The sequence below is a fragment of the Chelonia mydas genome, chromosome 25, assembly GCF_015237465.2.
Source record: "Chelonia mydas isolate rCheMyd1 chromosome 25, rCheMyd1.pri.v2, whole genome shotgun sequence".
Classification (NCBI taxonomy): domain Eukaryota; kingdom Metazoa; phylum Chordata; order Testudines; family Cheloniidae; genus Chelonia; species Chelonia mydas.
The window spans coordinates 1,469,997-1,574,016 of NC_057858.1; the positions used below are offsets into that span (position 1 = coordinate 1,469,997).

The 104,020-nt window shown below is 47.7% G+C and overlaps 1 protein-coding gene across 1 annotated transcript; it reads right to left on the reverse strand.

The window, feature by feature from the left end:
- Positions 1-19,573: 19,573 nt before the first annotated feature.
- LOC102937109 (excitatory amino acid transporter 5) lies at positions 19,574-100,196 on the reverse strand. Its single transcript, XM_007059377.3, has 11 exons — positions 98,052-100,196; positions 87,981-88,060; positions 69,675-69,887; positions 62,805-62,847; positions 59,227-59,449; positions 52,130-52,229; positions 46,542-46,775; positions 45,234-45,428; positions 42,699-42,833; positions 24,488-24,587; positions 19,574-24,373 (listed from the first exon to the last, which is right to left on the reverse strand). Exons 1-11 carry the CDS (start codon positions 98,226-98,228, stop codon positions 24,236-24,238), a joined length of 1,638 nt encoding a protein of 545 aa, XP_007059439.2. The 5' UTR covers positions 98,229-100,196; the 3' UTR covers positions 19,574-24,235.
- Positions 100,197-104,020: the final 3,824 nt, after the last annotated feature.

Sequence of the window (104,020 nt, forward strand, 5' to 3'; positions counted from 1 at the left end):
CCCAGGCTTCTTGCATTTGTGTATAGGCACTTGAGATAACTCGCTGATCGTCCCTCTTTCTCAGTATGAGGCAGGAGCCCTGCCCTCTCACGCGCTCCTGCTTCCTCACGGTATCCCACTTCCTCACTTAACTCAGGTCTCCTTCCCCCAGTGAACCTAGTTTAAAGCCCTCCTCACTAGGTTAGCCAGCCTGCTTGCGAAGATGCTCTTCCCTCTCTTTGTTAGGTGGAGCCCGTCTCTGCCTAGCATTCCTCCTTCTTGGAACACCCATGGTCAAAGAATCCAAAGCCTTCTCTCCAACACCACATACATAGCCATTCGTTGACTTCCACGATTCGACGGTCTCTACCCAGGTCTTTTCTTTCCACGGGGAGGATGGACGAGAACACCAGTTGCGCCTCAAACTCCTTTATCCTTCTTCCCAGAGCCACGTAGTCTGCAGTGATTCGCTCAAGGTCATTCTTGGCAGTATCATTGGTGCCCACGTGGAGAAGCAGGAAGGGGTAGCGATCCGAAGGCTTGTTGAATCTCGGCACTCTCTCTGTCACATCGTGAATCCTAGCTCCTGGCAAGCAGCAGACTTCTCGGTTTTCCTGGTCGGGATGGCAGATAGATGACTCAGTCCCCCTGAGGAGAGAGTCCCTGACCACCACCACCCGCCTCCTTCTCTTGGGAGCGGTGGTCGTGGAACCCCCATCCCTGGGACAGTGCATCTCATTCCATGGGCTAATTAGTACCTTTCAGGTTTCTCTCTCACAAGGACATTCAGGTTATGGAGGAACCAGAGTTCCTTTCTGCTAAGGGGTACCAGGAGGAATTTCCCACTGGTACTGGTTTCCCAGCCTCTCCCAGCATGTTCACTAGTAGTGCTTCAGCCTCAACTAAAGAACTGCCTACAAGTACAATCATGATGGCTAGATTCTGCTCAAGATCCAGTACTCATGTGAGTCCCAGTAGGGGCTCCTCCTGTGTCTAGTGGCACTATTTAGTGCTCTACCATCCACCACCCTCCACCACTTGGTCTTCTCTGAGGAAGAGTCCCCAGCTGGTCCTTGAGCTGGCTGCCCTAGAAAGACCACCTATGGGATCCAGCACCTTTCCCTTACATGAACCCTTGGTCTTCTTACAGGGACCAAGTCTACAGGGCACTTTTATGCAAGAAGTCTCATCAGGAATCTCATCCATCAACACCTCAGGAGTCTCCTCACCCTATTAAAGAGTAGCCACCACAGAACTGAGAGTTGAGGAGGAGACACCAACATCCTCTTCCTCTCCAGATGAGGCAACTATTCCTCCTCTGCCATCATTTGTGGATTACTTCAAAATCTTTCAGGACATGATGAAATTCGTAGCAGAGGAAGAGCAGCACTCCCTAGTGGACATCTTACACACCTTCACGCAAGGCACGGTAGCCTTACTTATTAACGAGGCCTTTCCCTTGCCAGCCTGCAGTGTGGCAGACTCTAGACTCCATCCCTCCCACCAGCAAGAGGGCCAATAAAAAGTACTGTTCCCAACCAACGGCTCAGAATACTTTTCACATCCCACTTTTAACTGCCTGGTCATTAGTGCTACCATGAGTGTCGGGTATTAAAGGCCAGGGGAAGCCTCCCCTAACCCAGGCCATGGCATTGCCCATGCTCTGCCCTGAGGCTCCGCCCTCACGCCCCTGAAGCCATGGGGGGCTCAGCTCCTGCCAGTGGCTGGAGCTCGGGGCCCAGGCTCACAGCCAGGGGCTTAGGAGCCTAGGGCAGCTGGCGCTCTGGCACAGTCAGCACGAGCACCGGTGCCGGGTAAGGAGAAGGACTCATGGTACCATCCTGGTTGCTCTCATGGTTCACATGCCACACGCAGGCACTGTTCGCAATCGCCGGTGCTGCAAAAGAAGATTACGTCGGAGGGGCGTTGCTCTCCCCCTTCTAGACCTAAGGAGCCTGCCACGGTTAGACCCAAGTTGGGCCACTCTAGTGCTGCTCCACTGGTGATGGTCATGCCGACTCCTGCCTGCGTAGAGGGGCAGTTGAGTCCAGACCCGCCTCGCTCGCTGAGGCCAAACCATGAGTTGCACCTCCCTTCCACACCGGAGGCGTTCGAGGCAGCCCAAGAACTGCTTCACCTCACAGCACCATTCTCTCCGTCCAGACAGGATAAGTCACTGGCACCGGTCGCTCCCCGGGCTTCTTCAAGGGGAAAGCCTGCTATCATGGCCTGCTGATCTCCAACCCCGCCGCGCCACTCCCCGGCACCGGAGCACATCCAGCCACACTGAACCCTCAGTGCGAAAGCATTGTGCTTAGAAATACCACTCCCCTGTTGTCGTTTTCAGACACCTCGGAGTTGGAGTCAGGCTCCTATCAGTCCTGGAGGAGTAGGAGCAGACGGTCCACATCAACTCGGGATCGGCACCCTTACCCGGCACAGTGGCCAGCCCAATGGCAGCCCTCAGCGCAATTGCCCTTTTGGACTCCTTGGGCTTTTTATCAAAGCCAAGGTTGCAGCCAAGGGTCTCGTTCCAGGGCAACGTCGGTGGCCTAAGCCTCATTTGTTCCCCTGCCAGCACTGCCGGCACTAGCAGGGTCAGGTATAGGCCCATTACCACCTTGTGCTACCATTTTGGCACCTCCAGCACAGCCAGCACTTGGCCCAGTGGTCCCAGCTGCACCGGCAGGGACTCCAGCACCAGCGGCGATTCCAACAGTGATTCAAACATTTGAGAATGACAGCAGCATCTATGGCACTTCTGGCACCAGCAGTGCCTGTGTCGGTGTAAGTAGCCCTTACACTGAGGGTTGCGACACCATCTGGGTCGGCACTGGCCCAAGAAACCCAGGTGCTGCAGGACTCCTTGGGGGCAGAGGGAAGGTAACAGCCATCCCTCACAGGGGTCTCTTCTTTGTCCTCGCCAGATGAGGTGTTGGTGGGCACGGCGACAGCCCCGGCCTTGTAGAAAAACAGGGTTCTGCAGCAATTGCTGCGGAGGGTTGCCCAGGGTCTGGGCTTGGACATTCAGGCGGAGGAGGTAGTGAAGGATGTAGATCCAATGGTGGACATCCTCTCCCCCTCCAGACCTGCTCCTATTGCCCTTCCCCTCATAAAGACCATCTCTGACCCCACGAAAACTTTGTGGCAGATGCCAGCCTCATTGCCCCCTACAGCTAAACGCAACAAAGGATGCTACTTTATGCTTTCCAAAGGTTACGAGCATTTATACACTCATCCCACACCTGACTCATTTGTGGTCCCGCACCTGCCAACCAACGTGAGCATCAGGGCTTCCAGTGACCCTCCCTGAAGAATCGGGAGGCGAAAAGGCTTGACGTTTATGGAAGAAAGGTCTACTCCACTTGGGGCTTGCAGCTCCACATATCCAATCAGCAGGCCATCGTCAGCAGGTACACCTACACCACCTGCTCGGCGATGGTCAAATTCATGGACATGCTCCCCTCGGACTTCCATGCCAAGATTTTGGCATTGGTGGAGGAAGGGAGACTCATCTCAAGGGCGTCCCTTCAGGCAGCACTTGACGGGGCAGATGCAGCCACCAGGGTTATGGCCACAGGAGTGGCTATGAGAAGGGGCTCATGGCTCCAGGTTTCTGGCCTCCCCTATGAGGTACAGAAAACCATTCAGGACCTGCCTTTTGAAGGTGAGACTCTCTCTTCTCAGAAAAAACTGACAAAAGGCTTAACAGCCTTAAAGACTGCAGAGCCACCCTCAGGTCCCTCGGTCTCCATACACCGTCAATGCAGCAGAGACTTTTCCATGCGCAGCCTCAACGGTTCAGTCATCAGAACCGCCAAGATGGCTCCCGAAAGAGAAATTGGAGTGGCAGGAGAAGGCCGCGTCAACCATCTGGCCAGGGCTCGGGACAATCCAAGCCGCCTTCAGGGGCCAAACCGGCCTTTTGAAGGTGCATGCGGTTGAGGCCGGCACACCAGAGTGAGATCTGGATCCACCCCACTTTACCTTTTTGTCCTGATTATTCCCTTTCTACCGTGCATGGCCCCGCATTACTTCGGACCGCTAGGTGCTCCACACGGTAGAGACGGGATACTCCATCCAATTCTGTGCCCTCCTGCCCTTCCCCGTCCCTCTTCAGGGACCCCTTACACAGGAGGTGCACTCGCTCCTATTGCTAGGGGCAGTGGAAGAGATTCCTCAGACGCAAAAGGGCAAGGGCTTCTATTCCTGGTATTTCCTAATACTGAAAGCCAAAGGTGGCCTCAAGCTCGTCTTGAACCTGCAAGAACTCAACAAGTTCATAAAGAAACCCAAGTTCTGCATGGTCTCTTTGGCCTCCATCCCCTCACCTGATCCAGCAGTCTGGTATGCCGCCCTCGACTTGAAGGACGCGTATTTTCATATCGCAATCACTCAGCCCCACAGAAAGTACCTCAGGTTTGTGGTGAACAATACCCACTACCAATTCACAGTCCTTCTGTTTGGCCTGTCAGCAGCACCTCGAGTCTTCTCCAAGTGCATGGCAGTTGTGGCTGTGTTCCTGCACAGGCACCAGGTACAGGTCTTTCCGTACCTCGCCAACTGGCTGATCAGGAGCTGCTCCAGGACCCAAGTTGAAGCAGAGTTTGCAAATGGGGGTAATTTTATACCCCAAATTGATGTTGGATGATCATATTACAAGACCTGACCAGGAGGTGACGACCTCTTCATTCAGATACCAACCTTATCAATGTTGTCAATGCTTTTGTCATCTCAAGGTGAGACCGTTGTAGTGTGCTCTTCATGGGGTGGCACCTTGCAGCCACATGGAGACTGAATCTGGTGTAGAATGTAGCAGCTCACTTAGTGAGGGAGGCAGCTCTCTAGAAGTGGCTGCCAGGGCTGGTACTCTGACAGTGTTGGTGTTGGTCATGACTAAGGCTACGTTTTAGTCATGGGCATTTTTAGTAAAAGTCATGGACAGGTCACGGGCAGTAAACAAAAATTAATGGCCCGTGACCTGTACATGACTTTTACTATATAACCCTAACTAAAATTGGGGGGGGGGGAGGGGGGCGGCGGTCCAGGGTGATGCGGGTGCTGGGGGAGGTGGCCTGGGACCCCGGCTACTGCTGGGGGGGGGGGGGGGGGAGAGGCAGGCGGGCCAGGACTCCCGCTGGTGTTGGGGAGGTATGTGGGTGGCACATGGCCCAGGACCCCTGCTGCGGCTGGGCGAGGAGGATTGGTGGGGCTGGCAGGCTCCATACCCAGTTCTGCATGTCCCTGCAGTTCGTAGGTGGCAGAGGGGCCAGGGGACTATGCATGCTACATCCGCCACAAACGGGGTTCAAAGGTTCAAACCCTCCTTATGTCTTCTGGTTGGCAGGGGTGGGCATTACAGTTCCAAATTACAGGATTTTATGTTGCTTGCCTTTCTTTAGAAAAACAAATCCAGCAAAATATGTTAAGACGATTATTAAGGTTGCAAAGTCCGAGCACATGAGTTAGAAATGACAGTATTGACATTGCCTGTATAACTGTAACTTGGCCCCATTGGCCTGTGCATTATGACTGTCTTTAGCTACGTAATCCCATACTATTTTTTTCCATAAAACTCCACCTCATTTAGACATTTTGATTCAGGAGATTATCCCTATTAAGGATGGACACTTAAGCATGTGCTTAAGTTCCATTGAAGTGTGTGGACCTAAGCAGGTCCCTACCTTTAAGCGTTTGTTTCTGAATCAGGGTCTTAGTGCACAGGATGGATAGTCCTAGTTGAACGAGTCAGGGTTGTGTAGAGAATGAGGCAGTTGTCTGTACATGAGCCATGCCTCACTTACTGGAGAAGTTGGAAGGCCTGCAACAAATGAGGCAAGGCACTGCAGGAAGAGAAAAGATGGCCTTTTAGTTAAGGCAGTTGAATGCCACCCTGGAGAAATGGTTTCTATTCCTGGATGTTCACCAGAGTTCCCATCTAATGTTGATAAAGTTACTTAAAATTTCCACAGGTGGCCCCTAATTGTGTGATCCTCGTTTTCTGGGTGCCTATACTAGAGGCCTGTTTTTTTCAGAAGTGCTGAGCATTCATAACTAAAGCTAAAGTCAGTGGGAGCCGTGGATGCTGGCATTAAGGCAGTATGGCCAGGAAGCATAAGCACAAGGTTAGGAGGAAGTTGATCCTCTGTTGTAATCCTGGCTCTGCCACTGAGTCATTGTGTGATCTTGGGCAAGTCTCTCCACCTTTGTTTGTTTTCCCATCTGTAAAATAGGGACAATAATACCTGCCTCTCTCAGCTGTTGTGAGAATTAATTTATGGTTATCTGCACAGTGCTTTGAATATAATTATTTAACACAATAGATAATTTTCTTCGAGTGCTTGCTCATGTCCATTCCATTCTAAGTGCACAGCTGTTGGAGATTTTTGTCTAAGCAGTGTCTGTAGGGTTGGCGGTGGCACCCTTTTGAGTGCCGCCCTCATGCACCAGTATATTAGGTTCCTCCAGCCCTATGCTCGCTGTTCCTTTTTACTGCCCATGGTGGTTAGTTGGAGCGCCCTTTTCCCTTGCCTAGCAAGGGTTAGTGGTTTCTTCTCTTCAGTCTTTGAGCCTTAGGGCCTTGTAAATAGTTTGTTTACAGTAGTTAATAAGTGGTTAAGTAGTGTAGTTAGAGAGTCGCAGCGGGGACTTATCTCCAGGTTTTAAGCCCTGCTCTGACTGCAACTGGCACTATGCCTGTTAGTGACCCCACATAGCAGGTGCCTGAAGTGTGCTCTCTGCTTGGCATCCAAGCCTTCCCGGCTGGATTCTGGCCCGAGCACTTTGGCCTCGGTGCGCAGCGCACCCCTGGCACTGGGCTCTGCCTGGCAGCACTCCCCATCACCAGTGCCTAAGAAGAGGTTGAAGAAATGTGACTCCCTGGCATGGAGCAAGAAGGGCCAAGAGAGTTCAGGGAAAGGACCCAGTTGGCTGCCAGCCCACACCACAGCCGCATAGGGATGCCTCCCTGATTGGGGCTCCCTAGTTCCCCGATGGATCTGCCGCCAATTCCTGGGAATGGTAGGGGACTCCTGGCACCTAGAGAGCAAAGGCCTCTCCCAGCACCTCGTGTGTCACAGGACACGTCAAGGGCTCCATGTGAGGGCAAGCCAGCGGTAAAGACCACTCAGAGGGTGGTCTTTCCATGCCCCAGCTCTCCATCTTCTGTAGGACATCCTAGATCGCCGGCACCACGATTGCAGTTTCCACCCTCTCAACACGGGTCGCCTAGAGGGAGACATCAGTCACCATATAGCTGGCACCAATCATCCTCCTGCTGGCTGTTTTCTCGGCGCAGATCCCTGTCTCCAAGACCATGGGAGTGGTCTTTCTTAAGGCACCGATCCCCCTACCCCCTGCACTGATCCACCTACTCAAGGTCTCCTGTGGCGATGGTTTACCATCAGACGCGAGCATTGACAGCCCCTCTGTGGTCACCAGAAGGTGATTCCTTTGGCATGGAAGGGTAATTCAGCCCTTCGCCGAGACAGCACCAATATGATTGGGCACCTGAGGTTGCTTCAACCTCTGTGATGCCGTCTTGGCAGCAAGGCCAGTGGCCGATGCAATGACCTTACTGGAGCACATGGGGCATGCCTTGTGATGCCAATGCCTCCTTCAGTCCATTCCTTGGCCGCCACCTCAGAGCAGCAACTAGTGGCACCAAGCTCATGTGCAAGGCACACTTGGAGGGCAGGGTAGAAGAGCGAGCATCTACCCTGAAACCTTATGCCTCGGGGCCTCCCCCGGTGACCCAGTTGTCCTCCTCGTCCCCAGATGAGGCAGTGGCAAGGCCTTCTCGTGCCAGCCTGCCAGATGATTTTAAAGAACACCATGCCCTGATTTGTAGGGTGGCTATCAACTCCACTTCTAAGCCCCCCAAGGAGATGGCCAAACAGGTGGATACCCTGTTTAATGTACTCTCTGCAACTATCCCTGGCCGTGTAGCGCTACCAGTGCACGATGGGGTCCTAAAAATAGCCAAAGCCCTCTGGCAAACTCCATTTTCCATCCCTCCCACCTCCAGGAGAGCAGAGGAAAAAATGGTTTGTCCCTGCCAGGGGTTTTGAATATTTGTATACCCACCCTTCTCTGGGCTCGCTGGTCGTCTCGGCGGCCGAGAAGGACAGCGGGCCAAACCAGTTCGACCCCCAAAAATAAGGAGGCAAAGAGGCTGGACCTTTTTGGAAAAAAGATTTATTCAATGGCCAGCCTTCACTTCCAGGTGGCTAACCACCTGGCTCTCTTGGGGGGGTACAATTTCAACTTATGGGACTCCCTCTAAGTTCAAGTTAGTCCCTGGCCCAGGAATTTGGGGCCTTGGTGGAGGAGGGTACGGCAGTGGCAAGGTGCTCCCTCCAAATGGCGTGGGACGCAGAGGGTGCTTGCCTTCAACTTCGACAGGAGTAAGGCATTTCGCAAGGCAGCGCAGTTGTTCATTGCGGAGGTGGACAGGATGAAAGATCGCCTAGTGGTCTCCTCAGAGGATTTCATCCTGGATCACGGCCTGCATCCATTACTGCTATAATCTGGTGAAGGTGCCTCCACCAGCGACCATGACTGCCCACTTGACTAGGGTGCAAGCTTCAGCAGCAGCCTTCCTGGCCCAGGTGCTGGTTCAGGATATCTGCAGGGCTGCTACCTGGTTGTCTTTCCACATGTTTAATCTCATTATGCGCTTACCCAGCAAGCCTGAGACAATGCTGGCTTTGGCAGAGCAGTGTTTCAAGCCTGCACAACCGTGAACTCTGAGCCCACCTCCATGGATACTGCTTGTGAGTCACCTAGAATGGAATGGACATGAGCAAGCACTTGAAGAAGGAAAAAATGGTGATCTATCTTTCATAACTGTTCTTTGAGATGTGTTGCTCATGTCCATTCCATTCTAGGTGTGCGTATGCCCATGCATGCGGCTGTCAAAGATTTTTGTCTTAGCAGTATCTGTAGGGTCAGCTGTGGCACCCTCGAGTGCCACACTCACGCGCCGGTATATTAGGCACCGCCGGCCCTACATCCTCTCAGCTTCTTCTTGCCGGCAACTCTGACAGAGAGGCAGGAGGATGGGTAATGGAATGGACATGAGCAACACATCTCGAAGAACAGTTATGAAAGGTAGATCACCATTTTTTCCTTCTTCATCTTTCATAACTGTTCTTCAAGATGTGTTGCTCATGTCCATTCCATTACCCATCCTCCTGCCTCTCTGTCAGAGTTGCCGGCAAGAAGAAGCTGAGAGGATGTAGGGCCGGCGGTGCCTAATATACCGGCGCGTGAGTGTGGCACTCGGGGGTGCCACAGCTGACCCTACAGATACTGCTAAGACAAAAATCTTTGACAGCCGCATGCATGGGCATACGCACACCTAGAATGGAATGGACATGAGCAACACATCTCAAAGAATAACAGTTACGAAAGGTAGGTAACCATTTTTTATAATGCCAGTCAGAAAAGACTAGAACGCCTCATCTCCTGGCTCCCAGCACTATGTGTCTTCCATAGGCAGTAGGTATTTTGTGGAGGAGCAGCATCGCTTTTCCATGTGCCCCATTTCTAGCACTGTGTGTATATGATACAGCAGGATCATCAGGATCCGGGAACGTGCAGGTTACAGTGGGAACATTCAAAAAATGAGCAAGCATCCAACAAGCTCTAGGAACTTTATAATGCAGGTTCGTCTCCTTCTGACAGTGCTTCAGAGGTCAGCACCTATGGAAGAGGTGCTTTCTGTTGGACTGAGAAGGATCTTGGTTGGGTAAAGTACATGGAGCATAGAGTTAAGGGTCTTGATGGAACTCTTCTATTGGAATAACCTTTCTGGACTTTAGTACTTGCAGTTATACTGAAGAGATTTTCTGAGGCTTAAACTGATTGCCCAAAGTGTTGGTGTAATAACACCTTGCTTTTAAGGTAATCTCTCTCCCTGTATTTTTTCATCCCATCACTTCCGAGGTGGGCAGGGGCATGCTGTCACTCTGTTGTAAGCAGTATCACAATTGATGTTACGTGTGAGATACCCCAGGTAGGGACATGCTGAAGAGAAATGGTCGTGATGCCAAAGGTAACAAAAACACCTGGCAAAAGAGAGAGACTGTTCAGACTCAGCACAAAACTTCTAGCCCCCATTTTTTGGAGATGAGGAGGGAGTTTGCCTGGGATCTGCCTGAGAGGAGGTACGCTAACGGCTGCATTAAGGAGGCTGTGCTGGTGAGTATCTGAGTGCCTGTTGTGGGGACAGTTTGACCGTGTGTTTGGTGGTTTGAAAAGTGTGAATAGGGAGTGCTTTGTTCCAGGTGAGCCTTGAGTGGGCCTGACTGTATAAAAGCGAGTCAGCCAGACAGCTGCGAACCAGCTGAGCAGCGAACAGCAGAGCGGCTAACAGAGGGAGTTTGCCTGGGAGTTCGTCTGGGGAGAGCCTGCTGAGGCTTACATCTGGCTGGCTTCTCTGGGTAGTTACTACAACTCCTGAGTGAGCTCGTAGAAGGAAGGTAATATGGATAGGGAGCGTTCAGCTGTTGTGACCTGCACTGGATGTGCCATGTTTCTTTCTTCCAGAGGACAGAAGCGACTTTCTCTGTACAAAGTGCAAGCTGGTCTCCATACTGAAAGAGAAGGTTCAAGGTCTGGAGCAACAGGTATCGACCCTGCGTTGCATAAGAGAAACTGAAGATTTCCTGGACAGACGTCAGGATATGCTTCTACGGGCACAAGGTTCTGAAGATTCAGAGCAGGCTGCACAGTGGGGACAGGAGGACGGTGAAGAAATTTGGCAGCATGTGACCTCCAGAAGAAGAAGAAAGGGGAGCGTCCATGTACCAGCAACGCAGATACAGGTATGTAACCGTTTTCTTGTTCTCTCCACAGGTACTAATGCGGAGAGTGGACTAGATGATACATCTGAGGGAAGGGAACAGAAGGAGACTCCGCCAATTGGAAGGCATGAGATGCACTGTCCTAGGGTTGGGGGTTCCACGACCACTGCTCCCAAGAGAAGGAGGCGGGTGGTGGTGGTCAGGGACTCTCTCCTCAGGGGGACTGAGTCATCTATCTGCCGCCCCGACCGGGAAAACCGAGAAGTCTGCTGCTTCCCAGGAGCTAAGATTCACGATGTGATGGAGAGACTGCTGAGACTCATCAAGCCCTCAGATCGCTACCCCTTCCTGCTTCTCCACGTGGCCACCAATGATACTGCCAAGAATGACCTTGAGTGAATCACTGCGGACTACTTGGCTCTAGGAAGAAGGATAAAGGAGTTTGAGGCGCAAGGGGTGTTTTCGTCCATCCTCCCCGTGGAAGGAAAAGGCCTGGGTAGAGACCGTCGAATCGTGGAAGTCAACAAATGGCTACGCAGGTGGTGTTGGAGAGAAGGCTTTGGATTCTTTGACCATGGGATGGTGTTCCAAGAAGGAGGAGTGCTAGGCAGAGACGGGCTCCACCTAACGAAGAGAGGGAAGAGCATCTCCGCAAGCAGGCTGGCTAACCTAGTGAGGAGGGCTTTAAACTAGGTTCACTGGGGGAAGGAGACCAAAGCCCTGAGTTAAGTGAGGAAGCGGGATACCGTGAGGAAGCAGGAGCGCGTGAGAGGGCAGGGCTCCTGCCTCATACTGAGAAAGAGGGACGATCAGCGAGTTGTCTCAAGTGCCTATACACAAATGCAAGAAGCCTGGGAAACAAACAGGGAGAACTGGAAGTCCTGGCACAGTCAAGGAATTATGATTTGATTGGAACAACAGAGACTTGGTGGGATAACTCACATGACTGGAATGCTGTCATGGATGGATATAAACTGTTCAGGAAGGACAGGCAGGGCAAAAAAGGTGGCAGAGTTGCACTGTATGTAAGAGAGCAGTATGAATGCTCAGAGCTCCGGTATGAAACTGCAGAAAAACCTGAGTGTCTCTGGATTAAGTTTAGAAGTGTGAGCAACAAGGGTGATGTCGTGATGGGAGTCTGCTATAGACCACCGGACCAGGGGGATGAAGTGGACAAGGCTTTCTTCTGGCAACTCACAGAAGTTACTAGATCATAGGCCCTGGTTCTTATGGGAGACTTCAATCACCCTGATATCTGCTGGGAGAGCAATACAGCGGTGTACAGACAATCCAGGAAGTTTTTGGAAAGGGTAGGGGACGATTTCCTGGTGCAAGTGCTGGAGGAATCAACTAGGGGCAGAGCTGCTGCACACAAACCAGGAAGAATTAGTAGGGGAAGCTAAAGTGGATGGGAACCTGGGAGGCAGTGACCATGAGATGGTCGAGTTCAGGATCCTGACACAGGGAAGAAAGGAGAGCAGCAGAATACGGACCCTGGACTTCAGAAAAGCAAACTTTGACTCCCTCTGGGAACTGATGGGCAGGATCCCCTGGGAGAACAACATGAGGGGGAAAGGAGTCCAGGAGAGCTGGCTGTATTTTAAAGAATCTTTATTGAGGTTACAGGGACAAACCATCCTGATGTGTAGAAAGAATAGTAAATAAGGCAGGCGACCAGCTTGGCTTAAGAGTGAAATCCTCGCTGATCTTGAAAACAAAAAAGAAGCTTACAAGAAGTGGAAGATTGAACAAATGACCAGGGAAGAGTATAAAAATATTGGTCAGGGATGCAGGAGTGAAATCAGGAAGGCCAAATCACACCTGGAGTTGCAGCTAGCAAGAGATGTTAAGAGTAACAAGAAGGGTTTCTTCAGGTATGTTAGCAAGAAGAAGAAAGTCAAGGAAAGTGTGGGCCCCTTACTGAATGAGGGAGGCAACCTAGTGACAGAGGATGTGGAAAAAGCTAATAAAAAAGGCTTTTTTTCCTTCTGTCTTCACGAACAAGGTCAGCTCCCAGTCTACTGCACTGGGCAGCACAGCATGGGGAGGAGGTGACCAGCCCTCTGTGGAGAAAGAAGTGGTTAGGGACTAATTAGAAAAGCTGGACGAGCACAAGTCCATGGGGCCGGATGCGTTGCATCCGAGAGTGCTAAAGGAGTTGGCGGATGTGAGTGCAGAGCCATTGGCCATTATCTTTGAAAACTCATGGTGATCAGGGGAGGTCCCGGATGACAGGAAAAAGGCTAATGTAGTGCCCATCTTTAAAAAAGGGAAGGAGGAGGATCCTGGGAACTACAGGCCAGTCAGCCTCACCTCAGTCCCTGGAAAAATCATGGAGCAGGTCCTCAAGGAATCAATTCTGAAGCACTTAGAGGAGAGGAAAGTGATCAGGAACAGTCAGCATGGATTCACCAAGGGCAAGTCATGCCTGACTAATCTAATTGCCTTCTATGACAAGATAACTGGCTCTGTGGATGAGGGGAAAGCAGTGGACGTGTTTTTCCTTGACTTTAGCAAAGCTTTTGACACGGTCTCCCACATTATTCTTGCCAGCAAGTTAAAGAAGTATGGGCTGGATGGATGGACTATAAGGTGGATAGAAAGTTGGCTAGATTGTCGGGCTCAACAGGTAGTGATCAATGGCTCCATGTCTAGTTGGCAGCCGGTATCAAGTGGAGTGCCCCAAAGGTCGGTCCTCGGGCCGGTTTTCTTCAGTATCTTCATAAATGATCTGGAGGATGGTGTGGATTGCACCCTCAGCAAGTTTCCAGATGACACTAAACTGGGAGGAGAGGTAGATACGCTGGAGGGTAGGGATAGGATACAGAGGGACCTAGACAAATGAGAGGATTGGGCCAAAAGAAATCTGATGAGGTTCAACAAGGACAAGTGCACTTAGGACGGAAGAACCCCTTGCACCGCTACAGACGAGGGACCGAATGGCTCGGCAGCAGTTCTGCAGAAAAGGACCTAGGGGTTACAGTGGACGAGAAGCTGGATATGAGTCAACAGTGTGCCCTTGTTGCCAAGAAGGCCAATGGCCTTTTGGGATGTATACGTAGGGGCATTGCCAGCAGATCGAGGGACGTGATCGTTCCCCTGTATGCAACATTGGTGAGGCCTCATCTGGAGTACTGTGTCCAGTTTTGGGCCCCACACTACAAGAAGGATGTGGAAAAATTGGAAAACGTCCAGCGGAGGGCAACAAAAATGATTAGGGGACTGGAACACATGACTTATGAGGAGAGGCTGAGGGAACTGGGATTGTTTAGTCTTTGGAGGAGAAGAATGAGGCGGGATTTGATAGCTGCTTTCAACTACCTGAAAGGGGGTTCCAAAGAGGATGGCTCTAGACTGTTCTCAGTGGTAGCTGATGACAGAACAAGGAGTAATGGTCTCAAGTTGCAGTGGGGGAGGTTTAGGTTGGATATTAGGAAAAAAATTTTCACTAGGAGGGTGGTGAAACACTGGAATGCATTACCTAGGGAGGTGGTGGAATCTCCTTCGTTAGATATCTTTAAGATCAGGCTTGACAAAGCCCTGGCTGGGATGATTTAGTTGGGGATTGGTCTTGCTTTGAGCAGGGGCTTGGACTAAATGACCACCTGAGGTCCCTTCCAACCCTGATATTCTATGATTCTAAGGAGGAGCTCTTGGGAGAACAGTCTTGGTTATAACACCTCATTCTTTGGGGCTTAAGGTTATCTCAAACTGGTAAGTCGAGACCTGCAAGGGGGACAGATTGTCCCACATCTGCTTATTAGAAAGCTGGCTAGATTGTCGGGCTCAACGGGTAGTGATCAATGGCTCCATGTCTAGTTGGCAGCTGGTGTCAAGTGGAGTGCCCCAGGGGTCGGTCCTGGGGCCGGTTTTGTTCAATATCTTCATAAATGATCTGGAGGATGGTGTGGATTGCACTCTCAGAAAATTTGCGGATGATACTAAACTGGGAGGAGTGGTAGATACGCTGGAGGGGAGGGATAGGATACAGAAGGACCTGGACAAATTGGAGGATTGGGCCAAAAGAAATCTGATGAGGTTCAATAAGGATAAGTGCAGGGTCCTGCACTTAGGATGGAAGAATCCAATGCACAGCTACAGACTAGGGACCGAATGGCTAGGCGGCAGTTCTGCGGAAAAGGACCTAGGGGTGACAGTGGACGAGAAGCTGGATATGAGTCAGCAGTGTGCCCTTGTTGCCAAGAAGGCCAATGGCATTTTGGGATGTATAAGTAGGGGCATAGCGAGCAGATCGAGGGACGTGATCGTTCCCCTCTATTCGACACTGGTGAGGCCTCATCTGGAGTACTGTGTCCAGTTTTGGGCCCCACACTACAAGAAGGATGTGGATAAATTGGAGAGAGTCCAGCGAAGGGCAACAAAAATGATTAGGGGTCTAGAGCACATGACTTATGAGGAGAGGCTGAGGGAGCTGGGATTGTTTAGTCTGCAGAAGAGAAGAATGAGGGGGGATTTGATAGCTGCTTTCAACTACCTGAAAGGGGGTTCCAAAGAGGATGGCTCTAGACTGTTCTCAATGGTAGCAGATGACAGAACGAGGAGTAATGGTCTCAAGTTGCAATGGGGGAGGTTTAGATTGGATATTAGGAAAAACTTTTTCACTAAGAGGGTGGTGAAACACTGGAATGCGTTACCTAGGGAGGTGGTAGAATCTCCTTCCTTAGAGGTTTTTAAGGTCAGGCTTGACAAAGCCCTGGCTGGGATGATTTAACTGGGAATTGGTCCTGCTTCGAGCAGGGGGTTGGACTAGATGACCTTCTGGGGTCCCTTCCAACCCTGATATTCTATGATTCTATTTCTTGCTCTCCCCCCTCCCCCCCGAAGCATTTGGTGCTGACAACTATCAGTGACCAGAACTGACACACTAGATGTCACCTCTGGTTCACTGTCTACTATCCTACGTCCCTACATCTAGAGGGAGAGAATGGAATAACAGTCACCCCAGTTCCAGATTGAAGTCAGAGACGAGGTATGCCCCAGCCATAGGAACCAACCTAATTGAGCCACCCCTTCTATGCGTTCACAAGGTAAAAAGGAAAAAGAGGCTGGGGAGTTGAGTTGTAGATACAAGAGATTGTCGGTGAGGCTAATTAAACCACATGGAGAGCTGATTAGAGTGTCGTTCAAGCCAACATCCTTCACAATCACCAGATTTCACTTCTGGTCCCATCTCATATTCCCCAAAAGAGATGGACTGGTCAAGAAGCTTCTGTTGCGAGAACAGTGAGGAAGGAATATACATTTCAGCAGGGTTACCAAAGTAGACCAGCAAGGGAACAGGTATTGTGACCTGCAGAGGATGTAGAATCATAGAAAATCAGGGTTGGAAGGGACCTCAGGAGGTCATCTAGTCCAACCCCCTGCTCAAAGCAGGATCAATCCCCCAACTAAATCATCCCAGCCAGGGCTTTGTCAAGTCTGACCTTAGAGGTTTTTAAGGAAGGAGATTCCACCACCTCCCTAGGTAACGCATTCCAGTGTTTCACCATCCTCCTAGTGAAAATTCCCAGGATCCTCCTTCCCTTTTTTAAAGATGGGCACTACATTAGCCTTTTTCCGGTCATCCGGGACCTCCCCTGATCACCATGAGTTTTCAAAGATAATGGCCAATGGCTCTGCACTCACATCCGCCAACTCCTTTAGCACTCTCGGATGCAACGCATCCAGCCCCATGGACTTGTGCTCGTCCAGCTTTTCTGATTAGTCCCTAACCACTTCTTTCTCCACAGAGGGCTGGTCACCTCCTCCACATGCTGTGCTGCCCAGTGCAGCCGTCTGGGAGCTGACCTTGTTCATGAAGACAGAGGCAAAAAAAGCCTTTATTAGCTTTTTCCACATCCTCTGTCACGAGGTTGCCTCCCTCATTCAGTAAGGGGCCCACACTTTCCTTGACTTTCTTCTTCTTGCTAACATACCTGAAGAAACCCTTCTTGTTACTCTTAACATCTCTTGCTAGCTGCAACTCCAGGTGTGATTTGGCCTTCCTGATTTCACTCCTGCATGCCCAAGCAATATTTTTATACTCTTCCCTGGTCATTTGTCCAATCTTCCACTTCTTATAAGCTTCTTTTTTGTGTTTAAGATCAGCAAGGATTTCACTGTTAAGCCAAGCTGGTCGCCTGCCATATTTACTATTCTTTCTACACATCGGGATGGTTTGTCCCTGTAACCTCAGTAAGACTTCTTTAAAATACAGCCAGCTCTCCTGGACTCCTTTCCCCCTCATGTTATTCTCCCAGGGGATCCTGCCCATCAGCTCCCTGAGGGAGTCAAAGTCTGCTTTTCTGAAGTCCAGGGTCCGTATTCTGCTGCTCTCCTTTCTTCCCTGTGTCAGGATCCTGAACTAGACCATCTCATGGTCGCTGCCTCCCAGGTTCCCATCCACTTTAGCTTCCCCTACTAATTCTTCCTGGTTTGTGAGCAGCAGGTCAAGAAGAGCTCTGTCCCTAGTTGGTTCCTCCAGCACTTGCACCAGGAAATTGTCCCCTACACTTTCCAAAAACTTCCTGGATTGTCTGTGCACCGCTGTATTGCTCTCCCAGTAGATATCAGGCTGATTGAAGTCTCCCATAAAAACCAGAGCCTGCGATCTAGTAACTTCCGTGAGTTGCCGGAAGAAAGCCTTGTCCACTTCATCCCCCTGGTCCGGTGGTCTATAGCAGACTCCCACCATGACATCACCCTTGTTGCTCACACTTCTAAACTTAATCCAGAGACACTCAGGTTTTTCTGCAGTTTCATACCGGAGCTCTGAGCATTCATACTGCTCTCTTACATACAGTGCAACTCTGCCACCTTTTTTGCCCTGCCTGTCCTTCCTGAACAGTTTATATCCATTCATGACAGTACTCCAGTCATGTGAGTTATCCCCCCAGGTCTCTGTGGTTCCAGTCATATCATAATTCCTTGACTGTACTGTACCGTGTGTTCTTTCCTGCCTGAAGGCAAGAGACTTTCTGAGTAAGACATGCAAGCTGATGCTGTATGGGAAGAAAAGAACAACTCTTAACCCTACATCAGAGAAACTTCAGGCATCACCACTGTAGATTCAACAAGGGAGGAAAAATCAGCTAAGAATGAGCAGGAGAGAGTAGAAAATAGAGATGATGATTGGCAGTTTGACCATGGGGAAAGGCGAACTAGGAGGAATTCTACATGACTAAAGCTATCTGATCAACATGAAGTGCTTGGTGTGACAACTGCAGAGAACGTCTCTGAGAAATTCGCTAGAGGAAAGGAAGAGAGTTGCAGGGGACATAACTGCAGGCAGCCACTTATCTCAAATCTTTGGATTGGGTTACGTCCAAGAGAAGCCCTCCAGCCATCCATAGGAAACACACCTTATTGGGGAATCCATGTTAGGAAGAGTCGACAAAACATTCTGAAGGGGACAGACAGACAGCAGGATGGTGTGCTGTGCTGCTTGAGCTAAGGCAAGGCTGCAAGATTGGACAAGATTCTTAAGACAGCAGGCATGATGTCTGTTAAATTTTGGCACCAATGACCTGGTTTCACAGATAATTGAAGACTTCAGGGATCTTGGAGGGGAACTGGTGGCAAGGAAAGTCCAGATGATCATCACAGAGATCTTTGTGGTTCCACAAGCAAGGGAACACAGGCAGAAGATTCTTGGGGTGAACTGATGGCTAGGTAAGTGACTGGAACATCACAGCCCCTCTTCCCATATAAGATGGCCTACAGTTCAGTTCCCCTTCCATTGTGAAGTACGGTGTCTAATCTTGGTTATCGACGGGCTAGACAAGTCAGGTAGGTGTTAAGCTGCGACAGAGGAGGGCATTAAGGGAGTAACCACCATTCATATGCTCGAATATGTAACTTGGTCTCGAGGTGTCATGGATGTAAATCAAAGTATTAAAAGACATGAAAGGAATAAATGTATTTAATTTATTCTATGTCATTCCCAGGAACCTGTGTATTAAACAGGAGGGATTGGAATTTCTTTCATGTGTAAAAGAAAATTTGACATTGTTGGTAATAAAAACATGATGGGAAGATTCGCATGATTGGAATATTAAAATCACTGGCTATAACCAGGAAGGGTAGAGGGAGCTGGACACATAATCAGAGGCTTTATCTGCACACAGACTTGCACCAGTTCAACTTAGTTTGTTTACAAACGAATGTAGTTAAATCAGTGCCAGTTTGCATGTAGTCAAGTCCAAAGGTGCTATTACCTGCTTTAGAATTATTGACAACTTGGAAGCACAAGATCTTAAGGAATACTTGGGGATCAATTATAGGGAACAAAAGAAGGCATTGAAAGGAGTCTGTTATGGACTACCAAATAAGATTAGAGAACAGGGTAAACAGCTCACTAAGCACCTGTCTTTAATGAATAGAAAGAAAAAGTGCATTATCCAGGGAGGATTCCAACCTGAGAGATTTGATGGCATGAGACCTGTAATAATAGAAAATTATAATTTTGAAAAAAGAAAAGGAGTACTTGTGGCACCTTAGAGACTAACCAATTTATTTGAGCATAAGCTTTCGTGAGCTACAGCTCACTTCATCGGATGCATACTGTGGAAAATACAGAAGATGTTTGTTTTTATGCCCACAAATCATGAAAAAATGGGTGTTTATCGCTACAAAAGGTTTTCTCTCCCTCTGCCCCACTCTCCTGCTGGTAATAGCTTATGTAAAGTGATCACTCTCCTTACAATGTGTATGATAATCAAGGTGGGCCATATCCAGCACAAATCCAGGTTTTCTCCCCCCCCCCAACACACACACAAACCCACTCTCCTGTTGGTAATATTTATTTGAGCATAAGCTTTCATGAGCTACAGCTACAGGTAATTACAAATGGATAGTCAGATACAGGCTATCAGTCCTCATTCTCAAAGGCACCTGTACAACACTTTCAAAAGACGAGCTTTGGAGCTTAAATTCATAACTTTGCTAGACACTAAAAATCATGGTCTTAATAAAGACTGGATTTATGGCATTCCAGCAGCCTGTAACACACTAACATCCCTTTACTACAGGGCCCCTTTAGAATGTGATAATTACTGATGCTAAACTATCTGTTTGACCTTGTATTTAGCTGTGACTCTCTGAATACCTTTACCAGACCTGAGGGAGAGCTCTTGTATCGTTAGAAAGCTTGTCTCTCTCAGCAACAGAAGTTGGTCCAATAAAAGATACTACCTCACCCTCCATGTCTGTCTGGTTAGCCCGATGCCAGGCATAATAATGGAACTGATAATATATGGTTCTATCAATAAAGAATTTAAGGATGGAAATGCCAGTCAGAAGGGCTAGACAGAATATAGTTCTTGTAGTAAAAATAAAATTTATACTCTTGTAAAATAATTATATCAAGAACAAAGATAATTACGCTGATGTAATTTACTTGTATTTCCTAAAGGCATTTGCCTTCTTAGAACTGTACAATTTTTGATTTAAAAAATAAATAAATAAAGCACTGAACCATATTAATGTGTGGTCCCTATTAAATGGATCAAAAATATTATTTAAGTGGGGGTTTTTGAATGGGGCTGTTTCTAGTATGGCCCTGTAGTGAAGAATTAGAGAAAGGATGGCCCAGTGGTTAGGGCCCTAGCCTGCAACAATGGAGACCTGGGTTCAATTCCCAGCTCTGTGTGATCTGGGGCAACTTACATTAGGCCCAGATCCACAAAGGTGTTTAGGCACTTAAATCCCAGTTTTGGCTCCATGGTGATCCACAAAACTCCTGCCAAACCCCAGAGGTGTCTAAACTAACTCAGTGCCTACATTCCTGCCTCTGAACGTGCACACTGCCACCTCCTGCTAAGCCTCCAGGTGCCTATCTCCTGCCTGAGCCTCAGGAAGTTCACAAACCAGAGGAAAATAGAAATTTGCTTAAGTTGTGGAGGGGTCTCACCCACTGGATCGGATCCCATTTGAAATGTGGTAAAAAGTGGTGCCACCAAATAACTTCTAGCCCAGTGGTTAAAGCACCCTCTTGAGAGATGGGAGACCCCCTGTTCAAATTCCTTCTCCCCCTCCAGCAGAGAGAGGAATTGAACGTGGGTCTCCCACATCTCAAGTGAGTGCTGTAACCACTGTGCTAAAAGTTATAGGGTGGCTAGCTTGAAGATGAATGTAGTTTTGAATAAACTATTGGTAAAACCCATTTGATCTAGAGGCTACCACCTCATTAGTTTTTGTGTCTCAGTTGCCTTCCTTGTGGCCATTGCTTTGGCAGAGACTGTTAATTGGCAAGAAATTCAGTTTACAAAGATGCTTTTTCTATTACTTTTCCTGATGAAATAGAACTCTGGGCAGCACCCAAGTTCCCTCCTGAAGTTGTTTCTCCCCTTCAGTTGGGATATTATTCCCCTAAATTAGAGAAATAAATTTAATGGCATCACCTAGAAGTCTGAGCCATTACATTTTATTAGGGTAAATAATTTTTCAGGAAAACAAATGCTTTACTTTTTAAGCCTGTATTCTTCCCATCCACCAGATCGTACTGTCATGTTAACAGATGCAGCAACCACCAGTTGTGATGCTCTCTAAGAGAAGGGCTCTGGAATACAACATAAGCTTACATGTTTGTGTGTTAGAATTGAGAGCAATTTGATCACCGCTGATGGCCTTTTCCCCCCCTTAGGTACCCGGAAGAGTTGTGTAAATATTAAGACAGTACCATCATGCAGTCTATCAGCATTTAGGATGGAACTGGATCTGTCTGAGAGAAAATAGCATCAGTTTATCTTAAGGTCTGATTCTAAACTAATTTTGTTATACCTGTACAAAAGGGCTAGGGATATCCTTATTATGGTTTTAAACAAATTTCAGTTGAATTGGTGCAACTTTCTCTGGGTATGTCTACACAGCAAAGAAAAACCTGCCAGCTGATTTGGGCTCATGAGGCTTGGGCTGCAGGGCTGTTTCACTGCTGTATAGACTGCCCAATTCGGGCAGGAGCCCAGGCTCTAGGACCCTGTAACATGAGAGGGGCCCCAGTCTTGGGCTCTAGCCTGAGTCTGGAAGTCTACTCAGCAATGAAACAATCCAAGTCGGCTGGCACGGTGGCTAGTTACTGTGTAGACCTATCCTCCGAGACAAGGCTTAGGACCAATGGACTCTGTCCCTCAACTGCACTGAAAGGGTTTATAAGACTAGTATTTTTTTTTAATTTCAAAGATTTTCATTCCATTTTGGATTTGAGAATATGAAAGAAATTTCTTAACAAATTCAAATTTTGTGTAGGAATATTAGCGGTCTTTATTCCTCCCTGCAATCTTCAGGAGGGAGTGGAATTCTTGATCTGAAGAGTAATTAATAGTATGTAGTATGTAGGTTGTTTGGATTATGGTGGCTCTCAAAGGTCCCGGTGAATTTAGAGGCAGCCTCCATGACCCAAAAAGCTTTTCAGTCTAACTTGAAATGAAGCAACAAGTGTTTACAAAAGTGGCTTTATCCTCAGTCCCTTTTCCCTCAAGGGTACGTAGGTTTTAGTTGTCTTGATTCTGAAAATATAAAAAGGTTTTTTTAATTAATGAAATCTGCTGTCCCCAACTGTCACAAACTGTCCGTTCCTGGCTGGCTGATTTCTGCTAGGTGCTGTGTACCTACAAAGGTCGCTGAGGCCCTGCTTACACTTTCTTATTGCAGCCTTGCAGGGCCAACCATCATAAGGCCCAAAGCTGTCATTGACATTTTGATTAAATAAACTTTAAAGGAAAATATGGGTTTGGGCGGCACACACCTATTTGCATAATTTTAATAGCATTTGCTTTTGTACTTGCCACATAGAAGATGCAGTTTATATTTTTCTTACAAAAACAGAAAAAAAATTAAAAACACCCCAGAAGATTACATTGAATCATACATAGAAATTTTAGATCCAGCTTATAAAATTTTTGTTCTTGAAATAATAGCCTCTGCACGGCGCACTGTAGTAAATGAAACCATGAATTCACACCATTGTCTCTCTTTTGGGGTAATGTTGATTGCTAATTCAGTAGAACCACTGAGGTCTAAGTATGACTGTTTTAAATTGTTATTATGTACTGCAAGGAACAGGCGCTTGCATGCATCCAAAACCCCCATGCATGCCTTTCCACAGACTTCAAAGAGAGTCAGATCAGGCCCTTGTGGAATTCACTGGGTGTTTCCTTCTAGGGAATGCAAAATAAATTAATGGGTGTTTGGGAAAGGCAGAGCTTTGTTATATTGGAGTGGTAGCAATACACTGGGGTGGGGGAGAATGATATTTCCAGAAGGATATAAACTCACTCATGATTCCCCCCCCCCCAAAAAAAAAAAAAAAAAGGTCTTGATCTATTAAGGCTGCATTTGGAACAACATTCAAAACAGGGCCAGGTCCTCAGCTGGGAAATCAGCATAATTTTATTGGGATCTGGTCAACTCACTGATGGGGAAAAATTATGTGGGGAGGATTGGTTCATATGACATGTTTTATACTTGAGGAGGAAGATTGATTCATAAATAAAATATATTCAAAAGCACTGTTTTAGTGCTTGAACATATTTTTAAAAAAACATTTAAAGCCAGATAAAATTGTATTTTCCATTTCCTTTTCATCCCTACATGCAGTTTCCAGTTGCTTGCATTTAGTTCAGATTTATCATGAAGAAACCAAAGAAGATTTTGATTCTTGTATTCCACTCTCACCATGCAAATTTTGCCATTCATTCCCAAATCTTGTGTTTAGTACCTGCATCTTCACCATACTAGCTGGAGCAGTCATTGACAGAGCCACGAATGGTTGTTGGGAGCCTTATCAAGTGAAAAAATTGGAACATTTCCAAACAACTCTGCTCCTAAATTCTGTGTCCAAAGATGTCCAAACAGCCTGTTCCTTGAAGACAAAATTACATTTGGAATGACAGCAGAAAGTCTGCTTGAAATGTCCATTTTTAGAGAATATAAAATCTCTCTATAAAAAAAGTTTACCAACCACAATTTTAAAATAAGATAGTCAAAAAATTATCTGCATAATAAACATAATGCAAACTGACAGCAATTGCGAACAGAGAATGGGTGAAGACCATTGCTGGAAGGTGACAAAGCTCTGCCTTGTCTCAGCCCCTTTTTAAAACAACCAGCTAAGGTTCTTCTCTAATAACTATCTATTCCTCTGTCCTAGAAAAAGAAAATGGTGTTGAGAAAATAGTGGCATGAAACCTTTAAAAATCTGTTGCTCTGGACTGTCAAGACAACGACTTCATAGATGTAGCCTCTCAGGTTAAAGCCGCAAGCAGTTGGCACTGCTGCTTCCTGTTTAACTTCTGGCCAGTACAGTTGTGCTGCTGTAGCTCTTTGAAGCCTCCCAAAAATGGATTTTTCTGCCTTTTTTGTGCACAGTAAGGCCCACATGTACACACAGAGTAGAGTGGCTACGTGTTAGCACCAAAATCCTCTTCCTGGGAATGAAAATGCTATGGCCATTACACCTGGCAGATATTGTAATTAACTCCTGTTCGTTCGGACAACGTTTCTACAATCATTTCCATCACGTGGTCTTTGGGCTGGAGAAGGGAGTTCTTGGCAGAAGAAAGCTTCTCTGTGTTGCTCACTGGATCTTGCTGCAAAAACAAGAAAGATCTACTCTTAATTCTGCTCCCTGACCTGCCCACAGTTTTTGTATTTGATTTTAGCTCCGGCACCCCTCTTTTTTTCTCCCAAATGGATATACATACTTTTTCTGGCTTTGGTGCAAAATCTTTCCGGCAGACATGTGCTATGATGCCCGCAGCCAGTGCATCACCCAGGACGTTGGTCATTGTTCTAAGTCGATCTCTAGAAGAAAAAAGAGCAGTGAGAGTCAGTAGTTTTGGTGAACGTGCTGGTGGTGATCAATATTGGGAAGATTAATCTGATTTCCCCTGCAAGAACACAAGCAAAATAAATAATCTCTTGCATTTCCATACTACCTTTTATCCCAAAGAGATCCCAAAGTGCTTTAAATATATGCACGCACAGTACACTGATTTGTCTCACCTAACATTGCCAGGCAACTGCCTCTGGAGTAACATGCAACAGCTATTCAAAAGGACACTGCCAGGTCACTGAGCCCTACATTTTTGATTTACCAAAATGTGAATTAAAAGTTACAAAAATCTAAAAATTTATAGGTTTTTTTTTTATAACAAGAATTTTACTTATATTAGTAGAAGTAGATATTAGCTTAGCATATGTATTGATGGGACTACTACTGGAATACTGTATTCAATTTTGGTGTTCCCGCTTTTAAAGAGGATGTTGAAAACAGGATTTAGAGAAGAGCTACAAGATTTGAGGTCTCGAAAACACTTTACAATGCAAGAGTTGGGTAAAATTAATAAAGCTCCTTAAGATGCCTCAGGGAGTTTTAGGATTGCAATTCCCATTGAAAGATTTCTGCTCTTAAATCCTTTAAACTAAGGCCTAGTCTACACTTCATGGTTAGGTCGACGCAAGACAGTTTATGTAGACCTCCCTATGGATGTGTCTACACTTAAATTTCGCTTCTTCTGCCGTAACTGCCCCACTACACCAACTGAATAGCACCACCTCCCCAAGCAGCATAGATTCAAGGTGGATGTAGTTAGGTCGATGAAGTATCAGCATAGATGCTACGGTACTTACATCAACTGTTCTTGGCCTCCAGGAGCTGTCCCACAATGCCCCACATGGCTGTTCTGGTTGCCATTGTGAATTAGCTGCCCAAGGGTCATGTGGACAATACGCTGCTCTTCCCTTTTAAAACCGTGCACATTTTTGAAATTCTTTTCCCTGATTGCTCGGCTTGACGAGCACACCTAGCCTCTCTTCACGGTTGAATGTAACTGCCCAGCTGACCACGCCGGCTACACGCTGCCGATGTGCTCCTGCCTGGAGTATACAGGAGGTTTTGGATCTCCTGGGCCTGGTGGGAGAAGAGGCTGTGCAAGCCCAGTGCCACTCCAGTCACAGAAATGTGGACATTATGAGCAGATTACTCAGGGACAGCAGGAGAAGAGCTACAAGAGGGACCAGTGGCAGTGCCTCCTGAAAGCCAAGGAGCTGGGGCAGGCATACCAGAAGGCAAGAGAGGCCAACAGTTGATATGGTGCGGAGCTGCAGACCTGCCACTTTTACAAAGAGCTGCATGCTATCTTTGGTGGAGATCTCACTATGACCGCCGAGAGCCCTGTGGATACTTTAAGTGAGCCCAAGTCACAGACCCCTGCCGTGAACAGTGAGGAGGAGGTGGAGGAGGAATATGGGAACCAGGCGACCGGGGAAATGTAGCTGCCTGGTGAGCCAGAACATGTTTTTGACTCCACCAGTCAGCCCCAACAGTCCTGCTTAGGGAAGCCTGATGCAGGGGAAGGAACCTCTAGTAAATATGCCATTTTCTTTGAAATTCCAGGGATGGAACCCCCAAAGTAACAGGACACATCTGTTGATTTACCCTTTTTTACTTGTGCTAGAAGAGGTAGTGAAACAGCCAAGAGCGGGGCCACGTGGAGCAGTTTATGTGCCCAGAATCCTTCGTAGAGATCTCAGTGGAACTTGGATGGAGGTACTCTGCAATCCTCTACTGAAGGTTTCTTGGGAGGGCCTTTAAAACCTCTAAGGATGGAAATTCCACCACCTCCCTAGGTAACCCATTCCAGTGCTTCACCAGCCTCCTTGTGAAATAGTGTTTCCTAATATCCAACCTAAACCTCCCACACTGCAACTTGAGACCACTGCTCCTTGTTCTGTCATCTGCCACCACTGAGAACAGCTGAGCTCCATCCTCTTTGGAACCCCCCTTCAGGTAGTTGAAGGCTGCTATCAAATCCCCCCTCACTCTACTCTTCTGCAGACTAAATAAGCCCAGTTCCCTCAGCCTCTCCTCGTAAGTCATGGGCCCCAGCCCCCTGATCATTTTCGTTGCCCTCCGCTGGATTCTCTCCAATTTGTCCACATCCTTTCTGTAGTGGGGGTCCCAAAACTGGACACAGTACTCCAGATGTGACCTCACCAGTGCCGAATAGAGGGGAATAATCACTTCCCTCAGTCTGCTGGCAATGCTCCTACTAATGCAGCCCAATATGCCATAAGTCTTCTTCACAACAAAGGCACACTGCTGACTCATATCCAGCTTCTTGTCCACTGTAACCCCTAGGTCCTTTTCTGCAGAACTGCCGCTTAGCCAGTCTGTCCCCAGCCTGTAGCAGTGCATGGGATTCTTCCATCCTAAGTGCAGGACTCTGCACTTCTCCTTGTTGAACCTCCTCAGATTTCTTGTGGCCCAATCCTCCAATTTGTTTAGGTCACTTTGGACCCTATCCCTACCCTCCAGCATATCTACCTCTCCCCCCAGCTTGGTGTCATCTGCGAACTTGCTGAGGGTGTTTGCTGGTGATTAATCCCATCATCCAGATCATTAATAAAGATGTTGAGTAAAACCAGCTCCAGGACTGACCCCTGGGGCACTCTGCTTGATACCGGCTGCCAACTAGACATCGAGCTGTTGATCACTACCTGTTGAGCCCAACAATCTAGCCAGCTTTCTATCCACCTTATAGTCCATTCATCCAATCCATACTTTTTTGACTTGCTGGGAAGACTACTGTGGGAGACTGTATTAAAAGCTTTGCTAAAGTCAAGATATATCATGTCCACTGCTTTCCCCATATTCACAGGGCCGGTTATCTCATCATAGAAGGCAATCAGGTTGGTCAGGCATGACTTGCCCTTGGTGAATCCATGTTGACTGTTCGTGATCACCATGATTTTTCCAGGGACTGAGATGTGGCTGACCGATCTGTAGTTCCCCAGGTTCTCCTTCCCTTTTTTAAGAAGGGCCTGGGTGGCTTCAGGATGCAAATAGCAGCTGTGCTGTCTGCCTTTGTTACTCTCAGGAGTGAGATACCAGCTAAAATCACCCCTGCCTGTGGAAAACGGTGCTAGTGTTCAGTCTCATTGCCCCATACGCATATACTCAGGCTTGTGAGCTATTTCCCCTACCTCCTCCCTCCTGAGGGCCATATTCACAATGGCAGGATGCTGTGACTGGTGCTGTGCTCTGTCAAGCCTAAGCAGATGTGAGAATGTACTGCTTACAACTTTTGGGGAGCAAGGGAAGTGAGTTCAGTATCCTAAGTTTTGATTTCCATTGTGAATACACTGACAATGGTACCTCTCTGTGTTGTACCTGCAGCTGCTGCCATTGTGGCCTTCAGGGTCTCCTCCACACCCGCAGAAAGCCTGAGCCAGATAAGGAAGAGAAAGAAGAGGCCTTTTGCTGGCATATTCCAGGAGATCATGCAAGCCTGTGCTGCATCAGAGAATGAGACCAGGGCCTGGAGGATGACCATTTCAGACAGCATGGAGAAGGAAGAGTTGAGAGGAGAAAGGCCTGGGAGTCCAAGCAGGAAAAGGAGAGGGAGATGCACTAGGACATAATGGGGTTTCTCATGCAGCAGAGTTGCTGCACTGACTCTGGTAGACCTGCAGGTATAAGAATCCTGTGCTCGCCTCCCTCTGCAGCCCATAGAGAACTCAATGTCTCCTCCCTTCACCCCCCTCAACATTCCTCATGCCAGTGTTCACTCTAATTTTTCCCACCCATGTGCAGATTGAATTTTGTTGTGTGCACCAGTATGGAGGTGATGTGTGACACATCACCTTCATATTGGTGCACACAACAAAATTCATGTGGTGGGGGTGGGGCCGAGGGATTCCTGTGGGAGGGGGCTCAAGGCTGGGGTAGAGGGTTGGGGTGCAGGGGGTGAGGGCTCCGGCTGGGGGTGCAGGCTCTGGGGCAGGGCTAGGGATGAGGGGCTCAGGGCTGGGGGCAGAGTGTTGAGTGCAGGGGGTGCAGGCTCTGGGATGGAGCTTGGGATGAAGGATTTTGGGTGCAGGAAGGTGCTCCGGGGCTATGGCAGGGAGAGAGAACTCTTTCCCCCTTCCCCTCCCCCTCCCCTTCCCTACCCCAGTGCTCTCTCCTTGCAGCAGCAACTGGGCTGGAGTGGAAGAGGCACCTATCCCTGTCGCGGGAGCTCTAGGGCTGGGCCTGCAGGATAGGTGCCCCTCCCTGGCCCCAGCAGGTCCGGGCCAGGGGAGGGCCCTGGCTGGGTCCGGTCCACAGGGTGAGTTTGGGCGGGGGAGACCTCGCATGGCAGGTTGGGGGCCGGGCTAGGTGGGGGCCGTGGCAGGTCCCCAGCCGGGTTCCCTAAGCACCTGCATGGTGCTAAGTAGGCTGCTGCGCATCCGCGCAGCTTACAGGGAGCTTGGGTCACTGCACACCCCTACCACTCCACCCCAAGGGACGTTACAGACCATCAGCTACACATAGACTGACATGTGAAAGCCATACTTGGTGTATGTGTACCTGAAATTAAAATGTTTTTTTCATGCCCCTTCATAAGTTCTGTTCCCTTAATTTATTAAGTTTCAAAGGGTTTTGTAATTGCCTGGTTCATATTACAGAATAAAAATCCATTTTTTGGAACAAAATTCATCTTTATTGTTCACAACATGTGCTGTCTGGTGCTGAGCACGTCTGATAAGCACCAATTTCCTGTTACTTCATTTTGTCACAGAAACCATAACTTCATTCAAGACTATATAATAATAGGTGCATTGGCAATGTTCTATTTCTACACACACAGAATCACCACAAGAATCGTAGCAGGCTGCAAAATAGCATGGCCAGGTAGAGCACACTGTTCTGGCTCACTATTAAATGTTCTTTCAAAGCCTTCCTGAGCTACATCGCTCTGCACTGAGCCCTTCTAATAGCCCTTGTATCTGGCTGTTCAAATTCAGTATACAGCAGCTCCAGCTCCATCACGGTGGAAACTTTCCCCCTTTGACTCTCAGATATTATGCAGGACACAGCAGGCAGCTATCACCATTGGGATTTTTTTTCACTGAGGTCCAATCTTGTAAGTAAATAATGACCCTTCAAACAACCAGAGGCACATTCAACTGTTATTCTTCACCTGCTGAGCTGATATTTGAAGCATTCCTTGGTGCTGCTAAGATGGCCAGTGTATAGTTTCATGAGCCATGGGAACAAGGGGTAGGCTGGGTCTCCCAGGATCACTATTGGCATTTCAACATTCCCCATGGTAATCTGCTGGTTGGGAAAGGAAGTCCCTGCTTGCAGCTTTTTGCACAGTCCTGTGTTCTTAAAGATGCCTGCGGCATGCATCTTCCCTGACCCACCCACATTGATGTCAGTAAAGCATCCCCGGTGATCCACCAGCACTTGCATTACCATGATGTACTCTGTGGCAAGGTGGTCTGGTATTAAAATAGGGATGTGCGTGCCATCTATTGACCCTCCAAAGTTCACGAAGCCTATTGCTGTGAACCATCCACTGTGTCCTGCGTAGCAGGAGGTGCATAATGGCCCTGCACACTTGCATGACAGTGGCCTCCATGGTGCATTTCCCAACTCCAAGATGATTTCCCACTGACCGGTAGCAATTGGGCATTGCAAATTTCCACAGTGCAATTGCCCCTCACTTCTCCACGGTCAGTGCAGCTCTCATTTTGGTGTCCCTGCGCTGGCAGGCTGGGGCAAGTTCGGCACACAGATCCAGGAATGTGTCTTTGTGCATCCGAAAATTCTTCAGCTACTGCTAGTCATCCCAAACCTGCATGACGATGCGATTCCACCAGTCAGTGCTTGTTACCCAGGCCCAGAACTGGTGTTCCACCATCCACAGCTTCTCCATGAAAGCCACCAACAACCTTGAATTGTTTCTGTCTGTGTCCCACAGTGATCTAGTCTTCAAGGAAATATCGTGTTCCCCGCAGCTCCTCTTCGGGCTCTGCAGATACTGCAAGATCAGGCACCCTGTGCTTGCAACGCTCATGATAATAATGCAAAGCTCTGCACGCTCTGTGTGTCTGTCAGAGATGGTGGCCAGTAAGGAGGGACACATGGGTTTATGGGGATTTTGAAGAGGTGTGAAATACTATGGGATGCAGATGAAATTATGGGATGGAGAACACTTCATTATGGGAAGTTGACCCAATGCTCCCAGTCACACCTATGCAACCCGTTTCTGCTTCATGAGGCATTGCAAAAACTTCCCAAAACATCCTGTGTTGCATGGTGGCAAGTTGCACAGTGGAATACCAAACCACAGTGCACTGCACTATGCATCAATATGAGCGCTCCTGGTGAGGAGGTGTGTGCCGACACAAGGAGCATAGCGCGCACAAGCGATGTAATAACTGCGGCTGCTGTATGCCAATGTAACTTAAGTTGACATAATTTTTGTAGCGTGGGCATGGCCTAAGGAAGAGATAAGAACATAAGAATGGCCCTACTGGGTCAGACCGAAGGTCCATCTAGCCCAGTATCCTGTCTTCTGACAGTGGCCAAAGCCAGGTGCCCCAGAAGGAATGAACAGAACAAGTAATCATCAAGTGATCCATCACCTGTCACTCATTCCCAGCTTCTGGCAAACAGAGGTGAGGGACACCATTCCTGCCCAACCTGGCTAATAGCCATTGCTGGACCTATCCTCCATGAATTTATCTAGTTCTTTTTTGAACCCTCTTATGGTCTTGGCCTTCACAACATCCTCTGGCAAGGAGTTCCACAGGTTGACTGTGCATTGTGTGAAGAAATACTTCCTTTTATTTGTTTTAAACCTGCTGCCTAGTAATTTCATTTGGTGACCCCTAGTTCTTGTGTTATGAGAAGGAGTAAATAACATTTCCTTATCTACTTTCTCTACACCAGTCATGATTTTATACACCTCAATCATATCTCCCCTTAGCCGTCTCTTTTCCAAGCTGAAAAGTCCCAGTCTTATTAATCTCTCCTCATACGGAAGCCATTCCATGCCCCTAATCATTTTTGTTGCCCTTTTCTGAACCTTTTCCAATTCCAAAATATTTTTTTGAGATGGGGTGACCACATCTGCACACACTATTCAAGATGTGGGCATACCATGGATTTATATAGAGGCAACATATTTTCAGTCCTATTATCTATCCCTTTGTTAATTATTCCCAGCATTCTATTCGCTTTTTTGACTACCACTGCACATTGAGTGGATATTTTCAGTGAACTATCCACAATGACTCCAAGATCTCTCTCTTGAGTGGTTACAGCTAATTTTGACCCTATCATTTTATATGTATAATTGAGATTGTGCTTTCCAATGTTTACCAACATTAAATTTAATCTGTCATTTTGTTGCCCAGTCACCCAGTTTTGAGAGATCCTTTTGTAGCTCTTTGCAGTCTGCCTGGGTCTTAAATATCTTTAGTGATTTTGTATCATCTGCAAATTTTGCCACCTCACTGTTTTACCCCTTTTTCCAGATCATTTATGAATATATTGAATATAACTGGTCCCAGAACAGACCCGTGGGGGACACCACTATTTACCTCTCTCGGTTCTGAAAACTGACCATTTATACCTACCCTTTGTTTCCTATCTAACCAGTTACCAATCCATGAGAGCACCTTCCCTCTTATCCTGTGGCAGCTTACTTTGCATAAGAGCCTTTGGTGAGGGACCTTGTCAAAGGTTTTCTGAAAATCTAAGTACACTATATCCACTGTATCCCCTTGGTCCACATGCTTGTTGACCCCCTCAAAGAATTCTAGTAGATTGGTGAGGCATGATTTCTCTTTACTAAAACCATGTTGACTCTTCCCCAACAAATTATGTTCATCTCTGTCTGACAATATTGTTCTTTATTATAGTTTCAAGCAGTTTGCCCAGTAGTGAAGTCAGGCTTACAGGCCTGTAATTGCCGGGATCACCTCTGGAGCCCTTTCTAAAAATTGATGTCACATTAGCCATCCTCCAGTCATCAGGTACAGAAGATGATTTAAATGATAGGTTACAGATTACAGGTTTCAGAGTAGCAGACGTGTGTTAGTCAGTATCCGCAAAAAGAAAAGGAGGACTTGTGGCACCTTGGAGACTAACACATTTATTTGAGCATAAGCTTTCGTGAGCTACAGCTCACTTCATCGGATGCATTCAGTGGAAAATACAGTGGGGAGATTTTTCCACTGAATGCATCCGATGAATTGAGCTGTAGCTCACGAAAGCTTATGCTCAAATAAATTTGTTAGTCTCTAAGGTGCCACAACTCCTCCTTTTCTTTTTGAGGTTTCAGAGTGGTAGCCATGTTAGGCTGCATTGGCAAAAACAACCAGGAGTCCTTGTGGCACCTTAGAGACTAACACATTTATTTGGGTACAAGCTTTCATGGGCTAAAACCTACTTCATCAGATGCATGGAGTGAAAAATACAGTATTATAGCACCTGAAAATATGGGAGTTGCCCTAGCAAGCGGGGGGGGGTGGTCAGTGCTAACGAGCAATTCAATTAAGGTGGAAGTGGCCTATTCTCAATAGTTGACAAGAAGGGTTGAATACCAAGGGAGGGAAAATTACTTTTGTAGTACTAACGAGGCCAATGCAATCAAGGTGGCCCATTTCCAACAGTTGACAAGAAGGTGAGAGTATCAGCAGAGGGAAAATTACTTTTTGTAGTAACCCATCCATTCCCAGTCTTTATTCAGGCCTAATTTGATGGTGTCCAGTTTGCAAATTAATCCAGCTCTGCAGTTTCTCGTTGGAGTCTGGTTTTGAAGTATTTTTGTTGAACAATTGCCACTTTTAAGTCTGTTGTTGAGTATCTAGGGAGATTGAAGTGTTCTCCTCCTGGTTTTTGAAGGTTACAATTCTTGATGTCTGATTTGTGTCCATTTATTATTTTGTGTAGAGTCTGTCCGGTTTGGCCAATATACATGGAAGACTGGCATTGCTGGCACATGATGGCATATATCACATTGGTAGATGTGCACGTGAATGAGCCCTTGATTGTGTGGCTGATGTGGTTAGGCCCTATGTTGGTGTCCCTTGAATAGATATGCGGACAGAGTTGGCAACACCGTTTGTTGCAAGGACTGGTTCTTGGGTTAGTGTTTTTGTTGTGTGGTGAGTATTTGCTTCAGGTTGGGGGGCTGTCTGTAAGCGAGGACTGGGCTGTCCCAAGGTCTGTGAGAGTGAAGGATTGTCCTTCAGGATAGGTTTGTAGATCCTTGATGATGCACTGGAGAGGTTTTACTTGGGGGCTGTAGGTGACGGTTTCAGGTAATTGAAGGCTGCTATCAAATTCCCCCCTCACTCTTCTCTTCTGCAGACTAAATAAGCCCAGTTTCCTCAGCCTCTCCTCGTAAGTCATGGGCCCCAGCCCGCTGATCATTTTCGTTGCCCTCCGCTGGACTCTCTCCAATTTGTCCACATCCATTCTGTAGTGGGGGGACCAAAACTGGACGCAGTACTCCAGGTGTGGCCTCACCAGTGCTGAATAGAAGGGAATAATCTGCTGGCAATGCTCCTACTAATACAGCCCAATATGCCATTGGCCTTCTTGGCAACAAAGGCACACTGTTGACTCATATCCAGCTTTTTGTCCACTGTAATTCCCAGGTCCTTTTCTGCAGAACTGCTGCTTAGCCAGTCTGTCCCCAGCCTGTAGCGGTGCATGGGATTCTTCCGTCCTAAGTGCAGGATTCTGCACTTGTCCTTGTTGAACCTCATCAGATTTCTTTTGGCCCAATCCTCTCATTTGTCTAGGTAACTCTGGACCCTATCCCTACCCTCCAGCATATTCACCTCTCCCCCATTTTAGTGTTATCTGCGAACTTGCTGAGGGTGCAATTAATCCCATCATCCAGATCATTTAATAAAGATGTTGAACAAAACCAGCCCCAGGACCGACCCCTGGGGCACTCCGCTTGATACCAGCTGCCAATTAGACATCGAGCCGTTGATCACTACCCGTTGACCCTGACAATTTAGCCAGCTTTCTATCCACCTTATAGTCCATTCGTCCAATCCATACTTTTTTAACTTGCTGGTAAGAATACTGTGGGAGACCATATCAAAAGCTTTGCTAAAGTCAAGATATATCACATCCACTGCTTTCCCCATATCCACAGAGCCAGTTATCTCATCATAGAAGGCAATCAGGTTGGTCAGGCATGACTTGCCCTTGGTGAATCCATGTTGACTGTTCCTTATTACCTTCCTCTCTTCCAAGTGCTAGAAAATGGATTCCTTGAGGACCTGCTCCATGATTTTGCCGGGGACTGAAGTGAGGCTGACTGGTCTGTAGTCCCCAGATTCTCCATCGTCCCCTTTTTAAAGATGGGCACTATATTTTCCTTTTTCCAATCGTCTGGGACCTCCCCCGATCGCCATGAATTTTCAAAGACAATGGCTCTGCAATCACATCAGCCAACTCCCTCCCTTCATTGCATTGGCCTTGTTAGCGCTACAAAAGTAATTTCCCCTCCTTTGGTATTCACCCCTTCTTGTCAACTGCTGAGCACGGCTCCCAGTGCTGTTGCACTGTCTACACCGGCGCGTTATAGCGCTGAAACGTGCTGTGCTCGTGGGGTGTTTTTTCACACCCCTGAGTGAGAAAGTTGCAGCGCTGCAAACTGCCAGTGTAGAAAAGCCCTAAGATATGATCTGGTCATGATCTGTACATACTTGAACAAGGAGAAGACATCTAAGGTCTTGTTTACATAGGGACACTCAGGAAAATTGAGCTGAATTAACTAAAGGTGTGAATTTAAAGTGGATTAGTTAAACTGCATTAAACACCTGTTTGCATGTTCATATCGGAAATAAAGTGGACTTAATTTGATTTAGGCCTGGTCTACATGAGGCAATTAGGTCTGAAGGATTTGTGAAAAATCCACAACCCCCTGAGTGATGCAGTTAAACTGACCAAACCCATGGTGTAGACAGCACTAGGTAAATGGGAAAATTCTCGACCTAGCTACTGCCTCTCGGGGTGGTAGATTATCTACGCTGACAGGAGAACCCCTTCTGTTGGTGCAGGTAACGTCTTCAGTGAAGCGTTACAGCAGAGCAGCTGTGCTACTGCAGCATTTGAAATGTAAACAAGCCCTTAGTTTAAGCAAATTAAGCTAAAGCCACTCTAATTCTGCATAAGAGTGTCCACCCAGGGGTTTAATGCAATTTAATCCACTCTAAAAGTTCATTTGAATTAACGTTTTTGATTGTCCCTGTCTAGACAAGCCTTGATTCTACAGTGCTCTTTAACAGAGTGGGGCACAACAAGATTCAATGGCTGAAAATTGGATTAAAAAAATTTAAACTGAAAACAGGATGCAAAATTTTGAGTGTAATTTACCATAGGAACAGTTTATCAAGGGATATGGTGGTTTCTCAATCACTTAGTCATCCAACAGATATGTTCTAATTCACCCACAGGTTTTTGGACTTGAAGCAGAAATTACTGAGTGAAAATCTATGGCTTGAGTTGTGCAGGAAATCAGACTGTGACCATAGTGGTCCCTTCTGTACTTAAAACCTATGAATAAGCATAATTTCTGCCCTCTATATCTCTGTCATGTCCCGTCTTATTTGTCTCTTCTCTAACATATACAGTCCCATTCCTCTTCAAGTGATTGTCCATGTGGTTTCTAATCTTGATGCACATGTGTATGAGATCAGATTCTTTCAGCCAGCAGAGTCCATGGGGGCTGATGTCCTCTCTCATCCCCAGCTAACAGCATAAAGCAGGTCCAAGAGTCCCTCAGGTGCTTTGCTAATACAGAATGCCAGAGTCACTCTAGTCATGGGAAGCAGGGCAGACTGTGGAATCCATGTGGACAAAACATCTGGAAGAATCAGTTACTGTAAGGTAAGCAACCAGTCGTTCACGGTTGCCTGTTTGCTTGGAGGTGGATGCTAGGTTAAACAATGACTGTAGGACATCCATATCAAAGTGGTCATCTAATCTGAAAGTTTCACGCTGAGCAGAGATCTTCATTGAGCGGTCTTACAATGATGCCCAGGTTTTTTTCTTAAGTTATTATAGTTAATAACCTACTTCATCAGATGCATGGAGTGGAAAATACAGTAAGCAGTGTATATATATTACAGCACATGAAAAGATGGGAGTTGCCTTACCAAGTGGGGGGTCAGTGCTAACGAGGCCAATTCAATTAAGGTGGAAGTGGCCTATTCTCAACAGTTGACAAGAGGAGGTGAATATCAGGGGAAATTACTTTTGTAGTGCTAATGAGGCCAGTGCAATCAAGGTGGACATCGCCCATTCCCAACAGTTGACAAGATGGTGTGAGTATCAGCAGAGGGAAAATTACTTTTTGTAGTGACCCATCCACTCCCAGTCTTTAATCAGGCTTAATTTGGTGGTGTCCAGTTTGCAAATGAATTCCAATTCTGCAGTTTCTCGTTCAAGTCTGTTTTTGAAGTTTTTTTGTTTAAGAATTGCCACTTTTAAGTTTGAGTGACCAGGGAGATTGAAGTGTTCTCCTACTGGTTTTTGAATGTTACAATGCATAGAAGCTCTCAACACCAACATTCCACACACAGATGGACTATACGCTGTCAGGAACAGTTTCCCCCGATAATGTCACGGCAAACCTGGTGGCTGAACTGTGTGACTTTGTCCTCACCCATAACTATTTCACATTTGGGGACAATTTATACCTTCAAATCAGCGGCACTGCTATGGGTACCTGCATGGCCCCACAGTATGCCAACATTTTTATGGCTGACTTACAACAACGCTTCCTCAGCTCTCGTCCCCTTACGCCCCTACTCAACTTGCGCTACATTGATGACATCTTCATCATCTGGACCCATGGGAAGGAGGCCCTTGAGGAATTCCACCAGGATTTCAACAATTTCAACCCCACCATCAACCTCAGCCTGGACCAGTCCGCACAAGAGATCCACTTCCTGGACACTACAGTGCTAATAAGCAATGGTCACAAAAAGACCACTCTATTCCAGAAACCTACTGACCGCTATACTTACCTATATGCCTCCAGCTTTCATCCAGACCACGTCACACGATCCATCGTCTACAGCCAAGTTCTAAGATACAATCACGTTTGCTCCATTTCCTCAGACAGAGACAAACACCTACAGGATCTCTATCAAGTGTTCTTAAACCTACAATACCCACCTGGTGAAATGAAGGAACAGATTGACAGAGCCAGAAGGGTACCCAGAAGTCACCTACTACAAGACAAGCCCAACAAAGAAAGTAACAGAACGCCACTAGCTGTCACCTACAGCCCCCAACTAAAACGTATCCAGCGCATCATCAAGGATCTACAACCTCTCCTGAAGGACAATCCCTCACTCTCACAGACCTTGGGAGACAGGCCAGTCCTTGCTTACAGACAGCCCCCCAACCTGAAGCAGCAAATACTTACCAGCAACTACACACCACACAACAAAAACACTAACCCAAGAACCTATCCCTGCAACAAACCCCGTTGCCAACTCTGTCCGCATATCTATTCAAGGGACACTATCATAGGACCTAACCACATCAGCCACACCATCAGGGGCTCGTTCACCTGCACATCTACCAATGTGATATATGCCAGCAATGCCAGTCTTCCATGTATATTGGCCAAACCGGACAGTCTGTACGCAAAATAATAAATGGACACAAATCAGACATCAAGAATTGTAACATTCAAAAACCAGTAGGAGAGCACTTCAGTCTCCCTGGAGATTCAATAACAGACTTAAAAGTGGCAATTCTTCAACAAAAAAACTTCAGAAACAGACTCCAACAAGAAACTACAGAACTGGAATTAATTTGCAAACTGGACACCATCAAATTAGGCCTGAATAAAGACTGGGAGTGGATGGGTCACTACAAAGAGTAATTTTCCCTCTGCTGATACTCACCTTCTTGTCAACTGTTAGGAATGGGCGACATCCACCTTGATTGCATTGGCCTCGTTAGCACTACAAAAGTAATTTTCCCTCCCTTGGTATTCACCCCTTCTTGTCAACTGTTGAGAATAGGCCACTTCCACCTTAATTGAATTGGCCTCGTTAGCACTGACCCCCCCCCCTCCCCACTTGGTAAGGCAACTCCCATCTTTTCGTGTGCTGTAATATATATACTGCTTACTGTATTTTTCACTCCATACATTTGATGAAGTGGGTTTTAGCCCATGAAAGCTTATGCCCAAATAGATTTTAGTCTCTAAGGTTCCACAAGGGCTCCTCGTTATTATGAAATGTATGTATTAACACTATATAAGGAATTATAGATACTCATTGATGTTAGGCTGTGCTGACTGCCCAGATAGGAGGAATTGTCACAGCTAATGACCTGTCTCCTATGTAAATTAAGCATGATAGAATCAAACAATGGAAGCTCCATTTACATAGAAATCATACAGGGGAATGGAAACCTCATAGGAAGGGCTGCAGGGACTCTTTGGCATCTGTCACTAGACAAACACAATAGGCCAGAGTTCTTGCAAGCTGAGAAAGATGGGCCCTTCAGTGTGGGGGACCTTGTCTCTGGAACTGAATATTGGTGAGAAACACACTTAGACAAAGGTCTTTCACCTAAGAAGACAAGGGAAGCTAGCACCTTGTGCTTTTGTGGACAGTCCTGGCTGAGGGACAGTCAGCCATGGCTGGGAAGAATGACTAGTGAGAGAAACCATCTTGAACAAGCTTGTATCTTGCTAGATTAAATTTTCATAGAATCATAGAATACCAGGGTTGGAAGGGACCTCAGGAGGTCATCTAGTCCAAACCCCTGCTCAAAGCAGGACCAATCCCCAACTAAATCATCCCAGCCAGGGCTTTGTCAAGCCTGACCTTAAAAACTTCTAAGGAAGGAGATTCCACCACCTCCCTAGGTAACACATTCCAGTGTTTCACCACCCTCCTAGTGAAAAAGTTTTTCCTAATATCCAACCTAGACCTCCCCCACTGCAGCTTGAGACCATTACTCCTTGTTCTGTCATCTGCTACCACTAAGAATAGTCTAGATCCATCCTCTTTGGAACCCCCTTTCAGGTAGTTGAAAGCAGCTATCAAATCCCCCCTCATTCTTCTCTTCTGCAGACTAAACAATCCCAGTTCCCTCAGCCTCTCCTCATAAGTCATGTGTTCCAGTCCCCTTATCATTTTTTGTTGCCCTCCGTCGGACGTTTTCCAATTTTTCCACATCCTTCTTGTAGTGTGGGGCCCAAAATTCCAGATGGGGCCACACCAATGTCGAATAGAGGGGAATGATCACGTCCCTCGATCTGCTGGCAATGCCCCTACTTATACATCCCAAAATGCCAATGGCCTTCTTGGCAACAAAGGCACACTGTTGACTCATATCCAGCTTCTCATCCACTGTAACCCCTAGGTCCTTTTCTGCAGAACTGGTCCCCATTCAGTCCCTAATCTGTAGCGGTGCATGGGATTCTTCTGTCCTAATTGCAGGACTCTACACTTGTCCTTGTTGAACCTCATCAGATTTCTTTTGTCCCAATCCTCTAATTTGTCTAGGGCCCTCTGTATCCTATCCCTACCCTCCAGCGTATCTATTCTGCTCCCAGTTTAGTGTCATCTGCAAACTTGCTGAGGGTGCAATCCACACCATCCTCCAGATCATTAATGAAGATATTGAACAAAACTGGCCCTAGGACTGACCCTTGGGGCACTCCACTTGATACTGGCTGCCCTCTAGACATGGATCACTACCTGTTGAGCCCGACAATCTAGCCAGCTTTCTGTCCACTTTATCGTCCATTCATCCAGCCCATACTTCTTTAACTTGCTGGCAAGAATACTGTGGGAGACCGTGTCAAAAGCTTTGCTAAAGTCAAGGAACAACACGTCCACTGCTTTCCCCTCATCCACAGAGCCAGTTATCCCATCATAGAAGGCAATTAGATTAGTCAGGCATGACTTGCCCTTGGTGAATCCATACTGACTGTTCCTGATCACTTTCCTCTCCTCTAAGTGCTTCAGAATTGATTCCTTGAGGACCTGCTCCATGATTTTTCCAGGCACTAAGGTGAGGCTGACTGGCCTGTAGTTCCCAGGATCCTCCTCCTTCCCTTTTTTTAAAGATGGGCACTACATTAGCCTTTTTCCAGTTGTCCGGGACCTCCCCCGATCGCCATGAGTTTTCAAAGATAATGGCTCTGCAGTCACATCCACCAACTCCTTTAGCACTCTCAGATGCAGTGCATCTGGCCCCATGGACTTGTGCTCATCCAGCTTTTCTAAATGGTCCCGAACCACTTCTTTCTCCACAGAGGGCTGGTCACCTCTTCCCCATGCTGTGCTGCCCAGTAGTCTGGGAGCTGACCTTGTTCATGAAGACAGAGGCAAAAAAAGCATTGAGTACATTAGCTTTTTCCACATTCTCTGTCCCTAGGTTGCCTCCCTCATTCAGTAAGAGGCCCACACTTTCCTTGACTTTCTTCTTGTTGCTAACATACCTGAAGAAACCCTTCTTGTTACTCTTAACATCTCTTGCTAGCTGCAACTCCAGGTGTGATTTGGCCTTCCTGATTTCACTCCTGCATGCCCGAGCAATATTTTTATAATTTAGAAGTTTTAGATTTCTAGATGTGTGTGTTCGCTTTTATTTGCTTGTAACCCTTTCTGACTTCATTCCTTTTACTGAGCATCACTAAACCTATGTCCTATTGTTAATGAATTTGGTTTACTTTACTATAAGCCAGCTCAGTGCAGTGTTTAAAGAGAAGGGTGTATTTACCAGTTAAGTTAATAAGCTGTGACGTGTTTTTGTGTCTTTAGAGGGTCAAATGAACCTTATTGTTTCTCTGAGCTGTCCAGGAAAAGGCTGGCCATTTCAGGATACACAGTTTGGGGAAGATTCTGCACTGGGAGTGAGTTAGGGTCACCCTGCTAAGATTGTCCAGATGGGCTCAACACCCTCCCTCTACCTGCCTAGACCTTCAGAAAGGGTTTGTGGTACAACGAGCCCTGGGAGCTCTAGGTGCCTCTGTATGTATGACCAGTAACAGAGCAGACCTGAAGGAGCTGAGCACCTCTGACAGGATGACTCAGACAATACCTCAGTCTCATAAGAGTACCTCCTTTGCGTGCTACCAGGATGGTCCATCCCTGGCATGGTGTACTGGTAGGGGGACGTCAGCTAGGAGAGCCAAAATTTCAATGAGCATTTCTTACAGGCACAGTTTACTGAGGGGTTAGCACCTAGTTCCCTAAAAGTTCACGCCTCTGCTCTTAGTCGCTTATGGGCCTCGTGTCCAAATTTCTTAGGATAGTCTCTTTCCTCCCTTCAGCCCCACCGTCAGGTTTCTGGTGGCACTTTGCGGTTTTAACTTGGTATTCAAAAGTTAAGTGATCCCTCCTTCATACCCTTGTCCTGCTCTGACCTCCAGTTCCTCACACTTAAGGAGGTATTTCTGGTGAATAAGGGAACTAGCAGCACCTGCCCATCTGATGTTCCACAGCGACAAGTTCATGCTCTGTTCTCCTAGTTTTGTCCCTTCCACTCAAACCAAGGAATTTTCTCTCCCTAGTTCCTGTCCTCACACTAGGAAGAAGAGAATCTGGCATGTTCTCAACCTCAGGTGAGTCTTGAGAATGTACCTAAATGGGTCAGAATGTTTTAGGAAGGAAGAATTCCTCTTCGTTCTATCTGGGGGCTCTAGGAAAGCCCATGACACGCCATCACCAAATGGATCACAACCTGCATCAAAGAGATACATCGGCCACATTTTCAAAATTGGGCACTGAGCCTGGAGCCTGACTTTCATCAGGGCTGAACATGATTCCAGCCAAATGGAACGTCTAAAATCAGGCCCAAGCTGGGCATTCAAAAAGGTTGGCCCCATAAATTACCAGCCACTTAAGAAAATTGTGCTTCAGTGATTTCCTGAGGGTGTCACAAGGAGTCCGTGGCAAAGACAAGAACACAATGCAGAGTTCCTCGTTCCATGCCGTGTTCTGTGTCCCCTAGACTCCAGCCATGTCCGTTAGAACTACTGTAGTTATATTTGCATAGTCAGAATACCCAGGGGTCACTGTGCTGAAGATTAAAAGCAGCAACACAGGATATGGGAAAAAAGTACTTACAAAGCCCAGTCAACTGCAATGATCAGTGTGATGTCATCCGTGGGCAGGCCAACAGAGGTTAGTACAATGACCATTGTAACGAGCCCTGATTGGGGGATTCCCGCTGCACCTATGCTTGCTGCTGTCGCTGTTATGCTGCAGAAATAGAAAGGCCACAGCACCTCAGTCACTTGGAAGGCTCTTCGTGATTTTGATTGTTTGGCAAGGTAAATGTCACCTCTTTCAATCAGCATTCATCACCCAGCCTCACCCCCTCCCAGGCTTTCACATCACCGTGGTGAGCTCCGTTGACTAGCTGGGGAACACTCACTCATAAGCCCCTCAGTATTAAGCCTCAATGTCCCCCCAACCAACTTATCTGCCTGTCTCAACCAGTGAGCCACCATTGCGGATTACAGAAATATTTCAACATATGTCTGATGTTTCTGTGCACCTAGTGGCTTGTTCCGACCCTGCAAACTTTTCATATAGCAAAGGCTCCTTGAAAATGTATGTGCAGGCTAGATTTGAAGAAGAATGCTTGTAATTAAGCAAAGTTTTAATACAGATTTTTGTGACAGATAGCTTTAGGCCTAGTCCTGCTTCTACTGAAGTCAACAGGAATTTCTTCCTATTGACTTCAGTGGCAGTGAGAAAGCGAGAGAGAGTGAGTGTGTCCATCTGTCCATCCATAGGTGACAGCAAACAACGCTTTAGCTTCAGCTGAAGCAGCAGAGGCCTGCATTTGTGGAGCAGAAGGACATGTAATTAGGGAGAGGTGACTGCCTCTGTACAGTTAAGGTTGCAACCATGGTCTCATTATAAAGCTGACTGTGAATCCCCCTTGTAAATAAAAGAGAAGTCTCCTCTCTTGCTGTCATGTTTCTCAGGTTGTCCGTTGCTAGCTAGCAGGGCTGGCCTTACCATGAGGCGAACTGAGGCAGCTGCCTCAGGTGCCAGACTGGGCGCTGGGTGCCACTAGGACCCAGAGTGTAGAAAATTGTGTCTGCTGCTGGCGCATATGTATTCTCTCCGCTCCAGATGCACAGAGAGGGGGGAGTGCTGTGCTGGAGGAAGGAGGGCACCAGAGACAGAACAGGCAGGCAGGAGAAAAGGGGAGAGGGAATAACGGAAAGCAGCAGGAGTTGCTGGGAGAGAGAGGAGGAGGAGCCTCTTATGTACCTCTCTAGCACCTGCAGCAGCCTGGACTGATTAACCCCAGCTTCTCAGGGAGCTTCCTGTTTCCTGCTGCTTCCCTGAACCCATTTGAGGAGAACAGGCAGTCAACTGTAGTAGTAGGAGCCAGTTAGGCTCTTAAGACATTGACATCTTCCCTCACTCAGGCCCTGCTACCAGCCTGCTTATTTATCCCCTTCAACTGAGTGTAGAGAGCCACTATAGCTGGCACAGAACTGCAGTCATGAGTGCAAGAAGAAAACGCCCCTCTGGGGCAGCATTCAGAAAAAGAAAGAAAGCAAAGGGTGCTCTCCTGAGAAGGAGCTCTCCTGAGATACATAGACACAAATGTTCACGGTGAGCCTTCTGGTCCCAGTGAGGATGTGAGTGGTGAGGAGATGCCTGATCTTCCAGTCAGTCAGAGTGCAGGTGACCTGGCAGCTACTGCAGCATCCATATCTCCATCTCAAGTGGATGTAACCAGGCACGTTCCTGAAGAAAAGTGTAGCTCAGAGAAGAGTGTGGTGGAGACGCAAGAAACAGCTGCTGCTGAGTTTAGTTCCTTAAATCTAGATGATCCAGGACACTTGAGCAATAGCCTAAGGGACTTCCTTGTACTGCATGGGCCACAGCAAGTGAAAAATGTCATGTTCCCCAAAGACAATGAAAATAGAAGTTTCCATCCAACGCATTACTGGCGTGAAATCCCCAATGGTGACAAAGTGCAGAGGCCACGGCTTATGTACTCAAAACCCCAGAGGGCTGCTATACTTGTACAACCCCCATCATGCACACAGCGATACTGGCACAGAGGTACCTTTTACCAGCCTAGCTTATTCCCCTTCCTGAATGGGAATAAACTGTACCAGTATAAGCACTTCCATACCAATATAACTGCATCCATGCTAGGGGAATTGTACTGCTTTAGGCCTGATCTACACTTAAATTTAGGTTGACATAACTATGGTGTTCAGGAGTGTGAAAAAACCCCACCCTTGACCAACACAGCAATGCCAGCAAAACCCCTAGTATAGACAGAGCTTCCTCGCACAGCGTTTGTGCACCAATAGAGAAACGCCTGTCGGTGCAGGCTGCATCCACATGGGGGGCTATGCCAGGGCTATGATGCTCTAGGATCCGTAGAGTTGACATGCCCTTAGAGTATATAGGACCTCAAAGGCACTGCAACAGGTAAAGAAGTAGTGAGATGCTTCTGTGCTTATGATACGCTACTGTCCAACCACGTCTACCTTAACATTGGTCATTCTGTTACATGTTTGAGTGGGAAATTTGGTAACTGTTTATGATACGCTGTCCTTAGATCTGGATAGGGAAGAAAGAGAACAGATTTAGTGTAAATAAAGGAAGAAATGTATTTACCTTATAGTTATAATTTGTCCCAAGTCCAAATCGTACTCATTGACCTGAGCAATAAAAATTGCAGCGACTGCCTCGTACAGTGCAGTCCCGTCCATATTAATGGTTGCGCCAACAGGGAGAACAAATCGTGCCACCCGTCTGTCTATTCCATTGTTTTCCAGAAGACATTTCAGGGTGATGGGCAGGGTTGCTGAGCTGCATTGCAAAGAAATAACAATTTCCATTGCTGTTGGTGTCATTGAGGCAGTTAATAAGAAGGCTGCTGGAGGCACAAGGTCACCAGATCTGCTCAGTGAAAATTCTGTACATCAGCTTCCACCTCCCTCTTAAACAATGGTGGAAGGAAAGTGTCAGAACTCTTTGTCTCAATTGGGGTGAACAGTGAGGTGGCAAAGTTTGCAGACAACACAAAAGCTGACCACAAAGAGTTACAAAGGGATCTCACCAAACCAAGTGACTGGACAACAAAATGTCAGATGAAATTCAATGTTGATAGATGCAAAGTAATGCACATTGGAAAACATAATCCTAACTATACATATAAAATGATGGGGTCTAAATTAGCTGTTACCCCTCAAGAAAGAGATCTTGCAGTCGTGGATAGTTCTCTGAAAACATCCACTCAATGTGCAGTGGCAGTCAAAAAAGCGCACAATGTTAAAAATCATTAGGAAAGGGATAGATAGAAAATATCATATTGCCTCTCTATAAATCCACAGTACACCCCCATTTTGAATACTGTGGTTCTAGGGTGGTTCTAAAAACCCTTAGCGCTGACTGAACATGCAGAAAGAGCAAGGCTTCCTTTAAATTTCTTACCACACTGACTGATTCTCCCCCACACTGCTCAAACCAGGCAATGGCTCTAATTTTCATGGAGAACAAGGCCCAAGCCACATCTCAAGTTTCAAACTTCAGCTGTTTTTTTGCTGTAGCTTCATTCAAAGGACAGTTTTTGGACGGGGGGAGGGGTTTAAACAATGGGTAAGTATCATAACTCTCCCATAGTTCAAATAGAATCATAGACTATCAGGATTGGAAGGGACCTCAGGAGGTCATCTAGTCCAACCCCCTGCTCAGAGCAGGACCAATCCCCAACTAGGTGGAAGGAGTTTGCTAAAGTATTTCCCTTGCAAGAATAGCACTTGAGGGACTAGTGATTAGTACATTACTCAGCAAACCCCTGTGTTAAACCAAGGATGAAAATGTTTATACACACCCTAGACTTGAATAATGAAACCAGCTTCCCTCTCAGCTGGAACAATGGAATGTCTGTGACGAATGATGACCAGACCCACTTTGTCATACCTGGATGATGTCGCGAGGGCGATCAGCAGGGCTTGCAGTATTCCCCGGATGAAAGCGAAGGGGTTTTTCCTGGTAATGAGTGCGAAAAGCAAAGGCAAGAGGATAAGTCCATGGATGACTAGCCCTGTCACCACCGTTATGGCATAGAGTCCCAATTTCTTTCCAATCACAGCTGGATCCTCCATTTCCAAAATCTTCCCAGCAATGAGAAACACAATGCCAAATGGGAAGTACCTACAATAAGAATAGTAAAAATCTGCTCATTGGGATAGGAACATAGAAAATGTCATAACAGAAAAGACCATCCTGTCCTGCTAGAGCAGTGGAGGGCAACCTGCATGCGGCCCATCAGCGTAATCACTGGCAGGCCCCCAGACAGTTCATTTACATTTGCACAGCCACCTGCAGCTCCCAGTGGCTGTGGTTCGCCATTCCTGGCCAATGGGAGCTGTGGGAAGCAGTGCAGGCCGCAGGGCCGTGCTGGCCACCGCTTCCCGCAGGTCCCATTGGCCAGGAACGGCGAACCATGGCCACTGGGAGCTGTGGGTGGCTGTGCAAATGTAAACATTCTGGTGGTCTGCCAGCGATTACCCTGACAGGCTGCGTGTGGTCTGCAGGCCGCCGGTTGCCTACCCCTGTGCTAGAGTGTCTCCAGGTGTGACCACATGTTGTATAAACCAGAGAAAGGTATAAAATTCCACATGATGAATCCAACCGACTGCACCATGTTACGCCATGTGGTGAGATGGGACATTAGATGGGGAGGGCTCTGGGTTACTACAGAGAATTCTTTCCCAAGTGTCTGGCTGGTGGGTCTTGTCCATATGCTCAGGGTCCATATTTGGGGTCATGAAGGAATTTTCCCTCCCATCAGATTGGCAGAGACCCTGAGGATTTTTCTCCTTCATGTGCAGCATGGGGCACAGGTCGCTTGCAGGTTAAAACTAGTATAAATGGTGGATTCTCTGTAACTTGAAGTCTTTAAACTGTGCTTTGAGGACTTCAGGACTCAGCCAGAGATTAGGGGTCTATTTCAGGAGTGGATGGGTGAGGTTCTGTTGCCTGTGATGTGCAGGAGGTCAGACTATATGATCACGATGGTCCCTTCTGACTAAAGTCTATGAGAGCTCCTCTTGACCCAAGCTCATTATCCTTTTATATCCTGAAGTATGAGAATTAGTTCTTATTTTTTCCTAGCTAATGTAACTGCTGAGGCTCTTCTTACTACAGAGAACCAGTAACCTCATCTCTTTAGTTAATCTTGAAACAAACCTTCTACTGCTGGAAGCCAGATTTCCATCTCCTTTTTCTCTCTTCACCCAACTTTACCAAACTAAAACGAGTCCCTTGAAACTTCCCAGGGTGATGTTTTACCAGAGTAGAGTTTTTCAGAAGAGTTTGAGGCAAAGTGGACAAGGCATTTGGGAGCTACGGCTTTAAAATATGATATTCCAAAGAGTCTGGACAACATTCCAAACAGACTATGCTGACAGCTTGTGCCACATGCTCTCAGAGAAACTGCGGAACCACCTGATCAACATCCTCTACAGCAAACCGGGAAAGATTAAGAATGAGCTCTCAAAACTGGATGCTCTCATAAAAAACCAACCTTCCACACAAACTTCCTTGTGGCTGGACTTTACAAAAACTAGACAAGCCATTTACAACACACACTTTGCTTCTCTACAAAAGAAAAAGGACACTAAACTATCTAAACTACTACATGCCACAAGGGGCCAAAACAGTGGTTCCCTTAACCCACCCAGCAATATTGTTAATCTATCCAACTATACTCTTAGCCCAGCAGAAGAATCTGTCCTATCTCAGGGCCTCTCCTTCTGCCCCTCCACCCCCACGAACATGATACAATTCTGTGGTGACCTAGAATCCTATTTTCGGCATCTCCGACTCAAGGAACATTTCCAACAGACCTCTGAACAACATACTAACCCACAGAGACCTTCCTACCAAGACTGCAAAAAGAAGGATTCTGGGTGGACTCCTCCTGAAGTTCGAAACAACAGACTGGACTTCTACATAGAGTGCTTCCGCCGACGTGCACGGGCTGAAATTGTGGAAAAGCAGCATCACTTGCCCCATAACCTCAGCCGTGCAGAACACAATGCCATCCACGGCCTCAGAAACAACTCTGACATCCTAATCAAAAAGGCTGACAAAGGAGGTGCTGTCGTCATCATGAATAGGTCGGAATATGAACAAGAGGCTGCTAGGCAGCTCTCCAACACCACTTTCTACAAGCCATTACTCTCTGATCCCACTGAGAGTTACCAAAAGAAACTACACCATTTGCTCAAGAAACTCTCTGAAAAAGCACAAGAACAAATCCGCACAGACACACCCCTGGAACCCCAACCAGGGGTATTCTATCTGCTACCCAAGATCCATAAACCTGGAAATCCTGAACGCCCCATCATCTCAGGCATTGGCACCCTGATAGCAGGATTGTCTGGCTATGTAGACTCCCTCCTCAGGCCCTACGCTACCAGCACTCCCAGATATCTTCGAGATACCACTGACTTCCTGAGGAAACTACAATCCATCAGTGATCTTCCAGAAAACACCATCCTGGCCACTATTGATGTGGAAGCCCTCTACACCAACATTCCACACAAAGATGGACTACAAGCCGTCAGGAACAGTATCCCCGATAATGTCACGGCAAACCTGGTGGCTGAACTTTGTGACTTTGTCCTCACCCATAACTATTTCACATTTGCGGACAATGTATACCTTCAAATCAGCGGCACTGCTATGGGTACCCGCATGGCCCCACAGTATGCCAACATTTTTATGGCTGGCTTAGCACAACGCTTCCTCAGCTCTCGTCCCCTAATGCCCCAACTCTACTTGCGCTACATTGATGACATCTTAATCATCTGGACCCATGGAAAAGAAGCCCTTGAGGAATTCCACTATGGTTTCAACAATTTCCATCCCGCCATCAACCTCAGCCCGGACCAGTCCACACAAGAGATCTACTTCCTGGACACTATGGTGCTCATAAGCGATGGTCACATAAACACCACCCTATACTGGAAACCTACTGACCGCTATGCTTACCTACATGCCTCCAGCTTTCATCCAGACCACACCACATGATCCATTGTCTACAGCCAAGCTCTAAGATACAAATGCATTTGCTCCAACCCCTCAGACAGAGACAAACACCTGCAAGAACTCTATTGAGCATTCTTACAACTACAATACCCACCTGCTGAAGTGAAAAAACAGATTGACAGAGCCAGAAGAGTACCCAGAAGTTACCTACTACAGGACAGGCCCAACAAAGAAAATAACAGACCACTAGCCATCACCTTCAGCCCCCAACTAAAACCTCTCCAACGCATCATCAAGGATCTACAACCTGTCCTGAAGGACGACCCATCACTCTCACAGATCTTGGGAGACAGGCCAGTCCTTGCTTACCAACTGCCCCACAACCTGGAGCAAATACTTACCAGCAACCACACAACGAAAACACTAACCCAGGAACCTATCCTTGCAACAAAGCCCATTGCCAACTGTGTCCACATATCTATTCAGGGGACACCATCATAGGGCCTAATCACATCCGCCACACGATCAGAGGCTCGTTCACCTGCACATCTACCAATATGATATATGCCATCATGTGCCAGCAATGCCCCTCTGCCATGTACATTGGCCAAACTGGACAGTCTCTACGTAAAAGAATAAATGACACAAATCAGACGTCAAGAATTATAACATTCAAAAACCAGTTGGAGAACACTTCAATCTCTTTGGTCACACAGATTACAGACCTAAAAGTGGCAATTCTTCAACAAAAAAACTTCAAAAACAGACTCCAATGAGAGACTGCTGAATTGGAATTAATTTGCAAACTGGATACAATTAACTTAGGCTTGAATAAAGACTGGGAGTGGATGGGTCATTACACAAAGTAAAACTATTTCCCCATGTTTATTCTCCTCCTCCCCCCCTCCCCCACTGTTCCTCAGACGTTCTTGTCAACTGCTGGAAATGGCCCACCTTGATTATCACTGCAAAAGGTTCCCCCCTCCCCCCCGCTCTCCTGCTGCTAATAGCTCACCTTACCTGATCACTCTCGTTACAGTGCGTATGGTAACACCCATTGTTTCATGTTCTCTGTGTATATAAATCTCCCCACTGTATTTTCCACTGAATGCATCCGATGAACGGGGCTGTAGCTCACGAAAGCTTAGGCTCAAATAAATTTGTTAGTCTCTAAGGTTCCACAAGTCCTCCTTTTCTTATTCCAAAAATGATGAGTGTCAAATGCTACAGCTTGTGCAGGCTAGTTTGGGGCTTTGGAATAGGGAGAATTAATTAGTTATTCAATGTCCTTTCGTATATTTATGAAGTTTCACAGCATTTTAAACACTGCATGTCAGCACCTGCATGCTTTAGAAAGCATACATCTGCCCAATACAGTTGTTCTAAAACAAGTCCAGTGCTCAAGAGAGAGTTTACAAAGCTATATATCTATATAACATAAACACACAAACCCCTATGTTCAAAGACCATTAAGATTATGGAGGCTACATCTACACTACAGCCAGGATGGACACTCTGAGATCGATCCACCGGTGGTCGATATAGTGGGTCCAAAGACCCACCAAATCAACAGCAGATCGCTCTCCAGTCAACCCCTGTACTCTATCCCCAACGAGAAGAGTAAGGTAAGACAAGAGGAGAGTTTCTTCTGTCAACCCCCCGCAGTGTAAACCTTGTGGTAACTCGACCTAAGATATGTCAACTCCAGCTATGTGAACATAGCTGGAGTTGCATAGCGTAAGTCTACTTACTGGGGTAGTATAGACATAGCCAAAGTCAAGCACTCAAAAGTTAAGGTAATATCAGAATTAAGGTTGCCTGTGCAACTTTAATTTGGCCCCCTTTGAGCATATGCACTATCAAGCAGTCTTTGATTACATGCTTGCATACTACTTCCCCTTCCCCCCCCCCACCCGACCCCTGTCTCATTCAGCACACAGGGTAGACACTCTGGTTTGCTGAATTCTAGTGCAAGAGCCCACATCAAGGTTTCATCTGAGAGTTTTCTAACCACAGTTAATGCGAACCGGTAACCTAGGCCATGTCTATACTCTTGTCACAGGCTGTGATTGCTTTGACCTAGCTAACTCGCATACTCGTAGCAGGGAAGTTATGGCAGCATGTGGACTAGCCCCCTGAGTACTTACCCAGGATTCAGGGTGGCTTGTACAGCCCCCATTGAAGCAAACGCCTGCTACCAGCACTCAAGTGACCTAGATTAAAGCTGGCTCAGGTATGTCGACATGAACTGCCATTGCACCCCCAATAGAAATCAGAATGATTATAAAATGAGAACGATTAACTCTCAGACGTAAGGGTATGAATAGGTCCATTTGATGAGACTTTCCAAGTGTTTTGCTTTTCTGTTGACTGCAGAAGAGGGAATATTTTAACATCCTGAACTTACAGTTCCTGAACTTTTTTCTTTTCTGTAGCAATTTAACTGCAACTGGGCTTAACTGGGAGATATGAAAATACCCAAATCAAGTCAATCAGAATTATTTACTTACCAAACCGCCATTGAGACAATCTTCATAACTGCTTCATTCAGACACTGGCACACGTTGACTAAAGGAGTTCCACGCTCACCCATTTTCCCTAGAAGGAGGCCTGCAACCAGACATGTTAACTTGAGTTACTAAACAGCATTGATATGGAACACAGAATCAGAGGATTGGAAGGGACCTCGAGAGGTCATCTAGTCCAGTCCCCTGCAATTATGGCAGGACTAATATCCAATCTAAACCTCTGTTGCTGCAATTTAAGTCCATTGTTTCTTGATAAATCCATGCTGACTCAGAGGTGAAAGTAAGCTGGTACGGTACAGTACACCGTGCCATACTGGACCGGCTTCCCCGGTGGTGATTTAAAGGGCCCGGGGCTCGAGCCACTGTGGGGAGCCCCAGGCCTTTTAAATCACCGCCAGAGCCCTGCCGCCACTACCCCAGGGCTCCTGCAGTGGGACTCTGGTGGTGATTTAAAGGGCCAGGGGCTCGGGGTGCTGCGGGGAGCCCCAGGCCCTTTAAAGCACCACCCAAGCCCACTGCCGGAGCCCCAGGCTAGCAGCGGCAGGCTCTGTCGGTGATTTAAAGGGCCCGGAGATTTAAAGGCCATGCCTCTTCTGGTTGAGGCCATGCCCCCACTCAGGACTCCGGCGTACTGGTAAGTCCTTTAAGTTACTTCACCCCTGTGCTGTTATTTATCACCTTATTATCTTCTAGATTTTGCAAATTGATTCTTAATTATTTGCTCCATTATCTTTCTGGGTACAGAAGTTAAGCTGACTGTTCTGTAGTTCCCTGGGTTGTCCTTATTTCCCACTTTATAGATGGGCACGAGATTTGCCCTTTTCCAGTCTTCTGGAATCTCTCCTGTCTTCCATGACTTTTCAAAGGTAATTGCTAATGGCTCAGCTATCTCAGTCAGCTCCTTGAGTATTCTAGGATGTATTTCATCACGCCCTGGTGACTTGAAGTTAAGTAATTCTTAACTTGTTCTTTCAACATGCAAAGACCTTCAGTCGCTGGTGGCTGCAATATAGGGTCAATTGACAGACTCCCAAAAGAGCAAATTTCTATTCGAGATAAACATCCTTGCAATTTATATTATATTATTATTATTATTCATGTTTATTACAGTAGGACCTAGGGACCAGTCAAGAACAGGGCCCCAGTGTGCTAAATACTGCACAAACACAGAGTCAAGGACAGTTGCCTACATCAAGGAGCTGGCAATCCAAGGCTATGTCTTTACTGCAAAGTTAGCTCGAGTTATCTATACTCGAGTTACCTCCGCTCCAGTTAGCCTCGCTTGAGGGAGAGTGGATACACTGCAAAATAACACTCAAGCTGCACAGAGTGATTGGATCAGCAGCACAGACCAGCTGCATCCGCACTGCATTATTTGCTCCAGCATCAGCAGCACTGAAGTGTCATTCCCCTACAAACTTCTGGGAGTCAGTTTAGGAACAACATTTGAGTTATACCTTGAGCTGCTACTGCAGTGAAGACAAGCCCAAAGTAGAAAGTCAAACACTGGGCAGGGAAGAGGGATATAACAAGCTTCGGACCTCTGTAAAATTTATCTGAACTTATTTAGCCCCATATCCTGACCCTACCCTCCCTGAAGTCATGTTATCTTTCCCTAACAACCTGGGCTTATGATAGACTCATAGACTTTAAGGTCAGAAGGGATCATCGTGATCATCTAGTCTGACCTCCTGCACATTGCAGGCCACAGAACCTCACTCACCCACTCCTGTGATAGACCCCCATCTGGCTGAATGACTGAAGTCCTCAAAGCACAGTTCAAAGACTTCAAGTTACAGAGAAGTCTGATCTGGCCCCTTCTTTTGGGCAGGGAGTTGGTAGGCCTACTTCCCCACCACCAAGCAGTAACTTCTAGAGGCAGGTGGACTATTTTTCCTGCTCCTATTTGGTAGTAACAGAATAATCCTGTGGCACTGACCCTCCAAAAGTTAGTTTTGTGAGATTAATACAGCCCATAATGCAACAGGCTAAACTATCCCTCTTCTTGAATGAAAGGGATTGCACCTTATTTCTACTATAGTACTGTATTTACCTAATAGCATGTGACATTGCCTATTCTTGTTTGATTCCATAATGACAAATCCTACTGTGTTGGTCATACTCAGGAGTCAAGACTGCTGGGGAAGCTTTTAACAAAATAAAAGTAGTTCTTCAAGTATATGCCAACATGGTTCCCATGGCATGTGAGATCAAATTTACTGGGAAGCAGTGTCTGCTAGGGCCACCCTGCACCCTTGATGTCCTTGTGTCCCTCCATCCCCACACAGAGTAAGGCCATCTGACTTTCAGTTTCTTCTTACCGCCTATATGTGAGACAGAATGCCTTCAGTGCCAGCCTGCTTCTCAGTGATCCTACTGCAGTTAGTTGCTGGTGACTGGTTAGTGCAGTTATTAGGTAGTCAGCCCTTTTCGTTTACCCATTGGCTTTACCAACGTTTTTAAAAAAATTTCCTAGGTAGCTAGATGGCTTGGAGCCCCCTTGGAGTTGAGTTGTTACAGCAGAAGCTACATCCACAGGTTTAAGACATGCCCCTCCTTTGATGCTTCTATGCCACTCAATGATGGGCGCGCTTAAATGCTTTTCTTGTTTTGGCAAAGGGCATATCCCTGGCTGTTGCTCCCTGTGCTGTTCTTTTCCAAGCGACACAGCAGGCTTGGGGTGCCTGCCTAAAGTTATTTTTCTGGAGTGCTCTGTGAAGGCTTCTCCCACATGATGAAGAACGATATATCTAAGGCTCAGGCCTCCATCCAGTCCCTCTCAGCTAGCACCCCAGTGAGATTCCACCCTGAGCATCAAGGCTGAGACACCCAAAAGACCCCAGGTATCAAGTTTGATCCAGGTGCCAATTGTCTCAAGAAGGGGGTAGCAATGAGCATCACTCCAGAGATGAGAGAGAGAGAGGTCTCCTTCTCCAGGGCCTTCAGAATCACACAAGAGACTCGTCTCAAGCTCTGCAGCTGAGGGGCAGCTAATGATCTAAGATCCCTTTGGTGCCCTGATACCAGTATGAACAGAGTGCCTGTGGTACCAGCTAGATCCAGTGAGCACCTTTCCTCTGGCTTTCTGGGTACCCAGCCCATCGATACTGTCCTCCTTGGCATCCGTGGCCTGTTGAGCACAGAGTGACATGTCTGTGGGCCTAGTACTGCAGTCACACTTGCTGGCTCATATGACACCAGGAGTGCTAACTAGACCTTTGGCCACCAAATCCATAGCAACACATGTAGCAGCTGGGCCATCAGTACTGTCTACACCCCTCGCAGGTAGAAGGAATGCAGAAGCACCCTAGTACACCAGAAAGGGTAGCCCTGCACTGGCAGAGGTGTATTCCTTGGTCTTCTCCATCAGGACATAGTAAAGACTCATCGACTCATCCCCCTTCCCCTCCATGGGCACCACACTGGGAGTAAGGGCGGGGAAGGGGTAGGGCTGCTGTGTGTTGAGCATCTATTCAACCTACTCTTTGAAAGATGGCCCAGGAGGATCTAAATATTTATTATAGTTGCTTTAATTCATAAGTTACACTGAGCCATTGACGTGAAACTCCAGAGAACCCCTAGATAAGCCACAGAGGAGTAGGAAATTATAGTCGGTATGGGCTTAACTGAGATCCTTCCACTCAGCCCAGAGTAAGGGTTGGCATGTAACAGTGGCACTTTCTGTTGTCCCCTTGCTTGGAGAGGGGAGGACAGGGGAGTTAGCTATTCCCCTGCTGTGCTGGCGGGAGGGAGGAAGTTACTCTTCCTTCCCAGGTACCCAGCCAGCAGCTCTAGCTGGAGGTGGGGGCTGTGGAGCCAAGGTTCCTCCATCTTCACCTCCTCTCTGCCACTTGCTCATGGGGGAGGGGTGTGCACTGCGTTAGCTGCCCTCATGTGCCAAGTAAAGGCTAGTCCAGTGGTTTTCAAATGTTTTGTATTGGTGACCCCTTCCACACAGCAAGCCTCTGAGTGTGACCCCTCTCATAAATTAAAAATGAGGGGGGTTAATTTAATTTAATGGGGGCTTGGGGCAGTCAGCCTCACAGAGCTGACAGCTCATGACCCCCATGCATCCACCTTGTGACCCCGAGGGGTCATGACCCCCAGTTTGAGAACCCCTAGGCTACTGTCTCTCTAGCCCTAGAGAGAGAGCAGTTAGATCCCTTTCTGTCAGTCACACCCTGGGAGAATGTCTGTGCCGTGTATGTTGGAACCACAGAGAGAATTCCCTCATATGGCCAGCTAGAAAATAGCAACCGCTGTCCTGTTCTAGGAGCCTGTGATGACTTCAGAATGGCATGGGATGGGCTGAGATACTGGCCCAAATGAGTGTCATTAGAATTCTGTTCATAATCTTCAAGTTTAATGTTGGTATTTTTAGAAACAGCAACCCCCAGGCTGAAGCTCTGGACAGCCAGAGGCAAGGCAATGTCCGTTGAAGGTGCTACCTGAAGAACCAAAGGGGGAAACTACCTGAAGCCAATGCATGTTCAGGTTACGTGGCAAATCCCACCTGCTTGCAGAAGGCTTCACTCAGTATCTGAAGACAAGGAATTACAATAAAAAAAACACACAGTGAGCAAATGCTGCTGACCCTGGGGAGAACTGAGTCCACGATGGACGTCTCCTCAAATCTTGAAGGAATGTCTGTGTGGAGCACCTGCCTCTGTATCTAGTCTGCCATCTGCCATCTCCTTTCAGAGGTCCAGTTGCCACATCACAATCATTCCATTCCAACACTGAACTGACCTTCTTTCCTGCGGGTCCCACTCTGCTACCTCCCTTCTCTACCACTAAAGACAATTCCTCCCTCCTTCCCCCTCCCAGTGTCATGGCCTTGGTGTAATCTTCATCTCTTTTGTCTACTGCTCCTGCCTTCACCCCCATATGCAGTCTCTAGGCCACATCCTGTCAGTTCTTCCCCTTTATTATAACCAGATACACCATTTCCTCTATCCCCCCGCTTCCCCTGGTCCATGATCTCACCCGGATCACTGCTACCTTCTCTTCTCACCTCTCTTCCTTCAATCTATTCAAAACATCCCTGTGCATCAGTCACCTTTCTCTCCCACTGCGCTGACCACATCACCTCCATCCCTTTAAGTCTCTTAATTGGCTTTGTGCACCTTACCACAGTAGTTCTCAAACAGGGGTACATGTACCCCTGCGGGTGTGCAGAGCTCTTCCAGGGGTAATCAACTCATCTAGAGATTTGCCTAGTTTTACAACAGGTGACGTAAAAAGCCCTAGCAATGTCAGTAGAAACTAAAATTTCATACAGTGACTAGTTTATACTGCTTTGTATGCTACACACTGAAATGCAAGCACCCAATATTTATATTCCAATTGATTTATTTTATAATTATATGGTAAAAACAAGGAAGCTAGCACTTTTTCATTAACAGTGTGGCTATGACACTTTTGTATTTTTACGTGTGATTTTGTAAGCAAGTAGTTCTTAAGTGAGATGAAACTTGGGGTACACAAGACAAATCAGCCTCCTGAAAGGGATGCCGTGGTCTGGAGGGGTTGAGAACCATTGCCTTACCACATCAAGTTCCCTCCCCTTCAGAGCCTTACCTAGTCTTGCCCCTGACTTACATCTCTGATCTCATGCCCTCCTGTTCTGTTCTCTCCTTACTCCTCCACTCATCTGCTTTTCATTTTCAGCTTCATCTTCGACCATGTCATCCCCAGTGCTTGGAACAATCTCCAATTTCTTGCTGCCAGCAACTCATCTTTCCTTCCTCACCTCCCCCACTTAAAATCCAGAATCTTTCCTTTTTTGTTCACCCATCATCTAGCCTCAATTTCCCTTCCCTCATTTGCTGTTCTATGATGGCTTGGTTCTGTTAGGTTACAAACACAGAATACAGAGTAGCAGCTGTGTTAGTCTGTATTTGCAAAAAGAAAAGGAGTACTTGTGGCACCTTAGAAGCTAACCAATTTATTTGAGCATGAGCTTTCGTGAGCTACAGCTCACTTCATCGGATGCATTCAGTGGAAAATACAGTGGGGAGATTTATATACATAGAGAACATGAAACAATGGGTGTTACCATACACACTGTAACGTCTGTTCCTCAGACTTCTTGTCAACTGCTGGAAATGGCCCACCTTGATTATCACTACAAAAGTCCCCCCCCACCGCTCTCCTGCTGGTAATCGCTCACCTTACGTGATCACTCTGGTTACAGTGTGCATGGTAACACCCATTGTTTCATGTTCTCTATGTATATAAATCTCCCCACTGTATTTTTCACTGAATGAATCCGATGAAGTGAGCTGTAGCTCACGAAAGCTCATGCTCAAATAAATTGGTTAGTCTCTAAGGTGCCACAAGTCCTCCTGTTCTTTTTGCAAACACAGAATAGAAACACTCCCTGCATTGAACAGTTTACACAGTGCTGTGTAAATTCCAGAGCATTATAAGTAGCCTGTAATGATTTCTGATAACTGTGGTTACTTATGACCTAACTTTTCCAAATGTAGCCTGTCACCCCTTTTTAATGAGTTTTAACTATATGAAAAGTTTGGATGATTAGTGATAAGCTGTGTTATCTAGAAGAGCCCCAAAATGTTACAACATTATTTAAGGTTTCAGAGTAGCAGCCGTGTTAGCCTGTATCTGCAAAAAGAAAAGGAGTACTTGTGGCCCCTTAGAAACTAACAAATTTATTTGAGCATAAGCTTTTCTGAGCTACAGGTCACTTCATGGGATGCAACGTCTGATGAAGTGGGCTGTAGCTCACGAAAGCTTATGTTCAGATAAATTTGTTAATCTCTAAGGTGCCACAAGTACTCCTTTTCTTTTTGCAAAATTATTTAAAACACTTAATAAAGAGCCTATTTTCAATAATTATTACCCGTATAAATAGAATTACTTGTAAATTCTCACAAAATGCATCTTGTACTGGGAATATACGGAGAAGAAACCCTGCCTTGTTAAGTATGAACACAGAGGTTTAAATCAACGCAACCTTAACTATGGAGCTGCTATGATGCCTCCATAATTAAAAGCCTCCAAATAACGCTTGATCAGTGGGTAGCATGAAATCGGACTCTGTATTTGGCAAGTACCTATTGTAGCAGAGAAGATAACAATCCCCAAGACATTCATTTCACTGCTGGCCCCAGGCAGGGTCCGGTAGGTCATTTCCGGAGAGGGGGTGATCTCAAGAAGCACAGGCCTTTGAATTTCGGGATTTTCATCGTCAGGTGCAAAGTAAATGAAGCTGAGAGGTTTCCCTGGGATCTTTGGAAAGCCTGAAGATTTTACCACTGGGACGAGAACTGTTCGATACTGCAACAAAACCGAAGAAATTAAAAGATAATGGCCTACTAGCAAAGGACTGGATTGTGCGCCACTACCATTGACTGGTGCCAGTTCAAGGCCAAAAACTGCAAGGGGGGAGCTTGTTCTGCATGAGGGAGAGTGATATAAAGATCAGCTTGAACTACCTCTGAAAATAAAAGAGACGAGCTGTGACCTGAGCAAGAAACCAGGATGGGAAAGTGTTTTTGTTCCCTTCAGATTACAGCCCAAGCATCCCTGTATGCAGTGTACAGGATGCACTTGAAGGTACATGCACAGGTCACTTACCTGCATGATAGACAGGGTGACATATGTCCTGTTTTGGCTGGGACAGTCCATTTTAAGCCGTGTCCCTGGTGTCCCGATTTTTGTGTGTGTGCAAAACTGGGCATTTGAATCATAGAATCATAGAATATCAGGGTTGGAAGGGACCTCAGGAGGTCATCTAGTCCAACCCCCTGCTCAAAGCAGGACCAATCCCCAATCAAATCATCCCAGCCAGGGCTTTGTCAAGCCTGACCTTAAAAACTTCTAAGGAAGGAGATTCTACCACCTTCCTAGGTAACGCATTCCAGTGTTTCACCACTCTCCTAGTGAAAAAGTTTTTCCTAAGATCCAACCTAAACCTCCCCCACTGCAACTTGAGACCATTACTCCTTGTCCTGTCCTCTTCTACCACTGAGAATAGTCTAGAACCATCCTCTTTGGAACCACCTCTCAGGTAGTTGAAAGCAGCTATCAAATCCCCCCCTCATTCTTCTCTTCTGCAGACTAAACAATCCCAGTTCCCTCAGCCTCTCCTCATAAGTCATGTGTTCCAGACCCCTAATCATTTTTGTTGCCCTTCGCTGGACTCTCTCCAAGTTATCCACATCCTTCTTGTAGCGTGGGGCCCAAAACTGGACACAGTACTCCAGATGAGGCCTCACCAATGTCGAATAGAGGGGAACGATCACGTCCCTCGATCTGCTCGCTATGCCCCTACTTATACATCCCAAAATGCCATTGGCCTTCTTGGCAACAAGGGCACACTGCTGACTCATATCCAACTTCTCGTCCACTGTCACCCCTAGGTCCTTTTCCGCAGAACTGCTGCCTAGCCATTCGGTTCCTAGTCTGTAGCTGTGCATTGGGTTCTTCCGTCCTAAGTGCAGGACCCTGCACTTATCCTTATTGAACCTCATTTGTCATTTGTCCCATTTGTCCCATTTGCTCTTGTCAACTGAGCGTCAGCAAAAGCAAATGGGACAAATGCCCGGTTTTGCAAAAAAATGGGGCTTGCCCCCTCCTGGGGCATGGAGGAATGTTCGGGGGGAGTGAGCGGCAGTGCCAGCCTCACCCGGAGCGCAGGGCCATCCCTACCCATACGCAAAGTACGCAGCTGCGTAGGGCACCAGGAAATTTGGGGCACCACATTTCCTGGTGCCCTGCACAGCTGTCTGCTGCTCCAGCCCCTGCCCCAGCTCTTGCCCATGGCCCCCACCCCTGCCTCTTCCCACCCCTGCTCTGCCCCCGCCCCGCCCCCACTCCCCTGAGGACTCCAGAAGCAGTCCTGCCTGTCCTCACTGGCGGCAGTAAATAGAGCCACCCGGCCCCAGCCTGCTCTGCGCCCCTGGCTCCCAGCAGTGCCGCCGGCGAGTGCTGGGGGGCGGTTCCCCCCTCCCCCCAAGCCTGGGAGCCAGGGGAGCGGAGCAGGCTGGGGCCAGGTCACTCCACTTCCCGCAGGAAGTGGCCAGCCCCTCCTCCCCCACACTGCGGAGGCCTGGGGCAGGGCCCCACACAGCCCTGCTGTGGGGGGGGCTACATAAGGCACCAAAATAGCTAGGGACAGTCCTGCCAGAGGGGCTTGCTCAAGCAGTGACACCAGGGCCCAGGTCAGTCCTGCGTGTGGGGTGTGTCCCCTAAGGCTCAAGCCAGCTCTGCACGGGGGCAGGGGGAAGCTCAGATGAACAGCTCATGCTGTGGTGACAACTGCCCCCAGCTAGGAGGGGTCGGCCTTGCTTTGCAGTCACCAGGACAGCGTTCCCTATGTCTCCCTCGCATTTCTCTCTCTTGCCTTTTTGCTTCACTCTCTTTTTTCCTTTCCTTGCTCATTGACCTTATGATCTTTCCCCCTGACTTTTTCAGTCTATTTCCTGCTCTATCCCACTTTTCTCGGTTGTGGAACAGTTCTTCTCTTTTCCTTCTCTCTTCCTCTTCAGATGTCTCCCCCTCTCGTGTTCCACATTCCAACCGCCCTGGGCTCTCCCCACCTTCACCGTCTCTCACATGCTTTCTTCTGCCTTACCCCCCCCCCAAAATCACGCTCTTCCCTTCACCCTGCAATTACTGCCTCCCGAGGAAAACCCAGCAACTACCAACCACAAGTGCATGTTCGCCTGGAATAGGCTGGTACCTGCCACAGGCTCCCTCTATCCAATCCACAGGGTCCTTGTGACACAGCCTGCACCCTGCAAAATTCACACGTGCCAGTCTGCCTCTCCTCCCCATCCCCACCACACATGCAGCCTCCTTCCCTTAGGCCGCCTCCCCCCTCCCCGCACCCACAGAGAAGCTCATTCTCCCTCCCCACTCCAGTCCCCATCCATTCTCCCTTTCTGGCTCCTCACTCTTCATTTCTCGCCCTCCTCCCAACTCTCTACCCTTCCTGCCCCTCTACCTCCTGGTGATTCCCCACCCGTACCCCAACATGCCCTCGGGGTGGGGATGGCGCGTCTGGACAGGAGGCAGAAGCTCTGCTGTTCGCCCTTTCCCTGCAGGCTCTGCCATCTGGTATCAACAGGAGCTCGGGCCAGAGATAAAGCGAACGGCTCAGTTTAGAGCAGCATTAATGGCCAGATTTCCAAAGGAGTTGAGCCCTGCGGGTCTTTGGGAAATCTGGCCCTAGGCAATGAGAACGGGGAGTGGCTCGTTCTAGTGGAGAGCAGAAGACCCTTTTCATTTTTAACTCCCCATGTGTACGGAGGCTGAGTCTGGGGAGGATGGGACATATCACCAGCGAGGAAACCCCCACCCACCAACTGTGCAGCCTCCCAGCCAGGAGGGCTCAAAGCCTGGCCAGGGCACATGTGCAGCCCCAGCACACACGGCTGGGTTGAAGCTTCCAATCATGCTCCACGAGACGGGATCCACCCTTGTGACGAGCCACAGTCACTGTGGGTGAGTGTGGAAGGGAGGATGCTTCTTCCCGGCCAGGCTCCTACGGCAAAAGGTGCTAATCACTGATATTGAGAGAGCCACCCAAGCCCACAGGGTTGCCCATGTGACCCATCCCCATGAGGCTGTTCTCATTGTTCTCAGGAGCCTAGAGGTGACTTAGGAGCTCAGAATCAAGGGAACTCACCTGCTGGAATGAAGCCTCAATCAGGTTAGAAGGAAACATATTTCTGTAAGAGATGAATGAGACAGGAATGAATCAGCCGCATGAGCTTGAAAAGAAACTGGAGAACCTCTTTGCAGGATTAACATTCGTAGAATTAAGGCGAGTAAAGTACATTATGGCTCATGCTCATTCAGTTCTACTGTCCCCGTTCGAAGTTTAAATCAGGAGCAGAAATGGGATTGAAAAATCAAGTGATAACATGGCCGTTGAGCCAATTATGTAAACCCAGAGGCTAATGTTGTATTTCTGAGAACCCATTTGTCATAGAATTAACTAGGTGTTTTCATTGGCTATTGAGCCAAATCCTGCAGTCTTTACCTAGGGAAAACTCCAGGTAACATGGATGGGAGATTTACAGGAGTAGGGACTGAAGGATTTGGCCCACAGATGTGCTCAACATTGTAAATTCAGCAGGGGGAAGGCAGCAGTGGTATGAGTTTTGTGAAACTTCTCAAAAAATTGACTGCAAAATCCTTAACATCACATCCACCATATTCTCTCCACTGCCAAGAGGACAGCTGTACAGTCCCTGCAATCTAACCACCAGATAGTGATCGAACCAGCAAAAGGGTCCTCAACCATAATGATTATGTAAATGAGGCCAGCTGACAACTCTCTGACACCAACTACTATAAAGAACCCAAAAATGACCCTATACCACAGTTCACCCAGGAATTTAAGGACATAATCAAATCCTTCCCCAAACAACTTCAAGAAAAACTCTACAAACTCATCCCCATGAACACACCCTAGGGACCTTCTTTTCCTCCAGAAACTTCACAACATTAACAGCCTCCCTCAGAACACCATCTTTGCCCCCATCGATGTCACTTCCCTGTACACCATCTTCCCTCACAATGACGGCATTGCTGCCTGCCTCAAATAGCTACACGACAATGGACAACACTCAGAGATCCACCTCAAACACCTCACCAAACTCCTCCATTTTTGCCTCTCCCAATTTTACATTCAACAACAAACACTTTGTCCAGACCATGGGAGCAACCCTGGGTACTAGGATGGCTCCCCAATGTGCCAACCTCTTCATGGGCCACCTTGAAGAACAATTTCTGGACAAATGCACCAGGAAACCAGTGAACTACCTGAGACATCAATGATACTTTCGTCCTCTGGACAGACGACTTAAACTCCCTCACAGATTTTCACAACAACTTCAACCACCGCCACCCGTCCACTAAACTCTCTCTGGGACACTCCCACGCCAGCATCAACTTCCCGGCCACCACAATCAGCTTCAACAAAGGAATCCTACAGACCACTATATACAAGAAACACACAATCACCACGCCTACCTTCACATGTCCAGTAACCACCCCAAACACACCAAGAAATCTGTTCGCTGCAGCCAGGCATTCACATACCACAGAATATGCTCAGAGGAGAAAGTCCGGGATATAGACCTTAACACGCTTGAAACCGCCTTCGCCAAACAAGGGCACCCCACCAGAGAAGTAGATTGCATCATGGACTGGGCCACCCAAATGCCCTGAGAGAATCTGCTTCAATACAGAAATAAAACCCCTTCTGACCCCACACCCCTAGTTGTCACCTACCACCCCAGTCTGGAACCCATATCATCATCAAACAACTACAACCCATATTTGATGGGGACCCCATCCTGAAAGAAATTTTTCCTGAACCCCCACTTCTGACCTTCAAACACCCTGCAACCTCTCCAAGTTCAGCATCAGAAGTAAGCTCTCCATTGATCAGGACCCACCAACTCAAAGCAGCACCAGACCCTGCCAGAACAACAGATGCAAAACCTGCAGCCATATCTCCACTGCTATGATGAACACCCCCCACAACACACCTTTCAAGATCTATGGATCCTACACACGCCTATCACAACATCTCGTGTACCTCGTCCAGTGCACTGAAAATGCCCACAAAACACTGTGTGGGTGAAATCAGACAATCACTACACTCTCAAATGAACTTACACAGGAAAATGATAAAAGACAAAAACACCCCATCCCCTGGGAGCTTAAATTCATTACTCTGCTAGACACTAAAAATCACGGACTGACAAGAAACACTGGATTTAGGCCCTGTCTACACTGGCAAGTCTCTGTGCAGTAAAGCAGCTGTGAGCGTGGTAACTCCCGAGGTGAGCACATGGCCAAGCCACTGAGTGCGCAGAAACTGCACAGTTGCAGCGCTCTAAAAAACCCACCCCGATGAGAGGCGTCGAGCTCCCTGCGCCCGGGGTACAGAGCTGCAAAGCAACAGACAATGATGTTAAATTTTCATATTGCATCATCTGCACCGATCACAGTCACCTCCTAGCATTACGAGCATTGCACTCCCAAGCATAGCAATAAATATTAGTGGCTTTCAACTTCAAATTGCTGCCTCAAGGTATCCCTGATCCTTATGGCCTCGTGCTGTGCCCCTCTAATAGCCCTGATCTCTGGCTGTTTAAACTCAGCCTCCAGGCGCTGAGCCTCTGCGATCCAGCCCTGAGTGAAGCTTTCACCCTTCCCTTCACAAATATTATGAAGCGTACACCACGTGGCTATAAGCCTAGGATTATTGTCATCAGCCAGGTCCAGCCTCCCACAGCAGCAGCACCAGCAGGCCTTTAAAAGGCCAAAAGCGCACTCCACAGTCATTCTGCACTTGCTTAGCTTGTTGTTGAACTGCTCCTTGCTGCTGTCAAGGTGCCCCATTTATGGCTTCATAAGCCATGGCATTAAGGGGTAAGCAGGGTCTCCCAGGATCACAATGGGCATTTTGACTTCCCCTACGGTGATCTTCTGGTCCAGGAAGAAAGTCCCTGCTTGCAGCTTCCTGAACAGGCCAGTGTTCCAAAAGATGCATGTGTCATGCACCTTTCCGGGCCAGCCTGCGTTAATGTCTGTGAAATGCCCCCGGTGATCTACAAGCACCCAGAAAACCATAGAGAAATACCCCTTCCAATTAATGTACTTGGTGGCTAGGTGATCTGGTGCCAGAATTGGAATATGCTTGCCATCAATCGCCTCTCCGCAGTTAGGGAAGCCCATTTGTGCAAAGCCATCCACAGTGTCACGCACATTGCCCACAGTCACGGTCTTCTGGAGCAGGATGCGATTAATGGCCCGGCACACTTCAGTCAACACGAGTCCAACGGTCGACTTTCCCACTCCGAACTGGTTAGCAACCAATCGGTAGCAGTCTGGAGTAGCCAGCTTCCACAGTGCAATCGCCACACGCTTCTCCGGCAACAGGGCAGCTCTCATTCTCGTGTCCTTGCACCGCAGGGCTGGGGCGAGCTCCTCACACAGTCCCATGAACGTGGCTTTCCTCATGCGAAAGTTCTGCAGCCACTGCTCGTCATCCAAGACGTGCCTGACGATGTGATCCCACCACTCATTGTTTGTGTCCCAAGCCCAAAAGCAGCGTTCCACGGTGGTGAGCACCTCCATGAATGCCACAAGCAATCTCGTGTCATAGCTACTATGCATGGCGAGATCAATGTCACGCTCCTCTTGCCTCTGTAGTTTAAGGAATAACTCCACTGCCACTCATGATGTGCTGGTCAGAGCAAGCAGCATCCTGGGCATCAGCTTGGGATGCATTCCTGCAGCCCGAAGAGACAGAGCACGCAGCGCACAAACCATTGATGATTTAGTTGGGGATTGGTCCTGCTTTGAGCAGGGGGTTGGACTAGATGACCCCCTGAGGTCCCTTCCAACCCTGAGATTCTATGATTCTATGAAAGATGGCACCAAATGCGGATGGAAGCCCAGGGAGTGCTGGGATGCGAAGCAATTCATCATGGGTCACTGGGACAGAACCCAGGATGCCCCATGACCCCCTCCGCCTTCCCACAACTCTTAGCGGCAGAAGAGGAAGAGATGCTCTGTGGGATAGCTGCCCAGAGTGCACTGCTCCGAATACCACTGCAAGTGCCACAAGGGTGAACACGCTATTGTGCCGGCAGCTGACAGTGTGAACACACCACAGCGGCTTCCCTTCAGCACGCTCTGAGCGGCGCTGGAACTCCCGGCGCTGCCACTCTGCCAGTGCAGACACACCTTATTGTTTATTACAACAATCTGTAACCCACGCACCCCCTCTTCTTGTCCTCTGACTGCAGAGGTGTTAACGGGCCACTGTACCTTGAATGGTCCCTTACAATATGTGCTAACTGCTTATGCTAAACAAGCTGTTCCCCCTTGCATTTTCCTGTGAGTTTTGATGTAGTTCCTTTCCCAGACCAGAAGAAGAGCTCTGTGTGTCTCAAAAGTGTGTCTCTCTCACCACCAGAAGTTGATTCAATAAAAGATATTCCCTCACCCACCGAGTCTCTCTAATATCCTGGGCTACAACTACATGGCATACAAACTATTTCTCTACGTTTCAGAATTCATTGAGCACTTAATAACCTGCTCCCTTCATGTCACTGGCTGGGCTCTGGTCACTCCTGCCAAAGCCTGGCTGCCAGACACAAGCCAGTCAGAGCCCTTGCTATAGGCCTGCAGCCGCCTGGCTGAAGTGGGAGAGTGGAAGGAAGATGGTGGCCAGGGTGCCCAAGAGCTGCACTCATCATGACTCCATCCATGAACATAAGAACGGCCACACTGGGTCAGACTAAAGGTCCATCTAGCCCAGTCTCCTGTCTTCTGACAGTGGCCAGTGCCAGGTGCCCCAGAGGGAATGAACAGAACAGGTAAACATCAAGTGATCCATCCCCTGTTGCTCATTTCCAGCCTCCGGCAAACAGAGGCTAGGGACACCATCCCTGCTCATCTTGGCTAATAGCCATTGATGGACCTATCCTCCATGAACTTATCTAGTTCTTTTTTTAACTCTGTTATAGTCTTGGCCTTCACAACATCCTTTGGCAAGGAGTTCCACAGATTGACTGTGTTGTGTGAATACTTCCTTTTATTTGTTTTTAACCTACTGCCTATTAATTTCCTTCGGTGACCCCTGGTTCTTATGTTATGAGGAGTAAATAACATGGGCAGTTTCTGCCAGTGGGGCTCCTGTGGAGGCCAGGCTGGAACTCAAAGCTGCCCTCCCTGAGCATAAGCCCCAGGGTGAGTGGCTGTGGGGCTATCACCTGCCCCCCACTGGGGTATCTCTCAGGAGAGGGAGGGCAGCTGACTCAGTGCATGCACGTGGTGGAGCTGATGAGTTGATGGGGGGGGTGTTGTGGGGGGTAGGGAAGAATTAACTGACTTTGTTGGGGCTCACAATGAGTGCATTCATCGCAGGGCTCCCTGCCCGTGGGGAGTAAGGAGAACGCAGAAGGCTGCAGCTGAGGGAGTGATTTCTCGGTGCAGCTAGGCAAGAGCAGCGCCCCCTCACTGCACTGACCGTAGACACCTGGGGTGGGATCCACGGAAGGCTGTGGGCTTTGCAGTGCCGAGTGTCACAGCACCTAACTTTTGGGCACCTAGAAAATCACAGGAACAGCACTGAGATAAGTGCCTCGGCTCCTACACAATGACCCCGGCCCACACCAAACAGCCAGCAGAGGAGCTGCGGTGACGGCCACCTTAACTTTTAGCCCAGTGGTTGTAGCACTCACCTGGGATGTGGGATGTCCAGGTTCAGCTCCCGCATCTCTGCCAGAGGGGAACCAGGATCCAGAGGTGGGTTACGGATGTGTAGGGCGCTGGGCCAGAGCAAGGGGGGCCCCCCTCCCCCTGCTCCTGCTGGGGAAATGGGGTCAGGGCAGAGGGGCTTCCCCCATTCCCTGGCAGGAGCGCCAGGGCAGGTGGAGCAGGTCAGGGCACAGGGGTGCCCATTTTTCCAGAGTCCCCCCAATTGGCCAGGGTCCTGGGGGCCAATGCACCACTGCCAGGATCTGAACAGACGTCTCCCCCATCCCGGATGGGTGCCCAACCACTGGACTACAGAGTGCCTCTCTTGCACTCACTCCCACCTTCCTCCCCACAATAACTAAGTGTTTATCCACAGTGGAATGGCCATTGGGCCAGAGAGACTGGAAAGGACTCTGTGGCCTGGTGGTTCAGGCCCTGAGGTGGGAGACCCTGGGGGCCCAGTCCCCTTCCTCCAGTCACTCTTTTGTAATTGAGCCACAGTAGACCAGCTTCAGGGACCCAACATCCCCAGCTCAGTGGGTAGCACGCTCTCCTGAGAGGTGGGAGGCCCCTCTTCAAATCCTTTCACTACCCTGGCAGAGAGGGGGATTGAACCTGGGGTTGCTACACCCCAGGTGAGTGTGCTAACCACTGGGCTAAAGGTTATAAGGTGGGTGGGTACTAGTGCCACCTCCTCCTCCAGCCAGATTTTGAGTGGGACCCAATCTAGTAGGCCTGCTCAGAGACCACATACAGATTGGGCTCTGCACACAACTTAAGGAGCCGAATGCCTGTCTCCCCCCAGTTCATGACTTGTTCTGGGGCTTAACGCAGGAGACTGGTGTCTGGATGCCTAGAGAGGCAGCAGCATGCTCGCCCCACAGTCTAAAATTTGGGTATCTACTGTCTAGGGAACTTTTACTGCAGAGAGTGAGGTGTTGAGGGAGTTTAGGTGCCCACAGGGTTAGGCAGCAGCTGAATGGGAGTTCTGGGGGTCGTTATGGTGCTGCACAGAGGGGTTTAGGCATCGATGTTGCTGCACGGATTGCAGTCAGAGTCAATTGTAGTGTGAACAAGTGCCCGCGGGTGAAGTGCCTGGAGTTGTACCCACTTACTCCAGGGCTGAATTTGGCCAATTTCTTCTTAAATGTTCTTTGAGCCATTTGTCTTGTTAAAAGCTCATTTACCGTGTGAAGATCTTGGCTGTAAACAATAAAACAGGACCCGTATTTATAAAATCAGGGCTATTCCAGAAGGTGCTAGAGAGTACCTGATTAAATCCAGTAAGGCGTCTGCAGAGCTTAACACCACGTTGCCCACAGTATACTCCTCCTTTTGGGCAGCAGCGCCCGGATGAATGTTGATCACAAGCACAATCCCAACAGTCACAGCCATGAATGTAGTCCAAAGATAATAGGTGAGTGTGATCAGTCCCATCTTCCCACAGGCCTTGGAGTCTATGGTGGCCAAGCTGGACATCAGGCTGAAAGAGAAAAGAACATGCTCAGCAAACTCTCACAACTGAACTGCACAAGACATGTCTCTGGCAAAGACCGCCTGAGTCACCAGCTCCATGCAGTGCTTGCCCCGGCAGAGCCCCCACTGGCCATGAGATCTGCAGGGTGCTTGCCACCCCGCCAAGGTCCTGAACTCCAATCCACTTAAGCTCATTGAGCTCAACCATCTGCTCAGTGCACAGGGCTGGACAAGGAGCAAACAAGGTGTTCTCTTCCGTTATGACAGGAACGGAGAACAATGCTGAAAATAGGGTCCTGTCAGCCATTATATCAATCACTGGGCGTCTTCCACCTGGGATTCCATGTCCAACACTGGTCACGCCATTTGAAATGGGCAACAGAAATGGTTAGAGGCCTGGAGAGACTTCATGTTAGGCCTCAGAGACAAGAGAAATAAGCAGTGACATGACAGAAGGTTAGATAAGGTGACCCAGGAGTTCTCAGATTCTCCGGCCCGTGTCAGGCAGGAAGTCAGATCATAACGGTCTATGACTCATAAATGAGACAGTCAGTGAAACTGAAAGGCAACAAATTTTAAGGAGTCTGGTGGCACCTTAAAGACGAACAGATTTATTAGGGCATAAGCTTTTGTGGGTAAAACCCACTTCTTCAGATGCATGGAGTGAAAATTACAGATGCAGGCATTATATACTGACACATGAAGGGAAGGGAGTTACCTCACAAGCAGAGAGCTAGTGTTGGCCTGGGGAAGGAGAGCTCAGTGGTTTGAGTATTGACCTGCTAAACCTAGGGTTGTGAGTTCAATCCTTGAGGGGGCCATTTAGGGCTCTGGGTCAAAATTTGGGGATTGGTCCTGCTTTGAGCAGGGGGGTTGGACTACATGACCTCCTGAGGTCCTTTCCAACCCTGAGATTCTATGAATTTCAGGGTGGATGTAATCCACGCCCAATAATAGATGAGGAGGTGTCAATTCCAGGAGTGGCAAAGTTGCTTTTGTAATGGGACAGCTACTCCCAGTCCCTATTCAAGCCCAAATTAATGGTGTTAAATTTGCAAATGAATTTTAGTTCTGCTGTTTCTCTTTGAAGTCCATTTCTGAAGTTTTTTTGTTCAAGTATAGCTACTTTCAAATCTGTTATAGAATGTCCAGGAAGATTGAAGTGTTCTCCTACTGGCTTTTGTATGTTACCATTCCTGATGTCCGATTTGTGTCCATTTATCCTTTTACATAGGGACTGTTCGGTCTGGCCAAAGTACATGGCAGAGGGGCATTGCTGGCACATGATGGCATATATCACATTAGTGGACGTGCAGGTGAACGAGCCTCTGATGGTGTGGCGGATGTGGTTGGGTCCTCTGATAGTGTTGCTCATTCACCTGCATGTCTACATCCAGCCTGACCGAGTTGGCCCTGTCAACACTGGTTCTCCACTTGTGAGGTAACTCCCTTCCCCACTCCCTGGCAGGAGCGCCAGGGCAGGTGGAGCAGGTCAGGGCACAGGGGTGCCCATTTTTCCAGAGCCCCCCCAGTTGGCCAGGGTCCTGGGGGCCAATCCGCCACTGCCAGGATCTGAACAGGCGTCATTATAGAGAAGCTGCATTTTCTCTCCCAGCTGTTCTTTTCTCTCCCCATTGGGGTCTGGTTTGTTTTATTTTCTGGGAAACAGGATCGGACTTTAACAGCAACAGCTCCAGCTCATCTCCCTTTTTTCTGTCTCACACGTCCCAAACCAGGAAAGTTCTTCCCACTTTTAATCCACCTAAGGGCTAGAGAGCTAAGGGGGGTGCGGTTCACCTTGTCTCGCTAACCTCCTGGGACTTATACAGCTACAGCTACACTGCATACGTCAAGAGACTGCCAGACAGGGGGGTTTTCCTTCTAAAAACTCTCGACAGTTAAGGGAAAGGAAGAAGGGATGCTGTTCAAAGCCTTACTTAACACTTTTCATTTTTAAGGCTTTAGCTGTTTTTCCCTCTTTTTCTCGATCTTTAATAAAAGGCCGGAGAGATTTGTAGTTTTGTGTTCCATGGGACTACGCCAGCTGAGGTCTCTGTACTCAGAACCCCACACTCGGTTTAAAACTCAGTGTTGTACAGTGACAGGGTCAGGTGAGCATCTTTGACTGGCTGTGTCCATTTATTTCACTGAAATTAATGCAACAGGTTTCTTGCACGTTCTTCTGAGGCAGCTGGTCCTGGTTATCATCCGACAAGCATCCGAGCCGAGAGATCCCATTGCCTGGTGACTCGAGGGACACAAAGGGGCGGACACGTGACCTCCCCACATGACTCCTCCCCACCCTGCCCCCAGCTCGGGGCCCCTGTGCTCTCCCCGTCCCCTCCCGATCCCACGTTACCTGGGGGGAGCTTTGTCCTCCCGCTGCGCTGGCTCCCCCCGGCTCTTCCTGGCAGCCAGGCCCTGGAGCTACTGCCTGGGAGAGCGCCGGGCTGCCTCCCTCCAGGCTTGGCCCACAGGACAGCGGCTGAGCGAGTCGGACTCCTCCCATGCCCCCCAAGGCATGCTCAGACGCTGAGTCTGGGTGGGGCGCAGCCTGCTGCTGCCACAGCCAGGCGCTCTCCCAGGCAGCGGGGTTGGAAGAGGAGAGGCTCTGGCCCTGCCCCTGCTCCTTCCTCTCCCCACCCAGGCTGGCTGCTGGGGGCACGTGACCTTGCTAGAGGGGCACTTGGCCCTCTGGGCACCTACCACGAGTCACCCATCAGAGGCAGTCTGGAATGTCCATGGTCCTGAGCTCTTCCTGGGTTACAGGAAAATGGAATGTTTCTGAATTCTGCAAAAGCCTTTGTTGAGCTCCCCCAATGGGCTTGTTTTTACACATCCAAACTCCTTGTACATGCAGGGCTGGTCTACACCGCACCGTTACATCTGCATAGCGACATTTCACACCCCTGAGAGACTGTTAAAGCAACTAACCCCAGTGTAGACCATGGTAGGTTGAGAAGAATTCTTCCATCGACCGAGCTGCTGCCTCTCAGGGAGGTGGACGACCGCCAACGCCAGGAGAGCCTCTCTCATTGCTGTAGGAAGTGGCTGCACTTACTGAAGCACTACAGTGGTGTAGACAGAGCCTCAGGCCATGTCTACACTGCCACGTATGTCAGCAAAACGTATGTCGCTCAGGGGTGTGGAAACGCCCCGCCCCGAGTGACATACGTTTCACCGGCACAAGGGCTCACGTGCACAGCACTGTGCTGGCGGGAGAGCTGCTCCTGCTGCTCATTGCGGTGGTTTTATGATGTTCACAGAAGCTCTTTCTCTCTCTCTCTCTCTCTCTCTCTCCCTCTCTCTTGGCAGAACAGAGCAGCTCCAGCCTCACAGCTATACAGCTGTAAGTCCGCTGGAATAGACGTGGCCTTTCGGAAGGACTAGACCATGGGCTGTTTTAAACAAACCTGGTTTAAAAAGGTCTCAACATCCTGCTAATGTGAACCGTTGCTCTGGTTATTTGTCAGCAGCTCCAGCATGAAATTACAGTACTCTGAACCAGCACGTTGTCAAACAGCTGCATTTGCTCCAGTGAACAAGGCAGTTAAGTAAATTTCTGCCAGCCATCTCTGGCCAAAGGGCTCTGACTTGGAGAGTGTGCAGAGAGATGGCTGCCCTGCAGTGCGTTAGGCCCAGATCATGCTTGCTCCAAGTTGGGAAGGAGTTCATCTTTCTGGACCGCCATTTCTTGCTGCAAAAGTCTGCAGCCTAGGGATGCATGCAGGGGAGCAGGATAAAATCTGGGAGGGCCAGATAGGAGGAGTGGGCAGACCAGGGATGGTCAGGGGGCTGCATATTGCCCTTCCTTCGGCCCAGCCCTGAGTATATGCCCCAGAGATGAAAATACAGCCCCAGCCTGTATTATCTTTTCTCTAGAACCCACCTTTTTTCTGAAGTCTGCAGGACTGTCTCCTGTGGACTCTACCAGAGTCCACCTTGGGCCTATGGCTTCTGATGGCCTGCTAAGTTCTACAGCAGACCCCGTGAACTTCAGAAAGTCCACAGGAACTCAGAGGTGGGAAGTGGAGCAGGAATCGAGATGGGGAGGTTGCAGGAGCACAGGAGTGGAAAGTTGATTCACAGAAAGCGGGTAGGGAGCTGTGGATCTAGGATTCCACAGAGTTCCTAAGCGCTGCGGAGATCTTTGACGCCTTGTTTCCCTAGTTCCCAGAGTCCTGCAGAGCTCCCTGGCTAAGCTCAGTCCATTGCTCTCCAGAGCCTTGGGCTGCACAGGGGTACAGCACTCTGTCCACCATGATCCCTCTATGTGTCAGAAACATTTCAGACTTGTCATTAAGCTTGGCGAGCACATGGAGGGAGACATGAGAGTGTAGAACCCCCTAAACAGCAACACCACAAATCAGGCCAAGGAGTTTGAAACAATAAAAGGAAGAGGGGGGTTGGACTAGATGACCTCCTGAGGTCCCTTCCAACCCTGATATTCTATGATTCTATGCTTCTAAGAGGAAAGCAATTTTAGAAGCGCTGATTCAAAAAAATATAAACTCCCCAAAAATTCACAGATGTGGCCATAATGTAGAACACAGTCTATAAAAAAATGTTTTTTAAAAAACCCTAATATATACAACTGAAAGGAAAAATAGAAATCAGACTCTGATGTGAAACATTAGATGATGAAAAAATATTGTGAAAGAATTAATTATGAACAAATTCCTGGAACATTTTCTAATGACCTCTCTAGAATCAGGAATCAATTTTTCAGAGTGTTCAACAAAGCTAAATATTGGTGATTAGAGGCACTAATTTCTCAAATTTAATCTTAAATTTAAATATTTTATGTGGATGTCATTATTTATATCCATAATTCTACAGGGTGACACTTTTTTAAAAAAAAGGAAATTACAAACACAAACCACGAAGCTGAATCCCAGGTAAGTAGTTCAGATAGCACCAGCGCCAAGCCAGGAAAGAACAAAGAAATCCAGGGGTTAGTTTCTGGAAACACATTACACAGGAACCAATTGACAACAGTTTATAGAAAGGACAACACTTGTGCATCATCCATCGAACGGGTAAGTAAAATATCCAGCCAAAACAAAGCTCTGAAGCTCCATCTTCAGCCAGGTGCAGTGCATGGAGCTGTAGCTGACAGTGCCTGCACTATGCTGACAACGTTATTGGTAGCAAATGATCAGGTGGCTTCCACCAGGGAACTCACTGGAGCTGGCTGGAAATGGAAACGAGAGGAGGCTAATGCTGTGAGGGGCACGTGTCACTGCTCATAGGCACAGGCCAGAGATAATTTGGCCTCACGGTGTATAGGTGTAAAAGCTGCTGATTGGATCTGCCAGGGCAGTCAGTGCTGGATGATCAATACTGACACAAGACAGTGTGTGTTGTGCAGTCTCTTTTGCTCATGGCAGTGGGATTACACCGTGGGTATCCTCATTCCAGAGTAAAGGGGATTGTGTCAGCGTAAAGGGGAGTGGGGGCAGCCGGGAATGGGATAGAACTAGAGCGCTTCTACCTGGGGGGTTGTATGGGCATTCCTATAAAACATCAACGTAAGGAATTTGTGCACTTAATTCACATTCCCCACTCCAAAATGACCAGCCTCCTCATTCTCTGCTGCCCAGCTACATGTATCCCTCTACACCGAGATTACCCTCAGCTGTCTGACTGCAGTCCCAGAAGGGCTGAAGAAGCGATTCATATGCAAATAATCCTGGTTTGGGATGAGTGAATTAGTTTGCCAATCAGGTTATCAAGCGGGTGGGGGAAAATGGAGAGAAGACTTGATTCCCATCCATTCATTCAGTCTCCTGCAGGTAGAGTGTAGCGTGTACATTTTGGATCAGGTCTCCTGGCGATGTTGCAGACTGCTGTATGTTAAGGCTGAGGCGGGTGAGGTTGGAAGCCAGGATATCCCTACAGCATGTACGAGGCCATTCGGGGGGGTCTTTTCCATGCAGCTTTTGTTGGTTCAGACGCATAAAGCTAGTGGGCTGGTCTGAACTCCGGCATACTGGGGTGGGGGGGGCACAAGGAGGGCTGCCCGCACCGCAGCAAGTAACCCGGGGGGGGGGGGGGGGCGGTGCAGGGGAATCGCTCCCCACCCCAGCTCCCCACCGCCTCCCTGGGCCTGAGCATGAAGCCGCCACCTGCTTCTCAGCCCTCCCCAGCTTCCCGCATGAACAGCTGATTCGTGGGAAGCCGGGGGGTGGGGGGGGGAAGCAGAGCGGGGCAGCGTGTTCAGGGGCAGAGGCGGAGGTGGAGCGGAGGTGAGCTGGGGCCGGGCACGGGGCGGGAAGCTGCCGGGGGCTCTGCACCCACCAAATTCTCCCCCTGGGGCCTCCAGCCCCAGAGCACCCACGGAGTCGGCGCCTAAGGCACCACTTTTGATGTGATCTGTGGGGGGAGCAGCCGCTCCCCCTGCACCCCCCTAGCTATGCTACCCCACCCCTAGGAGCCAGAGGGACCTGCCGGATGCTTCCTGTGAGCTGCCCCACGTAAGCACCACTGGGACTCCCCACCTCGCCCCCAGCAGGTCCCCCTGGCTCTTAGGGGCGGGGTGGGCACCCACTACGGTGGCCCACGAGACCCTCCTGCCCAGTTCTGGGGGCAGTCAGGGGACAGGGGAGGGGGGTGGATGGGGCAGGAGTCCCTGGGGGGCGGGGGTGAGCCACGACACCCTCATGTGGGGAGGAGAGAACCAGTTGTTAAGATTTTGGCAGCTTATCGCTGCAGCCAGGCCAAATCTGAATAAGTGGCACTGTAACCTGGCACATGGGGTCACAACCCCACTCAAATCTGGGGCAGCCGGGCAGGTAACCTTCCCTGAGCAAAATTCTGTCTGGGCCCCAGGAATAATCTGGCTCCCAGTGCTCAGGAGTGCAGTGTGGGGGGCAGAGGCACCAGAGGGAGCATTTCTGGGTGGGAGGAAGCTCATACTGGGATGGCTGCACTGGCTACACCTGTTGCTTATGTAGGACATGGTGTCTCTTCCCGGCTTCTGAAGGTGATATGTCTTTCATGGGCATGTTGTAAAAGCAATCACCAGCTGGTGCTATTCTACATAGTTTTACTAGTTCTAAATGCTGCATTGTTGTTACTTTTATGATGTAGTTTCTATTTTGAGAAGCTGTTGCAAACAGTAGTCAGTTTGCTCCCTGTAACTCATGTAAATTCTTAGAGCAGAATTGTGCCCTAGGAACTTGGCATTGGTGTTTTGGCTGAGACTTCTGAAAAGGGGAATTGCCTTGCATGCTGTTTGACTATGTCTGTTCCAGGACTGGCGTTGAGGTATAAATAAAACAGGTTACGCTAAGAAAATAACCAGACTCTGTGTCACAAGTTTGTCTTCCAACAGAAATCTCCTGAAGTCTGCTACTGCCCAGGAAAGAGGCAACAGGCATAATACCCAGGGCTACTTGTAATGCTGTATTGTCTGCAAAAGCCACCTCTTGACACAAAATGTGATCCCGGACTAGGCCTCATGGTTGTGACATAATCTTGAAACTCTGAACTGAGCATTACCCGAGTGAAGCTGTCTGCCTGAGTCTGAAGGCTGCCTGAAACAGTAGCTCAGAGCAGTGCCCTGTTTCCTCTCCTCTCAGTGGGGCTTAATTCTGAAACCCAATTCCCCTCCCCTGCCGTCTGATGTGCCAAAAGCCCCAATTGCTCCCCACCTAGCTGTCAAAACCCACAGTTGTCCCCTTAAGACCTGTGCAATGCAATTATGTGCTGTCAGTACAAACATCTGTGCCACATTAAAAACCTCAGAGCTACGTCTCAATGAGTGTGGCAGAGCTAGATCTTTATGCTCTGATCCAATAGATATTTAATTCTCTTTCCAAGTGGAACAGCTCCACCAGGACACATGAAGAAAGCATTACAGAGCCTGACTATAACCCGCTGATTGGACCTACGTTCGCGGCTCAGCTCTGAATCAGGAAACTTTCTCTGGTTTTTGTCATGAACAATTTCAAAAGGTCTTGTTGTGTTCATTCTGCATCAAACCCTCACATTTTTGGTGAAATGTAATTCTTGTTTTCCAGCCAGCCCGATTCATTTCCAGACATTCTAACATTTGGGTATTTTGAAAAGATGATGAATTTTTGTAAAATAAGCATTCTCTTGGGTTTTGGTACTAGTCGGGCTCCATTCAAACACTTTCAACCTTTCCTCATCTTTAACTGAGTTTTGGCTTGCAAAAGTAGCTTAAGTGAATCCCCTGGTGCATATATGCTATTACTTTAAAAAAAACTGTTAAAAGAACATTATGATTGTCAAGTCAAGCACTCAAAAGTTAGGAAATAACAGAAGTGTGGTTTCCTGTGTAGCCTTAATTCTGTTCCCTTGTGAATATGAATTATGATGAGTTTTTCATTACATGATCACATACTATTTCCCCCAACTATTTTAGCTGCAAGCCTGGAGCAAACTCTACTAAGGAAAACACAGATGGGAAACAGCGATTTTGGTAGTTTATAACTTGATCAAATCTGGGTGGATTTTTTTTGGGAAGAGCAAAAGACCCCAAGACTAACTCCCTGTCTAATTTCAAGCTCCTGATGTAAACCATGGAGACATCAGTTCTCTTAAAAAATAGTAAGAACAAAATGTTTATAATGGAAAATGATACGGAACCTAAAAACCTGGTGTCTGAACTGTGTGACTTTGTCCTCACCCACAACTATTTCACATTTGAGGACAATGTATACCTTCAAATCAACGGCACTGCTATGGGTACCCGCATGGCCCCACAGTATGCCAACATTTTTATGGCTGACTTACAACAACGCTTCCTCAGCTCTTGTCCTCTAACGCCCCTACTCTACTTGCGCTACATTGATGACATCTTCATCATCTGGACCCATGGAAAAGAGGCCCTTGAGGAATTCCACCAGGATTTCAACAATTTCCATCCCACCATCATCCTCAGCCTGGACCAGTCCACACAAGAGATCCACTTCCTGGACACTATGGTGCTAATAAGCAATGGTCACCTAAACACCACGCTATACCGGAAACCTACTGACCGCTATTCCTACCTACATGCCTCCAGCTTTCATCCAGACCACACCACACGATCCGTTGTCTACAGCCAAGCTCTAAGATACAACCGCATTTGCTCCAACCCCTCAGACAGAGACAAACACCTACAAGATCTCTATCAAGTATTCTTACAACTACAATACCCACCTGCTGAAGTGAAGAAACAGACTGACAGAGCCAGAAGAGGTCCCAGAAGTCACCTACTACAGGACAGTAGTAAAGAAAGTAACAGAACGCCACTAGCTATCATCATCAGCCTCCAACTAAAACCTCTCCAACACATCATCAAGGATCTACAACCTATCTTGAAGGACGACACATCACTCTCACAGACCTTGGGAGACAGGCCAGTCCTCGCTTACAGACAGCCCCCCAACCTGAAGCAGCAAATACTCACCAGCAACTACACACCACACAACAAAAACACTAACCCAGGAACCTATCCTTGCAACAAAGCCCGTTGCCAACTCTGTCCACATATGTATTCAAGGGACACCATCATAGAACCTAACCACATCAGCTACACCATCAGGGGCTCGTTCACCTGCACATCTACCAATGTGATATATGCCATCATGTGCAAGCAATGCCCCTCTGCCATGTACATTGGCCAAACCAGACAAATGGAATAAATGGACACAAATCAGACGTCAAGAATTATAACATTCAAAAACCAGTCGGAGAACACTTCAACCTCCCTGGACACTCAATTACAGACCTAAAAGTGACAATTCTTCAACAAAAAAACTTCAAAACCAGACTCCAACGAGAAACTGCAGAACTGGCATTAATTTGCAAACTGGACACCATCAAATTAGGCTTGAATAAAGACTGGGAGTGGATGGGTCATTACACAAACTAAAAACTATTTCCCCATGCTAATTTTTCTCCTACTGTTACTCACACCTTCTTGTCAACTGTTTGAAATGGGCCATCCTGATTATCACTACAAAAAATTTTTTTCTCCTGCTGATAATAGCCCACCTTAATTGATTAGTCTCGTTAGAGTTAGTCCTGGTCTACACTATGAGTTTAGGTCGGATTTAGCAGCGTTAGATCAGTTTAGCCCTGCACCCGTCCACACTACAAAGCCATTTTTTCTGACTTTTAGGACTCTTAAAACCAGTTTCTGTACTCCTTCCCGATGAGGAGATTAGTGCTGAAATTGAACTCGCTGGGTCAAATTTGGGGTAGTGTGGACGCAATTCGACGGTATTGGCCTCCAGGAGCTATCCTAGAGTGCTCAATTGTGACCGCTCTGGACAGCACTCTCAACTCAGATGCACTGACCCGGTAGACAGGAAAAGCCCCGTGAACTTTTGAATTTCATTTCCTGTTTGGCCAGTGTGGTGAGCTCATCAGCAGAGGTGACCATGCAGAGCTCTTCAGCACAGGTGACCATGGAGTCCCAGAATCACAAAAGAGCTCCAGCATGGATCGAAGGGGAGGTACTGGATCTGATTGCTGTATGGGGAAACGAATCCATGCTATTAGAACTCCGTTCCAAAAGATGAAATGCCAAAATATTTGAAAAAATCTCCAAGGCATGAAGGACAGAGGCTATCACAGGGACCCGCAGCAGTGTCGAGTGAAACTTAAGGAGCTTAGGCAAGCCTACCAAAAAATCCAAGAGGCAAATGCCCGCTTGGGGTCAGAGCCCCAGACATGCCGCTTCTATGATGAGCTGCATGCAATTCTAGGGGGTACCCCTACCACTGCCCCACCCCTGTACGTGGACTCCTGCAAGGCGGGAGTCTCACGCAATAGGGATGAGGATTTTGGGGATGAGGAAGATGATGAGGAGGGGGAGGTTGAAGATAGTGCACACCAGGCAAGCGGAGAAACCGTTCTCCCCGACAGCCAGGAACTGTTTATCACCTTGGATCCAATACCCTCCCAACACTCCCAACCCGGGCTCCTGGACCTTGAAGGCAGAGAAGGCAGCTCATGTGAGTGTATCTTTGTAAATATAATACACGGTTTAAAAGCAAGCATGTTTAACGATTAATTTGCCCTGAAGACTTGGGATGCATTCACGGCCAGTACAGCTACTGGAAAAGTCTGTTAACGTGTCTGGGGATGGAGCGGAAATCCTCCAGGGACATCTCAATGAAGCTCTCCTTGATGTACTCCCAAAGCCTTTGCAAAAGGTTTCTGGGGAGGGCAGCCTATTCCATCCTCCATGGTAGGTCACTTTACCACAGCAGGCCAGTTGCACGTAGTCTGGAATCATTGCATAACAAAGTATGGCAGTGTATGGTCCCAGTGTTTGCTGACATTTAAGCAACATCTGTTCTTTATCTCTCTGTGTTATCCTCAGGAGATTGATATCATTCATGGTCACCTGGTTGAAATAGGGGAATTTCATTTAGGGGACATTCAGAGGTGGCTGTTCCTGCTGGGCTGTTTGCCTGTGGCTGAACAGAAATCATCCCTTGCTGTAACAAGAAGGGTTTCTTCAGGTATGTTGGCAACAAGAAGAAAGCCAAGGAAAGTGTGGGCCCCTTACTGAATGAGGGAGGCAACCTAGTGACAGAGGATGTGGAAAAAGCTAATGTACTCAATGCTTTTTTTGCCTCTGTCTTCACTAACAAGGACAGCTCCCAGACTGCTGCGCTGGGCATCACAACATGGGGAGTAGATGACCAGCCCTCTGTGGAGAAAGAGGTGGTTAGGGACTATTTAGAAAAGCTGGACATGCACAAGTCCATGGGGCCGGATGAGTTGCATCCGAGAGTGCTAAAGGAATTGGCAGCTGTGATTGCAGAGCCATTGGCCATTATCTTTGAAAACTCGTGGCGAACGGGGGAAGTCCCAGATGACTGGAAAAAGGCTAATGTAGTGCCAATCTTTAAAAAAGGGAAGAAGGAGGATCCTGGGAACTACAGGCCAGTCAGCCTCACCTCAGTCCCCGGAAAAATCATGGAGCAGGTCCTCAAAGAATCAATCTTGAAGCACTTACATGAGAGGAAAGTGATCAGGAACAGTCAGCATGGATTCACCAAGGGTAGGTCATGCCTGACTAATCTAATCGCCTTCTATGATGAGATTACTGGTTCTGTGGATGAAGGGAAAGCAGTGGATGTATTGTTTCTTGACTTTAGCAAAGCTTTTGACACGGTCTCGCACAGTATTCTTGCCAGCAAGTTAAAGAAGTATGGGCTGGATGAATGCACTATAAGGTGGGTAGAAAGTTGGCTAGATTGTCAGGCTCAACGGGTAGTGATCAATGGCTCCATGTCTAGTTGGCAGCCGGTGTCAAGTGGAGTGCCCCAGGGGTTGGTCCTGGGGCCGGTTTTGTTCAATATCTTCATAAATGATCTGGAGGATGGTGTGGATTGCACTCTCAGCAAATTTGCGGACGATACTAAACTGGGAGGAGTGGTAGATATGCTGGAGGGCAGGGATAGGATACAGAGGGACCTAGACAAATTGGAGGATTGGGCCAAAAGAAACCTGATGCGGTTCAATAAGGGTAAGTGCAGGGTCCTGCACTTAGGACGGAAGAACCCAATGCACAGCTGCAGACTAGGGACCGAATGGCTAGGCAGCAGTTCTGCAGAAAAGGACCTAGGGGTGACAGTGGACGAGAAGCTGGATATGAGTCAGCAGTGTGCCCTTGTTGCCAAGAAGGCCAATGGCATTTTGGGATGTATAAGTAGGGGCATAGCGAGCAGATCGAGGGACGTGATTGTTCCCCTCTATTCGACATTGGTGAGGCCTCATCTGGAGTACTGTGTCCAGTTTTGGGCCCCACACTACAAGAAGGATGTGGATAACTTGGAGAGAGTCCAGCGAAGGGCAACAAAAATGATTAGGGGTCTGGAACACATGACTTATGAGGAGAGGCTGAGGGAACTAGGATTGTTTAGTCTGCAGAAGAGAAGAATGAGGGGGGATTTGATAGCTGCTTTCAACTACCTGAGAGGTGGTTCCAGAGAGAATGGTTCTAGACTATTCTCAGTGGTAGAAGAGGACAGGACAAGGAGTAATGGTCTCAAGTTGCAGTGGGGGAGGTTTAGGTTGGATATTAGGAAAAACTTTTTCACTAGGAGGGTGGTGAAACACTGGAATGCGTTACCTAGGGAGGTGGTAGAATCTCCTTCCTTAGAAGTTTTTAAGGTCAGGCTTGACAAAGCCCTGGCTGGGATGATTTAATTGGGGATTGGTCCTGCTTTGAGCAGGGGGTTGGACTAGATGACCTCTTGAGGTCCCTTCCAACCCTGATATTCTATGATTCTATGATTCTATGTTACCCACGCGGTGGGGGGAGGGATAAAGTGATCATCCCAGAGAATTGGGTGTGTGTGTGTGTGTGTGGGGTTTAGTTGGGTTTGTGCTGCATGTTAACCTGAAAACCGCAGCCCCTCCTTTTAAATAGCCAACCCAACGGGTGCTTGGTATGGGAAATGGGGGCGCTGCTGTTTGAAACCATTCCCACATGTTAGGAAGGTTAAAGAAGCCAAAAGACTGTGGCTTATCATGGCTGCCTGCAAGCTGAATTCTGTTGCCCGCCGGCCCTGCGTGTGTGATCTCTCACACTATACCGGCAGGCCCATGATATAAGAGGCAAAATGCGACCTTGTAAAGAAACCACACGTGCTATGTAATGTTAACAGCTTGGCTTACCGTGAAAGAGTCTACCCATTGTTCTCTAAAATGTCTCTTTTTAAAGACTAATCTCCCTTTTTTCCCTCCTGCAGCTGCAAATGTTTCAATGCTCCCCCTATCATCTCCGTCCCAGAGGCTACCAAAGATTAGAAGCCGAAAAAAAAGCACTCGCAATGAAATGTTCTCTGAACTCATGCAGTCCTCCCATGCTGAAAGAGCCCAGCACAATGCGTGGAGGGAGACAATGTCAGAGTCCAGGAAAGCACAAAATGAAGGTGAGGACAGGAGGGACGAACGCAAGGACAGGAGGGATGAGCGAGAGGAGAGGAGGGACGAGTGACAGGAGAGGTGGTGTCAGCATGATGAGAGGAGGCAGGATGCAATGCTGAGGCTACTGGAGAATCAAACTGATATGCTCCGGCGTATGGTTGAGCTACAGGAAAGGCAGTGGGAGCACAGATCGCCACTGCAGCCCCTGTGTAACCGACCGCCCTCCTCCCCAAGTTCCATAGTCTCCTCACTCAGATGCCCAAGAATGTGGTGAGGAGACCTCCGGGCACCCAACCACTCCACCCCAGAGGACTGTCCAAGCAACAGAAAGCTGGCATTCAATAAGTTTTGAAGTGCAGTGTGGCCTTGTCCTTCCATCCTCCCCTCCTCCTCCACCCCACCGGGTGCTTCCCTCCTCCCCCACCCCTCCCGGGCTACCTTGGCAGTTATCCCCCCATTTGTGTGACAAATTAATAAAGAATGCATGATTTTGAAACAACAATGACTTTACTGCCTCTGCAAGCGGTGATCAAAGGGGGGAGGGGAGGACGGTTTGCTTACAGGGAAGTAGAGTGAACCACGGGGGCAGGTTTTCATCAAGAAACAAACAGAACTGTCACACCGTAGCCTGGCCAGTCATGAAACTGGTTTTCAAAGCTTCTCTGATGCGCCGTGCGCCCTGCTGTGCTCTTCTAACTGCCCTGGTGTCTGGCTGTGCGTAATCAGCGGCCAGGCGATTTGCCTCAATTTCCCACCCCGCCATAAATGTCTCCCCCTTACTGTCACAGATATTGTGGAGCACACAGCAAGCAGTAATAACAATGGGAATATTGGTTTCGCTGAGGTCTAACTGAGTCAGTCAACTGCGCCAGCGTGCTTTTAAACGTCCAGATGCACATTCTACCACCATTCTGCACTTGCTCAGCCTATAGTTGAACAGCTCCTGACTACTGTCCAGGGTGCCTGTGTATGGCTTCATAAGCCATGGCATTAAGGGGTAGGCTGGGTCCCCCAGGATAACTATTGGCATTTCAATATCCCCAGTGGTTATTTTCTGGTCTGGAAAGTAAGTCCCTTTCTGCAGCCGTTCTCACAGACCAGAGTTCCTGAAGATGCAAGTGTCATGTACCTTTCCTGGCCTTCCCATGTTGATGTTGTTGAAATGTCCCTTGTGATCCACCAGTGCTTGCAGCACCATTGAAAAGTACCCCTTTTGGTTTATGTACTGGCTGTCTTGGTGGTCTGGTCCCAAGATAGGGATATGCATTCCGTCTGTCGTCCCACCACAGTTAGGGAATCCCATTGCAGCAAAGCCATCCACTATGACTCACACATTTCCCAGAGTCACTATCCTTGATAGCAGCAGCTCAGTGATTGCGTTGGCTACTTGGATCACAGCAGCCCCCACAGTAGATTTGCCCACTCCAAATTGATTCCCGACTGACCAGTAGCTGTCTGGCATTGCTAGGTTCCAGAGGGCTCTCACCACTCACTTGTGAACTGTGATGGCTGCTCTCATCTTGATATTCTGGAGCTTCGGGGCAGCGGAAAGCAAGTCACAAAGTTCCAGGAAAGTGCCCTTACACATATGAAAGTTTTGCAGCCATTGGGAATCGTCCCAGACCTGCAACACGATGCGGTCCCACCAGTCTGTGCTTGTTTCCCTGGCCCAGAATCGGCACTCCATGGCATGAGCCTGCCCCATTGCCACCAGGATGGCCAAATTGCCGGGGCTCATACTTTGAGAGAAGTCTGTGTCCATGACAGTGCTGCTGGCTGGGAGAGCAGCCTGAGGCAGAATGGCCCCCTCAAGGATTGAACTCACAACCCTGGGTTTAGCAGGCCAATTTCAAACCACTGAGCTATCCCTCTCCCAATATTCCATGCAGGACTGAATCTCTATTAGACAAAACTTAAAGAAGAGAATAACCTGAGTCACTCCCATTTATGTGCAGGCGCTCCTGACAGACTTTACCAAGGTCCACCAGGAGCACCCATATCCAACCAGGCGCCCCGACAGACCTTACCGAGGTCCTCCAGGAGCACCCCTGTCTGCCCAGGTGCCTCGACCGACCTGACCAAGAGCACCCAGGAGACGACAAGGACGGCTACTAGTCATACTGCACTATCTGCTGCCACAAGGCAATGAGCTGCTGCTGTACAGCAATGCAGTCCCACGTCTGCCAGCACCCAGGAGACGTACGGTGATGGTGAGCTGAGCGGGCTCCATGCTTGCCGTGGTATGGCATCTGCACGGTTAACCTAGGAAAAAAGGCGCGAAATGATTGTCTGCCTTTGCTTTTGTGGAGGGAGGGAGGGATGGAGGGCCTGACGACATATACCCAGAATCACCCGCGACAATGTTTTTTGCCCCATCAGGCATTGGGATCTCAACCCAGAATTCCAGTGGGTGGTGGAGACTGTGGGAACTGTGGGATAGCCACCCACAGTGCAACGCTCTGGAAGTCAACGCTAGCCTCGGTACCGTGGATGCACTCCGCCGACTTCATGGTCTTAATGGTTTTAAGTGGGATCACACACAATCGACTGTATAAAATTGCTTTCTAAAAATTCGACTTCTATAAATTTGACCTAATTGCATAGTGTAGACAAACCCTAATTACCTGAAACCTAAATACAGGAGTCACTGCCATTCCAGCTGTGACCATTCAGGACTCCCTCCCAGAGGCTGCTGAGGACTGAAGGCAGAGTTGCGCAAACGAAGTGCTAGCTCCGAATATGTTTGCTGTGTGTGCCTGTGCAGACAGGTCCTCCCCAGGGCAGAAACATGAACAATGTTCAGCAGCATAAATTAATCTCTGCCCCTCCAATGTGGGGGGCAGAGGTGGAGCCTGGGCTTGGTCAGGGCCCAGTACAATCAAAGCAGGCGCACTACAGCAGTGCTGACCTTTGACCAATGACCTGATCTTTAAAGGGGCTCTTTGGAATTCAAGCACAGGTTAAATGCCAAAATGCTTGATATGAGCATTTAAAGCTGTAACAAAAGTAGATGGCCAGTTTAATATACGCTAGTGTTGTGGACAGGCTTTGCAGTAAATTTGGTTACGGCTTAGCAAGGTCTGGCGGTTAAGCAATGAGAGTTAGCGTAAGAATTTCACTAAGGTTATAAGGGTTTTTCTGCAACATGTATCTCGTGATAAACAAGCAAATCACAAAGAGCAATTTATGTCGGCAGACAAATGTCTCGGGGATTCTTAGGCAAATGTACTCAAGAGGGCTAACCACATTCATGTGTTGAAAGAAGAACAGGAGGACTTGTGGAACCTTAGAGATGAACAAAATTTATTTGAGCATAAACTTTCGTGGGCTACAGCCCACTTCATTGGATGCATAGAATGGAACATATAGTAAGAAGATAGATAGATATATACAGAGAACATGAAACGGTGGAAGTAGCCATACCAACTGTAAGAGGCTAATTAATTAAGATGAGCTATTGTAAGCAGGAGAAAAAAACTTTTGTAGCGACTTACCTAGCTGTGAGAATGGCAGCGAGTCGACCGCTGCCGCTCCCCCATTGACTCTGCTTCCGCCTCTTGTGAGCTGGGAAGTCGATGGGGAACGCATTCAGGGATCGATTTATTGTGTCTAAACGAGACACGATAAATTGATCCCCGATAGAGTAAACTCTGTTCTGTTGCAGGAAAAGGAGAAGAAAAGAAACCTGCATCTTCTGGATTCCTACTTTTCTGGTATCAACTTTAAAGTATCACCATCACAGAGCTGTTGAAACTGTTTTTACATTTCTGCATTTCCTTTTCACATGTTGATGATTTATTAAGTGACAGTTAATTTGGGGATGTTACTACTTGTTCCCCATCTTCTCAGGACTTATCACCATGAAAAAAAGAATAGGAGCAGTGAGATTGGAAAGGCGGCAGAGAAGTACTTTCAGTAAGTAAACCCCATGTTGGAGTTTGTTACAGCATACTTAAAAATGGGCACAAATGTGCTTCTGATAAGTCATGCCTGAATTAATATAAATATATATATTACAATGTCAATGCATGCAAATGTGCAACCTACTGATCTTGGTTAGAGGATGTTTCAGGATCTGAGTGTCTCCCTCTATCCAGCTTTGTAAAGAGGATGGGTTGGCTCCTGTAAATACATTTGCTCGGCACAATTTAATAAAAGTGATGTTTTATTCTTAAAGTAAGAGAATTGTTCTTACCTAGAAGTAATGAGGGGTAGAATCAGCATTTTTAACATCCTCATAAGGAGCTCTCCAGGAAAAGAAAAGTATTGCTTCTCCTGTGTAAAGAACAAAGATTGATCAGGCAGGAGAATCAGCTGGCAAGATGTAAATAATGGAAATATACACATTGTTCAAAGATAGAAAAATTACAGATTCTCATTCTTGCAACAGATCCCTAATTCCAACTTTGTATCTTTTTAAAAATCTGTTCTCTCCCCCCCCACACCCCCATTGTCCAGAAATGAATCTTTTGGGCTTATCTGGTTTTATGCTATATAGGGGAAATGTACTGGGACTGGCAATATAGATAACAAATAGAGTGTAATAAAATGAAGGCAAAGATGGAAAAGGATGTTAGACTACGTCACTTGAAGGAGTCATTGGAAGTACACTGTCCCCATGGTCCTGTAGCAATAATCAGAATCACTTTCTCAATAACTATTAGTAATATTAATTCCTGGACATTGTTGGTTATAGATGTAAGCAGGGTCTGAATGAATTCTTCCTTGACATCTAGCTGAGAGGGGGAGAGACTTCAAGAGCAAACTGTATTTACATGTTTCAAAGTAGCAACCATGTTAGTCTGTATCCGCAAAAAGAAAAGGAGGACTTGTGGCACCTTAGAAACTAACAAATTTATTTGAGCATAAGCTTTTGTGAACTACAGCTCACTTCATTGGATGCATGAACATGAACACACCTACTCCGCTGAGATATCCAGCAGATAGAGTGGTGTAATCAACTTTGTTTGGTGTTGGCTTACAAATCACTTTAGTACTGAATGCAGGGGTAGTGAAATGCTGTTACCAGTGTTGTTATTATTGTATGGATAAAGGGGAGTAGAACTGTGCTTAAGGTGTCCCAAATGAGGGGGGTCACCCTCAGCTGAAAGGACCTCATTAAGCCAGGGGCTCGAATGCCAGAGCCCTGGGAAGGTAAGAAGGGTGGGGACAGGTATCCTAGCTAAAAGGGTTGTACACCCTCCCCAAGGGTTCCCCTGGTCTGGTTTAACCTGTTCCTTCCCACTGTTCAAAGAAAGAGCTAAATAGGCTTCATGAAGAGCCTCTTTTGTTATTTTAAATGCTCCATCACTGAGAGCTGAAATCAGTTGAGATGGGTCAGTGTCTCTGCCCAGCCTTCGAAGAGCTGAAAATCACTAAGAGAGGGATGTGCAGAGGTCACAGCAGAGAGGCAGGTGGCAGCAGAAGGCGACTGACAGTGGGCTGGGGAATGAGTGGCTGGAGAGGTGGTGAGAAGAACGAGCAGCTAGTGAGGTTGCTGCTGGCTCCACCTGGCAGAAGTGTTACATGCTCTCAAGAAGTTGGGCCTTATTTGCATATGTAAAACAGGCAATTGCAAGTGACATCAAGTGCAACTGGGTGCAACCTTTTCACTAGTTGCCCAATGCACAAAATAAATTGTAGATCCACATGAGGGAGCAAAAGTAATCTTGTAAGCATATTGGTCTGGTCATCTATGTATTCAAAACTTTGAGATGCAACATAGGTGTCAGTCAGTGTTCTGGGTACCAACCCCATGCATTAAAAATTATAACATGAACGTGACTAAAGGACTGCCTGTAAATAGATCTGCCTAAGTCCCCCTCCCCCAACATCCTTAATGAAGGAGGAACTATGGGCTTTGCAGCATGCCTGGAAGAGTAACAAAACTGGGATCTGGTAGACAAAGGCAGGGAACAACCCTGCATGGATGACATCCTGCCAGTGGCTACCTCTCCTGTATATTGAGGGTGTTCCAGTGCCTCTGGTGACCTCAACTGTGGCAGTGTGTCCTGGGGAGAAAGGCAGTTTCTCAGGTAATCAGGTTCCATTTAGGGTTTTATAGGTTAAAATCAACACCTTTAATTCTACTCTGAAGCTTATTGCACACCAGTGAATATCGCGGAGCACTGGTCTTATGTGTTCCCAGCATGCAATTCCACTTGAGTGGGCTGCAGAATTTTTCACTAGCTTCAGTTTCTGAATGGTTCCAAGGAAAAGCCCCATGTACAGCATTTTACAGCAATCTAATTTTGAGATGATAAAGGTCGGGATAACTGTGGCATGGTCAGTACTGGAGAAAAGGTCACACTCGTCTTACCAGGTGCAGATGAAGTGCTCTTCGCTATGGCCATTAGTCTCTTGCAGGTGCAGCTCAGGACCTAACACATATTTAAGCACCTCTTCACATTTTAATCTAGGTGACAAACCGTGACACTAAACTGAGTCACTGGGTTTACGTGTCTGAAGGCTGATTGAAAAGCTCGGCGTTCTGGTCTAAAGCCATGTTCTCTTTTGGGTAAAAATAAATAAAATCCAAACAAAGCAGAAACATTTTGTTCTGGCATTTTTGAAATAGAACAGTGACTTTTAGACTTGAAATAACTTTTCATTTAGAATTTTACTTTGATTTTTCATTTAGTTGCTTTAAAAAGCCAAAAAAAAAAAAAAAGCACAACCCTTGAGAATGAAACAAAGCATTTTGTTTAACCCAAAACATTTTTTCCTCAATTTTTTGTTTTGCCTCTGAACCAAAAAAGTTGATTATTTGCACAGCTCTACCCTGGAAATAGAGGTGCCTAAGGCAGGCCAGGCCTTTCTCACAAAAAATGGGGGGAGAGGTGCCCCTGCACTCAATAGCCTAGTGGTTAAAGCATTTATCTGGTACGTAGGAGGCCCAGGTTCAAATTCCTCCTCTGTCTGACTTATAGCAGGGAATTAAATGCAGGGCCCCCACCTCCCAGGTGAGTGTCCTACTCACTGGGCATTTTGGGCCTGGGCCTCTCTCAATCGCTCCTGTTAGAGCTGTTCCACTTTGCATCAAATACTTGAATCATAGAAGGTTAGGGTTGGAAGAGACCTCAGGAGGTATCTAGTCCAATCCCCTGCTCAAAGCAGGACCAACACCAAATAAATAATCCCAGCCAGGGCTTTGTCAAGCCTGCCCTTAAAAACCTCTAAGGAAGGAGATTCCACCACCTCCCTAGGTAATCCATTCCAGTGCTTCACCACCCTCCTAGTGAAATAGTGTTTCCTAATATCCAACCTAAACCTTCCCCACTGCAACTTGAGACCATTGCTCCTTGTTCTATCATCTGCCACCACTGAGAACAGCTGAGCTCCATCCTCTTTGGAACCCCCTTTCAGGTAGTTGAAAGCAGCTATCAAATTCCCCCCAGCCCATTCTTCTCTTCTAAATAATCCCAGTTCCCTCAGCCTCTCCTCATAATTCAAATGTTCCAGCCCCCTAATCATTTTTGTTGCCCTCCACTGGACTCTTTCCAATTTTTCCACATCCTTCTTGTAGTGTGGGGCCCAAAACTGGAGACAATACTCCAAATGAGGCCTCACCAATGCGGAATAGAGGGGAATGATCACGTCCCTCAATCTGCTGACAATGCTCCTACTAATGCAGCCCAAAATGCTGTTAGACTTCTTGGCAACAAGGGCACACTCTTGACTCATACCCAGCTTCTCATCCACTGTAACCCCTAGGTTCTTTTCTGCAGAACTGCTGCCTAGCCACTCGGTCCCTAGTCTGTAGCAGTGCATGGGATTCTTCCGTCCTAAGTGCAGGACTCTGCACTTGTCCTTATTGAAACTCATCAGGTATTTTTTGGCTCAATCCTCCAATTTGTCTAGGTCCCTTTGCATCCTATCCCTACCCTCCAGCGTATCTACCACTCCTCCCAGTTTAGTTTAGTGTCATCTGCAAACTTGCTGAGGGTGCAATCCATGCCATCCTCCAGATTATTAATGATTATTAATGCTCAGTCACTTCAATTATACATTTGACCTACTGGCTTTATGGCTTCAGCCTTAAATTTCTCTTTTCATTTTAGTTTTTGTTACACTAAAGTGCAGGGAACAAACAATAACTAACGTATATTTGCTGAGGATTTCTGGAACAATGTAAGTCATAAGATATTTTTGCAGCAATACAGAAAAAGAATTAAATCACTAGGCCAATTTTACCCCTGGTGTAATTTCACTGGAGTTAGTGGAATTACAACAGATTAATTATATCCCTAGCTTTCGAAGTGCAACAATATGCTGTACCTTCCAATACCCCACTGTACACAATATGCCAAAACTTTCCAGCCCACCACTGTATACACTACAGCATACTCTGTATGCAGTATTTTCAGAGCTTGTAATTTATAAGCCCCTATTAGGTATCCACATATTGTAAGAGAAATAATATTGAAGTATGTATCCATGTAACAGGCAGCCACGGCAGTCATGGGTGCAATAAGATGACATTCAAGATCACTGCACGCCTGTTGTGTATTTGCATCTGGTGGGAGACAGCAGCTAACAACACTTTGTCCTTATCCTTTCTTGGCAAATGCTTTGCAGTGGAAACATTGCCATCAATGCTACTTTCTGTATTTCCAGTGTGAGCTGGACGTGGCTCTCTTGTTGCATAGCAAGACCACCACAATGTTACTCTGGGAATAGGGCGAATACGCTGTAGCCCTACAGCAAACCAATTGAATGAGGTGTGTCATAAATACAAAGGGAAGGGTCATCACCTTTCTGTAAACAGTGCTATAAAATCCCTCCTGGCCAGAAGCAACATCTTGTTACCTGTAAAGGGTTAAGAAGCTCAGCTAACCTGGCTGGCACCTGACCCAAAGGTCCAATAAGGGAACAAGATACTTTCAAATCTTGAGGGGGGAAAGGCTTTTGTTTGTGCTCTTTGTTTATGTGGTTGTTCTCTCTTGGGACTGAGAGAGGCCAGACAGGAATCCATCTTCTCCAACCCATCCTAATCCAAGTCTCCAATATTGCAACCAGTATAGGTACGCCAGGCAAGGCGGGTTAGTTTATCTTTTGTTTTATGTGAATTTTCCCTGTGTTAAGAGGGAGGTTTCTTCCTGTTTTCTGTAACTTTAAGGTTTTGCCCAGAGGGGGATCCTCTGTGTTTTGAATCTGGATACCCTGTAAAGTATTTTCCATCCTGATTTTACAGAGATGATTCTTTTACCTTTTCTTTAATTAAAATTCTTCTTTTAAGAACCTGATTACTTTTTCATTGTTCTTAAGATCCAAGGGTTTGGGTCTTTGTTCACCTATACAAATTGGTGAGGATTCTTATCAAGCCTTCCCCAGGAAAGGGGGTGTAGGGCTGGGGGGATATTTTGGGGAAGACATCTCCAAGTGGGCTCTTTCCCTGTTCTTTGTTTATGCTTGATGGTGGCAGCATACGGTTCAAGGACAAGGCAAAGTTTGTACCTTGGGGAAGTTTTTAACCTAAGCTGGTAAGAATAAGCTTAGGGAGTCTTTCATGCAGGTCCCCACATCTGTACCCTAGAGTTCAGAGTGGGGAAGGAACCCTGACATGGTGGCAGAGCGGTGGGATCATTTTTAGATCATTTTGAACCAGAAGCACAGCAGGATTTTAAAAGGTTTTGTAAAAGGTGATTGCAGCTGCAGAGTCAGTCTCTCTGCCTGGGGGACAGAGCAGCAGGCATAACAAAAGGATTTTTCTGTAGCCTGAGACCAGCTATCAGAAAAAAAATAGGTATCAGGTTACAGCACAGCAAAATTTTACAAGCCAGGTTGCTTTTTTCTTTCTAACTCTCGGGTATAGCTAGGTTAAACACAGAGAGGTTAGAATGACAGAAAGCAATACCCAACAGAAACTGGAATTAGCCAGATCTGGGGCTGAGGAAAGACAAAAGGGACATAAAAGATGAGTAGAACTCAGACAGATGGAGATGGATGCACAAGCAGCCGAAGAAAATGAAAGGGAAGCTGCCCACAGGAGAGCTATGGAGGCAAAGGCTAAAAAAATGGAGGAGAAGGAAAAAGAGAGGAAGCATGAACTGGAGTTGGAGAAGGTAAGGGCTGAGCGGAATCTACTGGATAACCCAAACAATCCTTCCCCAACAATCCACAAATGGGAGCGACTATGTCCACAGTATGATGAATCCAGTGATATTGCTGAATATTTTCTCACCTTTGAGAGACTGTGCACACTCCATCAAATTCCTGAAGCTCACAAGGTGACCACACTGGTCACAAAATTGACTGGAAGAGCACAGTACATATTCAATAAGATGCCCATTGAGGAGGCTTCTGACTATAATAAATTCAAGGATTTGGTTTTAAAACAATTTCAAGTTACACCTAAAACTTACAGAGTAAAATTTAGAGCCCTTAAGAAAGGACCTGAACTAAGTAATGTGGCTTATATAAACCAGATGAAGGATCTGTTAGATAAATGGGTCAAAGGAAGGGGTGTAACTAGCTTTGAAGGAATGTGTGATTTGATGACTCAGGAGCAATTCCTGAATATGTCCAAGGAGGATATAAAACAGTGTTTATGGGGTAAGAAAATGGACTCAGCAGGAAGTCTTGCTTCTTATGCTGATCAACATGAGCAGTCCCAGACCACCAGAGAGGCGGGCAAACCTGAACAAAACGAGTGGAGGGAGGAGAGAGAAACAACCCTGGTTGCAGTTGGAGCGGATACCAGAAGGGACACTCCCAGACCACACCCTACTACTGGGGGCAGCCCAAGGCCCCAACTACACCCCAAGGAACACTCCAGATACCTTATCATCCTGCCACACCGTTCTCCAGCAACCCACCTCGCCCCAGTGACCCATCAGCTCAACGATGTTTTAAATGTAACAAGCCGGGGCATGTAAAGGCCAACTGCCCCAAGAACCCCAACAGATTACAGTTCATTGCACTGGAATCACACCAGAGGTCCTCAGGCCCAGATACCTCCCAGATACCCTCAGAGCAGAGGGAAGCTGTGAGTGTGGGTCGGAAGAAGGTCACAGCGTGCAGGGACACCGGAGCACAAATGTCGACTATCCATGCTTCCTTAGTGGACCGCAATTTAATCGACCCAGAGGTCCAAGTGATGATTCAACCTTTCAAGTCAAGTCCAGTTTGGCCAATGTACATGGCAGAGGGGCATTGCTGGCACATGATGGCATATATCACATTGGTAGATGGGCGGGTGAACGAGCCTCTGATAGTGTGGCTGATGTGATTAGGCCCTATGATGGTGTCCCCTGAATAGATATGTGGACACAGTTTGCAACGGGCTTTGTTGCAAGGATAGGTTCCTGGGTTAGTGTTTTTGTTGTGTGGTGTGTGGTTGCTGGTAAGTATTTGCTTCAGGTTGGGGGGCTGTCTGTAAGCAAGGACTGGCCTGTCTCCCAAGATCTGTGAGAGTGATGGGTCGTCCTTCAGGACAGGTCGTAGATCCTTGATGATGCTTTGGAGAGGTTTTAGTTGGGGGCCGAAGGTGATGTTTAGAGACTAACAAATTTATTTGAGTGTAAGCTTCACCCCCAACTAAAACCTCTCCAACGCATCATCAAGGATCTACAACCCGTCCTGAAGGACGACCCATCACTCTCACAGATCTTGGGAGACAGGCCAGTACCCCCTACTGTTCCTCACGTGTTCTTGTCAACTGCTGTAAATGGCCCACCTTGATTATCACAACAAAAGGTGGGGTTTTTTTTCCCCTCTCTCTCCTGCTGGTAATAGCTCACCTTACCTGATCACTCTTGTCACAGTGTATATGGTAACATCCATTGTTTCATGTTCTCTATGTATATAAATCTCCCCACTGTATTTTCCACTGCATGCATCCGATGAAGTGAGCTGTAGCTCACAAAAGCTTATACTCAAATAAATTTGTTAGTTTCTAAGGTGCCACAAGTACTCCTTTTCTTTTTGGGGAGGGGCATGTGACCATTCCTGCCCTTCCCTAGCATCACCTTTTATGGTAGCAATACCGCAACCCCCTCACGATAACCTTGTGACCCCCCCCCACAACTCCTTTTTGGGTCAAGGCCCCTACAGTTACAACACCGTGAAATTTCAGATTTAAATAGATGAAATCATGAAATGTATGATTTTTTAAATCCTTGACTGTGAAATTGTCCAAAATGGAACATGAATTTGGTAGGGCCCTAGCCATGGGGCACATGGGCTCATTGGGCACGGGAACACAGCAAACTGAACCTCAGTGGGTCATTGCGCACAGACGCTCAGCAGGCAGGGAGACTCCCTCCAAAGCTCAGCAGGCGTGTCAGACGGGGTGTCACTGGGCCCTGAGAATCACCAGGCTTGGGGCTTGCTCCACTTAAGTAACCAGCTTATCTCTGCTATGGGCAGCATGCTGGGAGACATAATTGAAGTGACAGACATTTCTAAATCCTGCCAGATTAAATAAGGTTGTTCCAGAATGAGCGGAGCTCTGAGAGGTAACAACCAAACAAAGGCGCCTCTCAGCTACCTAGCATCAGAGCCAGCTAAAATAATGCCTTGTCAAAAATCGGGAGAGAGTTGTTGTATATTCTAAGAGAACCAATGAATCTAACATGTATTTTTAACTTTGTGTTATTCATTAGCACTGCATCAGAGCCAGGTTCCTTGTCCATGGTACAAAGGGTCCTGGGAAATGCTGAAAGATCGGATTAGTCCATTACATTTTGGCTCAGTTAATTCCTCTACAAGAAGCTCGCAGACAAGAGGCAGCATGATGGCAGGTATCAGAAATTGCTAAATTCTAATCCCACCTCTGCCACTGACTAGTGGTGTGGCCTTGGGCAAATCTCTTCATCTCAGTTGCCAGATCCCTAGAATGGGGCTCACTATTTATTGACACACTTCCCAGAGCTGGTGGGAGGATTCCTCAGACTTTGGACAGAGATGTAAAGCGCTATGCACGTGCTAAGTACTATGACAACAGAACCTGGCTCATTTGCACAGTGGAGAAAATCCTGCCCCCAGCAGCGAGCCTGAGTAACTGAACCAGGAACAGGGCAGATGTGTGGAGAGGGGGTGGTGAAATGAACTATTCCCCAAGGCTGCTGTAGCTCCTTGGTGGAGTAACTTGGCGTAGCCTCTCCCAGGGAAAGACCAGACAGCACTGGGTAAGCTAGCCCTGCCTCTCCCCTTACCTACCCATGTCATAGAATCATAGAATCATAGAATATCAGGGTTGGAAGGGACCTCAGGAGGTCATCTAGTCCAACCCCTTGCTCAAAGCAGGACCAATCCTCAACTAAATCATCCCAGCCAGGGCTTTGTCAAGCCTGACCTTAAAAACCTCTAAGGAAGGAGATTCTACCACCTCCCTAGGTAACCCATTCCAGTGTTTCACCACCCTCCTAGTGAAAAAGTTTTTCCTAATATCCAACCTAAACCTCCCCCACTGCAACTTGAGACCATTACTCCTTGTTCTGTCATCTGCCACCACTGAGAACAATCTAGATCCATCCTCTTTGGAACCCCCTTTCAGGTAGTTGAAAGCAGCTATCAAATCCCCCCTCATTCTTCTCTTCTGCAGACTAAATAAGCCCAGTTCCTTCAGTCTCTCCTCATAAGTCATGTGCTCCAGCCCCCTAATAATTTTTGTTGCCCTCCGCTGGACTCTTTCCAATTTTTCCACATCCTTCTTGTAGTGTGGGGCCCAAAATTGGACACAGTGTCCTACCCCATCTGCACATTGCCAGACAAGGAGCCCTTGCAGAACTGGGCTGCATACCACGCTGGCTTGCCCTGTCCCCACCTTGTGCAATGGTACTGCACTGGTTCCTCAGACAGGGACACCGCCCTAGCAGAGGGAGGGGCAGGGTTTGCCCCACTGTGAATGAATGATTTCTGTAGATCAGTAAGTGGAGAAACGTTGAGACTGCATGGAGGATTCCTCACCAAAGGGGCCTTTAGTTTGGCAGTTGCAGTTTAGGTTGGATTCCTATGCAAACCTTCAGGCTGTGCCAATCAGTACCTTTTGTGAAAATAAATAAGCATTAGTTCTAAGAGAGCTTGCTAATGGGCTGGCTCTGCGGCTACAGCTCTGCTGGGGAGCAGGGATGAGATGAGCGGGTGTTTTCCTCTGCACAATTCATAGTGTGAGGTTTAATTTAGCGCAGTTTAACACATTTCTACACAAAAGAAGTGTTATAGCAACAGCTCCTTTATACTGAGGAGTTTGAAACACCCCCCCCCATCCGCCCGTGATCCCACCCCAATTTTTTTGCACATACGACGTGTTTCTGCCACTTACCAGCTCTGTCAGCTCCAGAACTCTTAGCGAAAATCCGAGCAGGCATCCAGTTACTACAGAGAGCATCGAAAGAGTCAAGAGGCCATTCTTTCTCCAGAAAGCTCGGATCCAGTTCCAGATGGCCGAGCAGCTAACGGAAAGTGAGTTTAACAAGGCTTTTTTAATACGTTCCCACATGATCCTCTTCAGAGGTCCAGAAAGTTCCACTCCGAGCAAAATGTCTCTTTGATGCTGCTAATATTCCCAAGGTTGCTAGTAGTCATCATTAGTGATCTTTCTTGCTCTGCAGAATCATTTCCCTTTGCCAGGTTCAGAACCCACCAGAAACCAGATCAGAATCAGAGAACTCTCTCTCACATAATACCAAAGGGAGAACAAGTGTCATACTGCTATTTGGGACCCATTCGCCTTAATGGAAAGTGACATCTTAGACTAGTTAATCCAAGCTTTCTAGCTGGCTGGAAGAAAGGTTGATGACAAAAACATGCATAGGTTAACCCCTTCATTGCTATGTGGTTGCACCAGGTACACTCTCCGCAGCGCTCCCCGTGGACATGGAATCAGAGAGGTTAGAGGACGTTCGCACAGCCCAGGAAGCCAGTCCTGGATGGTCGATCCTACAGAGCTTTCATTGGGGTGTACGAGCTTTGCACAGGGTCACAGGTCGAGGGTCCCTGTCGTGGGTCACACACTGGGGCTTTAGTAGGCTGACAACAGTGACTGGAACTAGGATCATGAGAACCGAGATCTGCACATTTCCTTCTTGGTTCCTAATATAACAAGGCCTGTCTGGGGCCTCTGGGTGCCCCTGCAATATCCCTGTTTAATCATAATTAGATCCTGCAGCTTTTCTTCTTACTGTACCCCCAAAGCCCCACTGATGGATCAATATAAGGGTCTCTGCAGCATAAGAGAGATTTGCAAAACTAAGAATATTCACTATGATCATTAATAAGGCAAATCAAAGAATTAGAGTAGTACCAAGATCCCAACCTATACAACACCTAAGGGTGATGTGAAAGATACAATCACCTGAGATATTACAAGATTTTCTAAAGCTATAATGCAAAGATAGGTTTCAGAGTAGCAGCCGTGTTAGTCTGTATTCGCAAAAGAAAAGGAGGACTTGTGGCACCTTAGAGACTAACCAATTTATTTGAGCATAAGCTTTCGTGAGCTACTCCGATGAAGTGAGCTGTAGCTCACGAAAGCTTATGCTCAAATAAATTGGTTAGTCTCTAAGGTGCCACAAGTACTCCTTTTCTTAATGCAAAGATAAGTTTTCTTTAGGTAAAACACGGTATTGTCAGAAATGTGTGAACAGAGAGCTAAAATTGTGCAACTGTTAAGCTTAGCAAAGCCTGTTACGAGACAGATGGAAAATACCGAGGTCCACAGGAGGTCTTGTTAGGAGCAGTGTCCCTTGATGTAATCATATCTTAGGGCTTGCCTTCACTGCAAAGTTAACTCAAGTCAACTTGAATCCTGTCCCCATGCTAAACCTCTTTGCTTGAGTAAGCTGGCTCACCAGGGGCATAGCCCAAGTGAACACAATTTGTCGGCTGCTAACACAACCATTACGCAGTGTGAGCACAGGCTTGCTCCAAGCCAGTGGTGCTCGTCCTTGAGTGCCTTCCAATAATCCCCCGTGTGCCCAGAAGGGTCAGAAAAGATCTGTCAGGGCTCATACATGATAAAAAGCCCAGAGAAGAGTTGTTGCAGGATAAGTATAAAATTAAAGAATTAAAGTTAACTTAGCTTTGGTTAAGGAAATATATCTGTGCTCCAAAGAAAGACCCTGACTAACAAGTAGAAGGAAGGCCTTGGGGAGAAAGGCAGTTGTAAATCTTATCTGGATTAAGACTGGAAATAAGGGGGAACTATCTCAGATTGGTTTTTAGACGGTCAATCATTGGCAATGACATCACTTGTTTGTTGAAGGGTATAAAGAGTAATCTCTGAAAGGATTCATTGCTAATACCTGCCTGACCACGCTGGAGCTGACCAATACGGGTCTAAGCACCTCTGGGGTTCGCCCATTTGTGAGTATCTTGAACAAATTCTTAGAAAATTTTTGTTACTGTTTGATTGGCCTTTGGATTTAATAAAGGAATTTACAGTTAAATTGGTGTTTTCCCATATTAATAGTGATTTCAAATATTATTAATAATTCCAACAGCCATGGTCTTGGGCCAGAGTCACACACAGGGTCAAAGCAGTATCACAGGGAGAAGCCACGCCCAGGGTCAAAGCCAGAGTCGTGACTGGGGTTAGGACAAGGGAGCAGAAACTTGGTCTCCGGGGTCTGGCCAACAGGTGTTTGACAGGAACAGGAAGCTTTATGCTAAGAGCTACTCAGCTGATCCCACTGAGTCAGCAATTGTAGCCTCTGTCGTGGGGTATCAGCGACAGTTTCCCGCAGTGGCCTTGCAGCCTGGTGGTGCAGTGAGTAAGGCTCCTACTTACTAACCCCACCAGCCTGGGGTCAAGACCTCTAGTGACAGACACCTGCCCTCCCCCTGGCCAGGTACCTGCGGGTGAAGCTTTTTTCAGGGCAGCCCATGGTTTTGCAGGGGCATGAACATGATGGGCAGGCTCCAAGGATGTTCTTCAGGCCCCTAACCTCCCCAGTGAAGCAAACGGTGCGGTGCTCTGTGCGTCTGGGAACCCAGCACGTTCCGAAGAGCATAGTCTGGGCCTGGTCGCGAACGGGGGGCAGCGGTAGTGGAACCAGATCATCCAGGAACAGCTTCAGGAGGCATCCATGAAATGCTGGATGGACCTTTCAGAATCGAGGGATCAATTCAAATGACACCAGATTGATTTGCCGAAGAATGGGGTAAGGGCCTGTGTTTCAGTTGCCCAATTTGTGTGCAGATTGGCCAATATAGACATTTAGTGGACAGCCGTACTTTTTGACCATCCTTCCGAGGTGGGGCCTCTTGGCAGTTTTTGTCAGTGTGACATTTGTAGGCTATTTTGGCAGCTTCTACATCAGGGGTGGGCAAACTTTTTGGCCCAAGGGCCACACCTGGGAATAGAAACTGTATGACAGGCCATGAATGCTCACAGAATTGGGGTTGGGGTATGGGAGAGGGTGAGGGCTCTGGTTGGGGATGTGGGCTCCAGGGTGGGGCCAGAAATGTGGAGTTCAGGAGGGGACTCGGGGCTGGGGTGGGGGAGTAGGGTGCAGGGTCGGGGGTGGGGCTGGGCATGAGGAGTTTGGGGTGTTGGAGGGTGCTCTGGGCTGGGACCGAGGGGTTCGGAGGGTGGGAGGGGGATCAGGGCTGGGGCAGGGGGTTGGGGTGTGGGAAAGGGTTGAGGCTCCGGGGCGTATGGGTTCTGGGGTGAGGCTGGGGATGAGGGGTTTGGGGTGCAGGAGGGTGCTCTGGGCTGGGATCAAGGGGTTCGGAGGGCGGGAGAGGGGTCAGGGCTGGGGCAGGGGTTGGGCCATGGGGAGGCTCAGGGGTGCAGGGTCTGGGCGGGGCTTACCTCACGCGGCTCCCGGAAGCAGCGGCCATGTCCCCTCTCCGGCTCCTCCACAGAACCAAGGCCAGGTGGCTCTGCGTGCTGCCGTGTCTGCAGGCACTGCCCCTGCAGCTCCCATTGGCTGCAGTTCCTGGCCAATGGGAGCTCTGGGGGTGGCGCTTGTGGTGGGGGCAGCATGCAGAGAGAAGCCCCGTGGCTGCGCCTACACATAGGAGCTGGAGTGGGGCCATGCCGCTGCTTCCAGGGGCTACATGAAGTGGTCCCTGACCCTGCTCCCTGGCTGGAGCGCCAGAGTGCCGGAGCAGGGCAAGCCCCAGATCCCACTCCCCAGCGGGAGCTCGAGGGCCGGCTTAAAATGGCTGGCGGGCCGGATCTGGCCCACAGGCCATAGTTTGCCCACCCCTGCTCTACATGCTCCTTTAGGTTAGGATCTTATGAATAGACTGTACCAGATCTGAGGCAGCAGGAACTGCCACAGGTGGTGGGGGACAGAGGGATGGAGCCATGGATGAAAACCATACTTGGAGTAAAAAGGACTGAATTTGGTAGAAGCATGTTTTGCATTATTATAAGTAAATTCGGCTAATGGGAGTAATGCAATGTAGTGATTTTGGCATTGGTTCAGGAAACAGTGTAGATACTGCTCAAGTACCTGGTTGACTTGTTTTGATTGGCCAGCCGTCTGGGGCTGATGGGAGGTGGATGTATGAGAACGGACATCCAGGAGGTGAAACGTTTCCTTCCAAAACCTGGATGTCAACTGAGAGCCCCAATCTGTGGTAAGATGATTGGGGAGACTATGGAGTTGAAAAGCATGCATAATTAGGAGTTGTGTGGTAGTATCTGTGTTCGAGAGGTGTACACGTGGAAGAAGATGCACCATTTTGGTGAGCTGATCGAATATGGCTAATATGATATTGTGTTGTTCTGCTTATGTACGACTAAGAAATCAAGAGTTATATGTGACCATGCTCAGGAAGAGGTTTGGATGGTATCAGGCTGAAAGACTTGCTTTTGGAGGTCTTAGAGTGCAGGTGTCACAGGACCTCACATCATCCTGCATCTGCAGCCACCAGAATGACGAGCTACTGCACGCCACTTCTAGGACTGTCCAAACTGACCCACCCAAGGGGTGGCATGGTGAATGTGCAGTATCTTGAGTCACAGGGGACCCTCGGGGATATACAGATGGTCATTAACATAGAAGAGCCTGTCGGACCAGAAGTAATGGTGTAGGGTGGTCCCAAGGAGGCCCTCCTTGGATAATGTTACGAGCTTTACAAAAGGACCATGAGGAAGAGCTACTTGACGTGAGGTAAAGAAGCCTGATGACAGTTCCACAAAGGCAAAGGTGTGGTTTTACTATGTTGGGTGGTGGTTCTTCGGGATTCACAGGTTCCATATAGTTATCTCCCTTCCGTGAAAGGGCATCTGCCTTACCTTTTTTGTGGCCTGGGCAGGAAGCGATTGTGAAGTCAAACCTTGAAAAGAACAAGGCCCAGCATAACAGCTGCTGATTCACAGCCTTGATGGATCATATATATTCCAGGTTTTTGTGGTCTGTTAAGACTAGTATGGGGTGTTTTGCCCCTTTGAGGTAGAGTTGCCATGTCTTGAGCCCTGCCTTGATTGTGAGTAATTCCTTGTCAGCGATTTCATAATTGCATTCAGCTGAAGTAAGTTTTTGAGGGGGGAAAAGGACAGGGATGCATCTCCTGTTGGGACCCCATTCTTTGGGACAGTACCGCCCCAATGTCTAATTCAGAGGCATCAGTTTTAAGGATAAAAGGTTGGTTGGGGTCAGAGTGGGCTAGCACTGGGGCTGAGGTGAGGTCTACCTTCACTAGTTCAAAAGCTTGACAGGCCTCGGGAGGTCAGTGAAATTTAGCAGGTTTATGAAGGATGGTGGTTATGGGAAATGTGACGTTTGAAAAGTCGGAGATAAATCTATAGAAGTTGGCAAATCCCGTGAATTTCTGAATGTGTCAAATAATCCAGAGCTCTGCCCAGTCCTGAGCCGCTGACACCTTCTGAGGATCCATCCATAGCCCTCCTGCTGATGGATGAACCCCAAAAATGTGATGGATCACTTATTGAATGTGCTCTTTTCCAGCTTTGCGCACAACTCATGCTGGTGTAATCTTGTGAGAACTTTGCAGACATGGTGGTCATGGCTTGCTTGGTGACTGGAGTACATTAAGGCAGGTTTCAGAGTAGCAGCCGTGTTAGTCTGTATTCGCAAAAAGAAAAGGAGTACTTGTGGCACCTTAAAGACTAATCAATTTATTTGAGTATAAGCTTTCGTGCTCACGAAAGCTTATGCTCCAATAAATTGGTTAGTCTCTAAGGTGTCACAAGTACTCCTTTTCTTTTTGGAGTACATTAGAATATCATCCAGATATGCAACCACATTTTGGTCTAGGATGCCTCAAAGAATGTTGTTAATTAGGTACTGAAAGGAGGCAAGATATTAGTATCTT

Bases quoted from the DNA above. Each gene is read 5' to 3' on its own strand.
- LOC102937109 (XM_007059377.3), bottom strand. From the start codon at position 98,228: ATGTGGGAACGTATTAAAAAAGCCTTGTTAAACTCACTTTCCGTTAGC. The intron at 69,888-87,980 runs GTAAGAACAATT...TTTCTCTTTCAG, and splicing joins CTACCCCTCATTACTTCTAG to CCTGATGTCCAGCTTGGCCA. The intron at 62,848-69,674 runs GTACTCTCTAGC...CATCTCTTACAG, and splicing joins GCCTTACTGGATTTAATCAG to AAATATGTTTCCTTCTAACC.